Genomic DNA, 121,896 nt, shown 5'->3' on the forward strand with positions numbered 1-121,896 from the left:
GCAAGCACATCTTCTCCTAGTGCTGTCTCTCTCTCACCCCAAACAGTAGCTACTGCCCTCAACACCTTGTACACCGTCGGCAGCAGTGGCAGATCTGCTCTTCGAGGCATCTGGACCGTGACTCTTACGCAGCACGCGACAGCCCTGCTTACCATCTCTGCTCTTAGAAGTGGCCCTCTCTGAGGGAACCAGAGAAAAGCTGGGATCCAAATACTTAGCACATACAGCACACAAGCCTAAGCTGCATATGCACGCGTGGTGGTTTCCAAAACAGAAGAAAATAAGGGATATTGGGGACTATCAAAAGGGTTAGTAACAAAATCCCACACCGTATATTCATGGAAGGCTTTTGGGAAAGACTTAAGGAAAACTTTCAAGCAAAGCTCAGTGCAATTACTGATATACTCTAACATAAGTATGTGCTTAAATCTTGGACTGGGTCCAAAGCTATAAAGAAATAATATCCATAATAATGCAGACTGTTTGCCTCTCCATAAGCTATATTGAGCTACTATATTTGAGGGCAAAACTGCTATGGCACAGTGTACTTGTTGTTTACAGATATACACTCGCACATTCATATATATAACACACACTCGTACATATATATATGCTCGCTCTCTCTCTCTATATATATAAAAATGCCCAGCATCTACCATCTAAAGATCGTAAGATGTTTTCAACATAACACTCATGACTTAGACTGTCTACTCTGAGCTTTACAGATAATGGATTTTTATCTCACTAGTAGCTCTGGAAAAATGTCATTGAAATAACTGTGTCTCATTCCAAACTGGTTTGTTAGTTATCAGCAAACAGAGAAATATTTTTAAAATCATTGTATCAGGTAAAACAAAATGCTTCATGTACCAAAATAGTTTATTCTCCTTTTGATGTTAAGAATTTAAAACTTTTTTAAAATAAATTTTCATGTCATTTCTAGCTGAAATATACTTTCCAATAAAAAAATAGAATATACCACCCTGACAGTACTAAAAAGAAGCATACTTTCTATGAAATTAGAAAAAAAAAATTCTCAGTGAGATAAAATTTGTTTTGAAGTAAATATTTAGTATCATGGAATCTTCTTGGTTCACCAGAAATTTTAGATAAAATAGTTCATCCAGTTCTGTCTTTTGGGTCCAGCGTCTGGTTCCTGTTGTAATTTTGAAGTTGTAGACAGATTGGAAGAAGTTTAAGTTATGTCCCTAGTCCCCCACTCTTTTTTGGGCAATTATATATTTTGTGCTGTTGGATAGGAGATAATAGGGGAGGGAATACATATGTAATAAATGGTACTTGGGCTGCATTAGTACTGGGAAATGAAATATTTGGTTTGGCAATGAATGTATTACTGATAGGAAAAAAGTGAAAGGAGAGTCGTTACTTGTGCACAGTGTCGCAAACTATTTTGCTGAACGTGCTTCTGACGTGCATCACGGCCAACAAGACCCTGCAGTTGTTCTCCATCCAGCTTTGCCTTCATCCAGAAGACAACTCAGCGAACCCAGCGGGTGAGCACGTCCTCCTGCCTCCGTCCACGGCCGTGGCAAAGGGGCTGTTACCTGCGCGCTGCCACACCAGTGGAGGGAGGGGAGGGATAACTACATGTGGCCCAGCTCTCCCGGGGATGCTGCCCCTGCATCTGGCTCTTCTCCTCCCACCTCCGCTAAGCAGCAAGGGAAAAGGGAAAGGTAGAAAAGGAAGAAGCTCAAAACCAAGATCCACTGCTGTGGCTACCGTGACCTACAAAAAGCTGTTTATCTCCTGCCTCACACATACTGATGTCACGCTTGTCAGAGGCATCCTTCTCCGAGGTCAAAAATTGGGGTCCATGGTTACTCCTGGCACTGCTGGGGTCTCCAGCTGCCTGCAGCCAACGGAGTCTGACAGTCCCATGTCCAGGGAACTGAGAAGGAAACCGGCCTTCAGGAGCTGGAGACAGGTGGAGGAAATCAAAGAAAGCCTAAAAATCGTTATTGCCAAAATGCACAGCAATAGAATTTAATGAATCTCCAGCTGAAAAGGTAAGCATGAGCATGTGGAAGAAACCCTGAGCAGTAAATAACATGAAGAGAAAGGCCAGGCTATGCCATGATTTGTTTAATTAGAAATATAATGGATGACCGTGAAGGAAAAGGTCTTGCCAGTAACGCAGTATAGCTGGATCCTTAGTGAGGCATCAGCTTTACTCTCAGAAAGTCTTTCTTGAAAAATAAATTCATATTGGCTTGAATACGGGCATTGTCACACAGAGTGACAACTGGCTGAGTGGCTGTAAACAAAAGGTAATGATAAATGACACTGCATCAGGTCGGTGTGTCTGCGTGGAAGTGACGGCCAACGAGATACCATCGAGAAGAGGCTGGAGCTGTCACAGAGCTAGCCCGGTTTTATTTAACATCTTTGCTAATGATCTGGAAAAGGAAGGAGAAATACAGAGTATTTACTTCATTTGATTTTCAAGAAAAGAGGCCAGACTCTCACCTGCTCCTGGGAGACCCCTAATATCAAAGCACTGTTATCCTACTGTCTGCAGAGAGATGGATTGCTCCGAGGCTGCGCAGGCGATTGTTTGAGAAAGCGCCCGATGGTGGAGGTGGTGGCAGCGATACAAAAGAATACGTAGCAATTATCTGCCTGGCGAGGGGGCTGTACAGGAGCAATCCAGCTCTTGACGTAAGCAAAATGCAGTAAAGCAGATAAATAAATCTGTCTGTGTCGAGGCGGGGGTGTTTTCAATAAACCTGCAGGGATTTTTGCTCCAAATTATTTTAAGTATCTGTGATATTTCCGTGGGGGATTTCTTATCTCCTCCTTCCATTGTCAGCGGGTTCATTCACCTCGCAGAAATATGAGTAAAGAGAAAGAGGTGAGATGGCATTCGTTACCTGAATGTTGAGTTTTTCCGTGACAAGGAAAAGAGTAGCAAGAGGAACGTTTGAGTGGGCAGACCAAAGGAGGAGCAGAGGCGGAGAAAGAGTATGGTGCGGGTCAGGCAGAGATCCCACAAAACAGGCTAAAGCCAAAGGGAAAAGAACTGTTTTCTTTCTGCCTTTTAGATGAAGGCAGGCCTGGCTCTGCTGTGTCCTGCACACCTTGCTGCCAGAAACAGAGCAACACTGTTTAAATGAGAGAGGGAAAACCTCAAGACAGGGAAAACAGAGTAAATGGCAGACAAAAAGAAGTCACAAATAACCCTTCATGCTGGGGGAAGGGGTAATCCCTCCACACTACAACAGGCCCAGGGGATTGAGATTGCTTCGGTCCACTCCTGTGGCTAGAGGAAAGTGGGGGAAAAAAGCAAGGAAGCTCTGTTGGATTTCTCCTACGCTGCATCTTCTCTCATTCATACAGAAGATGGCTCTTGGCAGGCTGCTCAAGAAGCAGATCACCTAACCACTCCCCTTATTTCTTGATCATTTCTGCTGTATTGTGTAGGTGGTGCTATTGTCAGATGCTGAAAGCCATCAGGATTTGAGGAAGAAGGAGATAGAGCAAAGCAAGGAAAACGAAAACAAATTATTAGTAACTTCTTCAGGAATTCAGCAAGAAATATAGAAAATAGTGCAGGTCTGCGCTTCTGTCCAGGCTTTGGCAAACTGAGTGTACTGTTGCCTTTTCTCAATTTTGTCTTATTTTCCTAAAGGTATTTTTAAAAGTGCTTTTTCCTTTACTGCTGCGCTATAAGCCAGGGAATAATATCCCCATACACAGGGGAGTCCTGCCATTTCATTGTAATGTGCAGGGGGAGGTATGTTGTTGCTGAAGATCAGTATGCCTGCAATACCTTGAATACTGAGGCTGAGAGGTGGGGTATGTTCCCAACAGCCCGAGTCACATCCTCAGGTTGTACGAGTAGAGCAACAGCTGAGGTGAACTGACACTGTTTCATGGAAGTCAGTCGTCTTGTTCTCGCATCTGCCCCGAAAGCTGGAAATGATGGACTTTCAAGTAATGTCATTCTATACGTTTGGACAAGATACATGAATTCATAGCTGCTGTTGGAGTACAAATAATAAAGATGACCAACAATGTGTCTAGTAACAGCTTCAGCCAGGGAACATGCATCAGTGTGCAACGGCCTTTTAAACAAATCTTTTCACATTGCCATCATAAAATAAAATTGGCCCTTGACTCTTTAAAAGGTTATTTCCCTCAGCTCTGAGTGGTATAAATACAATATGATTTCATGACTTGAGACATGTGGTACTGTCCAGAGCAGGCTGTTCTGTATCACCGAGATGCCAAAATTTGGCTAGCAGAAGTGGAAACACAGCAGGTAACAACCCAGCAGAGGCAGGCTGATGAAACTATTTTATTCTGTTCTGCACTGTGACCCATACTACAACAGAAAAATATATCAGATTGTTGTTCTCTCCTTGTGAGCCAAAAAGAAGGAGAGTTGTCGTGCCTCTCTGAGACACAGTCATGACCCCAGGTCAAGAATTACTGACACAACAGTCTAATAAAACTCTTCTCTTTGACTACGGCAATCAGATCACGCTGGGAAACTTCCACCTCTCTTGTCATAAGAGATTCAACAGTCAGAATTCAATCCTATTCCTATTCAAGGGCAAAGATGCCACTGGCATCAATAGGAGCAGCACTGGTATGAAAGAGTTCAAATGTCAAGTGTGTATTTGCAGAAACTGATTCCACTGAAGACTATGCAGATAATATTATGCTGCTCTCTTCCCCATTGCTGTCCTTTTATATTGTCTAAGGCAGAGTGCCCACAGAGGACACAGATGCACTCTATTAGATGTAGAGTGAGTATTGTTAAAAATATCCTTTCTAATACCAACTACATATTTACTCCTTTGTAACCTCATCAACTGTGACACTATGTAATTACAGATTGTTCAAGAGTCTTGTCTGCCCACTCAGTGCCAGAATGAAAAACAACTAAAGAAAACATAAAAAGCAAAACAGACAACTGAGCATGAGCCCTCCACCATGTTCCCAAGAGACTCAGTAACTGAATATACACTCCACATCTCAGGGGAGATAATGCCCATCTACAGCGTTCTCCTCCTCAGCAAGACACTTTTACTACACTGAAGTTGCTAACAGAAGAAAACAGCAACATGTGGGAAAGTAAAGGTTAGACAGAATCAACATGGATGAGTCACTTTTAATTTCCTATTTCTGTTGCACAAGTTTTCAAAAAAAGTCTACGTCTTTTCTGGGTATTGTGTTGGTGCACTCAGTGCTGTGCCAGGACTCCACCTAACCACCCCGAGAAGTGCTGTCCCTGTTGCACAAACCGCTCAGCCCTGCATGGGCAGGGCATCGGGACATGCAGAGCTCTGCTGAGTTTTGGGAGCTCTGCATGGATGAGACAATCTTCCCACGCAGATCAAGGATCGAGAGTGGGGCTCAAGAGAGAAAATAACAAACAAAAGGATAAAACCCACTGTGAAATACTGGTAATTTTTTAAAATGTAATTTAGCAGGTGTTTAGTTATTACCCTGAAAATAAGGCACGAACGTTTTCATGACTCATATTTGTGCTTTAGTTAAATTTTCTCTTCCATGCTATAGCTGTAATTTAAAACATTTGCTTCATCCTGAGAGAAAAAAATGAAGATGTTGGAAATAAATCACTGCTGCAGAACTTACCCCCGCAGGCTACACACAGAAACTACACCACCGGCAAATGTTGAATTTTGATTATGGTTCCTCCTTGGGGAAGATCTGTACTCACCTTCTTATTTTGGATCTGCCGTTCCTTCTACAATAAATGCTTTGATCTAGTCAGCTATAAATAGCTTATGTTACAGTCTCTCAAGCTTGCTGGGATAGGGACTGCATTACATTTTTGTCCTAACCTAGTGATGTCCTAGACTGGCAGGTCTATCTTGATGTTTTCATAACGTAAAAGTTAAGTGCTAATTAAATATATGAATAACTGGATGGGCAGGGTGAGAAACTAGACTTTTCGACAGAAGATTGGTAGTGAAATTTTTACTGTTCATTTATGCTTAATATGGACTTGCTAAGTTAAGTGGTTGGGGGTTTCTATGATTTCACTGTGACTCCGCTCCCTACCCAAGGTTTGGAGGGCCCTGTATTTTTACTGACTGTAGGAGAATTCAGGACACAGAGCACCACAGAGAATGCTACAGGTTATCACTGCTTTAGCCGATGTTCCTTAACACCCACATGCCTCTATAAAGCATTTTTCTACATCCTCAAATCATATAAAGCACAATAGCTCCACTGGCAGGAACTGACCTCACTGGGGCCTGGCTGATTTATGTCAGGTGTGGTCCAGGACAGGGCATTGCTTTGCAAACAGTTAGTATCAGTGTTGTAGAAATGAGCTGACAGCCTGTTTGGGGGTAGGCTGGGAATATTTAGCAGAGATTTGCTTTTTAAGAGAAAATGCCTCTTCCAAATATACAAACAGTTATCAATCATCAAGCAATTCCTTTTGAACCTCTCTTCTTTCTTTCTTAGATAATATCTTCCTCTTTCCTCATCACTTGCTAGAAGACAGTGTTGGTTTCTGAGCATGCAGCGTATAGAAGAAAGGAAGCTCCATCAGGGAGATGCGGGGAGAGCAAGAGTTGGGAAGTGCTTTTTAGAGGCAGAACTTCAAATAAGTTATAGAATGACTCTATCAGTTTATATAGGTATTTACTGGTGGAAAAGATACCTAATAAAGGGCTTTCCATCTTGTTGACAAAAGCTTGAACAAGATTGAATGGCTGAAAGTTGAAGTTAGACAAATTCAATCTTGAAACAAGATGTAATTTTCTTGCAGACAGAGTAATTAAACACTAGAAGATTATCAGTGAAGGTGAGGGTCTCACTATTGGCTGGAGCCTTCAAGGCAATACCAGACACATTCCTAAAAGACGGGTTTTAATACAACCTCAGAGCAAGGCAGGGTAGGAAGGATTCCCTCTCCCTCTCATGCAGAACTGGCCAAATGGAGATGACTGGGAGTTTGGAGATTGGGATTTTCTGTTTATTTGCCTGTTTGAGGGGTTTTTTTGCAAAATTACAGACTTGTCATAACTGACAAGAAGACACCAAACAAATTAGATCTGTGTTCTGAACAGATAGAGACAAATGTTCCTAGATACCACGTTTGTATTTCTGGCTTACATGTACACAATCATATTGATTGGCAGATTTAAGATTGGAAAGAATTTCTCAGGTCAAATTGGAAAGAAATGAGTTAAAAGATGGGAGAAGGTATTACTTTCACTAATTGTGTTCAGTTAGGCATGTCCCATTTAATAAACTCTCCATCATCGCTGGGGCCTCACACATACTTGGCACTATAGCTTGTTCTTTCTGTTCTATGCCTGTAGCATGCAACTGTTACCCCTGAAGACATAAACGCTTTAATCTAACTAAAATCATCATGCTGGAAATACACGTGAATTGCATGAAACTGAATAGACTGAATAGAGATCAAACTTATGGTGCTTTCTAACCTTAGAGGAAATTACTTTTAAGGAACCAAGGCTTGATGTTGTTTCCATTGATCACAATATGAGTTTTGATACCATTGCCAACAAAATTCCTATAAATTCAAAGCTAGCATAGGCAGATTCAAACATGCCAAATTTGCTAACAGCTTGTTAGCAAGACCTTCTTGAAAAGCTCAAACAATACATGATGCAGCAGCCCACTGTGTTACACAGGGTTTGCTGAAGGGGAACGGGAGCTTTTGCTTGCAAACAAGCTGAGTAACATTAACTATTACACATAACTATCCATGCTACTTTGATTCACACAGCCAGCTACCATATCAATGTTTCAGCAACATGGGCACTTACTCCTTATGAAACACCTACAATTCTGGTATCATGGTCCTTTCTCCAGAAAGATCCTACCCATCATGGGACTTTTTTTTCCCCAGGACATACATAACAGAAGCTATTTGCAATCCAGAAGAATTACAGCATATGGGATCCACATCCAAAGTCCCATTATTCCTCTTATGTCATTGTTTTATCTCGGTTTTGGGTAAATGGCAACATTTTGACCTGTTCTATTTGACCACAGAACACGGACAAAACAGTGTGCTGTGTCACCATGGTAATGGCTGCAAATACACAGTGGTTTCTGGAGATGCATTAGACATCTCACTGCCGGCTGGCTTCAGCTTCCCAAATCAGCTGCCAGCTGACTTGGAAAGCTGAAGCAGCTACCATGCTGCTTTTAAAGCAGTTTCTGTGGCTATCACTTGCAGCGATCCTACCAACAGCTGCTGCATGAGGAATGGGAAGGTAAGGCCAGTAACCAGTTGCTTTGAAGTAACTGTTCTTGGCTGATTCAGAAAAAGGCTCTGTCCAGGCTCAGAAACAAGTTGTGTGGGGAAGAGGATTGTGCGGCAGACAGCAAAGACAAACACGGCTGAGACGTTTCAACATGATAGAGACTTCTTCTGAAGGAGACATAAAGTGAGTTTCCTGAAGAGCCTGGATCACCGCAACTCGTCATGACAGCGTATTGTTTTGGGCCTTGTGATCCCAACACACATACTTCCAGGACGTGGGTTTGTCTCAACCTAAGGAAGACAGAACTAAAGAGACCAAACTAATTACATGCAAAAAGGGCCTGTTTGTCTCCAAAGCCTGGGCTCACCAGATCTGCTGTAGATGTCTCTTCTGTAAATGTCTAACATATGAGATAAATCCCTTCTCCGTGAAGGTGAAGGTTTGGATCCTAGTAGATGGCATCATGTTGGCTGTTCTTTCTTCATTTTGAAGGATGATTACTCTGCAAACGGGACCGAATCTGAAACACTGCCTTGATCTAAGAAGCAAAAAACTGTGGCACCAGCAGGGTCTGAGTCACTCAGCGCTCTCTTCCCAATCTATAGCTCCCAATATCCACTATTCAAACAATAAAACTGTGACAAAAGACTTGTATGTTGTGACAACTTTCTAATGAGTAATCCTCATCAATTTGACCAATGCCTTGGCTGAGCTTACAGACTTTGTACTAAAGTAGTTTGTTGCCTAGTGCTGTATCATAAAAATGTATAAGCCATACCCCACTGCATGTTACCAGCATGCATGTTAGGAAGCACATTGTGCAGTGTTGTATTAGGATTTTTCCTCTGGTACAAAACATAGCATTCAAGGGCTAAATATGCATTTAGGGGATTCCTGAAAATCCATAGAGATGGTAAAAACGTCAGTAAGGAAAGAGTCAAACCATGCTGTTAGCCTGTAAAATTATGAACAATTACTGCAAAATTCCTTGTATTTCACAGCAGATTTGGTGCACATCTACAGGAAATTCAGGTACAGAAAGTGCCTATTATGGCTCTAAAGTTACAGGGTGAAGCTGCTTTGCTGTTCATTCCAGAGTGGATGCCACACTCTTCCAATTTTGCAGCACCTTGCTGGGGACATTTTGTCAAGCTGTATCAGCGCATATCACATTAGTTCTCCCAAACCAGATCCTCTGCTTCCTAGTCACACAAAATAGTGCCCCACCCTCCACGAAAGCACTACCTATAGAAAGGTTCATCAAGCTACTAACCTGCCCACACTCTAGTCCTATTTCTTCAGAAGCTTCACCTGCCAATTTAGTGTTGTAGCAAGAGGTACAACTCCCTTAACTCGTGATAAACAAGGTACACTCGCCACCCACCATCTAAATGCTCCAGAATAGCACATCAAAGTGCTCGAAGGCAAAAGTGTGCATGATGGAGATGGGCTTGACACAGGTTCTATTAAATGCTGTGGCAGACAAACAAGGGGTGAAGAAAGATCCTTGCTGTCATGGAAAGTTAAAAAAGAGCGGTTGCCCACTATTTTCTGCATTTTCAAGGCCTGGCACAGAGCCCACATGTCTCCTAGGAGCAGGATTTTCACTGAAATCCTGAAGCCTTTAGTGAACCTGATGGGGAACATTAAAAAGACCAAAGTGAGTATGTTTTGAAAAACTCCCAGCAATCCCATAGAGGTGAGCCCAAATGGGACGGATTCATGTCTGGGAAGCTAGAAAAAGACCCAGGGATAGATTAAAAAGGACTCACCATATCCCTGTTCATACTAATAACAAGAGCTGCCTATCTTAGGGATTGCTAACGGAGTGTTCCCAGTGCCCGTGACCTGAAACTCACTTTACTTTTGACATTTCCTGAGCAGCTGGCATTAAACAGTGGGGTTTTTTATCTGGGCTGCGATACTCTACTTTATCCTTTGTTGATTCTCATCAGCTTCATCACACTATACAATGTTTGTGGATTAATGTAAACTCTATGAAGATTACTGATAGCATAAACTGGTTGAAATTACTTCAGCAGAAAATGTTTTAAATAGTAGAAGGATCTTCATGAAGAATATGTTTGTGTTAAAGCACTATTTTAAAACTATTATTGTTAAAAATGCAAAGCTTTTTTTTGTACGGTCCTTAATAGAAAAGGAGCCTTAGAAAGTTTTCATTCTTTTTAAGTAAATTGAAAGAATTCCTTTGTTTCTAAAAGAAAGAAACTTCTACTGAAACAATAACCTTGAAAATTTGGAAAAAGAAAAATGTAACTTTGATATTTTCTGTGGAAATAGATTTGATTTTTTTTCAATCAGATGCTACAGATATAAAGAAAAAAAATAGAATTTACTTCCTCTCCTTCCTTTCTCATAACCACTCCTGCTTTCTGAAGATTGCCTCCCACTCCACCCTGGCCACACACCAACCTCCCCACTCATCATGCACCAGAAAGTTCCCTTTCCTCATTCAGCTCTTTCCTTAAGAGCTGTTTCTTTTGTGAAAGCTTCCTGCATCACTTTTCCCCCTTGCTCCGGACCTTCTCGCACTTGAACTATTGTCCAGTATCTATTGTATCCGTTTGAGTCGGGTTGTTAGGTCCATACCGTAAAGGCCTCCAGCCCCTCCTTCGCCCCTCAGCACACAAACACAGCAAAGGGATTTATAAAATCTTAATCAGGAAAACTCAGCAAGGTTCCTCCTGAGGAGCTGCCTACAAAATGTCCTGGGGGAGACGCAAGGCTTGCGGGAGTTCAGGTCTCTCCGCCCTGCAGGTTCAAGCACTCTTTTAGTGAAGCTAGGACCAATGCAGGAAGGCAAAGCTATGCTGCAGACATCGTTACGATGCCCAGCTCTACTAAGACTTTTCCACAACCTGACAGCATAGCTACAGAAAGAGCTAGGCTGCTGCTAGTTGAATTTGTTGTGCCTCTTCAATAGAAAGCATGGAGAGATACTGAGGCCGTTTATAGCACTGGGAATATGTATTTGTTTAAACTGCATATGTGCTTAAGTCATTTGCTGCCTCTTTGCTGACTATTTAAGCTATTCCAAATCTCATGGTGCATGTTGTATTTATATAGGTGTGGGAACAATCATCTTCCAATGGGTTAGGCACAGAGTATTATATACAAAAATAAAGATCACTGAATGAAAAGTTTAACACACAATTATTTGGGTCACAAAAACATGACCTACATTTCCTGCAAGTACAAACTGTTAACATATTTTCCATTTTAATGTATGTTGCACAGAACCACTGTCACAAAAAAAAAAACCCAACCAAAACAAATTTAACACATCTATATACACAAATGTTAATACTGTGTTTTCAGCAAACTGCATCTCAGACATTTCTGAGCTTTAAGCATCATTGGGTCTCTAATGACACATCTATAGCCTGGATTTTTTTTTAATGGAGTTTGATGAATGTTCTGTCAGGAATGGGTGGGATAGGCAATACAGTTTTGTCTTAACCATTTTCTTCAATAGAAAACATTTTAATAATAGAAAATAATAAAACATAAGGGCCATTGCAGCTGAAGCTCTTAGGGACTGCCTGCTGGCCAGAGTTGAGCATAAGTGTTTTCTACTCCTGTATGCAGTATTTCGCAGGCTTTCTTCTTCTTTTTTTTTTCAATGCTCATTGGTTTTTACACAACAGAACATTTTGTTTAATAATCCTAGAAATAAGGTATCATTCTACTCTGAATCACAGGAGGGTCGGATATATTTCGTCTTTATCTCAGAGCTCTTGCTTAAGTCATTTACTTCTCCCTGAGGAAGAGCCATGAACCAGTCAGGAGTTGAGGTGTGAGAAGCATAAATTCCACAATACAAAATCTGTAGAAATTCATCTAATTGCTCAGTCATTTCCTTGCTGAGTAAATCGCTTAGTGTGCAGTTGCCTTAAAAACAGGGCTTTGAGGAGGAGCGGGGCTGCCTCGTCCCTCACATTGGTCATGAACCTTCAAGGTACCAAGAGACCTCTGCTGCGGTCAGTATTTGGACAGCTAAGGTTGCCCAACTTGGCTGAGTCTGGCCAAAATTACACAAGTTTAAATCTGACTCAAAATAAGGATCAAGCTCATTATTTTCTCTAAAATTAATAATATTTCGATTCACATTTGTCCACAGAGGCTTGACACGGAAAGGATTGAAATAATTTGTCACCAATATGAAAAAAAAACAAAACTAAACTCCACATGAGGACAGGAGAGGTGTCTCTTCTGACATCAGTATTCATTAGGTATAGGAAAATATTATAATTTCTGTAGCATAACATCCACCGTACTTCTTAACAGATGAAGATTAGGGAAATTACATGAATTGTAGCAACTTGTTTATTCAAGTATGAAGCACCAGAGGCTTTGTTCCTGTGGGGGGGTTCCAGCTGGGGATTATCTGGGGTGACAACATCCAGTTTTGCACTTGTGTGAAGTGGGCATGTTACCGATGTGGCAGTCACAGGGAACCCCTCTTCAGCCAAAGGCTATTGAAACCATTAACGAAGGCCCGAACCGCACGAACTACGCCGACGGAAGGTCTTGGGTCATATTTGGGCAACAACATCTTTTACGAGGCGAGAAAAGCCAGCGTGCTGGCCGGCCTGGCTGCTGGATTCCTCCAGCTCCATCATGCTCCAAGGGGACAATTTCCTCTCCAACTGTTAGAAAATACCCCTTCTGGTGTTTGTATCCTATTTTATCTCTGAACCAAAGAGGGGGGAAAAAATAATACCCCAACGGGTCACAGAGTTCAGTGAAAATCCTACAAGCTTTTCCTGAACAAATAACAGATAGTGACCTCTGGCCCTGCCTTTGCATAAGAATAAACATCAGTATTCAGGAGTCACTGCTGTGACTGGGGACGACGCAAATGCCAGATTCTGATTTAAAACTCAGAGTTTTTTTTTTTCTTTTTTTATTTTTTTTAATATATTTTTTTAAGAACCCAGAAGAAAAGGAGGGCCTTGCAGCTCATCTGCATTACAGATCAGGCCTCTTTGAGAAAATCAACCATCCATAATTCATTACATGTTTCCTGCAGGGCCTGGAGACGGCCGAGGCCCTAGCAACAGAGTCATAGCAACAGCAGCAGGCCCCAGCCAATCGGCGGCCACCTTTCTGACGCCGCTTAGCCAATCCGGCGGGGCGGCAGAGGGCGAGGCGCCGTCGCCCAACGGGCGCGCGGCCGGCCGCGAGCGTGCGCGAGGCGGCGCCGTTAACGGCAGGTCCGGCGGCCGGCCGGGGCAGCCCGGGGGAGGCGGCTGCATTTCTTTTGTGGGAATTAGGTAATTTTGAAAGTCTGTCCAGCCAAACCTTAACAATGTCTGTTGACACTAAAAGACGATGTGGTTTTTGATCAGTAGGAAGTGGAATAATAATTGATTTATGTTTTGTGGCAGACAAGCGTCTATATTTTAAAACACGTGTACCCTGAGGAGAACTTTTCTGTGAAAAAAATGCCTTGTACCTGCCTAGCACAAAACCTACGTAAATCTCTTTTTTTTTTTCCTAATAAGGATTGTTAACTCCAAATAGCTGCGTAATTCAAAAAACATGATTTTATATTCTGCTGGTCTTTATGAAGCAGAAATACTCTGCAACAACTCACTGTAATACTCTATATAAACAGGAGATCGCTTTTTAAAGAAGCAGCTTAAGAATCTTTTTTTTTTCTTCAGTTGCGCCCTACGACAATAATTACTGTTTTGTGGCTTTGCCCTTCCACGCCAATAGCTTGTCTTAACCTCATATGACATGGTCATTGTTCTCAAATGACATACGGGGGAACAAAGCAAAAATGCAGGAAGTGTGGAAACAAAATAGTGGCAAAAACAACCAAAAAATCCGCTGTAGTAGAAGCTGTACTTGGAAACAAAAGTGCAGAGAGCATTGAGCTTTCCCGTGTGCAATTCTTTTGTGAAGTTTTGTTAGCTCTTGTACAGTTGTAGTACTGCTATACACACAAAAATGTGTAATTTCCTTTCTTTGAGGGGGAGGAAAGGTCTTGAGCCTTGTTTAGATTAAATAAGAATAGTGAAGCCAGAAAAGCTCATTGATCACTAAAGGCACATGATGGTAGCTTATTGCAACCATCATGTTCTGTAAAAAAACAATATCATTTTTCTCAGAATAGCATAAGGAAATACTTGCTTTTGCAATATTTGTATTTAATGTACATTTTAAAAGAAATACTTGATGTCCATGTATACGTGGGTACAGAGGTCTATAAATCCTAGTATAAAACTATATCTTTTATCTTTTATCATTTATCTGTGGGGAAAATAAAAAGCAATCATTTATCCGAACCTGAACATTACACTTGACGCCGAGATACTGTAGGTTATCTAAGTAAGCGTTTCACCCCTCAACCTAAAAGCCGATCCCAAATTCCACTCTAATGCATATGTTGCTCAGATAGTGAAAGCGGAGATCAGAAGATTTGCTATGGATGCGTCAAAGTACATTTTGGGACCCAGTGCCCCGTATTGAACTTTAACAGATGATGCATAAATTGACTAAAGCCATGAAGGCTGCCAGGGGAAGATTGAAAAATACATTCCAATCTCCCCTTATACATCTTATAAAATGTTGCAAACGACCTGCTTTGTCAAGGCCATGCCTTCTGAGATTCCACAGATGAAAAAATACTGTATCACTAACTTTCTTGTTCTGACAAATGGTTGAGAACTCTGCTTTATCATTTCTTTCTTTCAACAAATTAGTAGGATTAATTACTATGTTTTCTGTTTAGAAGTGGCAGGTTTTCCCTTGTTTGAAGAGAAGCCGTGTTAAGATTTTTACAGCCGTATTTTGCAGCAGTTAAACCTGAAATCAAAATGTTTATTTTACCTCAAAAAAACCCAAAACAACAACAATTAGTCAAAATTAATCTGAAAACATTATTACTGACTGTAAATTAAAATTTGTATTTTTTTTCTTGGCAAAAAAGATCAATTTAGCAATTTCATGTTTTGCTTGCAATTAGACACAAATGAAGATTTGAACATCAGGCCTGTGACTGTTTATTAAAATCATTTAATGAACCCTGTGGTCTGCATAGTTAAAAATCAGAAATTGCCTTCCAAGATGGTTAAGTTGTCCCATACCTTTATCCTTAACTTTGACAGATTCCATGTAGGGCTGGAGGCACGCTCACTCTGAAAGGCACAGTGCTCTCTAACGAACTGTTACAATCACACAACTTAAGCTAATGAATTTCTTATCCTCTTATGCAGATAAAAGTTTCTGTTAAGTCAAAAGATCTCTGCTTTTTAAGTGGATTTGTACTTTGCATTTGGGGAGGGAGGGGAGGAAAGGATACTACAATGACTGAAATTCATTGTGTTCTTAACAAGCAGCGCTGTGCGGCAATAACGAAATCATCACAGTTAACAGAATCCTCACATGCTCAGGTTGAAGCGTGGAACACTCCGAAGCAGAGCCATGGATCCACGGGCACGAGTGGAAATGGGAGCTCATGCTTGAATGAGTCAAGCAAGTCTGTGCAGGAGAGCGGATCCTTGCATGACTTGGTGTGGGCAGAAATGCTCAGTGCTGTGCAGAGGACCAGTGTCCCACCTAGGTGCAACCCAGTATGTAGAATAATACATCACTTCTATTTGCAAAGGCTAAATCCCTCATTTGTAAGGGGGGGTCATGTGAAACACTGATGGACGGCATCAGTCCTGAACTCCACAGTGGTGAGGGGCTGTAGAACAACAATATTGCACACTTACACGGGGATCTCAAAGCATTTTGTAGTCATTTACTGCTCAAGCCTCACAGTGTCACAGAGATATATTTCCCCTAGGGCATAAAAACTATCTTGTTCCACATTTAAGTGCTACTGCTTCTCTAGCAACAATGCGTTATCTCAAGAGCTGGATGGGAAAGTCCTGAATTATTTCGGTGCACTGAAATGTGCAGACTGCAATCAGAGTACCAGGGGTTAACATCTGCCTTAAGAGACATCATTCTGACTTTGCAGAGGAAGTGGGGAGGAGGAGAAAAGAAAGAAAGAAGTCTTGACTACAGTTTGTTCTCCTGCAAATGGTCTTGGAGTGTGTCAAAAGGAGCTTTGAATCTTGCTAAGGAGTTCACATGGAGGTTCTGGGTACACATTCATTTATGCTGCCAAATTAGTTTCTCTACTCAGCCAGTCTTACAAGTACGTAGAAAGCCCGCATGTCTTTTTTGAGCAGCTTGCTGTTCCTGTTATTTAAAATAGTGAAGGCTAAAATTGTCGGATGCCTTAACAATGTAAAAGTGTGTTTTCTACTTTAACCTTGGAGCCAAATTCTCGTTCCAGGGTAAGCAGCTACACAATGCTTATTTCCCTTGTCTGTGCTTCGGAGGTGGCAAAGACTAGCTCATTGACTTCGATGGGAACTGCAAACCCCTATCTCTGAACAAAATCTGACCCCAAGACTTGCAAGAATCAGAAGATCATCTGTGAAAAGGTAGCTCTTGACAAGGACTCTTAATTCCACATTAGGTCCTTAAAGATCTTCCCAGACACTAATGTAAAGATGGAAGCCTGGTCGTGGCCTGACTCAAAGCGTCTGAAATTCAGCCAGAACCCTTACATTATTTCAAAGTATTCAGATCAGGCCCTAAAGGAGTCACCTGCAACAGTTCAAACCCCAAACAACAAGCAGGACAGGTGTTTTTGTTTATTGTTCCCTGTCTGGTAAGACAGAACCTGAATTTTCCAGTGTATTTCACTTGATCCTTGCTTTCTTACAGTGTCCACAGGAGCTTAGCGTTTTCCCCAAATTTAGGGCTGATCTGTACCCAGAGGTCAGCAGAAATTTTGCCACGGATTTGCAGCTGTGATGGGCAGCGTCACCAAAACCTCCAAGTGGTCAAAACCTATACTTCAGCATTTCACTTTCATTTGGATTTTAAAGCTTTGCTCAGCTAATTCTACTATGTCCCAGCAGCCTCCCTGAAAATTCTTCAGAAAAAAAACCCTAGGAACTGCCCTTTTGTTATTGTCTCTTTCCGAAAGGGGCCCAGGTAGTGACTTGTGAGTTCCCCCTATACAAAGCGGAGAGAGGAAAAAAGAACTAATCTCCCCTGCCCCCCGTGTGCGAGAGAAAGCAAGCGCGCAGGAGAGTGCGTGCGTCCACAGCGAGGCAGGGCTGGGGCAGGGGCTGACCTCCGGCGGCCTCTCCACCACAAAGGGACCGTGGCATTGACACAGCCTAACTGCGCTCCTTCGGAGGGGACAGATTGAGAGGAAGTGACCCTTGGTGCCCCCCTTCTGCGGGGGACCTGTGAAATAACTGTTGCTCTTCTCTTCCTTCCTTCCTCAGGCAGGTCAAAGAAATTAACGATGAGAAATATTTCTCTTTTTACTTCGTCATTCAGAGAGCAAGAAAAAAGAGACTTTTTCCTTGAAAGGGATGAGGAGGAAGTGTAGAGGTGCTAACCTTGACTATTTACTTCTGTCTGGGGAAATGCAGAGTGGTTCCAAAACCGGTCCGGAGGGTTCATGGATGACAGGGCAGCGGGCAGCAGCAGCAGGAGCACCGGGTGAGGCTGTGTGAGTCTATCTGGGTTTGTTTTCCAAGGCGACTCATAAAATGATCCCTGCAGCTCCATTCCCAAGAACCAGGAACACCGGGAGGTTCAGAGCTGTTGAACACCACTCCCTAATGGCAGCTGGTTAACTCCTAGTGAAACCCAGATCTGAGAGGAGAAGGAGGATCCAGGGGACTGTGGGAAGGAGATGGATGATTTGGGGAATAGAAAAGGAAGCCGAAACGGTTAGGCCCACTTCACAGCTGTGTGAGCAATCTCTGCCCATCCCTGGTGGAGTTCACAAAGTGCCAAACCTTGAACCCGAGGCCAGGCCTGGGTGGGTTTGAGCATCAAGGTAAACATTTCATGCACAGCCCCGGTTCACATCTCTTGATGTTGAGGGCCAGTAGGTAAAGTACACGGACTCGGTCTCTCCCCTCCCTCTTCAAAGGAGTTTTAAATGTCTCTCAGATGCACTTGGGGTGGGTTGGGGAGGGAGGGAATGACCTTTGGATTCTCCCTCCAGAGGGAACCTGAGAAAATGACCTTTTGACCCTTAGCTCCGTGGGGGCTCCGGGAGAGGTCGGGAGGAATGACTCTTGGTCCAATCTTGCTCTCCACAGGGGCTAGGCGGGGGGGAGAAGAGAAAGAACTCCAGGGCTATGTGATCACGGGAATTTTTGTCTTCTTCTGAAAAAGGGGCATGTTTACTTCATAGCCCCTGTAAGAAAAATAACCTGCCACTGAGAAACAAGCAAGTCCATTTAAAGCAAGAAAGAGCCTCAACTCAGTGACCTAGAAATCAAGGCAGAAAGTAGAAGCTAATAAATAAATAAATAAGTAAATAAAATAATCAGGGATGTCGCGCAAAATCAAGGGGTGCCCTCTGAAGAAGTGTAATCAAGGCTCTGAGCCATCAGTTATAATGGTTTTGATTAAAGAAAGCTGTGCAGAAGTAATCTATTTTATTTTTAAATGGCCTGATTTTCCCTCGCTACTCTCTTGGAGGCTGAACCTAGAACAACTTGAAGGAGGACATTAACTGTTCAGTGAAAAAAGGCAAGTGAAAAGGCATGCATTTAATAAAAAAGAAAACCCGCATCTATTTAAGTTGCTTTTGGTGGCACACATTAAAATTGGCTGAAAATAGCAATGCTTTAGTAAAATAAAAACATGAAAGACCTTCCAAATCCTGGCTGATCAAGCCACACAGTTCTGCACTTCTTCCGCAAAACCTGCAATATAATTATAGGAGCAGTTGTCACACTGAGCTGGGGATGGGACTCATCATATGCTGTGTACTTGAAAGCACAAGGGTTTTTATTTATTCTGTGTATTCTTCACAGTGTAAAAAACTTAAAATAGAAACTTCCTTCCTACAAACTTTATACAAATTTTGAACTTCTTCAGTTGTTTCCATTACAGCCGAAAGCTTCTTAAAGTCTGAAAGTCTTCTGTTCTTATATAGGGTCAAATATATTGTCTTTGCTTGATAAATAAAGACAAATAGTAGAAAAGAACCTCAAAAGAATCACAGCTGGGGTGGGAGGGGAGGGAGGTTTACATTTTCCTCCTCAAGAAGGTCAGATGTTTATTCAAGCCTATCCAAGCCTTTTGAACAGAGCATGGGCTGTGCTGGAAATCTCATGAGAACAGCGTTTCCAGGAGAATGGAAGGGATAGCTGTCTTCAGAACAGCTGGCCGCAGAGTGCTCGGCTGGTTTCAGAGTCTGGCAATGCCGAAGGTGCACTGAAATACAAGCTGCAGAACCGCAGCCTATTTCCAAAACGGTTATTTGAATAAAGCGAGCTGAGTTCTTGTAATAACCTGCATTGTGGCAGCAAGAATGAAGTGTGCATTATTCCCTGCCAGTCATGCTCTGCCCAGCACTGAGAGTTCCTCCCAGATGACTTACATGTTGGAAATGGGGGAGGCTCTGCCCTTAGCTAGGGTTTTGTGGGTCAACAGTTTTAGTCACAGTGGCTTTTAGGAGAACTTTGAAACATTATTATCAATGCTCAGCTTGTTCCCATTTTTTTAACTGTTTAAAATAAGCTGCATAAAATACTGAAGCTTGGAAAAGCAAAGGGAAGCCAAAACTTCTACTAAGTGTGCAACTTTGGTAAGTTACATATTTCAGTGGATCCAGTCGCTGAAAACCAGACCTCATCTTCACTTGCCCCTGGGCAAATTTTTGGGAGGATAAAGCAACTGTTTGTGGTTGGTTTTATTTTGACACTTCTTGATGCTTCAGGCTCACGACTGTGTTATTTTCACATTCCAAGCTTGACGTACAGACTAATATACACAGAAAGAGGTATGTTTTCATAAAAAAAAACCCCACCAGCATTGTGTAATTTGGCCTATAAAAGCATCAACAGCACATTTGCAACATGGCAGACCTCTTTAAAGCTGAACATCTTAACACTGATTCATGGAGGATGGCTGTGAACATGAGCACAGGCAGGATGCTGATGTCCTCTTCGCAAAGGTAGGTAACAGCATTAGACAATGCCTGCAGCCACAGCTTCCTCTGCAAGGACTAGGAGCTGGAAATACTGCTCTCCTGATAAAAGAATCCAAACAGACCTGCAAAGTACCATTTTTGTAGAGGCTTGGCCACAATGAATGGGCAAAAGCTTATTGTGTCCTCCAATCCTGACTCATAATTAACATTTGATTTCTAAAAGCGTGGCAATCTTGTATGTTCTTTTCAGTAACAGCATGTGTTCTCTATTCATAGGAAACCGAAGTTGTATGATGTTTACATTTCAGCAGCATGCTTCAGAGAACGAATTTAGCTATTCAAAGCAGAGCTACTTTCAAATAATATTAAGATAACAAGAGAGTCATGGAACAGAGGACCAAATGAAGTTACATTCCTCACCTGCTAAATTACTTTCTTAATATGCCATCTATTGCCTTAGCTGCTAAGGTCTGGAGGTAAAACAAGCAATGGTCTGAAATAAAGCTGCTTAACCCATTTGTGAGGAATAACGTAATGGCACTTGTGGCCTTGCCTGTATCTGGACCATCCCTTTCCCAAAGTGAGACTCGCCCCCCCCCAGCTATCTGGGAGCATCCTACCCAGCAGCCATGTGGCACTTCTGCTGGGAGAAAATTTTAGATTCTTTCAAAAAACTTTTTACAAGACACTTACGCATTGATATGTTGTCCATTCTGAGTGACAGTTATGGGAAAGCACCCCAGGGGTCATTTATAAGGCCTATGGTACCCTAAGGTACCTTGGTTATCTCTGCATAATGCTGAACCATGCTGTATGGGTACACCTTTGTGTTGCTCTTCAGGAGGAAATCTACTCCTTTAACCATGAGGAGAAGCTGGACAAAATTTGATTTATCCAGAAATAATGTCTTTTTTTGTCCTCTTCAGGTAGCAGTTGTTTAGGAGTAGCAAGAGAAGTCTTTTGCAAGGTGTACAAAGGAGGAAAAATATAGTCAGCTCTAAGATACACAGTGACTTTAAACTGGAATTCACCACCTAATTTCTCACATCAACGTGGTGTACAAATGCACTGGACAAATCCCCACGTTTATTAAGGATGGAGAGGTTGCTTGGTGTGTCACCTACAAAGCTAGGACCTGGCTGCAGCTGATGGTTCTCCTCTCGGTTTGTGTCCCAGCCTTGGTCAGTTCGTGTGAACTCTTCACAAGTTACGCAGGGATCCCTGGAACTCACATTCCATGTAGATGAAATGTAAATCCACTGAGTTTTTGCCATTGACGATTGAAAAATGTGGTTTTTTATTTAAGTGAAGAAAGGCAATGTGTAACCGAAATCCACGCCTTTGAAATCAGTGAAGTTCTTTCTGTTAATATTGGTGAGCTGTGGTTGTAAGTATATGTGCATTTGTGTGAACAAGATGGAAAATAATGAGAAAGGCGACTGGAATCGCAGTAGTGTAGGGATACAAATGCAACCATAACTATTGTACAAGGATTGGTTGCCGTGCCCTTGGCATGTGGTTTTTGTCAAAATACCACTGAGCAATGCATGTTTGCTGGGTATATATTATAGCACATACTCATACAAAAAGGGGAGGGAGCATTCAGTGACACATTCTGATTAATTGGTTAACAGGAGCTTCCTCATACTCATTACAGCTATTCAGCCATATCACTTTCTAAATCTGAAGACACAATTTTATCTGAGAGTCCATATGGCTTATCAGGAAACTGTGCATATAGAAAACTACCACAATCCTGAACCAAGATAATATTTATCTAATAGACCATAACAGCTCGGAAAGAGTAGATATGGTCTCTCATTTGAGCATGCATTTTGATATGCATTCTACCTATCCAAACACAAGTCATTTACATTGCAAGCTATCTGCCTGGTAAATCCATGTTTAGGTAATTCTTATAACGGTGGATTTTTTTTACAAGAGAGATTATAAAGATCACTTGAATGTATTGTAGTCCATGGACTAATTTGCTGAGTATTTGCCTGATAGATTGTAGCGGACTCTGATGGAGCTGTTGGCTTTTATCAGCTAAACCCATATTTTGATACGTAAGCAAATTTGAAAAAGCAAAATATTTGCAGAATAATCAACCAGGCTGCTCCGTCTGACTTGCAGCATCCTGCCTGCTTTGAGTCACCAGGTTGATGAAAGGAACGCAATACCTGCTACCCAGATCTGGCAGAAATGAGCCATTACTGTAAATTCTTTCTTATCCCTTCAACTCAGAGAAGCCCAGGAGTATGAAGAGCAGATTGCTGGGGGTTAATGGCTGAGTAGAAAGTGGAGAAGTAACCCTGCTCACCTCATCCCGTACAACTGCAGAGAATATCCGATGGTGAAGCCATGCTTGCCCTGAGAGTCCTGAGTGGGTCCCTGGCTGTGTGTTCAGAGAGCCTTTAACAGTGTAATTAAATAGGCTTAATCTTCCTCTCTTTCCGTATTTTCTGTTCTGTTTTCCCTCTGTTGGAAAACCAAAGGAAAATAAAGAGAAAAATTGAGAGAAAGCAGGGAGCATTGGAATATGGAAAAAGAAAATTAGCAACAAGACATTGTTTAGGTTTTATTTTAGTGTTTGGATGCTTTTCAAAGTGAAGGATGGGAAAATTTTCAAAGAACACAGGGTTTTGTGAAAAAGGCACTTAAGAGAATCTTTTTGTTAGTATTTTTTTTTAAGGCAACATTTTTGGCAAACCACAGCCAAGGAAAAGTAAGTCTTCCTGCGGAGGGACTGTCCAAAATCACAGTGGCCCCTCAGCATAAGCTCTGAGAGGCCACAATAAGAGGGATGAAGGTGTCTCTCCTCTTCACTGAATGTAGAGGGACCCCACGTGGCTGGTGTAGACTATGTGCCTGCTTCCTAAATGACTCAAGTTAGGGTAGACGAAACATACTCAAATTCTGTTTTTTCACCAAATCCTCTCATTGAAGAAAAATGGAAAAGTAGCCAGGCAGTACCGGCCTTTCCAGCAATTTTCCATAAGTTATCAAAGCAAATCTCCCCATATATTAAGGTTCACAATCCTTTTAAGTAAATTTATTTCAATGATGTGTTTATACCATCTCCAAGTCATGTAGTGGCATTTCCAGAAGAGGCAGGAGGTGCTGACACTGAGTGGAATAGAGAGAGAGTTATTCTGTGTTGGAATCACACAGAGAGCAAGCGACCTTGTGTGCTAGAGTTTTGGTAGGTCTTAATGCAACTGTGCATAGAGTTGCAGTTATTATCGTTATGAGACATGAAGTCAGCCACAGAATACTAAGATTAAAATTCTGATAAATAATGTAACTGAAATGCAAATTTTTATCAGATCTCACATTTCTGGAGGAGTATTGGCAGTTGACGTAGTGCCAATAAGACAGTATAATGAAAGGTAGTATTTAACTTCCTTGAAAATGCATGTAGATTTTATTATTGAGGGTCTGTCGTCAGCTGTTAAGCTGCTAGAACAGGCATCAAGACCTAATAGAATGACTGCTTTACCCAAACCCTTCCCACTAGCTAAATAAATAAATATAATCCATATTCCTTTGAAGCCATTGAAGAAGCAAGTTGCTCTGTGGCAGAAATGAAGGTGGCATGAAGAAATGAAGAGTCTGGCCAGAGAGCTTGCACTAATCACTGCAGTTTTGCCTTAGTTTTTAAGGAGAGGATTAGAAAGGAATATACTGAAAAGAAATGGGCCGATTTCTGCCCCGCTATCTCTTGCCTATCTTGCAAAGTGAATGAGGGGAGAAAATCAGCCTTTCCCCAGTATCCCCCGCTTACATTGATGTAATATAAGGGTATCTAGGAAGCCCCAAGCTTGGAACTGCATATTCTGCATGGTAAGTAAGCGTGCTACATTTAATTTCCGTTGAAACAGCAACACAGATTGAACAGCACATCTCTCTGAGGCTTCCTACATTCCTTCGTATCTTGTCCATCACCTACCAGCCTCAGTCCTTGCTCTTCCTCACTGCCATCAAGCCAGTGATAATTGTGCCTGATATTCTCAACAGTACTCCTATCCCAAGCCCATCCCTGACCATCTCCTGTTGTGGTCTTCAGCCGTATGTGTAGCTTTTGTCTCAGCAAAGTAAACATACGCATATTTGTAACCATAGAATAATTCTAAGCATAGCCATCACATTATCTCTGTTTTAAGGAGGAGGGATTTGAGACAAACAGTTACTAAGTTCAGGAAAGCAGTGTTTGCCATCAGTGAGAGTGGTCCATTTTTGAAGCATATATTTAAGTGCTTTGCAAAATCAGAGCCCCAATCACCTACGTGCCTCAGTTTCCCCATTATCACTGGGAGAGATGCCATTTACTCACATTACTGTTGTGCAGTGAGCTCCCACTGATCGTATGCTCATGATGCGCTTGGAAAAATGCCACTAGCTTTTCCAAAGGTCTGAATTGCCTCTCTTTAATTTTAACTGGTTTCGTTCATAACCTCCAACGTTCTTTCCCTGTAGATTGTGTCTGTGCGTGATTTCTTTATCGGTAAAATTAAAATGCATCAGGAAAGTTCCTGAATAACAAAATGCAGCACTCCAGCCTCCTGGAGTTTAATTATATTTGTATGCCCACTCCTGCTTCAGTGACTTTTTCAGAGGTTCCCACTCACAGCTGCAGCTAAGTGGGCACGTCTTAAGGTGACAGATTGAGAATATATGTTCAAGTACATATATAAGTGTATATATAGATTTCCATTTCTCCTTTGTTTCTCCCTCCCACTCACTGATGTTAAAATCACACACTTGCAATTTAAACCCCAACATACACTGTTATTTTGAAAAAAATGAAAGTATTGCTCACCTTCATCCCTCACCTTTCACAGAATTTCACACATTATTTCCCTGCTTGTTCACCCTCATTCCGGGTCTGACAAGGGACTCTCATAAAGCTGGTGATCCTCTTCTTTGACCATCTCCTTGTCACGCCAGCAGAAGTGTTTCCTGCACCACAGTGTTCCCATCTAGGTCTAAGCTGACAGTTGACTAGGAAAGCTTCAGATCCAAATCAGACTTTGTGACACAACCGATACGTTCCTCATAAGACTCTGGAGTCTCATGGCTTGTATCACATTATATTCACCTGAAAAATTCCAAGTCCGGTCAATACTGTAAAGCTCTCAAACTTTAAGGCACTCACACTGGTGGGCAGGGGGAAGCCGTGATTCTGGGCTTACATTTTTAAATCTGTTTGCTTCAACCACACTTGTGCTGTTTTTGTGTTCACTTTCTTTGAATATTCATGTGATTGAATTCTGCGTCCATTAACAGTCACAGAAAGTGAACCTCAGAGCTGCACAGATATATTTGCAGAGGCAGTGGTTTACATTTGCACGCTTAGGTGGTCATAGCTAAAAGCACTCACTTGAGGAACAAAATCGCTACCATTTAGCCTGCCAGTCCCATGCAAAACTGTTTATTATCCACAAAGAACTGACTTTTGATCCTGCTATAGAAATTTTTTTGCATTTTTTACAGAAAAAAATTTGTATTTAAATAATCCAAGGAAATCACCACTTTCCATAGATTTGTGCAAGTAGAAGAAAAGCTACGACAGATTATGTATTATAAAGTATTTGCTCAGAATTTGGATCCTCCTGCCACAAAAGCGTGACCTCTTGTAGATGTTAGCGGTATAGAAACTATGACACACAGCTGAGCAGATACAGGCTTTTCAGCAGAGATGTTACACATCCACCTGACACAGTTAATTAAAATGTCACTTCTAGAGGAGTAAAGGGAGATGAATGTGAGCCAAACAGCTGAGCAGAGAATTTTGTTTTGCCTTTGAGCAATTCACTGTAATTTTGTTTAAACACAGGGTGGGTTTTTTTCCCATTGTATTGATCAATATAAAGCTACAAAATTTACCCTAAAAAAAACCACTGGCATATTCAAACCATTTTCTTCACAACTTAGACTTATTGATCTTAAACTTTTCAGCCCACTCGGTGTGGTGGCCTGGCACACTAACATCAGTGCAAAGACCCCTTTTGATTTCAGTGGGAGTTATAACAATCTCGCCAGGAGGGTGTTTAGCATCAAATGCTGTACTAAGTGACGGCATGGGGTTAAGTCATCCTCCGTCAGGGTATATGAAGTAGCATGTGGTTTGTTGAAAATGTAGCCTAAACGCAAATGCTAAATTGGCACAAATGTCAGGAGCACGTTGATGGCGCAAAGCTGGGAGGTGTTCCCAAACAGAGAAGAACTGGTATGTTGTACAGAAGGAATTGCATGGCACTTTGGACTGAAATAATGGAAACGGGGAAATGCATTCAAGGTGCAAAATACTAATTGATACATCTGGAACTAACACCCAAACACCTCCTGTAAGATGGAGCTCATCATTGGGAAATGACTGAAAGGTCATGAGTTGATCCTAGGGCAGCTGTGAGCCACCAGCCTGGGGCACTTGTGAGAAGGCTGTCTTCAGTTATACCAGGAGTAATATTGCTAGGAGAGCTAAGGGTGTATTAAGCTAAGTATCATGATCTGGTGGGCTGATCTAATGGCTTCGCTACTGCCTTAAAAATGGAGACATGAGTTCTGTGCCCTTTCCCTACACTCAGCCGCATGCTCCCACTGTCTCCTGTGCACCATCTCTAGTTTCCTCAGACCCTTCACATGGTCTTCTGCTGCCTGTCAGTCCAGTCTCCTGTAATTTTTGGTAACCGAGGAAAAAAAATTGGGTTTGCTGGGTTAATGAGCTGCATCCATTTGCAGAGGGATCCAGAGAGACCCAGACCTGCCACATGGTAAATGACAAGAGTGTGTAGCGGGGAGCAGAGATGGGGGAAAGGGAAAGGAGTAGGTCCTTCTATTGGGAAGTGGCTCTTAGGTCAGTGCATCCCATTTTGGGAAAACTGCTGCCATAGTCTCTTTGAGTAAGGCTTTGTCTGGGTAGGAGCTCATCTGAAGCATTGCATATACTGTGATGGTCACACAGGGATGGATCTTTTGGTGGTATCTTTGCAGAGCAGCCACAGAAAGCGTGTTCAGACCACCTCGCTGCCCTCCAGAGATGCTCCTGGGGAAGTCAGAGGTTGAGACTTGCCAGCTGAAAAATGTATACTGCCAGGTGGCAGCCTCTGTGAGAGACTTTTTCCTAGATCTCTAGACTGTGATAGCAACTCGTCAACAAGAAGCAGACAGTGCCCTATCTCCAGGGAAGTCTCAGACTCCCTGGAGTCTGGCATGCCAGCACACAAGTGCTGCAAACACCATTATATGGTCCTTTTTCTAAACCTAGTAGGGTTTTTTTTCCCTCTACTGAAAACCAGGTCCAGAACCTGATTCCTCTACTCGGTAAAAATCTACCGATTTTCAGCTAAGTGTATTTAAGACGAGTGTACACAGGGGATCAAGTAAACTCAATGGCAAAACAAGAGAGGAGGCCATTAGCAAGATATATGGCCAGACTCTTAGTTACCACATCGAAAGCAAATGGTCACAAGGAAACAGATACAAAAGGCAAACCTGCTCAGGGATGGCAACCAACCTCCAGCACCTAGACTCCCCAAGAGCCTTTTCAGCTGCCAGACCTGGGAATCAAGAGCTGCTGGAGACACCCTGCCTTCCAAATGACTCCCTCGTTTCCAATTCTACTGGTATTCCTGTGTTGTACCAGCTTCAGGAGCTGGTGACCTGGTTTTCATCCAGTAACCCCTCCTTGGGCATCCCTTCAGCGTCAGGATCTTTCATCCTACAGCCACCTCCCCATTTTGTCAGAGGGGCTTTGGCAGATGTTACACAAATGTAAGCAATCTTGATGACTCTCTCAGGACCCAAATCTGGAGTAGTGAACGGGTCTCAGCATCCTTTAAGGGATGCCTGAAGGGATACACACAGCCATGAGGAGTGCAAGGGACCATGTCCAACCAGCGTAGTGCTGCTCAAGAGGGCCGGGAGCATGAGGAGGCTGGGCATAACAAGAAGGACAAGGGGGTTTCTGTCTTTCAGGAAAAGAAGAGGGAAATAGGTATGGAAAACAGAGCTGGAGGTGTAAGAGGAGGGGTGTGAGAACCAGATGATTTATGTGTATGTACACATGAGAGAATGAGAAGCAAAGTTTTGAACTGGTAATTGGTTTGGGGTTTTTATTGATTATAAATTGAAACTCCCAAGCTATAATTAATAACCTGAGCCTCGACCATACCTGTTATACAGAGTTGCTAACACATCTCTATAAAATGTCTTGCAAGGCAGTGGCTAGACATAAATTCTGTGAAGCTTATGATTTCCAGCATGTTGCCAACTTTCTATAAAGACGGTCCAGTGTTATAAAACATGGCAGCAGACATGGCCATGAAACGCCGCTTGGAAACATCTTTTCCAGCAACTGTTTTCACTTTTTGTGTAACCTTTTTAAGATTCCTGTGGTCCATTTCCCCCACCTCCTGCTTTGTTCTTGAGTAAAATGAATGGAATAGTCATATGTGGAAGAATGTTCAAAGACCATTAATGTTATTTTAATTTCTGTGTTTATGTCATAATTCACTCTTTTTGCTTTGGAGTCAGTGATTTATACCCATGGCTGAAAATTCAGATTTTGGCTCGGGGCTGTGTAATTTGGGCTGAGTTGGCATTGCCGTGTTTTGACTTTGTGCATGGGGGTTTTTATACAAAATTCTTTTGAGTTGACAGGCCCAAAAAGGGGGCAAAAGCACCCACATGCTTTTATCTCTTCTCTTACACATGACTTCAACAATAATATAATTTTCATTTTAAAGTGCACTAATGCCATTTTGATCATTTATTGAGCAACTAACATAATACAAAGGAAAGGATGAAATGGAATATTTATGGCTGCAGAGACAGATATCATTATTCAAGGGTAGAAGCATGTGAAAGGGTAAAGGGGGTTTAAAGAGATACTCTTTTGTTGTACTTAACACTGATAAATGACATACAAGTCAGGATAACAGGGCAGAGCTCCTGTCAGGGAGACAATGATAAATGTGGAGGCTGGGACAGAAAGGTCCACTAAACAGAAATCTGTATATGACACGTTGTATATTTGATAGACTTGTCTGCATGGTCTGACTAATCCACAAAGCGTTCCTCTTGGCTCGAATTATGGCCCTCGAGCACATCTTATACAATCACTGAGCTCGTGTTTGTTTTCCCATTTTTGTATGGCAGCAAAGATCAATTCCCCTTAATCAGTGCAACACACAGGGCTAAAAACAGTGAGGAAAAATGTTCTTGTACAAATATAATTGATATCTCTTTCAGGCTAATCATTGTATAATATGAAACCAAAAGCAGACAGACCTTTTTATTATTCCTGCTGTCTCAAAAAAAAAAGCAAACTCCTTTTAAAAAGATGCCAGCATCAGCCTGTTAATCAAAAGATTCATTTAAGAGAAAACAAAATCCCCAATTATTTCTTCTTTATGAATAAAACAGAACGTCTGTGATTTGTGCGTTAGGCTTCCTACATCCCATGCTCCCATGCAACATGACCCATACTTCTCAAATGTCCTCAGCGTCAAAGACAAAGATGGAGGAGTGGAGCCAGCCAGACAAGGCATTCATGTCCTCAAGAAACAATTTTAACAGTTCACAAAGAAAAAAATCCAAGAATCACTCGTAACATTCACTGTACCCTCTTGACAGATGAGTAAGGCTTGTGCTTTCAATAGGAGGAACATGTATGAAGGGATAAGTGTGATATCAGGTAAGAACACGAAGATTGAATGAAAGTAATTCAGCAAGACTGGTGGAAGATTAGGGGCTGATGGTCATTCCCTTTTGGATTCCTTTAAGCACACAGACATTTTTACTGGCATATACTGCCAGTCTCACTGAGCACTGCGAGTCTGACGGCGTAGAAGAGAATTGCCAAGTTCTAGGTGGAAACACTTTTTTCGTTACAGCAGATTATGAACATAGTGAGTATCATCTCATGCCTTAGGTGAAGCTGCCCTCCATATGCCGGTGGGTACCAATATGTGCTGCCACAGTCTAACAAAGGTGAGTCACAAGGGCGGCATGGAAACCTGAATTTCAAAGCTATCCTGCTTCATATCTACAAGTGCTGGTGCCTGAGCATCAGTTCAGAGCCACCTACAGTGCACTGGCCCCTTGTGTCCCTTCCCATCTCTAGTACAGTCCCAGGGAGTGACGTACCAGGTTGTTGTGGTTTAACCTGGCAGGCAGCCAAACCCCACGGAGCTGCCCGCTCACTCCCCACCCCCACAGTGGGACGGGGAGAGAATCGGAAGGGTGAGAGTGAGAAAAACTCATGGGTTGAGATAAAGACGGTTTAATAGAACAGAAAAGGGAAAATAATAATGATAATGATGATAGAATATACAAAATGAGTGATGCACAATGCAATTGCTCACCACCTGCGCTGACCGACAACCAAGTAGCGATTGCTATACTTCCTGGAATATGCCTACCATTCATATACTGAGCATGATGTCATTTGGTACGGAATACCCCATTGGCCAGCTGGGCTGGCTGTCCTGGCTGTGCTCCCTCCCAATGCTTCTTTTGTTTGTTTTTTTTTTTTTAACCTGAATGTCCTTGACTAGCAGGGTACTTAGCAACAACTGAAAACATCCGTGTGTTATCAACATTCTTCTCATACTAAATCCAAAACACAGCACTAGGAAGAAATTTAACTCTATCCCAGCCGAAACCAGGACACAAGTGCAGAGGCACATCTGCTCCCCAAGCCACGATCGCTTCTCTCTCAGTGAATTTAGGACTGGGAAAGAAAAGGGGCAGACCCTAGCCCCCCTCTCCAGCACTGTGCAAAGGAGACAAAGAGAGACAGCAGCACAGGAATCTATGTTCACTTTTCTGCTGAAAGCTCCCTTGTTCCGAAGTCTACTGGGACTGTGGGAGGGACCAGTGATGGGGCTGTCAAAAATGTTTTATAGGGAAAAAATGTTGGAGACCTTCCACATAGGCTTCGCTTTCCAAGCACTCACTAAGTTCAGGAGCGGGTTCTCCAACCTGTTCTGCAGAGGAGGGGGGGTAGAGACCATCTCTACGACCACACAACTGAGGAGAAATCCCAGGGAAGGGTCCCTGCGAGGGTGACCAACCCCAAGCCCCTCTTGTCAGTTATCGGTGCGGGAAGTGTAAGACCCACAGATTTTAAGGCAGTGAGGCCAGGTAGCTGGGTGCCCACAGAAAAGCTGCAGATTTGGGGGGAATCTTAAAAAGAAACAAGCTCCCTAAATAAATTTTGGCGTGTTTGGGACCACTGCTTTATAGAAGCTCTATTTAACATTAATATAATACAGCCTCAACACTGCTGACATACTAACTGCCTCTGCTACTATCCACTCCTGTCCTTTGCCTCTGGATCCGATATGTCCTCCATATGCTAGAAGCAGTGGGAGGAAAGCGTGTACGTGTTTTTAATGCAACTTTCCTCCTCACTGCAGCTCAGTAACACTAGCTCTTGCAGTGCGAAGGGCTTCTTTACCCGCCTGGGTTTGCACGTGTACGCTGGCATGTTCTGCATCGTGTCAGTACTGCAAAGTCAGTAAGCAACAAGGGTCCATATGTCCCCAAAATGGCCTACAAAATACCCTGGCAAATGGATGAGAGCACCTTCGAAGCATCCCTTTTCATAACATGTTGCCTTGACACCACAGCTAGAACTGGGTCAGTCTGAACAGATTGATTTGGGGAGGAAAGAGGCTGAAGGGAGGAAAATAATACGCTATCTCCCACATGCTGCTTTCTGTCTTAATTTGTTACCTTTTGTAATGCGGCTAACAGCATCCTGATACAGAAATCCCCCTGGAATCAAATAGTGCATTAAAATAACAGACCTCACATTTATGATTTTAAAAGTATATTACAAGAGTTTCTCCAGCTAAAATGCATTTCTACTACTGAGTCTAAATATTGATTTCCGGCTAGAAAAATTGACCCTTTAGGATAGAATGAGTGAAAATTATGATGCATTTTCCTTTTTTTCACTATTATAGTACCTTTTTTGGTATTAAAATAGTTAAAAGGGAAGAATTTATTAAATGTTAGCTGTTTGTTATGTTTACCTTGCTTTTTCCACTTTATTCCTATAAATTTTTGACAAGAAAAGAACTGAAATAAACTCTAGGGGGATTTTTTGAAGAACAAAAGTCTATTCAATAGTAATGTAAAATGCAAATTAAATATTTGTTCAGTGTTTAGTCATTCCGCAGAGACTAAAAGAAATTCTTCATCACGACCTCTATGCTGACCTTCACATCAAATTAGAAAGTTTTAGTGTTTATGTGGAACGATATACATTGTCCCTATAAGCGATTGTAAAGAAGAAATGAATATTTTACAGCGATTGCAATTTGTTTCAAGGATCATTTTGTGAGATATCTGCTCACTGAAGACTACAATTTACCTTTTTACAATTTCATTTAATGATCTGACATTTGAGACACTTCCTAATTAATTCTGTCTCTGCCTAAGCCAGCTGTGATAAATATAACCTGTGCATGCAGGATTACATTGTCGCTTTTAGAAAATACATCCAACAAGAAAAGGTGAAGCTTTCATGATAGGACGTTCATATCAACCATATCATAAATGATGAAACTCTTATTGTTAATCTGGAGTAGCCACTGTACTAAATAGCTAGTGTGAAAGGCTGCACCAAGTAAGGGTGGGAGCATAAACTCTTTAATTCTTTACAGAACATTTTTCATGGTAAAAGTTGCTTTTTAGCACACAGTTATTCAGTTATTTCAGAGTTTGGCATTTGTAGGATGCTTGTTTATAAAAAGCTCGCTAACCAAAATAGTTCCCATATGGAGCGCATCCGCATGGCAGTGGTCAATGCGAGGCAATCCGGCAGGAATTGCAATCCCCTTCATAAACCAGAGGGAACTGTCCCAGGCAAGGAGAGAGCGTAAGCTGCAGCTCATCGCTGGGTTGGCCAGGGGATGCTGTGGTTAAAGAAGTCACGCTATAAAAATGGTCTCCCATTCAGTGATGGGTTCATATTTAAAATGGCTTCATAAGCAGCAGCTGTGACAGCTGTTGACCACCGGACCACCAGGCCGAGCAGACTCTTCGTTAACTGTGTACACTTAGCCATGGAGCTTGCTTATTAATCAGCGAATAAAAAAGCATTTTTAAATCTGACAAACACTCCTGGATGCTGCCCTAAAATTATGCACTGCGAGTTCAAACTTTTTCCTTGCATCTTTACTTCCAGGTAAATATTCCAAGTTTTTTTCTCTTTTTGTTCAGTAAATTAAAGTAGGGATGTGAAAGGGCAGTTTTACATGCCACAAAAGTTGGGGTTTTTTCCACCAAAGAGCAAAAATCTCTAGAATAAGATTATAACAGATCTTGAGTTGTTCATTATTTGCTATATAACAGATCATGCTGTGGAGGAAATAGTAATTGTAGCAACTGGAATAAGTCTAATACTTCTGAATTTCTGTTTCTATGGTGACTTTAATAAATATTCTTTTCAAGATAAATTTAGATACTCAGGAACGTAAATGTTTCCTGCCTTCTGTTTCAGACAAAAATAGAATCGTATTTGCACAGAGATATGTTTTAGACACATTTGGCATGTCTTCCCCAGATTGCCACTTTCTCGGTGACTATTATTTTTTACGGAAAGGTAGTGGATGGCTGTAAATATTAGTTTATTTAGCTTAGAAAAAATTGTGGTTTGGCAAGAGTCAGCTTGCAATAATGGGAGTAGACTTGATGTGGAAAAGGGAAATTCTGCAGCTCCCGGGGACCCGTATGAGACAATTTCAGCTTTTCTACGGCCACCGCTCCCGAAAACCCTCAGCAGCAAGAGGAAACAGTCTGGCCGTCAGAGATGACTTGGTTTCCTAAATGTGTCCGGTGGCTGCAGACTTGTGCTACGGCCGTTCCTGGCCCGGTCTTGCAGCCTCTGCTTGTGTGAGCCCAGCTTGTCCCAGCACCGGGCGCTCGGAGAGGGGGCTGCGCAGGAGCGGGCCGCCCGGCCTCCCCCCATCAAGTTTTGAGCTTTAACGCTGGTCCAAAGTGACACGAGCATTTTTTCCTTTCTTTCTTTTCCTCCTCTGTCTATAGAACTCATAACTTTAGGTCGTGTTAGGTCTTTGATTTTAAACCAGAAAGAATTTGTAACCGGCAAAATAACGCTCGTGTTTGGAGTCTTCCACCCGAGAGGGAGCAGGAGCGGACGAGGCTGGAAGCGCTGGCGCAGTTGCGGCTGGTTTTAGTTTTGTAGTGGAGGTGTCCCTCCAGTGGCTTCTCCAAAAAATGCAGCATTGAAGAAGCAGCTGGTGTTTTACACTGCTGACTGAAGTGCTCTCACATCTCCCAAAGCTAACAAGCCTTTTTACCTTAGAAAAAATGGCAACGAATTAGGCAAACTGACGGCAGCGCTCACGGCTCCTAATGGCGTTCACAACATCCAACCGACAGGAAATTTAGGCATGTCCTTCTCTGTAATGAAAAAGAGTTAGTACCCTCCATATTTATCCTTATGATGTATTTATGTCCTCTCAGTCCTTGGAGTCCTAATAAGAAACCCCTGAATGCTATTCTTACCCCACAGAGTTTATAATCAAAGTATAAGAAAAAATATATAGGAAATAAATATGGAAAATCATGAACAAATATATTCTTTAGTATAATATACTCTTGTCGTCTGTGTAATGTCAAAGGTGGTTTTTTTTCCTTAAACCTGACGGCAAAGGAGAATTTAAATAAGAGCTTTGAAGGCAGGTAATGATGTAGCTTTGCGGCGGTTGGAAGATGTCTCTCCCAAGCCTGAGGGCCTGATGGAAGAAAGTATAAGGGTGATTGCTGGAAATTTTAACAAGGGGATGATGGCACCCTGGCAGGGAGTAACCGCCTTGACAGGCAACGAACGCTGATGCAGAAGGTAAGGAACCGCCCTGAGAGCCAAAGCAAGAGGCTTATGTTCAGTGTATTTGAGAAAAAGCTGTCAGTGTGGAAAAAGAAGGGTGAGAGGCCACCCGGGCTAGAGAATCACCTTTGATAGCCCGTCTGTAGGAGCAGAGTAGGATTGAATTTCTCAAGGGCAACCAAAAGGAACCTGCAAAGATCTAGGAAACGCTGGGTGTCTGGAGGAGAGATTTACCTGCGTGCATTGCGAGGAAGGATTGGCTGTTAGAAAAGTCAGCAATCAAGAAGCACTGAGATTTCCGTAATCACAGCTCCGCTAAATCTCAGCTGATAGATGGCCAGGTTGGGAGCCTGAGTGACAGGCAGAATAGGGTTATCACCTGCCATGATTAGGAACGGATGTAGAAAGAAGGAAACATCGGGAGGAAAGATTAAAAACTGAACCAAAACCAGTGGCTGGCACACACAAGGACGTGCCAGGACAGCAAAGGTAGGGTTTGGCTCCTGCTTAGGACAGAGCAGTCGAGGCGTCTGCCAGGGTGGCTGGTGTGTAGGGCCCCCTTACAGCCCAGAGGGCAACTCAGCTGGCCAAAGGTAGGTCAGTATCTAGGATGAGCTCAAATATTCCTGAGAGTCAGCGGATTGCATGGACTAGAGCTCCGCTGACGGCAGAGGTGATTAGACAGCAGGCTCCATGGAGACACCCCCCTCCGGGTGCTTGCCACCCAAGGAATCCGGTAATTCAGAGAGTTGTCAGCACTGAGGGAATACTGGACCTGGGGATCAAGGCCGGTGATGCCCCAGAAAGGGATGGAAAGAGAGCGGAGAAAGGAGCAAATGGACATATAAGAGGAGAATCAGTAGAGGACAATGTCTTGCACGGAGCAGGACCGATTTTGTGTTTAAATATTTGGTTCTAGTTCAGCAGAGCTTTAGCTATCAGAGGTATTGAATACTTGTTTACTTTTATAATTTTGTGTAGCCTGAGTGAGGATTTTTGGCATCCTAGGTAGACATCTTTGAAAGGTAGCTTTTTAATTTGTTTATCGGTGTATTAGATTTAAAACAGACACTTTAAGCCAGAGACACTGTGTTCTCATCACAGCATGACCCATGAGAGAAATTTCGTCCACGGTTTAGCAAAGCACATTGAAGATGCAACTTGAAGATTAGTCCCTCCTACAGCTGGGAAACAATTCACACACTTAAATGCATCTAAACACTTAACTTGTTTTTAACCAGAATCAAAGAAAATTACTCATTTAAATACCACCAGGGATCGTAAGTCTCTTCCCCAGTCTCACTGACTTTTACAGCACTTGAATTTTTACCATTTAGCATTAAAATATAAGCGTTATGATCTTTATTTTTGGATGTGGGTTTACTTTGCTATAGAGCTGCTTAATTCTCTGCCATATCTGGAATGACATTTGCCATGGATGTCAGCCAATAAGTTTGTGAAAGTTTTTCTGGTTCCCTGGAAACCTTCCCTAACATCCCACCCTGCCCAAAGTTTAGACAATGACACATCTCAGCGTTACATACTTCCCATGCCTCAGTTCTGAAAGGATTTTTCCCCTTTGCGTATGAAGAAGAGCTGACATAGCCTAGATCGGCTTTTGAGACATTCTTGGAATAGTCAAGATGCTCTGTGTTTAAGAGAAATATTTATTTTACAGTTCACAGCCAAGGGCAGCTGGCCTGGCTCAGAATCCGTTGACTCCATCGGGAATTGGCTCAGGCTGATAGGAGCTGCTCTCAGTCAGCCAACACATACATGACCGACCAAAAGTGTAAACCTGAGAACTGGAGGAATTGTGCTACCAGCTAATAAAAAAAAATGAGCTTATATAGATAACAGAAAGCGAATGGTGTTTGGCCTGCAATTTTAAGAGGATTTACCTTTGCCCAAGCCTTAAACAGTTTAGAGAGCGGCTGAAATGCAGATCTGGGCCCCAGTCCAGCGCTCCCTGGGAACAGAAGAAGAGACGTAGATCAGCATCATCGGGTACCAGACTCCAACCTAAGAGACCCGAGCAGAGGATAAGCGCCCCTGTGGCAACGCTTCCAAAGGGAGAGCACTCAAAACAAAAGGAATTAAAATCAGAATACAAGTTGGTTTACTGTAAAAAAAAAAAAACACAGTATAATAAATACTTCATAATAATATTCTTCAGGCTCTTTCTCCATATAGACAAGTCCTCCAGTGATTCCTCAGGCTATCAGAGAGATTTCCAGCAGATTTCCCGATTTCCAGGCTTTTTGCACCGTCTCCTGTTTGCAGAGCATCTGTTTCTTCCAAAATAAGCAGGACTTACTCCTGCTGGCTTTATCCCTTTTACACATCAAATAAACGGGTAGAACAATAACAAACAGATGTGATATACGATATATCATAAACTATAACAGCAACATCTCTCTCCAGCCCAGGAGGGTTATTTAATTCATCAGGTTTAACGAGTCTTCAAGCAGTTTATGGCACGTACTGATTCATGCAATCTAAATGCAGCTATGTCATTAATATCAGATAAATCTTTCTAAGCAAGAATCTATGCTTTCACCCAAAAAAAAAAATGGTATCTGTGCTACACCAAGGGTTCATGTTTCAGTAAATAAATTCGATTGGGATTTAGGCTAGTGGTTTTAAATAAAATTATCCTACACTAACAGCGAGTTTAGCACTTTCTAATTTTAGTTGTGCCTCTGTGCTGGGTCAGTAGGAAGGTGCTGAGATCATGCAAAGAGTAACTAGCTCCCATGAGAAACCTAGCAGACAGATTGGTATTTGGGGGTGTCATGCTAACAGTGTGATTTGATTCCCAGTTTGTGAAATCTGTAACACGTACCTAGTAATAAAGCCTACACAGAACACGTATTACAAGTAAAGAGAAGAGACAACATGAGACTTGAATTAATAATATAGTGGTTTCCAGCCAAGGGTCAAGGTCAAAGAGCATTTTGATAGCAAAATCAGCAGCCATTATTTTCATGTGCCTATGTCTTGTCTGCAGCCATACGTTATGCTGAGAGAGCCATGTATACATCACCAACAGACTGATGAGAGCTGCTGGCAACCCTCCAAAAGTAGGCTATAAGGAGCAAATGACAGTTGGGAATTGGGAAATTCCTGTTTTTCTTCTAAGTTTTTAAAATATGAGTGGATTTTCCGGGGGATGAGGGAGGTACCAGTAAAATATTTCCCTGGCATCAGAATTATTAATCTGAAATAATTCAAGGAAGGCAATACTGGTCTACAAAATCCGAGTTAGAAGAATTTTTAAAGCAGGAAAACTAGGCAGAGTAGGGATTATTGTTACTTTACTTACAATATAGAACAATACACGTATGTTTATTTTGAAAGCTTATCATTAGCGCCAGTCATAATAAAATGCCTGAAGCTAAATGTATAAACTTGTAAAGATACGGAATCCATTTTAACCACATATTGAGCAATGAATTCTTTACTACAGCTAGCCTTGATACAGACGTGTAGATCGACAGCATCCTTGAATACTGTTTGATAATACAATGTTCATATATTGAGGCAATCCTATTTAGAAGTCTTGAGGTTAAAAAGGGGCGATGTAAATTCAAACTGGATTGATATCTTAGCTTCAGAATAAATTCTCTGTTTTAACTTGGGTGAGTTACTTAGGATTAGATTTGTAAGCAGAACTTGGGCACTCTAATACCTAAAAAGAGCACCGTTGCAAGTCAGACACCTTTGGGAATGGTTCCAAGATAAGGAAAACTGACCTCGCAAAGTGTTGTAGGGGAAGGGGCTAAGAAAACCCACTTCCAGACAAAGTTCTCTTATGGAAAGGACTCTACTGATGGTAGACGTTGAGGTCAAGTCTACGGTTTTTTACAAAATGTGACATCTCGGAGGCAAGGATACTGCTGCAGACCTATGAGGCCCATTGCATGGTGTTCACAGTGCTCATGGGCTGTAGGAGTCTTGCTCACCAGGTCTGGCATTGGGGATATTCTTGTGAAGCTTGCCCACGCTATATGAAATCCTTGAATAGCTGTTTTAAAGATGCCCAGTTATTCTCCTCCCTCCAAGAGAAGAGCCTTGCAGGCAGAAGATAATGCTGTGAAGCCTTCAGGCTACTGAGGGATGTGAACGTGCAACTACTCCATCCCACCAGAAGGTTTTATCTGCTGAACATAAATTGAGACCATCCTTAGGCACATGGACCTTTTCAGGGTAGACTCTGAAGGTGAAAATGGGCACAGAGCACCTTGTTGGTGACTACAGCAGGAACGCAGGTTGCTACATCAACTTGGTGGTTGTGTGTCTCTGCACACAGAACACGTAGGAATGTTTAGGGAAATCTCCAAGGAGAACCTGAGGTGGCTCCACGCTTAGGACACTGTCGGATTTAGCTGAGGAAGGGTGGTGGCCGAAGGCTGGGCAGGTAGACTTCAAGCTTTGGCACTGGAATTGCTTTTTTATCTCTTTATGCCCTGCCCATAGAAAGAAGATAGAAGTTTTTCTCCATCTGGCAATAGAGTGGCAAGGAGAGAAAAAAAAAACTAGAAAAGGAAAGAGAGAGAGTTATACAGTGACAAAGGCTTTATAACTAACAGCTAGACGGACAGAGACCCGATGCCTCACCAGCACCAGAATCTAAGGCTGAAAAAGAGAGAGAAAATGTGTCTGTCCTGGAATTACTAACTTTTAGAAGAGTGAGTTGAAAGCCCAGAAGGAGACTCCAAATTAAAACCGTATCTGTTCTCTCTTTAGGGGTTAAAGACACAAAGCAGAGGTGGTAATGAAGGACCAGTCACCGAACGCACAGTGCACCAGCAGGTCTGAAGATGAGCGAGTGAAGATGCCCAGTTATGCTGTTTACTACAAAAAGACTGCAGGAGCCGTATAATAAGCAAGGCAAGGGACGCACCAAATGGAGGTGAGCTTGTCTGTGCCCCCTGAAAGCCACCACCAACTCAACCTGAGAATCTGCAGGAATGAAGAAGAGAGGGCTGGAGCTGGACTGAGCCTAGAGGAGACAGTACCTGGAAGGAACTCGTAAAGAAGAAGAGGACCAGAGCAACGAGGAGACTTGTGCCAGAGCTGAGGACTATACAGCAGCAATGTAATCAATCCCCTCCTCAGAATGCTTAGAGTCAACTACGCATTTGAGCAAAGGCACAGTCTGAAAAGCTGAAGGCTCAGTGAAAACATTTTGAGTTTTAATAAGGAATCATTTATTCATACTCTAGTAATAATTTGCCCAATTTCTGCTACTTGTAAATACAGTTGCATTGTCTTGCGGCAGCGGGAGGCAGCGTGGCGGGCAAGCATGGTGCTCCTAGTACGGCGTGAAGAAGTTTGTACCACGTTCTCAGAGCGGAGGCTGTGCTAATGTCAGTATGCTCAGGGCATGCCTGGTATTTTTGGAAGCCTGAGCAGATTCCAAATAGCTGAGCGCTGATGTGTCTGGGATCAGGATCCCAGGTCAGAGGGCATGAGGAGGCAGGATTTGCGGTAGCGTATCTGCTTCCAGCTCTCCTGCATCAGGCAGCATCCAGGACCCTTCGTCACCAGCTATGTCCGTTCCTTCTCTCAGCCAGGCCAGCTCACTCTCATGTTCAGCACCGTGGGACATGGGTCTTCACAGATTTAACCAAAGGTGTAAATGTTTCACTCTGCCTTTGGGGTCACTGTGCAAAGCGGAGCAGTTTTATAACTGTTAAAGCTGATGGACCTAGAAGGAGGATGTAGGCACTGATCCCACTGGAAAGACATTACCTTAGGGACTGTATTGTGCGTATTTTTTCTTCCAATCTTTGCCACAGCTGGAAATGGAAAAAAAAAGCCAAACCCAAAACCCCACCACTTTCTGTTTAAGTTGCTGTAAAAATCCAGTCCGTGTGTGCTTTGATAGGAGATAGCCTAATCCTCTTCTTGCTTGAGTGGTCTCTCCAATTTCTGCCGTAGAGCTGACAAGTCCCTTCGGGTTTATGGTGAGGGATTTTTTTTAGACTTTTTTTTTTGCTTTTGCTTTACTGATTTTACCTCAGGGGAAATTACTGAGATTCTTGTTCCACAAGCAGTAGCTTTATTTATTTAGCTAAGCTATCTAATTCCATTAAAGGTCGCTGGTTTGGGGGCCTTTTTAAACGTTCCTCCTTTTGCTCTGGATTCTTGAGATCTTACGGCATCTTTTTACCACACTAGTTGGCTTGGATAGTTAGGGTTACATTAGGTTTGCCTAACAAGTGGGAAAATATATTTAAACCCCTCACAGAGGACAGTTACAGGGTCTGTCCACCCCCGCGTGCTGGGGACAGAGCTGAAGGAAAGCCAGAAGAGAACCAGTTACATTGCTTCTGCACTAACCCGTGCCCCGAAAACATGAGTACCTACAAAAACCTATGTTACAAATGCAGAAGATAAATAATTGAAGGGCTTGAACAACTTTTCCTTGATGGATGTGCTGAAATTTCCCTTGAAATCAAGACGCTATCTTCCTATAGCCCTGCTCTGTGTCACATCCCGGAGTGGTGGACATCATAGCACAGGAACAGCTGGATAAAGAGTTATAGGCTGAATTATGCCAAAGGGCAGGAATGTGTTGTTCCTCCAGATACCATTTAAGCTGTTCAGTTTTGTTTTCTCTTGACAAACATGGGATAAACTAATGACATTATTTTGCAGATAGCTCTGGATGGAAGTGAAATAAAACCCCTTATCTCTGGGAAAGCCCTCGGATATGGCTGTGGTTGTACAAATACTTGCACTGCAAATACAATTAGGCAGAATGAGAGGGGATGCAACGAGAGCCACCGGCAGAAGGGTGGAGCGGGGCACTTAGACCTCACCCATCTCCATCTCTGTGTGTCTAGATTTCAGGGAGAGGGAGAAATGTGTTGTCTCGGTATTGGTAGGAAGGGGGAGTACTCTGCAGGGCCGAATTTCATTTTTATAAGCTACAAGACTGTTTAATCTGTATTGCTCCACGTTATTTCTCTGTGTGCTTGCCTTGTGTAACAGCATGATTGAGTTCCTGGTCTGAAGAATTAATGAGCTAAACGGATTGAATGAAGTGCAAGAGAAAGAGATTAAATTACCTTATTTTATACATGGGGAACAGAGAGATAGGCTGACTGGTAGCCCTTTTAAGATTGACTCAAGAAGGCAGGAGTGGAGTCAAGAACTGCATGCAGATCCTCTAAGTCCCAGGCTACTCTCTTAACCATGAAAGCCACCTTCTCAAGTACGGAGTTATGTTTGTAATGTGGTCATGCATCATACATCAAACCACTCTGTGCCTCCAGCCCACCCTCACTCCAGCAAATTTCCAACTTTGAACTTCATATCTGTAAGGGCTGATTCCCCCAGCAAAAATTGTGCTTCCAGATTAATACGCTTTGCAACCCCAAATGCTCAGGAATTGCGGAAAACCAGAAGGACTCTAAAGGAGAAATTGTAACAGATTTTTTACAAAGCTGATAAATTAAAAGCTGGCTAATGTGCTAGGAAATTCAGCTGTATCAAAAATGAGGATGAGGTAGGAAAAGTAGGAAGCTCTTGGCTGATGCCAAAAAGCTGTTTTAGTAACGGTTTCAATTTGACAAGAGTCAGGAACACAACAACCTCTTCCTAGGGGGAAAGCTTTATTTATGAAGTCAGGAATCTGACAGGAGTACATTAAGCTTTGTGGAGCAAAGCTCCTTCTAGGCTCATAAATGATAGCAGGATTTGGGGGTTTACTATGTAAGTATTGGAGTTATCACAGTAAAGGGCTCAACATTTGGAGCAATACAAATTAGTTGGCGAAGACTGCTTTTAGGTAATGTGGGTTGATGGGATTTCTTCACCACAGCACTTGGAAGGATGCATCATGATATAATTCACTGAATATCAGTATATATTAGTGCAAATAGCACAGCAGCTGCCAGGGCTAAATTAAGGAATGGTTAGTTCCATTCAGAAAAGCATTGTGCACTCCACAAGGTTTAGTTTAAATAGCAAGACCTTTTCAGGATCTTTTATAGAGAAGACATCCTAATAATGTCATCAAATTATGATCAGATGCTGAGGTAGAGACATGGTACTGCTGTCACTTGGCTAGCCTGTTTCCCAATCAAAATAAAATATCCTTTAAAAGTGAGATTCTGTGCAATGATACACATAACAATAGCTTATTTATGTTACATATGTGAAGCCTTAAATAAGCCTGGAATTTTACCTCAGACTATCTGTGTTGGTATAATTAATGAATGACTCTTCAACTTCATGTGTCATTATCCCAGTACAGGTACTTATCATTAGAACTACACTGCTAAAACACACAGTGCTGGATCCTGCACCAATAGCCAGGTAAACACCCACAAATACGTCCTCTCCGAAGTGGGACAGCAGGAAAAGCTGCACCTGCAATAAGTACATCCGCGTGACAAAAATCCCAGAGAGAAGGAAAGAGCCTGATATAAAAAGTATGGTATTTATTTTAAATTAATCTTCAAAGTACAAGAAAACAGCCGTGTCCTGGAGCTCTAATTTCAGATAAGGAAACAAAACTGTGGACTCCCTTTGACAGCTCTCTATCTCTAGCCAACTCTTGCAAGATGAAGAAATAAACTACACCAAAATCCCTTTAACAACAGTGTAATTACATTTATCAAAGTCTGTATAATTATAGCTACCCTGGCAGCTGTATTTATGCTATTTTACCCTCTGAAACCCATTCCTTGTAGCTAACTCAGCACAAACCCTATGTTTAGTCCTGGCCAGAGACAGTCCTACCTGTGTAAAGGCACTGCAGCCAGACAGGCAGTTGCTTGGAAGAAGCTGCTGTTTGAGGAACTGAGTAAACTGAAGCACCTTCTGTAAGGGCTGATGCCTAAAAGAGATAATTATTCCAGTTGTGGCTGGGTGTTTCTCTATGAGATACACTCTGGGTTTGCCATGAGATCATAACTTCAATGCAGGCATCATTAAGGGAAATTATATGGCCCCGTGTAATGTAGCAGATCAGATTTTCATAATAAAGCCTTCTTGACCATAAAACAAAGGAATTCCACTGAGGAGACCCAAATCAGGGTTAGATCACCTCAGTGTTTGGCTCTACCTGAACATAAACTCAGAGACCTGAAAAATAAAGGATCTGCACAAAGGTATTCAGAAAACTGCTGATTCCACTGATAAAGGCAATTCCAGTTCGCTTCATCCTCCTAGCTGCTAGTACAGTATCCATTCTCTTGGCCTAAGAAAAGCAGTTGAAAATATGCAGAAGAGTACTTAAGGTGCATATAAATGTGTATATGTTTGCATGCCTGTTTATTTCTAAGAGAAAAAAACAACTTTCAGGTGTTCACTTCAGCTTGACAGAAATCAGCCCCAAAGCAGAGCAAGAAGACTAGCAGGAAGGGGTAGTAAAACATCTCCAAAAGAAAACTTTACCTGACAGAAAATTGACTTTTTAAAATTAATGATCAACCTCTTCCCGTCTGATGTACCTGCTTCCTAAGGGAACATTCATCTTTGTCAAAATACCTTCACGAAAATCTCTCCGTTAACTGTTTGGACACAGGGCTTCTTTCACCAGTAATTTTGCAAAAAGCATGGCCCCTCAGGCTGCGCGTTGTTGGACAGAATCATTTGCTGAGGTTAAATTGGATTCCTAGGAGGTGAAAATTTCCACACTGGACTGGAACCGCTTGGGTGGCTTTCCAACATCTCGGGGTTTGAGGCATCGCAGCTCTCCCAGAGCATCCTTCCTTGGAAGTGTGGGGTCCCTGTGCACAGCTGAGGTGACCCTCAGCTCTGCTGCCCTGGGGGCTGCGTCCGCTCTTCCTTGGCATGGGAGACGCAATTACGGGGAAGAGCTCAGGGTTTGGCTTCAACTGTAATTGCTTGCAGAGGTGCTGATATATGCACTCAGCCAGACAACCTCCTCTCTCTATGTAAATACACCAGAACTGTAGTTTAAAACACTGTTAAGCCTGGAATAAGTCAAAGAGTTGAGGGGACTTGGAGACCATGTCTGTTTTTCAAAAATGATCAGGGGGATGGAACGGCTCTCCTATGAAGAAAGGCTGAGAGAGCTGGGGTTGTTCAGCCTGGAGAAGAGAAGGCTTCGGGGAGACCTTATTGCAGCCTGTCAGTACTTAAAGGGGGCTTAAAAGAAAGATGGGGACAGACCTTTTAGCAGGGCCTGTTGCGACAGGACAAGGGGGAATGGTTTTAAACTAAAAGAGGGTAGATTTAGACTAGATATAAGGAAGAGATTTTTTACAGTGAGGGTGGTGAAACCCTGGCACAGGTTGCCCAGAGAGGTGGTAGATGCCCCATCCCTGGAAACATTCAAGGTCAGGTTGGACAAGGCTCAGAGCAACCTGATCTAGTTGGAGATGTCCCTGCCCATGGCAGGGGGGTTGGACTAGATGACCTTTAAAGGTCCCTTCCAATTCAAACTATTCTGTGATTCTACAATTTTTAATTAAAAAAAAAATCCAGAGCGATAAGGAGCTCCCTTAGTTCCTTTGCCTTAAGAAGGCACAAAAAGTGTCCCCAATTTGGTAAGCTCTTTATTTACGAGCTCTTCAAGAAGCGCAAGGCATTCTCAGCACAGGCATTAGAGGAAGAGGACCCACACCCGCGCTGTCTGGGAGCAGAGTTTGCCCACAACAGATAAAGCCAACTCGTAGGCAGCAGGGAGGTTGCTGCAAAAGAGCAAGGGTGAACAGAAAAAAATAGGAACAGCCTCAGAGGCCTCCCCAGACATCTCTAGGTAATGATGTCTTGCACAGCTATCAGGTGAAGCGTTTCTGCTTCCCTGCAGTTAAATTGGTCTATTTTTTGCTATCAGCATTGTGGGATTTTAATAATAAATCCTCAGGGTTGACCATCATCTCTCCAGTGAGTGAAGGGAGGCTCGATGGTCGGCTTTTCCCTTCCTCCTCCTCCCTCCAGCACCTCCAGCATCCACAACATGTCCTTCCCTGCCAGCGTGCTTAACTTCACACCTACTCGACTGCTTTCCACATAGGCATCAAACCCTTAAAAAGACAACAGCTGTTTTCTTTATCATCGTCTTTTCAAAAAATCTTAATAAAAGCTGAGATTAAAGAATATATATTATAAATTGCTCCACAGCACTAGACAAACAGCCTTCACACTCCAAAGGTAAAAGCCTTATTTCAAGAAAGCAAGCACTCTGACAGCAAGACGCAGACCACTATCGATTGCTGTTCCCATAAATCACATTTATTTTCCAAATAATAGGAAGATTCATTGTTTTCTGCCAAGCAGTGTCACCTGGTAATAGGAGCTAGTCAAAGCAGTGGTAATTTTCGCACCATAAAACCAGTATCAAGCCTGTTCACTGAGTAGGATGAATACTATTGATCAGGGGGAAAAAAAAACCTATAAAAACAGGAGACAAAAGCAGAGAAATTAAGTAATGATGTATCGGGTGTGTAATGAAAGGTCTGTTAACATTTCCATTATTCAGCTTCCCTCCCCAGATGCCTCCTCTGAAGCATTTACAGCCCCGCTAGGAAACCCTCTCCTCAGACCAGGGCTGCAAGGTGTTAATGGTGCAAGACGGACACTTAGAGAAGGGGAGTTCCAACCATAGCATAAAAATGAAGGGACACGTCCTACCCTGGACTCTGTTCATTGACACAACCGAAGCCCCAGAGCATTTCACTGAATTGACTTTTTCTGCTGCAGAGAGACGTAGGGTAAAGGGACAGGGACTGCCGAAGGGTCGCGGTCAGGAGAAGTCACAGAGCTGTGGGGAAGGAGACACGTATACCTGCCCCGAATCTGTCCCCTATGTGAGGGTGTCCTGGTTTCGGCTGGGATAGCGTTAAATTTCTTCCTAGTGCTGTGTTTTGGATTTAGTATGAGGAGAATGTTGATAACACACCGATGTTTTCAGTTGTTGCTAAGTGCCCTCCTAGTCCAAGGACAGCTCCCGTGCCTACTGACTGAGCTAGGTACACAAGGTGGGAGGGAACATAATCAGGACAGCCAGCCCAGCTGGCCAATGGGGTATTCCATACCATGTGACATCATGCTCAGTATATGAAGGGTAGGCGTGATCCAGGAAGTACCGATTGCTACTTGGTTATCGGTCAGCGCGGGTGGTGAGCAATTGCATTGTGCATCACTCATTTTGTATATTCTATCATTATTTATTATCATTATTTTCTCTTTTCTGTTCTATTAAACTGTCTTTATCTCAACCCACGAGTTTTTCTCACTCTTACCCTTCCGATTCTCTCCCCGTCCCATTGGGGGGCGGGGGGAGTGAGTGAGCGGCTGCGTGGTATTTGGCTGCCTGCCAGGTTAAACCACGACAGAGGGGCTAGAAACTACAGCCCCCTGCTGAGTTCACGCACATTCAAAATAAATAACATGACAAGAGAAGTTGAACATACAAATCCTAAATCTCAAAATTTACCTAAACTTTTTTAAAAAAAAACTCATCCACCATCACCGTAGCAGATCATAGAATCATAGAATAGTTTGGATTGGAAGGGACCTTTAAAGGTCACCTAGTCCAACCCCCCTGCCATGGGCAGGGACATCTCCAACTAGATCAGGTTGCTCTGAGCCCTGTCCAACCTGACCTTGAATGTTTCCAGGGATGGGGCATCTACCGCCTCTCTGGGCAACCTGTGCCAGGGTTTCACCACCCTCACTGTAAAAAATTTCTTCCTTATATCTAGTCTAAATCTACCCTCTTTTAGTTTAAAACCATTCCTCCTTGTCCTGTCACAACAGGCCCTGCTAAAAAGTTTGTCCCCATCTTCCTTATAAGCCCCCTTTAAGTACTGACAGGCTGCGATAAGGTCTCCCCGGAGCCTTCTCTTCTCCAGGTTGAACAACCCCAACTCTCTCAGCCTTTCTTCACAGGAGAGATGTTCCATCCCCCTGATTATTTTCATGGCCCTCCTCTGCACCCGCTCCAACAGGTCCCTGTCTTTCTTGTGCTGAGGGCTCCAGAGCTGGACGCAGCACTGCAGGTGGGGTCTTACCAGAGCAGAGTAGAGGGGCAGAATCACCTCCCTCGACCTGCTGGCCACGCTTCTTTCGATGTAGCCCAGGATATGGTTGGCCTTCTGGGCTGCGAGCACACATTGCCGGCTCATGTCTAGCCTTTCATCCATCCTTCTCGGCAGGGCTGCTCTTAAACCCTTCCTCCCCCAGCCTGTGTTGATATCGGGGGTTGCCCCAACCCAGGTGCAGGACCTTGCACTTGGCCTTGTTGAACCTCCTGAGGTTCACATGGACCCACTTCTCAAGCTGGATGGCATCCCATCCCTCAGGCATGTCGACCGTACCACTCAGCTTGGTGTTGTCTGCAAACTTGCTGAGGGTGCTCTCGATCCCACTGTCTGTGTCATTGATGAAGATATTAAACAGTACCGGTCCCAAAACGGACCCCTGCGGGACACCACTTGTCACCATACATCATGTACACCGGATACTTGTAAACTGCCCTGCTGAGTGGCTCTTCGCTTGTGCAGCCCTGGCAACTCCATAGGTCAGCAGGAGGCAAAGCAGTTGGTTGAAGGTCTCACAGACCAGTGGTGGAGAGGGACTGAGACCCATTGGGCCTCCACCATCACCCACGTCCCATAGACACAATTTCATACCCAGGGCTGGTGTGATGTCCTGAAGGGTCCTGCGTGCTGCTTCTTAATGACCACCAGCAATGCAGCCAGCAGTAATGGAAATGAAAAGCCTACCTTGAAAACCCTTTGAGTTTTTCTGCCTGTCTGGGCATCTGTCACTCTCTGGATTAATGAGAAGTATAGGACCAGTCTCTAAACTCCTGGCTTTCCAAATCATGCCTTCATATTCTCAGTTCTACAGCAGCGACAGGTGATGGCATCATCACTCTCTTCTACTCAATGCCAGCAGAAAGTAGCCCTAAAATAAAGACAATCTCACAAACTTTCCCCTCTGCTGGGAGTGACAGTCTCATCCTGATGACTGGAGTTTTTGAGCAAAGTTAACCCTTTCTAACAAGAGACTGATGACTTTTCTGGGTGAAAAACAGATTTTGAGGCAGCTCATTGTTAGCGACTTAAACAAAACATTGCTAAACCACAGACCTAAACCTATCTGCTAACTAGCCTAGGAAAAACTTTGTAATCTCTGTGTGAACCAGCGGTTGTTTCATAATTGGACTGGTAGAAACACCTATAGCTCTCTAGCTTTCTCAGCTGACACATCACAATAAAACATGATATGAGGTGACTCATTACCATCGTGTTCTATCACATCCCAACTCCTAGTGCAACCTGAGACTTGCATTACACATGAGCTGAATAATATTTTCCTAAGTGTTCATGATAGAAAAACCTGTGGTTCCAAGGGAAGTCATTTTGTTGATTAAAAAACCATCACCACCAAACCTGAATCCTGCTGAGAAAGAAGAGGCCATATACACCCAAAAAAACCCTTCCTGCAAACCGCAGCAGGGCTGTCTGCTGGAGCAGAGGTTACCTGTCACCGAGCCCGTGTCTGCACTCAGATGGAAAACCTATTGGGCGAAATGGTATTTAAAGTGGAGGTGGAGCTGAACCTCAGCTGCAGAGCCGAACACACTCTGAGCTTTGACAGATCCTGACACCACCTTTTCGGGAGGTTGGATCAATGGGTCAGTTTTGACTTTGCACTTTAAGAATCAGCGTTTGATGTCCAGCACCCTCCCATCTCTCTGGATCCTCCCTGCCACCACTGATGTTTCCTCATAACTAACTCCCCAGTCATTTAAGATTTCCCAAATGACGTCGGTGACCCTAAAACCCAGTAAGCGAACACTCGCGCACTGCTGTCCCCGCACAAAAGATGCCACGGGGAATAGGGAAAGTCACAACCCAGATTGCTACAGGAGGGAAATACCGCCTGCATATTGGACAAAAAGGGGTTGGAAGCGGAAAAGCTGTTGTGCTGCGGCGGGCGGCGCTGCAGAAATCAGGGCCGCGTGGAGTCGCACTGCCCACGTCTCCAGGCGCTGCCTGCCGGGATGTGTCACCAGGAGCAAGGTGTCTTCCCAAGGTTACCGGACCCGTCTCCCTGGTTGGCAGGGAACATACAGCCAACGCCGGTTTTCCGTGGGAGCAGGCAAACTGCCATTGGCAACACCAGGCGCTTCTTACAATAAAGCGCTTATTCCACAGTCCGCGTGCTGCCAGCCTGCCAGCCAGGCAGAGCTACCGACGGTTAACGCAGCCTGAGGAACAACGAGCGGCGGCAGGAGCTGTGCCTGAGTCAGGAGGTGTGCCGCCAAGGAATGCCCCGTGACGCCATTTCGTCCGAGGGGGTGGGAAGGAGGGGGAAGGTGTGTGGGACCACGCTCTGGAGATACCATCACTGCCATGAGCTCATGCGTTCTCATTCCAGAGCCCGTGAGAGCCTGGTGAGACTGAGGGCATCAGAGCTGGGTCTCAAGCATTGGTCTGCTCTTCCTGCGCCCCGGGCTTTGCGTGGCCTTTTTCTCTTTCTGTCAGACTGATAATGGGGTATTAGCAAGTTGCTCAAATGCTGGTCATGCTCGTCTGGGAGGTCATCACAATTTATGGAGCTGAGCAACAGGCACTGTTTAACAAGCTTTCTCAATTTAACTGAGAGGGTGATCAAAGGTAGGAAAAGGCTTTTCTGCGAGGAATGGTTCAATATGCTGGACTTCTTAAGCCATAAAAGAGTGAACCAAAGGCTGGCATGAGCGAAATGTGTAAAAACATGCATGGCATGGAAAAGGTGAATGAGGATGTGGTGTTGAGTGTCTCTTCCAATGTCAGGGTGGAGGAGGGGAGGAAACCAAAGGAAGCTGTAGGAGAGAGCTTCAGAACACAGGGGCTACCTCATTACCCAACAGAGTCAGATGAGGAATCCCTTGCCATAGGACGCTGGGTATTGAGCAGTTTTCTAGGTTAAGAGGCAACTGAACAAGTCAATGGAAAAAAATACTGGGTGACAGAAACACCATTTCTGGATCCAGGAGCCTCTGACCCACAAAGTGCCACAGCTGGGAAAACATTTTGGTGAGGTATAATTGCATGCTTAGCCTGTTCCTGTGCTTTCCCCTAGGCATCCACCATTAGTCACTACCAAAGACAGGACAGTGGGCCAAAGCTGACAAATCATTTTTATGGGTATAAAGCATGACTCACAGCACTGGGAAGGCTCTAGCGCTGGTTACCTCCTCGCCTTGAATCCTGAAGCGGTAAAACCCATGTTGTCACAACGCCACCAGTATGGCAGGTTGTGGCTTGCATCTGCTGCCAGGATAAAGTCCTGCACCTTTGATGAGTGTCCCCTCCAGGTGCCGTGGGAGGTGTCTGCTTAGTGCTCCTTAATGTCACCTTAAAGCTCCTTCCCTTCCTCAGGCCTGAGCGTGCAGCCTATTGAAGGAGCTTCAACCTATCTCCTGGTCTCACGTAGCAATATGCAACCAGCACTGCTCAGTTTAACATATTAAAACATCCAAAGATGTCACACATTGGGACTCCAAAAATCAGGCAGAAACATATATTTCATAAGTATTAACCTAATATATTTAAGAGGTGTATGTGCCTACTGGCTTTAGAGTGATCTACCATTTTGCACTGTTAGCTTTCATCTTAAAAACCTGGAAGTAAATTTTACTTTTTAAGTTAAAGAAATTTTCCCAACTGCAACTCTCTAATATTGAGATAATGTAAAAATAACACCTGCCATATCATAAAACTTCATTAAATTGCTACCACCGAGTCTAAAGAACAAGCAAGCCGCTCTGCATTGACCAAAGGATGAGCACTTCCCAAACAAGGGATGGAAAAAATTATGTGTGCTGTTTAAGTAGAAAGGTGTATGTGCATGCCAATGGAAACAGGCGTTGAAGAGATGCAATTAAACATCCAGGCAGTGCAGTGAGGTCCCATTCTCCCCTTAGAGACATCCTAGAAAATCTGTGATCACTTCCAAGCAGACGTGGAGGCATTTCCCTGAAATCAAAGCATTCAGACTCATTATGGAGCATGTGTTTTGACCTTCCTCTCGCACTCACTCCTTGCTCTTTGGGCTGGCTTTGCAGCAACAACATGAGGCCTTCTGGAAGAGGCAGGAGGAAAGGCTGGGATACTTGATGCTGTAGTTCAAGATGTGCCAAATGACATGAGCAGTTTCTGCTTGTTGTGATGAGCGCAGCAAGGTAACATACCCCACGCTTGGAAATGTCGTCTCGGGTCAGCTCAGCCACTTCGGAAATGCTTCTCCTGCTGTCAGCTGGTGGCTAAGAGGGCACCAACAAGGTACTTAACAAACCTGACACTTCCCAACGTCCCACCTAATCCTTTTTTGGCTGGAAAAACTTGTGAGAAGTCAAAGTGTGCTGACACAGGGCAGCTGAATCGATCATAGTTTCAAAATGAACATTTATTAAAATTGAGATCTGTTTGTGGCTTTAAGTGCCCTGTTTTAATTCTCATCAGTGGAGAGGAAAATGGCCTTGCCTAGCCTCGAGTTTTCAGTGCTACAGGTAGCAATGAGCAAAGTTTTGCAAATAGTGAGAAAAAGTCTCTTAAGACCAGATTCCAACTTGCTCATTGGGAAGAGGAGAATTAAATATATCTAGTCATGGGCAATGGTACCATCCCCCCCATCAATATGTGAGTTGCAGGGGAAGAAGGTCCTCCCCAGGCAAGGTAACGTGAGAGAGCACTAAAATGTGAGCTAAGTCTGGACATCAAGGAGCAGGACTGCACGTGAAGGAAGACAACTGAGATCTCAAATGCAGGAAGGACTAACCCGTGCATCCCAGGAATAAACAGTCCTGTGCAACTGGCACACAAAATGAAGGGGAAAAAAGGGGAAATCAATACATCTCTCTATAGGCAGAATAAAACAATGAATTTCAATATAGTAACAAGATAATCCCACGACTTGATGGGCACCGGTTTGGTGGCACATGTCTAGAAACATTCCTGAAGAACAAGTGGGTACGAGTCACACATTTCAGATGTGATTGGGAAAACAGGTAGTTTAGTGCTTCCCTAAGGATTATTATACATTTTCTGGGTGTCTGGCTCTCTTCAAAGGAAGCATTTTTTCAGTGTGTTATTTCAACAAATACATACAAAGTATCATGACATGGTTGTGAAATTTTGGGGGGGAAAAAGCAAATCTCTGTAAAGGTGACCGAGCTGACAGAGAAAAACTGAGTCTCCTGTTACCTCTAGAAGTAGGATTTACAGGTCTGACAGCTGCCCGCAGAGGTGGGCACCAGCCCTGAGCAGAGACTGGGCAAAAACTGGAAAAATACATTTTTATCATTTTGACATCTACACTCTCTGACATCATTTATTTAGGATCAAAGTCTTGCCAAACCTTAGTTCAAAGAGCAGACTGTGCACATCTCTAAAAAGTGTGGAAAAACAACTGAATTTAAACCATTTTCATAGTGGCAGCTTCCAAGTGAGGAGCAGGAACTCTTATCTGTCCGTATTTTGCTTGTCCGTGATTGTGTCGCACTATCTTAAGATAAAATTGTTTTGTTTTCAGTGTATCATTTTAATTATGCTGTTACTCAACTCGCTGTGTGTTCTCTACCCTAATAATTTAATTTTCTTATGGGAGACTAAAAGGGATTGAAATCACTTTGGGTCTCTGAGCCCAGGTATCTGCTCTGTAAAGAATCGTTTTGCAATACCTTTTATAAATCACATCAGGTCTGTATTTAAACTAGCTCTGTTTCTGTCCTCAGCTCTTCCACAGAAGTGGTGTAGGATGGTCAGGAATCTTTTTCCAACTTTCACAATACCTTTATTCACAGCCACTCTTGGGCCAGCATCACCTCTTATCAGTTGTGGTGTCTCACACCCACCTGCATTTTTCCTGCCCCAACACATACTTGAAGTAACCATATCATCATGCACCTTTGGCAGTGGGATGCAGTGGGATACAAGACCTCACATAGGTGCCTGCTCATACATACGTGGCAGACGTGGCACCACGTCCCGGCTGTCCTGCAAGCAGCATAGCCACGTGAGCACGGCGCTACGCCCAGGCTGGCAGCCCCGCTTCACGGTGCTCAGTTAAGCCGTTACCCTTCAGTCAAAATCCAGAAATAATCAGGCTGAGAAGGAAGGAATTAGGCTCAATGGCCATGGGCCCACATTTCTTAATTTCTGGGCAAGCTTGAGCAGATTCTAGGTAGTTACAGGAAAGATTACGCCCCTGGTTCCCTCCTCTGGGGACTCTGTGTTTCCCGGGAGTTTCTCCCGGTGGGATGCGCAGGGTGTAGGAGCACAGCTGCAAGCACGCCAGCACCTTTCCAGCGGGATAAGGATGCCTTTGGTGAGACAGGCTTCCTAACTAATTTAGAGCCTGCCTTCAGGTCTCCTAACTAATTAATGCTCTATCCTCCTCCTCCAAGCCCAACACAGGGATCAGAGTCAAGAAGAGATTTATGTACCAAATCCCGGTCTGCTCTAACTCTTCAGGGCACGTTCCTGACGCGGAGCCACTCTGTCCTGTGACGTGGGGCTGCTCACAGCACGGGGACAGCCCGGGGGAGAGCAGCCCTACGCTGGTGTCACCTCTCCCTTCCTCCACCTCTCCTGCTTTTCCGAAGCATGCACCATTTTCCCAACAAATAAGGAGTGCTAACAGCTTAAAATTGGCACATGTACTGCGGGGGGACTTCTCCCAGAGTATGGAAAGTGTACTAAATGGGATGCAATTCAAAGTGCTGTGTATTATCCAGTGTGAATGTTCCTTGCACGGCCAATGTGCAAGCTCCGTCTGAGGTATACGCTCCTTACAGTGATGTTTCCAGCCAGAACAAACCCTCATTTTCCATTTCAGCCATTTGACACAGGGACTGTATCGACTTGCTCATGGATTTAGCAAAAGGAATAACTTGGTATGCTTGTGGGCGTTTTGTGAATGCGGACTCTCCCTTGTGCTTACAGCCTAAATTTTAATGGAAACTAAACATGAACAACTGATGCCAGCTCCAGTCTACAGTACAATGCAAGAGGACAAAGTATAAAGGAGGATTTTCTTTATTTTTAAATATTAGTAACACTGCACAAAACAAAAAAAAAAGTGGCACTTAAGTGACAGAAAACCAGTACTCAGTCTTATTTCATAATAACCATAATTTAAGTACCCTAACAGAGTTCATGTATGGTTATATGTTTGCGTAGGGTTACGTTGGGTAATGTAAGCATTTGAAGCTAAACCGTTCAGATACCAGAGACACCAGAATTTGTTACATCAAAGCATGCTAGAATGCAGACTTGATTTTTCTGTTTAGCTTCTTCCTTACACCATTACGTGCATTGCTACATCTTTTAAACGTTAGGATGAGTGAGTTTCTCCAGGAACCGTGGACTTTCAATATTGCCAGGTTTAAGTCTGTTACATCAACAACTTATTGGCAAGAGGAAGAACAAAAGAAACAAAACAAAACCATAAGTTGCTAACTCCTACCTGGAGGTTAAAAAGAGGAGACAACATACTGACAGGAACCATGCAGGTAAATGCTTAAGGCAACGGAAGGGCTCTGTACAAACTAAAAGGTTAAGAGAAGCAATGTGTCATGCACATGAGACAAGTATGAGAAGCAAGGAAGTCATCTTGCCAGAAAATACATATTTCTTTTAAATTGAAGACATCTTTTCAAGCTAAAAAAAATTAGTCCTGCAATAAAACCAATGCAAAATGCTTTCATACATAAAGGTGTAAGTTCTTTGCAGAAACAACTTGATAAAATCTTACACGGATGCTGAAAAATGTTTGTTATCTAAAACCTACTCAGCAGAAACAAAGAGCAGTCTTAAAGTAGCACTTAGATAACTTGTCTCTAGGTTCTGAAAATAAACTTTTAAAATAAGGAATGATTGCACTAAATGATTCATCGGGAGTCAACTATGTTTAAGAAATCAGTAGGAGTGCTTACAGGAGACCATCATTACACTAAGTTTCTTAAAATCAGAGGATATAACTTCATGATACAATTTAAAATGAAGGAACATTTTAATAGCAGGGACAACCTTTGCTGCCCAGCTTGGAAAAAAAAAACCCAACCATAAAAGTCACTTATTAAGCTTGCATAAATTACCCTATAAGAGCTCATGTCTCAATCCCATTCCCAATGACATGAGTGAATAGGACTCTTCTTTCAACAGGCCTGATGTTGATGCCAGTGACCAAACAAACAGGCATTTGCACAACCCTTTATATCCTACAAAACAAATAAACGCTAGACTAGAGTCGTTTTAGTCCCAGGGAAGGAAGAGGTAAGAAATTCTGTAACGCTTTCCAATCTTCAAACATAACACACTTCTAACCAAGATCAGCCTCATTCAAATTCCCTAACCTGACTGGCAAGAAAGCCACTCCGTGAAACTAAAAAGAATAACATAGTGCAATTTTAGTACAGTTTTAAACATGAGTCACGTCCTTGCTAGCAGTGTGAACAATCAAAAAATATACACAAAAGAGGTGTGCTCAAATGTAACATTAAGTTGTCATTATTATAAAGGTATTGGCATAGCAGAGAAGTCCATTTTAGTAACTCCCTTTGGTTGACTTCTTCTTCTTCTGTTCCTCTCTCTGCTTCTGCTTCCTCCTCTTGCTGCCTTCTTTGTGTCCTGAGGAAACATGGCTTGTAAAACACTATTCACAGCATTCGTGGACTTTTCCCTCTAGCAAAAGCACACGTTCTCTGAATGGTTTAAGGAATCTTAAAGAAAAGGTCTGGCTTTCTAATGTGTTTTTTTAAGTGATCAGTTCTACTATATCCCCAGTTCTACTATATCCCTTATATAGGATAGAAAGAAAACACTATCAGTCTTTGAAGTTTGAAAAGATCTGGAGAACTTTCAAAAGACTTCAAAGCCATTCAGGAAAAGCTTCAAAATTAGAGCACATGCAAAACCAGAATAATTTTCAAAACGGAAGCAATAAATAAGACTTATACAGCAGGAGCTATTTAAGTACTGGCGTTTCCTGCTCACAGTAGTCAGAGTTACCACGATATTTGCATTTCCATTTTAAGACTAGGGAATGCCGAGAATCCTGAGTAAATAAGAAGGTGCTTAGTGTTTACCAATATGCATTTTATATGCAGGTCATCAGCCTGCTCATGCTTAACTATGCACGCACCACAGGTTATATTCTCCTGCAGCTCCAATGGTACATGGAAGTATTAAGTTCAAGCAACAATTATTTGCTACGGGTTCAGTAGGCCCAAGCTTCCAGCCATGTGATCATCATCCCAATGATTTCCCCCAAAGATGCATGAAAAACAGTTCTTGCTCTGCATCTCGTTCTTTCCTCCAAACCTGCAGTAAAATGCAACTTGCTAGCGGACTTGCAGGGACAGTGAACTGAGCAGAACCAACTACATCTACCCAAGTGCACTTATAAATCTAAACTCAAAGCTAGCAAACATTTCCCTCAGATAATCGTTCTGTGATGCTTTGAGATAGCTGGAGGGGTCTTTTAGCTCAGCGGTGCTCTGCCACTGGGAATCAGCGCAGTCCAGTGAAGGGGGCCAGCACGGAGCGGAGGAGCCCCTGCAAGCCAGCTGGGAGTCAGAGGAGCAGCCCAGGCGGGGCACAGCTCTGCCTCTCTGGAAATCTGTTTTTTTCCCCCGTTCTGTCTGCAGGCAGGCAGATGTGACCCTGAGGAAGCCATGTCACCATCACGCCCAGTTCTCCGTCAGTTTAGCACCAATAGTAAAATTAAGATGGGAAAAGGAAGCGGTGGGAGGTCGGAGTTTGCTCCTAACCAGAGCTCCTCCCAAGCGCGATTAGGGTTGTGCCCACGGCAGAACTGCAGTTCTTTGGTTTAAGTTTAAGACTTGGGGAGAACCACGAGATAGTCTTTGGGCTAAAATCCCTTGAGACGTTATCAAAAGCTTGTGCGTTAGAGGAAATACACTCCCTTGTAGCAAAGGGAAACTGTTCCTAAGTTATCGTTCTAGCTCCTACGCTGTATTAACAGCATGACTTCATCTTCTGCAATCATCTGAGTCAAGAAGCAGGATATTTATTTAGAAATTCTGCCATGAGCGATTAGCCTGCGCAAAGTTAGAGTGGAAACCAGTTTTATTGTTTAAGGAAGAGAAAAACTGGCAGTGCTTTGCAGAATTGCAGATGACGCTGCCTTTTCCCTGCACCCTGCCACCCTCCTGAGCTGCAGTCCTGGCCCCAGGGACACTGCATGGACATCTCCTAATTAAGAACTCCATCCATGAAGTTTACTTCAATGTCAGCCCCTCAATCTCCTACACAGTGTCAAAAATAGGATCCCTTGGCATTTAATTTACTGCTGTAAGGGCACATCCCAGAAGGGCTCAAGCATCCCTCTGCTTTCCCAGAGAGGCCAATGGAGGCGGAAGAGACGTGCTGACTTTTGAGAATCAGTCATCCGAAGGGTGTTATTCAAAGGATTCTTCCCTTTACCAGAGGGAAGAACAGCACCATATCAGCTGATCAGAACTAGTTCATGTAATAACTATGAAACATTAACACAGATATTTGGGAAAGGATCATTAAACTCTAAAAGGATATTAGCATCATAATTTTCTCATTTTTCATTCTCAAAACGCTATCAGTATTTTTAAAAGGCTTCCACATACAGGCATGATTGCATTTGATACTGCTATTTTATATCATAATACTTCTTTTTTTCAATCCAATCTTTGAGATTTTGAAAGCAATTCTAGCAACTCTTCCTTAAAAATACTGTGAGTCAATGTAAATTTTTACTTTAAATGAATGCCACATAATTCATTGCCTTCTAAATGAAACAACTCAATTGTTAAAATAATGTGGTATGAAGATATTTAGGCATTTGACAACATGATCTCCTACCAGCCTCTGGAATGATAAGGGTGAAAAGTGGAAATCTTTCAAGTGTTATCACTGACACACAGAAACAGATTGGCCAAAGCAGGAGATAACGCATGAATACAGAGTATTCCTCAAGAGAAAACTGCCAGGTCTTTTCTGTTTCGAGCCTGCTGTGATAAATAATTTCATTCTCGACCGTTTCCTTTTCCACCCCACCTGAGAAGAAAGGATAGGTCAAACTTTGCCAGTCTGTTAGCGCCAGTGATGCTATGCTGGGTGATAACGGCATAAAAAACTGATCTAAACAAGTGAAGCAGCTCCTAGGAAAAATAAAAATTGCACACTAAAGATGTAACCCTTATTTCACTTGAATACTTCAACCAGCACTAATTAAAAGCATATTTAGCTGCCTTGGTTACACGACTAGCCCCAAAGTCAGGAGAGAACAAAATCTGAATTAGAAAGCAGCAGCCCCGTTACTATTTGATTAATTTGCCGTGAACCTGTGTGCTGGTGAGTCGCCAGCACCACGAAGCAGTCGTGGAGACTTCCCAGAGAGCCTGGCTGCACCGGCTTCAGCCAGACGGTTCTAGCCTTGGAGATGGGCTTTTCAAATTTCCACCCTTAGGAGCAATCGTTAGCTATCTAAACTCTAGAAATGCGTTACATTAAGATAGAGAGTCTTAGGGAAGGCTGGGGGGAGAACAGGTTGCTGAGAGCTTCCCCCAGATTTGACGTTTGGAAAACAGGCTCCCTCGAATGCAGATAGGTATCAGCCTAACTTGGTACATTCTTGCTTTCGTCAGCTGCCAGGAGCAGAGATGGATGAAGCAAGAATCCACACCATTTGGAATTACACCTGTTCTACAACCTGGATAATTCTTGTCTAAAACAAACAGCGTCCGCTGACCCACTCTTCCCATTTCATCCTCCTCTCTTCTACTTCCAGAAGAACCATAAAGAGCACAGAAGCCATTCCAGCTTTCAAAAAGCTGCTGAAGAACGAAACCAACTTCCAACAACACTTAGTAGCAACTCCCTCAGCCACTCAGCAAGGACCAAAACAAACTGGGAAGCCTCTCTGCTGGGTCCCAGATTGACTTTCTTTCTGGCTTTCTTCTTTTCTGCCATCTGCGCCTCCAAAGTCACAGGTTTGTTCAGTCACTGACGATGAAACTCGTCACATTCTTGGGTGGAAACTGTAAGGGAGGTGTGCACATCGAGCGATCGATCCAAAGGGACAAGTGTCCTGGGGAAAACGCTCCTACCCAACCCATTTGTGGTATCCTGCTTCTTCCTGCCCTGCCCGACACCTGCCTGCTCTACCAGGATGCAGAGAGCAGCCACAGCTCTGATCCATCTTCCTTCTGCCAGCACTGGGGAGCGCAGGAGTCAGCAGAAGCAAACAAGGCGTTTAGTCACGACCAACGATTAACACGCAGCATTTCTGCTTCTCAACCCACATCAGTCAGTAATAAAGGCCATGGCCTGATTTTTATAGATCTCCTGCACAGGTGAAGGCTTTGGAGGAGCCTCCTTCCACTTTCAAGCTCTGGAGCACTGAGGTTGGGGGTGAGAGGGATTCATGCTTTCTGCTCAAGTCCCAGAGAAAATGGTTTTCAAGATCTACTAACTTTTTGCTAAGATTGCGGCCATTCTTTTGCCCTCCCTCAAACCAGCAAAGCAGTCATGGCTCCAACATGCGCACAGAGCTTTAACAGGACAGCGGGGCGCAGGCACGTTGGGTTCTGCAGTGTGCTTTCTAATTTTCTGCTCTTAGAAATATCTCTCTAGTCAAAACAATAAATTGCTATTTCAAAGGCAGCTAGCTTGCTTCGGAGTTGCAGCCACCATCTGTTATTTTAGACTGACCACACTTGCATATGCCATTATAAAAATTCACCCCAGATCACAGGTTCAGTATAATTTCATGCGTGTGACTCAATTTACAATTACAGCTTTACACTACACTTTCACATTCCCTCCTTTCAGCCCGAGCCACTGCCCAACACACACCACAACGTGACCTACTAATTCTCTCACCGCATCCACAGCTCCTGCCCATGCCACAGAGCATCGCCGAGAGAGAACCCGCCTTTACGTAAAGACCTGAGGTGACAAAACATCCCACCCTGTCTAGGTACGCCGCTCCACTATTTAATTATCCGCACTGTTAAATCCAAGGGGCGAGTTCTCCAGTTTCACTGGCCAACCCAGTGATGTAATTCCAACTTTGATGTTTTAGGGGACTGAAAAGCTTTAGCAGCTTACTGGAGCCTTCCTTCATGCTTGCTCACCATACTATTTTCATTACCAATTCTGCCTAGGATTGCTACAAGAACATACCAAGCCAGATACAACCTGCTTGCCTGCTATTAGTTAAGGTAATACTATTACTGAATAGAGTCCAAGGTTTTACTCCCACATGGCAAGCAAAAGCTTGCAAGGCTCTGCAGCCTTGGAAGCCCTTCCATGTGCAACCCAACCACCTTCTATGGGAAGCAAATGGGTAACGGGATGCTCTTGTACTAGCAGCCAAAAAAACATGGGTGACGGCAGCTCTGGCTAAGCCAGGGAGCAACCAGCCAGCCTTCAAATCCACCGGCCAATCTTCCCACCCTCTGCCCGCAGAAGAGAACGGCTGTTGCCCCGTCCCACTCACACACAGTTACAGCCGGGGGATGTGGAGCAAAGGGAGAGTGAACTCCCTCCCGTCTCCGCACCTCTAGCATTCCTCGCGTGTTAGATTGCCACAGAAAACACCGGCTTTGCTTTCCTTTCTCGTTCCATTACATGCCCAAATACAAATATGTGAGAGAATTATAAGGTGATTAGTTTGGATAAGCAAGCACATCGATTTTACTAGTTAGTAATGTGTAACTCAGGAAACCGTCTGTCGGCAAAAAAGAATGGAGACCGCATTAAAGATGTAGTAAAGTACAAATAGCTCAACTTTCCAGCAGAGGAATCCATGCCAGTTCTTTTAAAGTGGTTTCCTTTTCAGGGATGCCAGCGGGTGAAAATGGAGCAAAAATGAATTATTAATGTTGTAAGTTTTAGGTTAATGCAAGCTATTTCATTCAAAAGGAAGAGCAAACCTTGCAATATTATCTTGCAAATAATGATCTTTCATATCGTGTATCTTTCAGTATTTTAACAATTAAACATTTCAACCGTTCTTGCTAGATAAAGATCAAAACTCTCAAATCCAGAGAAGCATTTTTAGGGGTCATTACCACTACCCCTACCATTAGTGGCTGTAAGCCCCAGGTCTCTGCTGGCATTAACAGCACTTTGGTACAGCTTAGATGTCACCAGCCGGCCATACGTCACACAATCGGGCAGTGCATTACTTGTAGTATCTGAATTCTTACTAAAAAATGACTTGGGTGGAGCTAGAGCACTGTTTGAGATATGCAGCGACTTCAGAATACAAGTTTATCCTAAGGGCTGTTATGAAACCCGGAACAGTACGGAACCCAGAGCAATTTGTACTAAAACACAAAGTGTCAACGTTAGATGGAGAATCAAATTTAACTCTACTTTTTTTATCAAAAACCCATTGTAATGACTGGGAATTCTAAGGAGAGGATTCATCTCACCTCTGGATAGCGGTTGCCAGTCTCAAGGAGTTGGCCAGCCTTTCTCCTTGGACGCTAGAGAAAGGCAGCCACTTCCAGAGGGATTCCCACCACGTAGTCAAGAAGAAACCTGTCCCCTTTTCTTTTGTTTAAATTTGCTACGGAGTTACAAATTAAAATTCAAACATTCCCACTCTTAAAGCTGGGAAAAGAAAACCATTTCACTGCAGGTGAATCATTAATGACTGAGGATTTGGTCGAGGTGCTCTAACTGGGACAACGTTTAAAACTGCGGCGCAGTCTCGCTGCCACGGGCCACACGCCAGGAGTGGCAAAACCATCTGATTCGAGGTGGAACGGCACCCGGTTTGAGGCCATTGAACTTTATTTTCCACTGAAGTGAGTGGGCTTTGGACCAAGGCAGAAAAAGATGCTATTCTTTCCCAACGCTGGCCCGTGTAAGCACGGCAGCTGTTGCAGTGATCGAGGAGAAGCCAAGCGGGAGCAAGAAAGTGGTCTATTTAATTACGGAGCTGCGCTGGCGAAGCCTGCTTGCTGGGCAAGGCAGTCGGCAGAGGTGCACACCCATGAAGGAGAACGGCGTTATGGGCCAGGGCTCGTGCACAAACTTCCCAGGGAGGGATTAAGACACTCACGTAGGTTTTTATGACTGACTCGACCAGTCCTTCAGCAGCCCTGTCCATCAGAGGAACAGTAGGCAAAATATTTAAAGCAACAGAAAAATCTTAGTCTTAACTGCAAGCAAGTTTTCACCCTGAATCTCTTATGGCAACTCACAATCTTCTGGTAGAAGAGAGGATTTTGTGACTGCGCAAATACTTCTGGAAATCCATTTTAATTGTAAACTTGTGCGTCTTGGAGCGTAAATAGATTCACAGCTAAAAGTCCTAAGCAATCTTAAAAATTGCTCCAAAAATTGCAAGGTGCGTGTCAAACTCAGATGCTCTTTGGAAACGATTACAAAGTGTTGTTATGATTGCAGAGAACCTCAAGTCTCCAAATGCAGAGCCAAGGTTTTGTTTTGTTGGCTACAGACACAGGAGACAAAACCTGTAACCCTTGCGCGGGAGATTTCAAGACATCAGCCCAGAGGTTACATTTAGGTTTCTGTAGAGAAATTTTAAACTTACTTTTTTTTTTTAAAGAAAAGATTCAACTTAGCCATCCCTAAAGGCATTTATCAGAATGTTTCTATTTTTTCAAGCGGTCGTCCCACTTGATATCTTTGGGTCAGCGTTAGATTTAAAGGCTCGTAAACGCAGCAGAAGTTGGTACAGCACTGGGAGTACGTAAGCGCATGTTTTGGGGTACAGTGCGTGTTTTTCATGCGCCGTGTTTACCCTGAGGAGCCTCATCGGCTCACACTTCCCAGCACTTCACCAAATTCGGCACTACTGAGAAGGGCCTTTCGTTTGGGCATCCAAGTAGAAAGGCATCTTCATGTTTCAGAAAAACCTGTCCTGGCAGTCCTGGATGATCTTTGACCACAGGTTCAAATTAAATCAAGTAGTTATAAGGACTTGTTGTCCAAGATAGCCTCTAGACTATATTGCCGAAACATTACAGACAGGAAATATATCAAAGGACTAATTACTTCCAAAAATAACCGGGACAATCGCTGTGCTTCCGCGTTCACCTGAACGGTCTCAGCCTTCTCTATTAGGATATAGGTGCCTAAATTGCAGCTTCCAGAAATAATATCAAATTGCCGAACTTCTTCAGCAAGGAAGCCAAGCACAATTTAAATAAATGAATGTGCAAAGTATTGTGATTAGTTAATCTCTAAAAGGCCTTCACTTTTAAGAACAAAGAGCACAGGCACTTCAGCAGCGTAACAATATTTGCCCTGGATCCTTAAATACCCCAGGGCATTTGTGAGCCTAGACTAAATTGAAGAGCAGAGCTAATGAAAGCACACAAGCGGCCATTTATTATCTGCCGGGGAGCTAACATTAAGTCAACACACAGCAACAACCTCTTGCTTGGCTTTTTGGTTTTGGCTTTTGACTAGCTGATGGATCCTTTTCTGCGCATTTCTCATCAACATGCTTGTGCACACCTGATAAATAAAAAGGGGTCTCCAAGCTGCTTGTAACCCGGCTTCTATCTTGTTCTTCCACCTCATCGCTATTATAATGGTAGGCATATTTGGGGGAACTGGCAGGCTTGTGAGACTTCAGCAGGCGAGGGTTGGTCGGCTGGAAAGGCAGGGCGTGTTGTCCTCTCCGTCTGCACTCCTCGGCAAAGGCTTCTTCATCTGCCTCACCTGAAAAAGCAGAGAGTGCAAGAAAAGTCAGCTGCACCCAAAATGCTTCAATTTAGCCTGAAAAAAACTCAAAACTGGGTCGGGTGTCACTAAATTACTGCCTTGGCTGTGGGTAGCTCACAGATACTCCTGTCTATCTGCAGATCGGGGAGTGTCCGGAGCAGAAACCTCCATCAATGGCCTCTCACCTCGCTGGAGCCACCCAAAAAAGTCAGCTAGACATGACAGCTCTGGGGCCGCTGTTTCCTTTTTCCCAAAAGCAGGGTGAGCGAGCTGAGCACAAGGCCCTGGACGATATTTCTGTCCTGTGCAGAGCATGTCATCTTGTCCCACCTCACCTGGGCTGTCTGCCTAGGAAGGGTTGGCCCTGCTCAAGGAAAAGCTATAGGGGAAGGAGAAAATTGGGAGAAATACCCAAGCTGGCTACAGAGAAAAACAAAGCCGACGTGGGTTCAGAGGGGCTGGATGTTGGACATCCATAAGTGGAAGGATGGATGGAGAGAAGCGTGAAAGATCACATGAAGATGGGACATGGGGTTGAATATGTAAGAGGTGAGCACAGTCCAGGGGGCAAGGTAGGCACACACAGCAAAGGTGAATGAACGCAATGGAAATAAAAACCCAATGTTTGCAAAAATTAATCTGAAACATGAGGTATTCGTCATACTCATGCTATTTTGCAGATGACACTTTCCTTTGCTGCAGAAACTGTAACAGTACCAATGCTGCAAAGCAGAGAAATCAGCTACCGTAACACAAAACCCCCCAGCAAAACCACACATCGAAAAGCAAACAGTAAGATAACAAATAAAAAAGCCAACCAAAGACATTCAATGGGGAAAATAAGAAAAAGTAAAAAAAAAAGTGAGAAGAAAGGTGTGTACCATATTTGTCTCTTAAAGGCTTTTTAAAGTTTCATTAATTCAATTACTTAAGTACTTTTAATAGAGCTGATGAAATACGGCGTCATTTTATTTGCATCAAAAGTGGTGTGTCACATTCTGGAAGTTTTTCCCGGGATGTGCCCGGCATCAGCTGCTCAGGGAGGGGTGTGTGCTCTCAGCTAATGCGTGTGCTCTTAGTTCATGGCTGGAAAATGCTTTGAAGATGGAAAAAGCACGACGTATGCAGTAAGGAACAAGAGCAGTAATACCCACTTCGTTGTCTGCACCAAACCACCGACACTTTCAAACGAAACAGGTTGCATTGTCTTTACCTTGTAATCGTACATGGGAAGATGCTTCTGAGGGCATGAGGAAAAGGAGGCAAGGTATGTTTAAAAGTCATTTCACAGTGCAATGTGGCACCCGAGGCCTCGCAGGAGAAGAGGACTCCAAGACGTGCCTCACATCACCCCGCCGTGTGTTTCCGCACCCTACGTGCATGGATATTATGCAGAGGACCCTTTTTCCCAGGTGATTAAATGCCTGTTACCCCGCTGCAACGCTCACGCTTTTTTACCCTGCGCTTCCAAAGGTACAAGCAAACAAGACAAAAACACAAGTGATGATAACACCAAGGATTTCTGCTTTGAGACACCGGCTGCCTGCGTCATACCAACGTAAAACTCGGGGTGTGCGGTTCTCCTCGCAGTCGGAGCGGGCTGGCAGGACGCGTGGGGCTCAGCACTTCAGCTACGAGAGGCGGCAGGCAAGGAAAAGCTCAGAAAACGCCAGACGCAGAATTGCCGGCATTTCCCGTAAGAGGCTACGGGATTTTACACGCTGTACAAACAGCACTGAAGCATGTATCAGTCTGATGACACCAGGTCTGTGAAGATGAAGCCTATAAAATGCCAGCAGTAAAAAAAAGGCGTAGGAAACCCATGTACACCAGTTGCACACACAAAAACCAGTCAAGAGAGTTCACTTCCTAACAAATTATAGTGCACCAGAAATAGGAGATCCCTCCCCTCCCATGGAAACACAAACTGTATGGCTTTCTTTTTGATGTGCAAAGTCTTGCTTGATGCATGCTTAAAATTTATATTGGCAAGCAGATGCAGGAATGAGAAGTGTGCTGAGGCCGTTCTGGAAGCTGTGTGTGTGTGTGTGCACCGCAGAGACACCCCGATCGGACACACCAGCACTTAACGCAGTTAAGTATTAAACCAGATGTCTACACACACCCCAATAAAATACTCCTAACCTCACTAGAGACCAATCTCGGCACCTCTAGTTTAATTCAGCTGGTGTGAAAGGCACAGTTTAACACTGGAAGAATTCAGAACAATCTTGCTCCTCCCCGGTGACGTACCCGCAGCATCGCTGCGTGCTGGCCCTCCTGCACCCTGAACCGTCCTTGATCTGCTGCTTGCAGCGAAGGCTCCCGCGGAGCTCCCTTGCCCTGGAAGCTGAGCTGTGCCACCCGCCCCACAACGCTGAGCACAGAAAGATCTTCCAGCAAGCACTCACTGCTTGAGTCCAACTGAAAATAAAATATAAAAATGCAAAAGATATTCTGTACTCCAAACTTTCCAATCGGCTCCACCTAGAGAAGAGGCAGGAGAGCTTGTCCTGCTTTATGAAATCCCATGAGCGCTGCTCTCCAGCGCAGGTTTTAGCTTTCAGCTCCTGGTGGTATGAGCATGGCTCTGGCTCTGGAAAACAACGTATCTGCCTGTTACACACCTCCTGTGAGATTTGGACAAGTTCTCAAAACTATGCCACTTTTTGTCTATGAAAAGTCACGATGCGCCTTCTCCAAGGCTTTGACTGGGGTGTCTTCCACCTGCAGCTCTTCTGCAAATGGCCCAGAGCAAGGACTGTCCTCTCCTCCAGCGGGGTTCATAGTTCAATTGCTCCATGAAAGATGACACACCAAAAAAAAAAAAAAAACCACAGACAATTCCTGTAATACATATTTCTCTTTCCTTCAAAAATGATCCAAAACTAACCCCCAAACCTGGACCTTGCACTGCACCATCACATCAGCTGAAGGTGCTGCACCAGCCCAAAGAACCCAGGAAAGCCCTGGCCGTGCTTGGTGCTGCCTGCACGCTGCCTGCTCTGCCTGCACCGGCCCGAGATGCAGGACCTGGCTGCTCCTGCTTGGGGTTTATCTGTGCAACGCAGCTGCGGCTGAAGCGCAACAAAAGGGCACGTGGCTGAGGGTGGGAATCGGTATGAAACACTTGGACACCGTCCGCTGAGAACAAGTGGTGAAGGGGCTGTTGGCAAACTTGTTCAAAGTTTGCCCCAAAAGAGGTGGCAATCTGTGCTAAAACCTAGAGCACGACTCCTCAGTACCGGACTCAGAGAACCAGCATCCCTTTGGAAGTTTGTGTTAAACCTTTCCTCGTAAGCTCCCTAACTTTCTGCCATCAAGGATTTATAATCAGCATTTTTGCTAAGCTGAGCTGACCGGTGTTACACTGCAAGAAAATTCCGTCTTAAGCCGCCCTCGGCATTACTCTGTTGTTTGGGTACGCTGTGAAAGCATCGGCACTGCGTCTGCGTGCCACAACGCATAATACAGTGGCAACTGAAGTCAAACAGTTTATTAACTTTGATTAGACTACACAGTTATCCAGTTTTCCTCCTGAAGAATAATTTGTGCTTCCTATTTCTGAGCTACTGGAACTGCCCCCACCCATCCTTCGCCCCGCGGGGGAGTCCTGCGGGGATGCGGAGCTGCTCCCCACCACGACGCAGGCAGCACATTTTGCAGCTAAATCATAGAATCAGAATAGTTTGGGTCGGAAGGGACCTTTAAAGGTCATCTAGTCCAACCCCCCTGCCGTGGGCAGGGACATCTCCAACTACATCAGGTTGCTCAGAGCCCCGTCCAACCTGACCTTGAATGTTCCCAGGGATGGGGCATCTACCACCTCTCTGGGCAACCTGTGCCAGGGTTTCACCACCCTCATTGTAAAAAATTTCTTCCTTATACCTAATCTAAATCTACCCTCTTTCAATTTAAAACCATTCCCCCTTGTCCTGTTGCAACAGGCCCTGCTAAAAAGACTGTCCCCATCTTTCGTATAAGCCCCTTTTAAGTGTTGAAAGGATTAAATCCATCTCGATCACCCAAGAGAGTCATTCAGTTTTCCATCTCCCCCTGAAGTAAAGACAAGTTTTAGTTCAATAAATAGATCCCAAAAAATTGTCCAAACTTTTTCCCCTTTCTGAGTTGCTGGAGAGCAGGCACCACAAATTAGTTAAATGACGTAACATCACCTTGGCTGTGGTTCCAATATTGAATCGACTACGGTGCTGTGCACGGTATAAGCTGCCAGGTCTTTCCTCTGATCATCTATCTTTAGCGCACCTTGCAAAGCAAAACTACACTGTAATTTGCATCAACTATTTTCTCTTGTTCTACATATTTAAACTTATTTGAAACATTTGAGCCAGACTGTGAACAAAGCTAGCTGTCCAGATAGCAAATATGAGACTTAATTGAAAAGAATTTACTCCGGGAAAGGGCAGCCACACAGGGCATCACCACCAAAAAGTGCTGAAACATTGCTGGAGTTTTGTCAGCAGTGATGTTTGTCCTGGAAAAGGCTTTTAGGAAGACTACTTGTACGGAGGGGGGTCCATAGCCGAGTTCAGAGCTGGAATAAACACTTGAGAAGCAGCTTTCAGGGTGCTCCGGCTTTAAACAGCCCTCGGTTACCCCCACGGCTCTTTCTTGCCGTCTCCCGCGCCTCCAAGCCAGCGCGCCCACGTGAGAGCCCGGGCAGCTGCGCCCTGAACCCGAGCAGGGGACTGACCCGGGTTAAAAATAACGCTCTTTTTGCAAGCTTATTTTTAACCCAGCTCAGTGCCTGGATCCAGCTCATCCTGCAGCCGCCCCAGCTGGGGCAGGGAAGGGGACAATTATCAGGGGCTGCAAGGTTACAGTGTTAAGCAAAAGGTCTTATTCTACTAATGCAAATAATAATTAAAAACCTTGCAGTTATTTCACTTGCAAAACCAGTTTGGAGAAGTTACATTTCTAAGGGTTAATTCTGAAAAATGACGGATTCAACACTGCTACTAACATCTAAAAACAATGATTAAAGTTTGGTGTTCAGGTGCACCAGGTCCTCCCAAATGAAAAGCAGCTTCTGGGGAAAAAGAAATCAAACACGAGCTGTAGCATCCTAAAAAGCCGCAACAGGACCAAATTCTACTTCTGCTCCAAGCAAGAAGGGCTGAAAAATAACTTCTCATAGCAAAGTGCTGCTACGTGAAAGGGGAAAATACGGATCCTTTAACCTGTAATTAACCAGTAGAGGGCAATATTGCCTATCGTGAGGGGCAACGTTATCAGAAAAATCACTGCCAACTCGTATTTTTTCGGTAACGCATCGATTGTATATGTCGAAGGCAAACCGTGAGTACAATTCGTGGACTAGGCGGGTGCTTTGGGGGAGCCACAGCTACACCAAGGGGTCCATGTGCGCTCCTGGAAAATGGAGATAACGCACGGGAATAAAAACACTAAGGGAGAGGATATTCCAGGTGAGGTGGGACGGGTGAGTCACGGAGCACTTCACAAAAGAGCAGCCCTGCACAGGCTAGCGTTATTATTTTGTGTTACATTTAAGTAACATCCGTGTACATCCTGGAATTGAACTGAAATCCTACCAGGAATCAGCAGTAATTAATGGCAAGATAGTAATTAACAGAAACATGCTGAACAAACCAGGGTAAACATCCTGAGCATATCGAACCACTTATTTACATTCACCATGTCACTTCCCGCGCAAGGGGAAGCGGAGCCTTCGTGGTTCCCGCACAGCAGCCCTACCGCTTGCATGCTATTTTCTTACACACCTAACCGAGAAAAGAAAAAAAAAATATATATATATAATCAGGGTTTTCCCTTGTATTAAGAAACACAAAGTAGGCACACCGGTTTGCTCAGTCGAGAGGAAGACTGCCGAGAAGAACGCGCAGCCCTTCCTGCAACCAGCATCGGGAGAAGATGCAACTGGTGAGGGACGCCCAGCTTCATCTAGTGACACAGGACGGCTCCCAGCTAAAGCTCCAGTGAGCTGGTTGCGCAAGGACAGCCTGCAGGAAACTTACTCCATTCAAATCTTTCTTGAACGGTGGCCAGCAAAGTGTCTTTCTAATACTTTAAGACTTTGAAGTTAAGAGGCGGTGTATTTTCTGAAGCTCGGCGCAGGACACGGTATTGCTGCTTCTAGAGAGGAGTCAGCTGGAAGTCTGATGTTAGCCTGAGCTGCTGCCGGTGCTGACTGACAACAAAACAAGAGTGCAAAAGAAAAAAAGCTTTGCTTGACTTTTTTTCCCCTCTTATTACAAGGACTTGGAATTTGCCCTGCGCCTACGGAGGGCACCGGGGTTTCTGATGACTCAACTACACGTGCTGCTGGCGGGGAGGGCTGAGCTGCGACTGAAGGCGCAACCAAAGAGAAAGAAAAAAAATCCCCATTTAAATACATTTATCTGAAGTCAATAGCACTACAATCTTCATAATCTGTTGATAAGATTTTTGTTGATCTGTTTGTCTGTTGATAAACTTTTCCACTGTTACAGCAGCTCCGGTATTAATATTTACCTTAGCAGAAGATACCAGGGTTCTTCTGCGTCTCAAGTCCAAAACTTGCTGGGAAATCTCATACTTTAGAGGACCCTGTTGGAGCCAAGAACTTATTTAATGGAAATGACCACGTCTACAGCCTGGATTACCTCAGGCTGAAAAATTCCTGGAGATTAACTGGTTCTTTTGTTTCTTCTCTTAGAAACTTCATGTCTAACATATTATAGCACAGAGAAAACATCAGGAGACCAAGTCACTCTACTAAAACATAGAAGAAGTGGTCTAATATGGGGGACCAAGCTTGTAAGTTGTTTTCAGAAAGTTGCCAAATCATCACAGTTTCTTTTAATTTCTGTTGGAAGCGAGGGATGCCCAGGATACCAAGCCCAGGGTATTTTACAAAACCGCATGTGCACACACACCCACCCCTCCTGAAATTGTAGGCAACATGCTCAGCCAAGAAAATACTCCCTCACCATTACTGGAGGCTATGTTGAGCAAGTTCTTCTGATTAATGGTTCTTCATCTTGTTTCTAAATGCCAGGAAACACTAATACTGCGACGCTTAACAGCAGGAGTTATGAAACCCACTGCAGCCTCAGGTTTGTCAGACTCAATAGAAACAAAATTTGCATCAAGTCCTCTTTGGAGTTCGAGAGTGACAACCTTTAAAAATCTCTCTCTTGCTATTTGACGTGCTGCTTATGAGAAAAAGCAGCCATTTTAAAATCTACTGATAAAAAAAAAAATGGAAGTAGTCTCGAAAGCCGAAAGAGCCTGAAATCACTCAGAAACTATCCGGGGAATGCCGGAGCAGCTGCCCCATCTGCAGCATCGCTTCTAGGGGCAGAGCTTTTGTAAACCGAAAAGGGAGTTTATTTCAGCACTGAAGTTTATCAGCTCAAGCCCAGGATGAAGGACGACGCTTTCAGTCGGCTCACAGAAATCAGTGGCTTTCACCATTTACTGGCAATCATTTTTCCTCCGGAGCAGCAAACCGATGTCTGTCCCAGACATCCCTCCTGGAAACATTTAGCCGAAGCGGTGGCCAGAGCGCTCAGCTGGTTCGAAACTAAAGACGTCTTCAGCTCTCAATCCGCATCCTCTGCGGAAACCTGCTGCCACGTCCCACCTCGTCCTCTCCCATCTCACACCCTGCGCCGGCTCCCAGCCCCGCAGCTCTGCCGTCACCAACGTCACCGCGCTCAGACGTGCATTATGTCTCCCTCCGCCATCTCAAAACCTCGTATTAAGTTTATAATTTGGGGGATTTGGGCCGGGCTTTCCCAGGCCGGGACCAGCACTACCATCTCCTCTGCCGTGGGAGCTGGGCGTTTCCTGCCAGGGGGGAAAACAACTCCACAAGTGGCCGGAGACAGCACGGGAGGTGGTGGTGAAGTTCCTGGGAAGTGATGGGGAAAAAAGGGGATGGGATTTGGGAAAAAGGACAGAGACTGATGGAGCGACTCTCGCAGTGCTATTTCTGTCCCGGGAGAGCCATGGCTGCAGCACGTCCAGTATCCAGGAAAGGGCAGGGCTCAATACTTTTTGCTCAACGCACATAGCAATCCTCTGCCCTTCTGGCTTTAAAATTTGGCAATGGACTTGCTCCTTTTATTTTTGCCCTCGTATCCAGCTGCTCCGGTGCCAGCTCATGCTGTTCCTGCGCAGCCCGTACCCCTGGGGCGCAGGGCAGGGGCAGGGAAAGCCCCACGCCGGGTCCGCTCACCCACACCGCCCCGCAGCAGCTCCCTTAGAAAACTCAGCCTTTTGATTTTCTTCTTTTTTTTTTTTTTTAGCCATCCGGATTTTACCTACCACCCCCGTACACGCCCAAGAACCCCATTATATCCTGTATTCAGCCCGGCGTGTACCGACATGAATCCTGCATTCCCAGCACATCAAGCTACTCAAGATGATGACGTTTTGCCACAAAGATCCCCCAATCTGCAATAAATTGGGAAAATTAAATGAGTGTAGACCATAGGGTAACTGCGCCGGTGCTGCAAACGGGTACTTTGGAAGGAGATGTCATCACGCCGTTCCCCCGAGCGACTAACGGGGATCCATGGCTAAAGCCACTCCTGTTCGACCGTAGCGGGTGGCACCGAGCTCTGCAGCCTGACGTATAGATAGCGGAGTTGCTGAGAGAGCCTGGATTTACCTCCTCGCTGCCAAAACTTACTCATTGGAAGATCTTTTAAAGCCCAATGAGCGGTCCTACATTAAATCTGAGGCCAGAGAGAAGCGCAGGCTGAGCACATCCAGGCTTTTGCAGTTATTTTGCTTCCGTCGAAGCACGCCAGGGCATCCGTATAGGTTATGCCAGCTGCTCTCATCTTAAAGATTTGGGATGTGGGAAATGCAAATGGCAGGAGGTAACATGAATCCCCACGTTTCCAGCAAGCAACGAGATGAGCCCATTTGCATGCTGCTGCTCAAAGTGAATTTTATTAATTTTAAAAGACTTTATCACACAGGGGTCTTTTATTCATTCCTGCATGAATTTTGAAAGGAAGCGAAGAACGAGGGATAAGCTTCGCAGCTTGACATATTTAAATACAAATTAGCAAGATTTCAAGCTCAGAGTTTGAACAAATGGACCCGATTTTTAAACAGCAATTGAGATCACTTAAAAGATGATGCTTTCTACACTTTTCAGGGTCATGTCAGATCTCTACCGTAGTTTCCTGCAAGTCACGTTGTACGCCACTCGGTTGCAGTGCTGCCTGCCGGACCCCCTTAAAAAGTGGCACCAGGGGCTCCTCCTCTTGGGGCTTCCCTCCCCAACACACTCCCTATGCAACACGTAGGTGAGACGGGGCTCAGCACACTGTAACTGTCTCCCTCTCTTACACGGCCCCTCTTCCTCCAGAATTGGTATCGCTAACATCAAAATACTTGATTGGGTTCAATATTTGGAGGTTTTTTTCCAGCTCATCTATATTTCAAGCTCAGGCAGTAATCCCTGCAGGTTTCATCTCTACCACGAGGAAGCCTCGCAGCTTGCGTTTCACTTTGAAATTGGATTTGAAGTGCAAACCAAAATCCTACTGAGAAAAAAAAAAAAGAATCGGCCCTTACAATGCGACTTAATACTCACTACTAGAGGAGAACAAATAAATAAACAAAAAATCCACAGCACAACTACATGCAGCCTGGCCAGGTCCCCCATCGCGTACCCAGACGCAAGGTGCCTTCCACCGGCGTTTCCTCTCTCCCTGTGCCCGAGCAGAGCCCCGCGGACCTCCGCACCTCTCGCAGTCGTGCTCCAAACCCGCCCAGTGCCAGACGAAACGGCCCCTTCGCTGCCCCGAAAGACAAAACTTTGCGTCTTGCCTTCTGCCCTCCTAGGAGTTACCACCACCAGGTCAAGGAAAATTGGCTTCTAATTAGAAAACTCTTCAGACAGCAAGCAGTGGAAAGGGCTCTTCTACTTTTGCAACAAACAGATAACTCTCGAGGTAAAGTATCAAGACATCGTCTTATATTTCCGTTAGTGGCCCTCACTAAAAAGAGCATCTCCAGAGCAGTTCTGAGCAAGCCCTAATTTGCAAATTACACAGTTTTGTTACACATTTTTTCCATTGATTATCAGCTTTAAACCAGTCTTCAAAACCTTAATGTAGAGCAAACCCAGATTACCGTAAGAGAAAAAAATTATATATAAAGCACAAAGCCATGCAGTTAGATTTAAAAAGAAAAGAATCTCATGAGTGACTTCAGAAAAATGTGATGAATGACTTCCCCAGCTGTTTTGTCAACACTTCCATAGTAATTTGGCAAAAGCACAAAATCACCGAGTTTATATTTTCATCAAATGGCTATTAGCGCTGTTGAAATCTCACAGACACGAGACAGTAAGAGCAAGCTCTACATTTTATATTGCATTGCCCGTGCTCAGTTTGCAAGCTCTCATCTTTTCAGGTTAATAATTTGAAAAATATTCTCCCTTCTACCCTGAGCCTTAAATATGACACTAAGGGTTTCACATATTAATTACAAAAAAAAGAAGAGATACCTGCCCTTCCCAGTTATACCCCCCAACGTGTAATTCATTCCTCATCCATCCCTGCATTACCAGGACTAGGGCAAGCAAATCCCAGCTCCCAGTGCCTGCACACGTCCCTGGTTTACAGAGCTCCAAAGACCATCATCTTTTAATTGACATACAAAGACCATCATCTTTTAATTGACCCTGAAAATGACACATGCTCATAGTAACAGGACGTCTCTTCTGACAGCTCAATAGGTCTCAAAGTGTTTTATGAACCTTCACCACAAAACCCAATCCTATTTTTGACTTCTTCCTGACAACAAGAGCACTAATGCCACTACTTGGCATTCAGTTCACTAATATTGACATACTAATGAGAAATCTGAATTTGAAAAAAATAGCGTTTCAAGTTGACATTCAACAGTCATTTTGACTAAATACTGTATTTAATTAGGAACCTGTACCGGCCCTACAGGGGCCATAACTCCCAAGCTGTACCACTTTTTGTGGTTTGCCATCTCCAATCCATCAGGGAACTCTCAAAGTTTCCAATCTGTCTTTCCCACCCATAGTCAAGCTCTTCAGCCTGTGCCTTAAAACCCACCATAGTTTAGGAATACAACAAGTAATTTTTCCAATCCAAGACCTATCAATAACTGTTTATATATGCAAAGGGATACACACAAACATATACAGACATACATATATTTGTACGCACAAAAAGCAATTGCTCCATGTATACTGCTCAAACTGAAGTTCTGACTACAATAACCAAGAAATGGAGAGCACAGAAATAAAAATTTTCTCAATTAAAAAAAACCAAACACCAAATCAGACACATGACTACGATCCAACAATAACTATACTTACAATTGTCTTTTGCGCCTGGAAACAGTATTGTCAGTCAGTTTATACGCTCCTTCTGCGGAGATCCGGTGGGAACAAGGAACGTTTTACCAAAAGAACTTTGAGTTTTGGAAACAGAAGGAGAGTTTGAACAGCGACATGAGTACCTGCTTGGCGTACTCAAGAGAGCCACGCATCTCCTGGGAAGGCCACCCCAGAGCTGCCCATGCCCGGAGCGATGCCTGTTCCCGTCCCAGCAGCACCATCCCACCTTTTAACACACCTTTGAGATCCAGGGGATGAAGCGCCAAGGACCGTAACGACCATTTCCAACCACAATCTTTGGGGCTAAAATGAAAAAGGGGGGAACCAGTACTAAGGAGCTACCCCAAAGGCAGAGACATTGGAGAACGCCACGTTCCCGAAGGGAGCAAAGAGCACCTGAACGCCCACCAGCTCTCCGGGGAAGGGATGCACCCTCCGAAACTGCGCGACAGGACAACGCAACACCTGAAGACGGCATAACAAGCGTCTGCTCAAAATCACCCGTCATACAGACATACCCGCATCTCCTGTAATTCTGCAACGGCAATGAACGCTTTTCCAAATATTGAAGTGACAATTTGTCAGCAGACTCATTATACCATGGTATAAATATTTGAAAAACTTTAAAAACAAATCATCAGAACCGCAGAGGTTTGAACTGTTTACAAAGACCATTTTGTACTACCAGCAGACCAAAGTGCAGGATCCAGCAAAGCTAATCCACCTCCCCCTTGAACTCCAGCAAACTCAAAATCTTCTGGGAAACACTCGCCTAGAGTTTTACTACTTTTGAAGATGTCGAACTTCATTTACACTACAGCTTTTCTCCTCGGCCTTGTAAGATCAATTATTGCTCCCTTTGCGGGGCTGAAAATGTCCTGCAGTCAGCACGGTGACATCGAAAGGAAATCTAGAACAGATGCACAACAGATAAGACTGACGATCACCTACATTCGTTATCACGCACGTCAGCAACCGACATAAAAAGTCCCAGACTTTGCACTTTTGAGAACATTTCATCACCTTCCAATTAAAATTCTGACCTGGCCTGAACTCTTGGTATTGGATACAGCCTGGTATCTCTGTGGAAACAATCTCCTTTTACAGTAATTTTATAAAATACTAAATAAAAGAATTAAAAACTGTTTTTCTAAAGAAAAAGTTGCTTACTGAAGACTGAGTGGTGGACTGGGGCCAAAATTACAGCAAACAATGCAGTCATTTCACCTTCCAGGAGGTGGAATCTGTTAGCAGAAGCCGTCAAAGCACTAAACTTCTACTGAGAAGATAAACCGATAAATAAAACCACGCTGTGGTACAATAATACACTGGACAGCGATGACAGTTCAGCTGGGACCTCAGAGTGCCCACCTCCATCACAATTTCAACTGAAAATCTGGAGGGCCTATATTTTAAGGGAAGATTAGCCACAACTGTCACAAAAATAGAAAACTGGAGAGGCTCTGACCTCTGTTAGCAATAGATCATCTAACCCACATTAAAGCTGCACTTCAAGTTGCTAGCTTGGCTCTGTGCCTCTTACAAGCCCATACTCAACACCGGAGACACCAATAATTTGGGGAATTTTGCTGCCACACCCAGAAAACACAACAGTGAGCTAAATCCGGAGCCTGACGTGAACGAAGGGTTGGCTTTTTGTTTCAGGAGACACTGGGAGGCATAAGACAAAGGCCCCCCTCAAGCAGCTCTCGTAAAAAAAGGTTTTCCACGATTGGAAACTATTCTGTCCCGGGCAACGAGCACCTCCCCTGCAGCAGAGCACACAGCACCGGCATGCACTCGGCCTCATGATTTATTCTATGAAAAGGGTTACCAGGGACGTAGTCATCTCCTTCTATAAACATTTTGGGAGCAAAGTGCACACGTGATCTCGGAGCAAGCGCTAGAGGAGAGGGAAGAGTGGAAACCACCTAAGAGTAATCAATTAATCTTTTGTTCTTGATCTTGTTCATCAAGAAGAGCAGGGAGGCTTAAACACCTGTGCCTTCGCAGAAAAATGCTTCATTTCCCCCAGCTGAGCTTCTTGTTTTAAGGAGTTACTACAAGAAGCATCTTCTCGATTATTCACTGCATTAGAAAGCACTTAAAATTCACCTCCTGTTCTATGACACTTTTCAAGATAGAGTTATGTATTTGGTAATAAAGAAATTATTAATGGCTACAAAACTGCTATGGGTAGGGTTCAGGACAAATTACTCAACTTTTTCAAACAGGACTATCTTCCAATTCTTTCGGGCTAGTACTTTCAAGATGGATCAAAAGGCAATTGGAAATGATTTAAACAGCCCCCCTTCCCATAGATACTGCAAGTTATATACCGCATAGTAGCAGCTGGCATTGATGTAACATCTCAAAAAGATGAATATGCATAGTAAAGTACGCATAATTTTCTTTTTACTTAGCAGTGGTAAAAACTACCATCTACTTTGTCATTTTCTACCCAATTCTCTAGAGAAATTGCTGTGTTTCGCCAAAGAACACGTGGTGATGTCTCCTCCAGTGACGTAACAGGAGGCTCGAGTTGGACAGCAAACAGAATTGCAGTTCCTGACTCTGAAAGAGGTTCCACGTGGGATGCGACTCAAAATTTTTGCAGCTCCTTGGAAAACATGGATAAAAAAAAGATAGAATTCTTTTGCTTCGCTAAGTTACAGCTCTGAGACGTTTAAAAATAACTAGTTCTGAAGTGGTTTTCTGCTAACAACAGTCAACACATCCAAGGTGTACACTGGCTATATACCTTGCTAACTACAGAAAGGTTTCTGTCCAAGACTTCTTTTGAGCCAGGAAAGGGCAGAGCAGTACGGCACGTAGCTTGTTTGCTTTCCCGTTAACAAGCTTCCTTGTCACCACAGCCACGTCCATACTGGTGAAGCTGCACCGCTCTGACTCTGCCGTACGGCAAAGCCTCACGGCTTTTATCATTTGTACGGAGAGGAGACCGCACAAAAGCTATTTTAAGAGCTGAATATTTAGATCTCAAAATATGGTTGATTTGACTGTACATGAACTAAGACTTAGTTCTGGAGCTCCAGCACTCTCCAAGCAGGGTGCCTTCCCCAGAAAATTAGGAAGGACCTAGAGATGCCAGGACTTTGCCTTAAGAGAATTGATGTTTTGTTCCAAGCTATGTTTTATGGTTATATGACCCAAATGCTGCTGAGTTATAATTCCAGGAATTTGCCTGTCCACAAGCTTCTCTTGGAAATAAACTTGATAAACAAATGCAGCTCTGGGTGTATACAAAACCCAAATAAGCATCCACACACAGTTTTTTCACGCACGTAAGCCCTGCAGGAGACCATTCTCTGGCTGTTCCCTGTAGAAATGAAATTTTTCTGACATATTGCAGTCTTAGGCATTTAACACACTACCAAAGATGATCCAATGAACAAAAAGCCAGCTTTTTTCATCATAGTCACTCAAAATTCAAAACACGCATATTGCTATCCACTAAGATTTAACACACACCAAAAATAAAAACTTTACATCGTTAAAACGTTGCCCACAATTAAGATGAATAGTTCGTTCTGCCAAATGAATCTTTGTCATAACATTACATTCGTTAACGAGAGACCTCCTAATCTTCATCTCAGCAGCTGAAATCAGGCGCTCTCAAGCTCTGCAGACTGTTGTTGGTGAGAAGACAGGAGATGTACAAGGGCTCACTGTAATGCAAATTCCAAATCGGATTCCCTGGGACGGTCATCACGGCCCTCACCCTGGTTCTTCCTCGTCACTAAACACCCAGTTTGTCCACTCCAATAAAGCAACTACTTACCTTAGTAGATCCAGAATGTCTTCTCCCACATGAAGTCCACTCTCAGCACCTACACATCCCAAACTGGATGCTTTAGGGCAATAGTCATCAGGCAAGAACATCTGTGCCCTAGACGCACGCGTTGTCTCCCCTCTTCCCCGCTACGCTGCTTCCCCGGCACCTCCCGACCGGCAAGGCAGCCCCAACCATCCCTCAAATTCCTTCATCACAAAAGCATCCCCCAGTCTCGAAACCACAGTAAGAGAATACGTCGTGTGCATTAATGGGAACACAGCAGGAGGGGGAGGGAAGCCGCTCAGACACAGGCTATGAAGAAAGGCCTGAAGGAACACCGCACCCTATGCTGCATCTCGGTCTGTGCCCCAGGCTCCTGGGTTTCCGCTACTTCTCTGTAGAGCCCAAACACTCGCTTCTCACTAAAACATATTTTTTTAGAAAGCTAGTCTTTTAAGACACTGAAAGCTGAAGAAGCTACTTCTCTTGGCAGGTTCTTCCAACAGTTAATCACCCATGTGTTAAAAATGAATGTTTATCTTCTCATTTGAATTTGTCTAGCCTTATACAAACGTTTATACCCTTCTTCCAAACAAGGCGACCTTTAATATGAACAGTTTTATCTTAATGGTGTACACATTTTTTTGTAGAATCAAACTGGAATTTGGCACACCATCCTCAGGCTGCAGAAGCACCTCCCTCGCCTGCGCGGGCAGGGAAACGCCTCCACAGCAGCCCAGAGCTTGGGCCGGCGGAGAGCAGGCAGGGTGAAGAGGAGACATGGGCAAATGCCCACCGCTTCGGCATTCACTGCCATAACTCGTGATCAGGTTTTCCTGATGAGGAGAGCAAAGGCCAAATGAGGAAAAAAAGTCCTTGAAATTTGTCAACAGCACAAAACAGGCTGTGTTGGTTTCCTGCTTCTCCCTTACTGGTTTCATGCCCTGCAAGTTACATTGTGAAGAAGCATCGTGCCTATCAAGGATGTTAAGATTTGCCGTTCTTCTCGGGGCTAAAACATCCAATCCCAGAAAAGACGGAAGTAGCACCAGAGGTATTTAATGAAAGAGACATTTTGGTGGTTGTTGTAACTCAGAATCTCCCTGAGAGAAAAATCATTCAGGAGCTCAGTCAAAGACTGAGGGCAGGAGGTTCATGAACATTACTCATGCTTGCAGGCAATACCAGATGCATCCAAAACATTCAAAACAGCTTACAGTGAATTTCTAGCTCTCTACTGCTCTCCTGAACATCCAGCTCCCCCAGTTTGTATGGGAGAGCTGAATAACGCCCTTTCGTTATTGAAGTGCTACACTCGGTGATAAGGACCTGACCGTATTTCCCATAAGCACCCAGTAGTAAGAAACGTATACGTCGAGATTAGCAGACTAATTCTGGGAGGTGTCTGAGTGACTACTTAACAGGGCATGTCCAAATAAATCAAAGTACCAAAGTGCCTTCTGATGAGAGGCAGTATTACTACAGAAAGCCTGCCCAAAGTCCTCTGAAGACAAAATGCCTAGTTCTCTTCCTCTGGCTAAGAGAGACCGGAGGCAAGGCTGAGCTTTGGCCACGTGATTTTTCTCCATTTTCCTCCAGAAATACTTTCATAGAGAAGTCCAAAGCAATTTTAAAACATCCATAGTCTAGCTCCCTTTGGAAGAAGAGCGATGAAGACTGATACTACGGAATATGTCCTTTCACGTAAGTGAGCCGCAGTACTCTGTTGCCAAGTAAGACAACATCGCCACAGGATGACAAATTCAGATTTAGTTTTTGTACTGGGTTCTGTGCTGCTCAGAGTAGAGGGCAGCCTCCAACTACATGCCTAGGAAAAACGTTTGCAGAGGTGGCTATGGTGACGGTTTCACAAATGTGTGATAAATGAGTGAGTTAATCTTACTCTATGTATCAGTTACAAAGATTAACACAGACATGGCATATATCTCTGGAGAGAAACCAAAAGACTGCTGGATCTCCCCAGCTTCTCCACCAGATGTGTCAAAGCCTCTGCAGGCTTATGATTTTTTTTTTCCAGGCCATCTCCTCTCCTGGACCACATTTCAATCAAGCTTGTGACTGCAACCAAGAGAGAATACTCCTATTCCAGAGCTGCTGCTTTGCATCTTTAGCTGTTTTGGTAACAGCTTCAAGCAACTCCGTTACAGACATAGCCAAAATAATTCTCTCTTCTGGCTATCAGGAATGTGTGTTCCAAAATCTGAATTCTGTGACCAGTCACCCAGGCTGGATTCCCCTCCCATACTAGTAACTCATTCAAATAAATTTACAAAGAAGAAACAATGCAGTAGATTTCATATTTGATTTTTAACAGTCAATAAAAGGAGGAATTGAAGCCTTCTCAACATACCATGTCATTTGTTGTATCACGTAAAAGACTAGCATCCTTACTGTAGTCTTTACAAACTAGGGGTTAATATTTAATCTCTCTCAGAATTAACATTCAATGTATGAAAGGATTCAGCTTTATTTTGACCGCTGGTAAACTAGCAGCTACAGGGGTTTTTTTCTATTTTTATGAAGTTCATTCGAAGTTGGCTGCATTGAAAGGAATAGCTGAAAGAGCTCTCATTTATGATTCAGTATAAAGGATAAGCTACAGGGCAAAGCAAAGTTTTAAGAGTTACTACCATAAGCCTCTAAAAATCTATTTTCTTGACTGTCAATTTTAAGACAAGCTCAAAAATGATCTATTTTTAGTGATTTTAAAATGAACCCATCATACTGCAAAAGCTAGCATTACTGAAAAAGCCAGACAACTAAAGAGACAATTCCACTTAATACATTCCTTTTATTAAAACTTTTTACTTATCTTCTGAATTAATATACTTTAATCCCCACCATTACATTTTGAAGCTGTCATCTTCTCAAGCAGAAGTCTTCAGCTTCCTTTATTTGGAAGATAATTAGCACTTAGGCCACCAGTGCAATCCACCTCACACCAAGACTTCATAGCTTTCAGATTTGGGTACGATCACATCCAAACTACTGCGTGTATTTTAGACATGGTAAGCATGACAGGGGATACAGTACTCACATGGGTTTTCAATTAACTTTCTACCAGCTGCTACAAGTAAGATAACACCTAACCCAGTGCTAAGTCTGCCGGAACAGAGTTTTCAGAGAAGTATCAATGAGTTTGAACAAGCAGTCAGCTTGCACAGGTTCAGGGTTACAGCTCAGATGGTCACAGCATTTTTTTTTTTTTTTTAAATTTGACAGCAGCATCTCAAAAGTGGGGGCTTACTGTTTTGTGAATGTGTGACCTATGTAGCAGAGTATAAACCAACCATCTTCTGCTCTAACTTTTCAGTAGCGCACTTCACTCAACAACCAACTCTAGTCAAGATATTTTTTCCAAAACCACAGCAGATCAAGCAGTAAATGCACTATACGCACTGTAACGATGAATTCAAAAGGTATAGTTTGTAACACTAACAAAGTAAATTTGCTTCGTTCCAACACTATGGCAACAGAAGGATCATTTCAGCATTTTGGGTGGAAGATAAAAAGCTTTTCACTTAAGACAACCACTTGAAGACAAGCAATAACAACAAGAAAACCCAAACTGCCTACGTTGAGTACTACACAAAGCAAGTCTGTGGTCACAATTCAGTCCCAAAGTAAACAAGACCAGAGGGAGCAGACAGTGCGAACAAGCGTCCTTTTCTTACCTTAAAAAAAAGTAAACTTTCAAAGTCCGGGTTACTGCTGACTGGCAGATTACTAATGTCGGTATTGCAACTACCTTGTGAGAACACCATGACTTAAAAATAAGCCTAAATACCAAGACATCCAAAAATCAGGACCAAAGAGGCAGTTTTCCAAAAATACTACAAAATGCTTCCACAAAAAGGTTAACAAGAATCCTAACACTAAATTAATGCATTGCATTGAGTGCTTTTGAAAAGTTCTCTGACCACAAGCATCATACAGCTGTAACATTCACTTTGCAATGCAACGATCCTTAGAGGTTACAATCACAGATTAAACTAAGGCAAAGTAGGAAACAAGCTCGCTTTTCAAACGGAACAGAAGCAAATTCAGGAACAGAACTCAGGTTTCCAAAAATAAAAAATAAAATCTAACTTTCTTTATCACTGGACCATCCCAGCGATGGTCTGAAACACACAAGCACAGCTAAATACAGAAGATGAACCTCCACTTGCACCTAAAACTAATACACTGAAGGAGGCAAGCAAACAGGACAGCCAAACACGCACACTGACAGAGAGATATAAAACCCTTGGGCTTGTTTAGAAATATATTTTTAGTGTCTTTTACAAGCCTTGTTTTCAGCATTCCAAGACTAAGCCCATCAATTAATCATAAGCTGACACAGTATACATCTTACAAATGCTACGTACGCTTACTCTGCAGAGCAGCTTTGTCGCTTATACCACAAAACAATGCCCGTGATCCTCAACAGAGAAGGTATCGTAAGAACTGAGAACTACGATGGCTGCAGCAATTTTAAAATGTGAAGCATTCTAAGGCAAAATCCCAAACTTCTTCAGTAAAGCCAAGTGAAAGGGGTAGGTGCCATGCAATCTAAAGAGAAACTTGCGTTACAGTGTATTGCATTGAAATTACTGCCATGCACAAGAGACCAGAAAGAGATTGCACCAAGAAAAAGCATTACAAAGTTATTGTGTTCCACCAATGAGCTTTGAAGCAGAGCATGAAAGAGTAAGTGACTTAGCAGGTTCAAAAACTCCATCTTAGTTTTTCCAAACCACTGGAGGAAGCTTAATTTAAACTGGATGATGTCCCTAAACGTTCAAAATTAATCCCTCCTGTATGAAGAAATGGTACTTTTAATCAAACAGCATCTGGTTTTGAAAGCTACCTCATTCCACTGCACATTTGATGCCTAGCATTTGCTAGAAGTAAGAACCTTTCCTGTTATTAAGTATTTTGTGCTATTTTGGCCAAAATTGAAGTTTAAGGAAATTTGCTGCCCTTGATGATCCATTACTTCTAGTGAATAGGTTTTGTATATCCATGCAAATTATGTATCAATAAGGAACAACATAAAATTTTTCAGAGCAACCTAGTAAGTGGGTTTTCAAAAGAAAAGAAACTCATTTGAGCAGCACAAATAAGAAGAAATTCTGAATATATAGTACATAATAGGAAGGATTTAAATTGGATCCACAGTAAACACAGAATGAGGATTTATTTTGTGTATTAAAAATGAAGTTGGATGCAAAAAGTTGCATTAAAAAAGAAGTTGGATGCAGTGTTATTTCAAAAAAAAAAAAAAACAACTGTGTTCCACATATTGAAACAGGTGGAGACTATTAGGCTTAGGTCAAGTGTAAGAAGGTGACAATTTTTTACATCTGGAACTGGAACTGCCAGTCCAATGACATACTTAGACCAAGACCATGTATCCACCCAGTTCAGCCACCGGCCTATTCAAATGCTGGTGTATGGGTATCTGCTTACTGCTGTAGAAATCTTTACTGATGAATTCTGCCTTCTGCCGACTCATTTCTTCTCGTCTGTTTTTGTGTTTTGCCAGTTTCTCCTTCTACCAAGAAAGTGCAGCACCACTAAATGCTGCATTTTGTCCAGTTCTGACAATAACCAGCTTTAGGGATCTGAAGGCAGAAGAGAGACTATCCAAAACACTGGATCTTCAGCAAATTTAGTGTTAAAAGATTTCATTATAGAACCCTGGAGTGAACTGTTTGTATATAACACTGTGAGAAGGACCACACTTTTCTGGGTAAGAAGATCTAAGGCAAGCATGGGGGTACAGATTTTCCACTAGCAGGTATGCTATCGTAATTGTGTTCTTAACTTGAGCTAGGTAATTTAAACGTTACAGAAGATTACCCGGGATTAAAATAGATGGTGAAGTTTGGCAGCTCAGTGTAAAACCTATGGGTATCCACAGGAATGAATTCAAACTCAACTCCAGATTGTCCTAATTTTATTTGACTTGGTTAACCAATTTTGAAGCACTTTTTACAGTTTACATAACTTAAAGGAGCACACTGTGTCCTATAAATATAAATTAACATTTTTAATAACTCAAGACAGCACAACAAAGCCAGATTTTGAAATAAATTGTCTGTTTAGTTATCTGGATCAAGAAGGAACATACATGGGGAAGGAAAAAACAGCATTGACAAGAAAACACTGTTTAGTTCTAAACTGAGTTTGTGCTTCTACACCCAAAAATACAACACTGAAGTAACAAGAACTCTGCAAAGAACTTGAAAAGGTATGTAACTTCTGTAGTCCCAAAACCAAAGTACGTATTTATTTCTTCTTCTACCTGTTATTTTGTTTGGTTCTATGAAATTAGCATTAATGGTAGAGGGACAAATGTAAGATACACTAACTTTGCTGCAAATACAAATTCTGTTGTAGCAGTTTGTTAAATTGTTGGTTTGGGTTAAGTTGAATTGGTTTTCCTGCATGATAAACAAGAGCAAATCTTTTCGATGTATTTAATAATCAACGCATTTGTTAGTACAAAGCAGATGGTGTTCAGCAAGAAGGCATTAAGTGATCATTTGAAAACACCATGCTTTTTTTTTTTTTCAAACACTAAGCTACCCTAAAGAATTTTGTGAAGGCCAGATGTTCAAAGCTGGTGCACAGATAGAAACTGCACATCCATGATTTATGCATGAAATTACCCAGAGCCTGACAGGTGTTAACATATGCCAATAGTTATTTGCATGCTTTCTCTATGACATACAGAAATCAAGTCATCTTTCACTAAACTTTGAAAATCTGGTCTTAGCTACAAATTAACACTTTGCTTCACTCCATTAATTTAACAAAAGGCATTAATCCATCTTTTGATTTTTGGTTGATGACTAAAAATAACAGCGAGATATTTTAACACTAATAATTTTGTGTAAGTGTTCTTCAAAGCAATTATGGTTGTTCTCAAAGTAAACAAAAAAATCTTATTGTTCAGAAAGCCTTTTTTTTAATTATTAAATGTTCTCCTGTATATTTCTGTTCACTACAGATTATTTTTTGAAGCAATCTCAGATCTTAAGACTTTAGAAAACTTTTTTTATTTTTAAACAGAGAGTTACTTTAGGTCTAGACCAAAAAAAAAAAATATGTACTAGGGCAAACGATGGAGTTAGAGAGTCAGCCTCTGAATGCTTCTTAAAAAATAGGTGCTTCAAATACAGGTTTAGAAAAGAAATTAAATATCATGTTTTCAGTCACACTGAAGAAAACATCTGCAAAGAAAAAAGGCCCTCATCCTTAAGATTGAAGAAAAAGGTGGTAGGGAAAAAAAAAAAGCACCGAAAGCACTGTTTTCCCAAGTTGCCCAAATCACACACAGACACAAGAAGGTTACAAATGCCATTCATGAAAGAATGCACCACAAACATCAGCATTTATTCATTTTGAATTTTTTTTTTTTTTTTTAGCAAATGACAAAAGACTCAGCTCACTGGCTTCACTTTTGTTTACCTTTTGCTTACATTACACATTTAAACATTTGTCAAAACTTACGAAGTTGTCTGCATTCATGCACAACTAGAAAACATCCTTAATTTATTTAAACCAGAAATGCATTACCAGAAATGTATTAACATTGTTCACTACTAAACATTTAAAAAAAAGTTGAAATTATTAAAAAGGTTATCCTGGAAATGTTAACTTCACAGCAGACTTAAACTACTAATTGGCTCACATTTCAAATTGGAAAAAGCAAGATTCATGCTAGTGTTAGTGTACATCTTGCCCTAGCACTACTGAAGGATCATGGTTCACCTTGATCATATATAATAAAAAGAAAAGTGCATACAGAAATTTACAACAATTTTAAGGACAAAAAATGGTCCAATTGATGTGGTCCCAACAATTAACTCAAAAGTCTATGACAAATACGAGCTTCAGTGAGCTATTTATACTACTTAAGATTAAGTACGGATATACAGAAAGTTGAGTTCGTTTGAAATCTTCAAAAAATGTTCCTGTCAATCCTCAAATGGTGGCTGTTATAGCTTAAAATTTCTGTTAAATGCGTGCGTTGAATTACTTGTTATCCAAGCGTAGCAGCTGCTCCTTACCATTTATTGTTAGCGACCGTAATTGGCCATCTTCTTCAACTTCTACTCTCTCTTGTCCATTCTCAACAATTCTGTAGGACAAAAAAAACCAGTTAGTCATTTTAAAGCACTGTAAGCAGTTTGAAAATACACACCAGACCTAGGTTTTTAGATAATGAACTATAATGGAGCACTGCCTGCTTAATGCAACTGTAGTTGGCAAGCTTTTGTATTTAACGGCACAGAAGCTGTAACTAGTAACCATCTGCATTCCTCCACTGATATTGCTTATTTATAGCAGGAAAATTGCTTTCTGGAAGTGAATCCTCCAGTTTGTAGAGTTCACAGTTACAGCTGTCACCTCATACATTGTCACAGTTGTACTGACACTACACACTATTATCTAGAACTAAATGTCTTTTGACATGTACAATCTTGACGTTGCATTTCGTACCTACCCATTTTTTAAATGCATAATATTCTAGATCCAATGACAATTTTGCATTATGTAAGACACGCAAGACAGTCTTTAATCCACTTTCAATTTGATCAGAGCAATTAATTTGGAGACCTACTGTACACCGAGTTTATGACCAGCATGTACATTGCAAAATCTAAGTATCCCTGACTGGAAGGAGAGATTATTAAAGAGCTCTGTGTGTTTGGGCTTTTTTTGTTTGTTTGTTTTAGAAATGGGAAGATAAGGAATGTTTAAATTATTTTTGGAATATTTAATTTATGCATAAATTTTAACTATCTGGGAATTCTCCCCTCAAATGGGGAAAACCACATGGATGAATACAAATTTTTCTGGAGATCAGACTTACTGAAGAGAATACACCCATATTAAAAACAGAGGGAACGGCTTCTTGCCTGAAGCAGAATATTACTCGGAGAAGATTTTCATTGGGTATGCTGGGATATGAATCTTCTTTAGACTTAGCTACCTCGTGGGCAGACATTCTACAAAGTAACAGGACTCCTCGGAGATAGTAAATGTGTCTTCCTAGATGTGGCTAACCACATTTCTTGCTTCCTCCCACCCTTTCTAAATGTGATAACAAAAGATATGATGGCAGCATACCTGATTTAGCCTATTTTTTAATATTAAAGAAAGCTGGTGCCTTATCTTCTTTTGCATAAACACTTTCTTTGGTCTCTCTCACCTGGTACAATTCCCTCAAAAGTGGGCAGTTCTCAGATTTTTCTGGAATACACTCACAGAAAAGTATCATGACCACACCAGCGTGTGATGACAAAGGCTGCATTTAAGTGGTCAAGATGACAGGATCTCTCCAGTACAACAGGACACAGACGAACCTTGCACTTTGAAGTATGGGACACAAGTTACCAAGCAAAAAAATTGGTTCTCCCTTGCTTTTCTGTAAATTTTTATTAAGTACTGAAATCACATTTAACTACTTGTTCAGTACTCCTATAACTTATTGATCATAATGTTCCATGTGGGTTATTCTATAGTTAACTAATATTTGTGTTTCCCAAATGCAGTGATTTCTCCATCACAAGCATGAAATAGTGAGAAGGTACGCTGTGTATAGTCCTTGAAAATTCACTTTCAAACAAACAGGAAAGTTTTCTCCAAAGCAGGTTTCAGTTACTTATTTCACTTAACAGATAAAAGAAAATCACTTTTTACTCAAAAACTTCACTCAAACACTGCCTAGGAAAGCAAACTAGAGCAGATGTTAGGGAAAACTATTTCATATTTCATACTGTCTGCAAAATTAAAAGTCCTCCCAATCCCCAGTTAAAAGCTTCACAATCAACAGAAACCAAGCGCACTTTTCCCTTCCAGAAGCTCCAGCTGACTTGGCAGACAGTAGTCAACATCCATAATAAAAGATGCATTACTACACAGGAGGTTCTGAAGGCCTGGAAGAGCTCCATTGCCAGGTCCCTTTCAAACAGCAAACAAGCTGCAACCTTCATTTTTCATCAGGGCAGTTCTGAAAGCATGTCTTACACATCTGAACCCTTCTCGACTATCAAGCGTTTAGACAAAAACACCACCTTCCCCATTTTCACATGCTACAGCTTTAAGTAACTCAGCAATGCCAAGAAGAGTCAGAGAAGCCCATAAAATTTTTCAATTCTTTTTTTTAAAGCATGCGGAGAAATCGAAGTAATGTGATGACCACAACAGCAAAAGTAAAAAAACATATACACACATGTATCACTATATTTATGTTTTTATATATAGTATATTTATATGCATGTATTTATAGTTATGTATGTCTTTACATATAGCTTCATACAAATATATTTATATCTCTTACCTCTTTGTAGTAATTTTTCTGCCATTAACTATTTTAGTTGAGGTTGATACTGATTTGAAGTTACCCATCCCACTGCCACCAAATGACGTAGAGGAGAACGAAGTAAGACCTCCATGTCCCAATGAACCAAACGAAGTAAAACCTATTAGGAAAGAAGGTATTTGACTAAAAATGTGGTTTTGCATGACTGTCAGATCCAAATTTATCATCCACTCAGACTACATCCTAGCTTCAGGATGTCCTTAGTTGGTTACATCAACACAGCATCAGTAACTAATGGCATTAAACACCAGTGTGAGATTAAAAACACGGCTCCAGCCTCATCAGTTTCTCCCATATGAGAATGGAGCCATACGGACCCATCGTTCAAATTCCAAATGCATAGCATTGTCCAAAAACCATTCATCACCTCCTCCCCTGAAGAAAAGGCATTCAAGCCTGTCTGCTGAACCATTATATCATTTTTCCACTCAAGGTAAAGGTAGTAACTTTAATGATTTTTTGCTTTAATGGAGATGCTGGGATGCCCTGAGTTAGCAGACAGAACAAGTTTTGTACCACTAACATCCCAATTAATACCCAGAATCTTAACACTTGAAACGATGTTGACTACCAGCAACTCTCAGCAACCTCTGAGACACAGATATCAGTATTCAAATTGACCACCCCAGAACTGATACTAAGTAGTAGCATGGGTTTTAGGCACACATTTTTCCAGTGTGTTTTCAGGATCTTAAATAAAAGCCATCACACTCCCAACACCTAAAAGCAAACAGAACAAAAACTATTCTAAAGCTATAAAGAAACTGTAGCACCAAAATTAAGACCACAAAAAGTTCTATCTCTTAGAAGTCTGTTTACTTTTCGTGAACTTTCAGGTAGACCAAATGTTGCAACTATAGCTTTATTTACATTCAGATTTTACAGAGAGCAGCTTGATTTAAAAAAAAAGCAGCCTCAGAATTTCCTGAATGAAGACAGCAACTTTTTAAAAAGTATTTATCAGCTTATTATATTGAGATCCTTTGTGAACCAAAACTGCATTCCTTGTTAAATGTTGTGATGTTTACCTGTGTCAAATGAAGAGAAACCACTTCCAAAAGCAGGGAATCCACCAAAGGCAGAGAAAAACGATCCACCACCTCTGCTTCTGCTTCCCCTTGGACCCCGTCTGCCCCCAAAGAAGTCCTCAAAAGGGTCCTCTACAAAACAGAAGACAACATTTAAAAGGTCAATATTACTGAGTGATTCTGTATGTAATCATTCGGGATTCTTGATTAAAAAAAGAAAATTCCTGTTACAGATAAGATTCTTCCTTTGAAATATTTGATGCTACTGAACTGAACAGTCCACCAAAAAGGCAATTCCTATGCTCCTTCTGGACTAAATTCTGTCTCACTTTTGGACCTAAAAATAATTACAAAAAGTAGTTTATTTCCTTATTTTAGCTGTTTAGTATTAAAAACCAGTAAACCTAATGTAAATGCTCTTACATTTTTTCAGTATAATAGAAGTGGCAAGAGCTACAGAAATAGTATTATTTCCACCACATGCTCATGTGGTATAATACACTGAAGGTATGATAAAAAAATGGAATCAGTACTTATTTGAAGCTAACTATGCCCAGTCAGTTAGCATTTGACAGATTTAACACTCTTCAGATGCATAATCATGATCTCTACACATCAAGTCAACATAAGGCAAATCCTTCAGCTATTCTACAGAACTCCCTGTTGTCAGACTAAGGTTTTCCAAGGTGTAGAATAAAGAGTAGCACTACAGACAAATTAAACTCTTAGAATTTGAATTTAACAAATCTCAAAATACTGCTCACAGGTACCTCAACTTTCTAGCTTATTTCTATTCAAGATTTATCGTGGATCACCATGATGAGGTCTCTGAAAAGTAACTTCCAGATAGGTTATATCAATTATTGAAATACAAAAACAGCAGCCAGGGATTGATGACTCATAATCTTAAAGTGTTCTAAGTGTTTATTTTAGCACTTGCCACATTAGGTACTTCAAACACATATTCTGATGCACGTTTAGGCAGCAAAGTATGGCGGTTTACACACAGTGTCCCAAAGAGGCATTCGATCCCTACCAAGCAGGAGGAAGAAGGGACAAATAGAGAAAGGGGGTCATGGATAAAATGCTATTTCAAATTCAAGTACAACTATTATCATTCAGAACAGCTGCTGTTCCATCCCCGTTAGGAAGACAACTGTCTTTTTCAAAAAAAAAAAAAAGGGGGGGGCGGGGACACCAGACACCTATACAAGCAATCCTTATTTACTTTATCATATTTTCCTAAAAAATATTTATTACTAGAATTATCTGAAAACTGCTTTTTACTAGTGCTCTTAGAACAAAGAACAACATATAAAATTGCAATCATATAACAGATACTCAAAAAACATAATACTTGCATTAAAGTCAGAAAAGTTTAGGAATGTCAAATATTCTCTCCATCAATCACAACTCTCCCAGAATAAGTATTGTACAGTACCAATGATTTTACCAAGTTTTACAAGTGGGGACTCAGTATTGAAAGATAACAGTCTAAAACACTGCTCAGAATAAGCTCTAACTGAAAAATGCAGAAACTGGTAATAGCAGCAGTAGAAGTATGAAAGCAAGGAATGACTCTACAACTGCATGACTGTTCAGAACTACACACTGACAAAGCGAAGGTCAGAAACGCAGTATTTATTCCACCTCTGGTACCCCCATAAAAATCCAAGCTGATTTATGATAACTTACCAAGTTAATGCAATAGTAGACAGTAATAAAGCAATCAATATGATAATAAGATATTAGTTACCATCTGGTTTATGTGCAATTACTTAAAAAAAGTGAAACGTCACAATGTATTTATGCTGAACAAAGGCAGGCGCCGAGGTTCAGACGTATACTTCCATCAGCAAAGACATAAAATGCCAAGAACAACAAAAAAAATAACGCTATCCTTTCCCTAGCTGCCACAGTTATTGAACAAAACAAGGCAGGACCAAACTTTTATCTTACATACCACTAGACAAGCAAGTAATAAGATTTTTTTTTTCTACCTCAGGTGGTTTTTTTGTTTTGTGCTTTTTTTTTCCATGTAGAACAAGTTTTCTTCAATATAAAGATGACCTGTTATTACCTTTAAAACAACAGAAATTAAACCAACGCTTAGGCATGGAAATATATGGGAACCTACCATCAAAATTACTATTTCCAAAACAAGCACTACTCCCATTTAAAAAAAAGATGATTTTTTATCAGACTAGCATATCAGCTAGCAAGTAAAACCACTGCAGTTAATTGTTTTGTAGTCCAATTTATTCTTGTTAGTGACTCATAAGTTAGTTATGAAGGTCATTCACTCACGTGTACAAACGATCTATATTATATTACTCCCACTGTTAAGCTTTCTATTTATAGTCCAATTTTTCTTGTTACCTGGAGTTCGAATAAAAACAAAACAGCCGACCATGTCAGCTTTGAGTTTTTAATCCCCCACAGTATATCAGCCTATTCTGCAAGTGAATCTCTCCTCCTCAGCATAACAGCAGCAGGAACGCAAAGGTTTTTAAGGGAGGATCACAGTCTCCCAGAGATCCCTGCCATCAACCCAGCTTCCAACTGGATTATTGCCTACTCCTAGCCACAAAAAAAACCTAACCAAGACTTGGATATGCCTTATTAGCCTTTGGCAACCCTACACACTAAAGAAAGAGGTCAGCACTCCATATTAGCAAATGTTCTAGCCTCAGGTAATTTGTTAGTTGCCCTGCTAATAATCGTCCAGTGCTCTTCCAGTAATTCTCTCCAGTAAATAAGATACTCGAACCACTCTTCCGCAGTGGACTGCAGAATGCTCAGCAAGATGGATTATGCAGAGACAGGAAAATGGGTAGGACTTTCCTGAGGGAATATTTCTTGCTATCCTGACAGCCACCCAGGTACAGCACGGAAGGAAAAAAAAGTGCCAACAACACTGAGGAGAGAAGGCAGCAGGAGGCTTCTGCATTATCATTCGTTGTATCCACCACCAAATACACATTAATATAGCAACCTCACAACTACTCAGACCCTGTTTATGCTTTTAGTCCCTAAATCAGGATGATTAGTAGTACCACTCAGCACAATAATAACATTTCAGCCTGGTAGGTCTATTTTTGTGATTTAGCAGAACCTTTCTATGCATGATAACCTTTTCACATAGATGGCTTTTTCCAAACGGTTCAAAGGCAGTGAATATCACAATAGCCGGGTGTTGGGTTTTTTTAATGACTCCTCTTACCACAGTCATTTTGGTGCTTACAATTCATGTAATTTTTTTATTGAATGTTAGAAGCATATCAGATCAACAAAACTAAGCAGTAAAAAAAAAAAAAATCACAAGTGAAGGCCCTTCTAAAATACTATATAAATACTATACAACTTAAAAGCTTCAGAAAACTGAAATGCTAGACTAGTATCACCTGTGAGTATTACTAAATACTGTTTGGAGATAAATTCACAGTTTATTCTAATCTGGGTATTACCAGAAGCTTCTGGGAGGACAGAGTTTCAGTTTCAACAGTTTTTCAGATTCAGTTTCAACAAAAATGTTGAGTACACTTCTGACACAGAACTTGTGGTGCTGTCATAACAGCGAAGATCAAGGGAGAACAAAAGGTGAGAAATTTCAAGGAAGCCAGTGAGCCAGACTTCTAATCTATCAACAACAGCAGCTTTTTGGGGAAAAAGCAAATTCGTAAGCAAGGAACTCATGGTAGCCTGTTACAAGAAAAAAAAAGGGAAAGACAAAATTAAAGACTTCAGGACTCTTGCTGTTACTAGGTAGGAAGACTGCAGTTACAGAAGCCAAAAAGTTAATGCGAAGGTTGGAATACAAAACCGCCAGCAATACAAAAGATTGTACACTAATAAACCGATCTGAAAATAATTACATTAGAGGTAATGTTTCCAAAAGAACTTACTTTATTTAGAAAAAAATCTTTGCTAATTCTAATGCAGTAACTACCTTGTTCCTCTGGGTAAAACGTTAAACCTGCTCACTGCAAACCATGGAATCCTACCTTGCTTTTTGGTAGTCACAGGAAAAGAATTTCACCTCTAAACAAGTCAATTAACAACAACTATAATAAATATCTCACTGCAGTTCAAAATAAGGTAGGTCATGACCCCCCCCACTCTCAGGAGTCCTTAGCTGTAACACAGAAAAAGGATTTTCTCCCTTTCAGCAGTATAAGACAATTGCAGAATACTACTTAAAAGATGTGATTGCTCTCCTTTCTGCCTTGTGATCATGGAACCAAATTACAAGTTGCATTAATTCATTGATCCAAAAGAAAACACTGAGTGTTTGTATTGTTAGCTTTCTGTTGCATCCATGAGCTAATTTGACTCAGTATTGGCAAGACTGGCGTATCTGAAAGAAAATGGGCACCATACGATGGGGGAAGGGAAGAAAGGAGGCGAAACCCAGAATATCTATATTTGAAGCAGTCCACAATTCAGTTAAACTTCTGAAATTCATTAAATCAATCTAAGGCATTAGCTGAAATCACAACACACTATAAACTAGAAATGCCACATTTCCTACGGCAATCACTTCTACCGTGACACTTGTATCCTGGCAGCTGCTTGGGGAACCAGATTAAGAACTGGTCAGATGAAAAGAGCATCTCCACATGAAAGGAAGTTCAGCCACATCAATTCTTTGCTAGAGTTCACAGTGTGATCGTAAAAGCAACTGTGCTGGTTACAAGGAAGACAGCAGGAAGAAGTGCCCAAGGGTCAAAAGCAGTGCAAGAAGATGCTTTTGGCCGTAGAACGATGCTATCCCTGATGAAAGTGTTGAGCACATTCCAGTGCAATGCCATCATTCACCTCCAGAAAATCAAAAGTGTTGACATAAATTGTGCACTGTCAGCAAATGTTCTCATGTGCACACACTGCTGCAGCCAGAGATGTTGATAATCTTATAGGGACAGTATGCAAAGGAACATTACCCTGTAAAAAACAGGATCACTGCTCAGTCACCACTCATTGGACTAATTGGACTACTTCCCCAACCAGTGAACTTTCTTTCCTTTATTCTTTGCTATCAGAGTCACGCTATTGCCTCTGCCAAAACACGACACACAACCTGAATACCCTTATTGCAGATGCAGGAGGATGACACCGTAGCTGCAGAATCTGAGCAGAATAATGTTGGAAGGCTGCTCAGCCCCTACATAAGGAGGCAGTCAAACTCAACGGCATTGAGTATTACAGTCTGCAGTATTTCAGTAAGCAAAGGCAGTACAGGCTGCCTGCCATCATTCTTTATATCAAAAGTATACTGTAACTGACTTTATAGGTCATGCCAGAAGAGAGTCTGAAATGCAGGTCTGAATAATGCAAAGGGCTATAGATGTGATACATACAATAAAACAGAATTCTTGGAGTAGATGTTTCTATCTTGTCTCCTATTTGAAAAAACTTTCAAAGATGCAGATTTGCAGTAAATACACACAGAACCTCATCCTACAGCTCTGGAGTGTACCCAGGCACAAAAAAACGTATCATCAGAACTGGACAGGCCACAGAAACCTGTAAGCGCTCTTGCATGGAAATATTTTCTTCCTTAACCTCAGAATAAGCACACTGTTGATGCCACTTACTCAGAAGAGATATTAAGATGCTGTTGCAAGCACTGTTGATTCATGTGCCTGGAGTGTTTCAGCATGGTCTTTTATAATTGCTCACTTCCACAAATTAGATGTCAAACAGATGTTTGCCCCACTTATTTAAGAAAGTTTACCAGCAGAAGCATTTGAAAGTCTTTCTAATGATATATAGCAGAGATCCTGGGATTAGTAATTTTCTAGGAAAAGGAGACTTAAAACATTACCTTTGTATGCCATCTATACCATAATTACAAATATGCTAGAGTACAGTAAGTCCAACTCTAATCAGCATTTCATATTTATCAAATTAATGCCCAAATCTTCTGGCACACCTTAAAAATGGAGGAATCTTCCACTACCATTGTATGACCTGCTCTCCTTGTGCTCTGTTCAGCATCCATCCTCTGACCAATTTAATCAGTTAGCCATCCAAGAAAACCAAACCAAACCAAACCATTTTCTTGGGGACTTGAACTGCCTTGGGATGCCCAAGACAAACTTCCTCTTTGGCCAGTGTGGTATCAAACAGCTTCTCAATGTATCTAATGGGACATTAGTCAAAGATTAGTTTTAAGACAGACATGAGAATTTGGAGCAAGGGCTCCTCCCTTTCAGCAGCAGAAGCTATGTATTAATTTCGCTACACATGGAGCCACAGCATTATCTATTCCTGTTTGATAATGCTGTCTGGGTGAGACAATTCAATTCCTGTGTTTCAAAAACCTTCTTCAAACCTATCAAGTTATTTCTGAAAAATTCACAGTAGTGAGATTTGGACCATTCAGTGGATAATTATGATCTAAGACTGGTGCTTACGAAATACAACGGTGCACAGTCATAACAAAGCAATGAATGCACATGCAAATCTCTGAGCACTTCATAAATTGCACCAAAAGCTGCAAATTTATGTCAACAAGAAGATTAATTACAAAGAGGACAATGTTGTGCAAGATAGCTTTAATTGCTTTAATTGAAAGCCACCTCCATTCACCTTCAAGAACCCATTTGACTAACAAATACATTTTGCATTAGAACACCTAAGCATCATAATTGTCAGAAATGGGATTACATGTGCATCAAAACCATGATCTGACTCCTATGCAAACCTTCTGCCCCAGCAAGACAACTTTCTGTCCTTGAGACAAAAAGATTGATGAAGCTACCCCATTCCTAAACCACATCCTAAAACACAGATCATGCAAAAGAGTTTGCAATAATTACTGCACATAGATTTTCCTCTTTCTTGTCAGGTGAAGACTCTTTGGCCTGGATGCTTAAAGTAACTCACTATACTTTTCCAGAACGTTCATGCTTCATTTTATGCAATCAATATTACAGTAGTCAATCTGCAGTAATCCTGTTGTTTGATGGAACCAAAATACATACCATATAACTAGCTAGTTGACATTCTCTATAACAAATATTTATACCTAGCTAGCCATATAAAGGTGTCAAGTTTAATTTTACCTTTGGTTTCCAAGAGTATAGATTTTTAAGTACCACATAAACCAGGTAAGCAGAATTCTCAAGGGAAAAATCCATAGAACGTATATGGGTTTATATGCATCATCTGCTATTAAATTTAAATTAAAATACATCATGAATTTTACTTCACAAACTAAGAAAAACATTTAAGACATTTATAAAATCCCATCTCAGAAGGTACATTGAGAATACTAAAGTGTTTAAGAACTACAGCAAAACTGTCAGGATTATAATCTATGTTGAAAGAGACTCCACAAACAGACTTCTCTCGGACATCAAGGTCTAGAGGCGGCATCCATCTGGAGCAATTTATCCCATTACGTTATTAACACGTTCTACCATGGAGAAAAGCATGATTCCTCGTGGGATTTATTTAACTAGACCTACAGGCAACTAAAGCTGTTTGAAATGCCCTGAAACATCCTGTCAAGCTTCTAAGACTGCTGCTGGAGGATACTGGTCTCCTGTAGGTCCTGCGTTGTATTTTCTAGCCCATACAGAAATTACTTAGGCACCTTAGATACACATCTGGTGACATTTGAGATGGTTTAGAGTATGTGAAGCTCAATGTATATAAAAGGTGACTTAACTACTTAAGGAGTTGTTTAACTACAAAATTGCCTGTTGGGTAATGTTATGCTCCTGTGATATCCATCCACTCCATCTTTCAATATAATTCCTCACTGATAATCCCTTCCAACATATAACCCATTCTTAAAGTGAGAATCTGAAAAGCCACTAAACCAAAACTAAGTCAATTCTTTAACAGCCCAGAATAACAGTCAAGCATTTTTGCCTACACCAAAACACATCAGTTTCTGTTCGTCACAATGCCTGAAGCAGCAGTCTTTAAATTAATCAATACACCTCCATTACCAGTGGTAACATTGGGATCTTCCCTCACTATGAACTGTTAAAATACAGCAGAAGAAACGTCCTTGAAAAGTTTACAAGTAAAATACAAACAAAACACTACATGGAACACAAATAAACCAAATCAAGGCAAGCACCATATGTAAATTGAGTAGGATATAGTTTAAGTATAAAACAAACTTACAGAAATGAGAATCAATCCCTATATTAAGAGTAAACAGTCAGTTCTAATGTCAAAGGACCGTCAAAGAATAGAAGTAGTACACGTACAGAGCGCTGAATACCAGTTACCCAGAGGTTGATACTCCAAGGCAGTACTTTGCAATACAAAGAGGAGTACTGCATAGGAAGCACTACCTTTTCTTTTCTTTTCTTCGTGTTAAAAGGATTACCATCCATCTATATGTCGAAGAAACTGAAAACTATCACTGGAAGAGCTCACTAGGAAAAAAGCAGATTCTGCTGTAACCAGGTGTCACAGAAAGCGAGCCCACGTCTCAAAAGTTTAGAGAGTTAACTGTCTGTCATATTATCAGATCAAGTTTTAAAAAGTCCTAGCCTTCATGCACCCTTATTTTTACAAAGAAGTTGCCTGAAAATCAGTGAAGAGAAATTGTGACTGGCTGAGTTAATTCCAGTGCAACACACAGCACATAACACTAACTTTGCTCCATTTGCAAGTGTTCAGAGCTGTCTTCAACAGTATTAGAAATTTTCATTTGAAAAGTCTGAAGGGACTCATCAGTTAAAAATCTTCACACATTCTCCTCTTTTCTACAGATGAATAAAGATGCCTCTGTTTATAAAGAAAACTTTCTGCAACTGCAATAGCAGTGCAACATAGCTCAGTGGAGTTTAACAGACTCAATTCATAGCACAATTTTAGAAATTCTTCACATCCATAAATTTACAGGGATTATGCATCTGAATGCTGCTCTTTACATATTCAATGGCAATCAGGATATAGAGGGTCCCACCTGCATTCTGTGGGCTTCACTACATGCTACTTCAAACTGTATAAAAGGTGCAAACATTTCAAAGTATTTGTTCAATTTCATCTTTGATTCCACCAGTGTACGTTTTTAGAAAGCATGACCTCAGTCCTTAATCAGTTGCTTATAAAACCAATTATAACCTGAGTAGCTCCTTAAAAAGTCACTAGTTCCACAGAAAATTCATCAACAAGTTGAAAACTCCTCATTTTTAGAAGATAAATTCCCTTCTTCTTCAGGACAGAAACTGCCCCACCGGTGTTTCAACACAGCAGAATCTACAAGGGCTCTAGTTCACCAATACAAATATTCATATTATACACACAATTCTACAGCTTGCTTTTGGCATTATTAAATGCACTACATTCAGCTGAAAGCACCTGTATTTTCATGTTGTACTACCCTAAACATTCATGTAAATGCAGAGATTGTGGCAAACACTTTTTATAGAAAGCTGTGGAAAAATTGTTTTGAGTTACACTTTCCCATATTAGAGAAAGTCTGCAGCATTTTAAAGCCAAAAAAATTTCAAAAAAATAAGAGGTGCTCACTCTGAAGCCTTCTGACAAGAAAAATTACACGAGCTTTTACTCAGAATCCAAAGGTCAACACAAGTTTTAAGACGCTGATCACTGACACTGCAACTATCCACATAAAGTGGAGGCAGCTTTGAAACAATTCGTTTTCATCAACTGGAGTATACATAACACTGCTGACAGTGCCAGAACCTTACTCTGCAAGAAGTGGAGCCTGTGCCACATTACTCATATCTTAAAGCTGACAATGACAGTAATCAATACATGAAGTAGATAACCTGCTTTTGAATAAATAAATAAATTCGGGTGTTAAGCAGGGGGAGAATGTTTTTGGAAGCGTGCCTTGATATCACCAGTGCAGAGGTATGTTGCTAAGCCCACCATTTCCACGGGGTAAGATGTATCACTATTCCTCTACAGGAGAGGCTAAAGTAGCTGCAATATCCCAGGAAAACTTTGGCAGTAGTGGTACCTCCATTTGATAAGCTAGATAGCTCTATGCACTATGTTGTACAGCCTTCCTTCTAAGGAATCCAAAAGGTAAGTCCTGAGGTTCTTTTTAAGCCCATCACTATGTAACATGCAGAACTTAACTTCGTGGCTTTAAGGGTAGTCACGAACACTGACATTTTAGCAAGTAAAATCTTTTGCTAGCGCTGATGAAGTAAATACAATCAAAATCAAAACAGAGCCTATAACAGTCTCCCAGTAGCTAGAACATGCCTTACCTATACAATTTACTATAAAGATATCTGATTGAGAAACAACTATTTTATTTAAATTATCTTAGATTAAAAAATAAACAAAAGAGTTAAACACACTCTCCCAGCTCCTCCTTAGTAGCTTCCTACTCAACATCTAGCTCAGATTTTTCTAGGTTTTCTACCACTCAATCACAAAATCGTTGAGGTTGGCAGGGACCTCTGGAGGTCATCTGGTCCAATTCCCTGCTCAAGCAGGGCCACCTAGAGCGGGCTGCCCAGAACCACGTCCAGATGGCTTCTGAGTATCTCCAAACATGGAGATTCCACAACCTCTACCGGCAACCTGCTCCAACGCTCAGTCACCCTCACAGTAGAAAAGTGTTACCTTAAGTTCAGGCAGAACCTCCTGTAATTCCATTTGTGCCCACTGCCTCTTGTCCTGCCACTGGGCACCACTGACAACAGCCTGGCTCCACCTTCTTTACACTCTCCCTTCACATACACATTGACGAGACCCTCACCCCGAGCCTTCTCTAAACTGTACAATTCCAGCAATTCTCTCAGCCTTTTCCTCATGCGAGAGAAGCTTCAGCCCCTTAACTGTCTCAGTGGCCCTCCGCTGGACTCTATCCAGTAGCTCTGTTTCTTGTACTGCGGAGCTCAGAACTGAACACAGCACAACAGATATGACCTAACCAGTGCTGAGATCATTCATCTCATCTAAACTGAAATCCTCATCTAGTATTCCTTAAGATTCTTCTTCTACTGCGGGCAGTGAAGAAGTTGCACCTTCACAGTTCAGCCTCCATTTCACTCATCAGTATTTTGCTAGATGCTTCCTCCAATCTGCCCTTTACTACTTTGGCTGATTTCCACTGGATCTAACTGCTCAAGTTCTGCTGCTTATCCTCTACGAGATTCTTCCTCTAGCTACTCATCTAATTCATCAACTAACGTTCTACTGAACTCAACCTCTAGCCCTTCAACCCCTTTTCTAATCCTTCATTAGAGTCATCCAACAACTGATGATCCCTGAATAGCAAACTAGAGAAAGATATAATTAAAATCTGAGCTGAATTAGCCCTTTAATGCTGCCAGCAAAGATAAAAAATTACCTTTAAAAATATTAAAACATCTACATACATTACTATACAGATTAATCAATATCAAGGCACTGAATAGGAAAAGAGCTTTGTTTTTCCAGTACACTTTTTGCAGCTTTCAATATGGAACTTTTTACTTTCTCTAAGTAAATACTGAACACAGGACCTGTTCCGCTTTATAGGTCAGCATTTTATGCAGCAGAACATACACAGAGAGACTGAGTAAGAACACCAGCACCTCTGAAAAGACTTTCAATACACTAGAGCGAGCAACATCACAAGCCAAAAGACCGTCAGCGCTATGGTAAAAAGATTACTTTGACAACTTTATCACATATTGCTTCCTTTAACTACATGCAGCATCCAGGCTTCAAGAACTATTTAAGTTATCTGAGCCTTTAGGGGCTCTATCCCACAAGCAAACACGTGACATGAATTTGGTAGTGTCTAGATTATGTATGCAGCTGTTCTTATCTTGATACACGAAAATCAGTCCTGCTATGATGCAAGTTCACACTGAAAGTGATGTTGTAAGAGTTACAGTTAACCTGTCCAGTTCAGAAGCTCTCAAAGCTGTATTATTTAGAGATCAAATTCAATAGACTAAGTTCATCCAGTCAAATCTTCGAGAGGGAATTCCAGTGTATACTTTTTCTGTTAAATGCTAGTTCCTTCCAACCTAAAGAGACATAGCAGCCACGATTTTATATTTTTTTAAACCAGGCCTTCCAACAAAACATGAATTGGCAAGCCATATCTGTTTTGTGCTATCAAATCAACCAAGAAGAAACAGGTAGGAAACAAACATTTTAAATATAATACAAAATACCAATTGTTTACCTCCACTGGAGCTATTTCTAACAAAGCTGCATTAGCTATGTTTGTTTTGCAAGAGTAAAGTTTTAGCCACACTTTGGATACACATAACTAAAACCAGCAGATTACTTACCAAAGAAGTCAAATGAAAAGGGGTCCCTTCCACCAAAAAACTCCCTAAAGACATCTTCTGGGTTACGGAATGTAAATCCAAATTCAAACGGATTACCGTGATGATTTCCACCTGCAAAAAGAAGTTAAATTTCAATTACCCTCACACATTCTTACTAACAAGAAAGTTCAGGCCTATATGGTATTTGAATCATTTAAAAATATCAACACATTTCTAAAATTTCTCTTTCCCTTTCAGTTATCATTCAAGTTAAGTACATACAATACTTTTTATAATTAATTCTCTTTTCTCTGTTTCCAGGTATCAGTAACACCTTTTACAACAACTAGAAAAATTGTAAAAACAACTGTAATTTCCATTTTCAGAATATTATATTTTAGGCCTTAGTACAGGCATTTCCAGGTTCCTGTCTTAAAAAGAAAGCTGCAGAAAATGGCTTTCCACCAGAATACAGAAAGCAAAGAACTGCTAGTTGTCAACATACCTCCGCCTCCATTTATTAAGCCTTCTTTTCCGTATCTGTCATAAATGTCACGTTTTTTAGCTACAAAGAGAAGTTGTACATCATGTCAGTAAATAGGCACATTAATTTGGAAAAAAAAAACAAAAAAAGACTTAAATGGTATTCTCAGCTTCTCAAAGCTAGTTTACTTAAGAAAGTTCTGGCATGTAACTGTTGAACATTTTTGTTGAGGATTGCCAAAGCAATTTAGGTTCAGAAAGAACAGGTACTAAACTTTAGACTTATTACCATTTAGTTGCAGAAGCTCAGATCCAGATGTATCAGAAAAAATTCTGGTATAAAGACAAACTTCATAGGGAAGTTTGCCTTTAAAAAGAATACTGCAGTCTTCATCTTTACATAGGTACCATGGAAAGCTTTAGGTTGTAAAGAACCTCTGGAATTCAACCTTCTCCTCCAAACAAGTCTAATCTCAAAGTGGGTCAAAACTTGCCTGGATAAAGCCCTGATCTCATGCAAGAAAAGAAGATTTCACAGTCTCTCTGGAAAACAGTCCCAGTGCTCAAGCATTCTCATTGTAAGCATTCTCTTCCTCCTATCGAACTGGAATTTCCCTTGTTGCAAATCTTGACCATTGCCTCTTTTCCTTTTATTGCACAAGACAAGTCCATTGGGACAGAGTTATGAGAACGGAAGGACAGTGTTTGTATGAGTGACTGCAAAACCCCTCAAATTAATTATAACCACTTCTAGTTTAATAAAGGGGAATGAAGTGATGTTAAAAAAATGGCATGGAACAATTTCACTCAAACCGCTTGCTCTCTATTATTTTAGAAGGCATGGAATGGCTTTTTCTTAATTTCACTGCAGACCAGCCTTCCAGTATCCATTAGAAAGGGGAGAAAAATTAACTCTACATTACTACATCAGACTGCACTGGTGGTACTGGAAGGGAACTTGAAGAGCTTAAAGAGGCAGATAGTCAGGTTATTTTGCTTGCACTGGTGTGGAAGCAATAGTCAAAAACCAGTCAGGGCATCAATTTTAGACTCTTAATATTAACATGCTATTCCCACTGGAATCTCTTCAGTGAAAGATGTTTTTGAAATTTAAATAGCATCACTGAAAGAACATGCAGTTACCTCAAACAGCCGTTGAAAAGTAAAATACTTCTGACTAACAGAAATTAAAATTTTATATACTGGTCATCACCTCCAACTAATGGAAACTTGCAGTAGGTTCCCCCCACACACACACCTATCCCCAGCAAAGCTTGGTACATTACCCATATTGCCTTTCTAGAAAGCAATTTTTAAAGAAAGGAGGTTAACCTACCCACCAATGTAAAAAGACCAAAGCAGTTAGGTAGACAAACTGTCAGAAGGGGCAGGAAACAGCGGGGAAAACCTGAGGGCTCACAAAGCCCGAAGTTCATTTTGAAAAAGATAACGTTCTTGAAACCACAAGGGAAGTGTGTTATATGATCACCCAATTTCAGTATTCTTTGCTTATGTAACCCCTTATAAAACTATTCTTCTGCCAAAAATCTGTCTTCATTCAAGCCTCTAATGGTGTCAGAAAATTTCATTAAGTCTGCAGAACAGTTGATTGCCTCTCAACCACAGAGCTCAGGATTCAAATACCCCTGCTGCACAAATGATTGTTAAGACACCAGTAACTTAGGATTTGGTCTAGATCCAAAACCAGGCAGCATTTTAGAAGATGTTCTAAAATTCTAGCAGTGTACTGTTTCTGAAGAACTGTATAACAAACAGACCAGTATCCATTTTTATCTTGCTCAAAAAATTTGCTTTAAGAAGGTTAAATTACTCTAGAAGACAAGTATACAATGAACTGCCCATAAATTAAGTTCTCTTTCTCCCATGTCAATTAAGTATCAAAACCAACCAAAGAAACAGGGTGTACAGGACTGCTGCTTGATAAACCAGGCCAAACTCTGAAAGGTAATCTAGATGCTGCTAGTGCTTTAAATATAGCTTTCCCATGCTCACTGGTCTCAGGTGAAATCAAGGACACTTCAGAAATAGCATATAGACAGCTGCAGTCAATTACAGGGGAAAATAATCAAAGTAGCTTAAATCACTTTGTTATGACTTCAGACTGCTTTTGCCACAACACTAGCAAAAGTTAATGATACTTTTCAACCAAAAAGGTATGGGTGAACTATAAGTTGAATTCTTGCACCACATGGGTCAGGCTAAGCAACTGTTTCAGAACAATTCAAAATAAACACTCTCCTCCATATCACAGTTGACTGAATTTACAGAATTCACGCAAACACAATCCAAATTTTCAGCAAGGTTTACAGTATGCTTGAGCTTTGTCAAGATTAATTTCCTGTTACAAGAACTAGAAGCAGTAGGCCCAGCAGTAGATACTTCAAAGTTTGTCTAGCCTGATTTTTATCAGATAAACACAATAATTCCCCTATACTGATGGTGACATTGGCCTTACCTCCCAAGATAAAATGAATATTGGTATTTACAGATATGTCTTCAGACATTTCTGAAGAGGGCCTGGCAAACATAGGATTTCAATTTCTAGAAGGAAACTGCTTTGGTTATTCATCTAGAGAGGTCCTGAAATTTTTGGTTCAAAATTTCTGCATTTTCTGTCTTATCTGCAAGCTTCTTTTTCGCTCCTTTCTTTTGAAAAGGAAGTAGTTGAGTTGGATGGTAAACCAAAGTTACAATATCCCTTTAAAGCATCATACATCAGCATTTTCAGCCTGATACTCAGACTAGACGCCTGCAGTTCAAGAGCCCTTTTAAAATACCTACCATCTGACAAAACTTCATAGGCCTCAGCTACTTGTTTAAATTGTCGTTCTGCCTCTTCTTTATTGTCTGGATTTTTATCAGGGTGCCATTTTAATGCCAATTTACGGTACCTAAATGGAAGGAAAACAAAGGATATTTTACTCTGAAATGAAGGAATATGCTATACAGATAAACACAAAATGTTTCAAACAAGTTGTCAGGGATTAAACTATTTAGAAATTCCCCAGTGCTTTGTATCTTGCGTCTAGACCAGTACCAACAGATTCTGCAGGTACACAAAGAACTACCTACTCAGATTTGCTTAAAAAAAAAAAAAAAAAAAAAAACACAAAAAAGTGGGTTTGGGGTTCTTTAGTTATTTTGAGATTATTTGTGTGCATTTCTGATGATCAACATCTGGCAGGTCTAAGCAAAACATTCCGTAACATTTCTCCTATGGGCTTCTCCTTAGAGCTCCGTAATTATTCAATACTACAACCAACCACGGGAAGCATCAAGAGTACTCTTCTCGTACAGTCAAAGATGATAATGCTCCCAGAGTACCCTGATACCAAACTGTGGCAGCATCCTAACATCAGTGGCTTCTTTGACTGCTACACCTGCACATAATTCCTATCCTCAAATGAAATATTTTAGGCAAAGTGTTCAGAGGTGCAAAGCTAAGCTTGCACTTAGGTTGATTTGGAGTGTTTTACACGGAGTCACAAGATCACAGTTCAAACACTTCACTTGCCAAAGTTGTATATGCAGGAATTTGCAAAAGAACAAGGGGAAAAAAAAAACATAAATCAAACTTCCACACACTAGTGCAATTTCATTAAGCAAGCTCTGGTGCCTTCGAGAAGACAAGAGAGAAACACAGTATTTCCAGGTCACTTGAAAGTGCAATTTATTGTCAAACAGTTTTAGTATACTAGAAACCTGTATTACAGCAGTGTTTCCTCCCAATTGTTTGTTGAAAAGTAAACAGTACATGAACAGTAAATCTAAACAGAGAACTGTATTTAATTCCTTTGAACACCCCTAATTTAAACAGTGGGGTGTTTTTTTTAATAGTAGCAGATATTCAGTCCATCAAAATCTAAGCACAGAAACCAGACCTCATGTTAAGAAAGAGCTAGCATCCAAGAAAGCAGTGTGCCAAATACTTAATAACTTTGAAAAAGCACCTCTGCAAATGGAGGGGAAGACTAGTTACTGCAATTCAGCCACAGAAGAAGGGGCTGTCACTGCCCACCATATCAAGTTTGGAGGCACACTTGTACAGAAATGTATTTAACAGTGATCAAAAACTAGTGACTGACAGCATTTTCACTTTAGCAGTAGTCAGGATTCTTCTCCCAATTTCATAAAAACGAGCAAACGCTTTTTCTTCAGAACACTTAATATTTCTCTGTTAGCGAAGATATCACCTCCGATTACTACTCATCCTAGCATTGACAACAAAGTGAGAATCCAGAAACCATGTGATTATATTTGTTCCTTAAAATACATATCTCATATATATACACTAGTGATACTTACGCTTTTTTAATGTCTTCTGCTGAGGCATGCTTTTGCACTCCCAGAACTTCATAGTAATCCACCATGTTTCAGTAGTTGTCTTGTTAACAACAGCTGAGTCTTTCAAGTCCTGTAACAACAAGAACTTGTAAACGAAGCTTGTCCAGTAATGCTACTGCACAAGAGTCAGGTAGGAGCCTCGTATCTTCTAGTACCAAACCTGATCTGAGAGCGCTACTTGTTTTTAGAAATTCAAATGTTCCAAACACCAAAAAATAAAAACGCTTTATTTTAGGTTGGCAGATCAAACAATTACTTTGATTCTGATTTTTGTTTATGTTCTTTAATCCCACTGAAACACAGTGCACAGAGACATAGGTAAACAGCAGGTTCCTGAAACAAATTAGACTGAAAAGATTTAATCAGTATATTAAGAAGAGTATGTACAATACATCACCATTTTGATAGATAGATTAATAACTCTGAACGCAAAAGAAACTACGTATCATGTTCACTTCATGTCATCTCTGACACTTACGTCATGTCTTAAGCACAGAGCATAAACATGAGCATAAACAAAGGACCACATCTTTCACATCTACTATTCAGAACATTATTTCCACTGAGATGCTCCCTTCAAAAAAGTAACGTGCAGGTCTTAGAAATCTAAAATTCCACCTATAGTTTCCAATAAGCCTTTCTTGTACTCAAACCTTGACAGAAAATTCACATATTGCCAAAGCTAACGAATTCCATGTACTTCCTGTATGTTTACCAACATAAAGTACATAGCCAGGCAAGATTGCTCAAACTGCAAGGTTAACCAACCAAAGCAAGTACCTTGTGTTTCTTAGTATAAGAGAATAAAGTTTTCACAAGAGTCCTAAGAAACCTACAAGTTAAAAGAAAAAGTATTTGCCCTACTCAATTTAAATACTGAAGTTTCTTGTCAATATTAGAGAATAGTTACAAGGAACAGTTATACTAACCATTACTTCAACTAAATGACCACTAAGATTAAAGAATCTTTCTAAAAATTTCAAGAACATTTCATCTCTTCATGCAAAGGCTTCTTCTCCCCACCACTGTAACAAGTCTCCATTCTGGCAAAACTTCCAACCACCTTTCCGTCCTACCACTGCTTCTGGTTCGTTTCAAGTTTTATGAAGAAGGCAACACTGACCTTTTCAATAAGTTATCAACTCGTTGCAGGCAAAGCCACCCAAATATACTTAGAACATAACAATACAGCAATGTATTAGTCACATTTTCTTATCCCATGCATCAAGAACAAAAATTCATTGAAATCACTTTTTTCCCCCCCTTCAAGTCATTCAGTGTTTTTCATTTCAGGCCAGGCAAAGTCTCATTTTCATGTTCTTTCACATAAATGCTGACAGAATCAAGCATGATACAGCCCAGTAAAATATTCTGAAATTAATTTATTGTACTAGTATTACATCTATCTTTCAACATCCTGGGATATAAACATTAAAGAGACTTCCTTTTGAAATAAATTGGTACATCTTCAAAATACATTGCTGTTGGAGGTTAAGGCTTAATTAACTTTAATTAGGGATGTGGTTACACACACATTTCCTCAAATGGCAAAACCAGTTTAAGAGATACTCTGCCACGCTACCTCCCCCCTCCAAACGACTTACAGCAGCAAATGTATTGGAGGAGCTACATGTTTTTAAAACTTGGGTGGTTTTAGCAATCTGGTTAACCATACAGTCCCACAAACACTTACAAAATTAAAGCGTAGCAGGTAAACAGACCTCTAATTGACTTTGCCCTTTGAAGAAACCTCCACACTGAAAAAAATAGTACGGGTATAGTTAATACTGCGACCCACACCAAGGAAACTTGGGAGACATGCATTAAAATGACCATTAAGAATGCCAATACTAATATAGTAATGGCAGGGTTCAATATGTAAACATATAGGTTACCAAAAATATCCCAGAGTATTTGCTATCAACTAGCCTTGCTAGTTTTGCTGTTTCCCAAACAATGATTAGAAGAATAGCTCTATGAACACACAGGTGAAGAGCAAGGTTAGCATGGGTTAAGTATATTATCAAATCCTGTAGCCAATCCTTATGAGTAATAGCATATATGGAACATACAGTTTACAGAAAGAAATCGGGGGGGGAGGGGGAAATCAAGTATGAGTCAAGCTTAAGGCTAGAGGTCTGAGCCCCTCCTAACAAGAGATACTAGCCTAAAACCAGTGAGCTAACAGCAGGAAGCCACAACACATAAGAGCACATGCTATACTGATAAGTGTTTTTTCCATATTCTCCTTTTTTTCTTAAATACAAGACTTGCATTAGCACTCCTCTCAATTTAGGCAGACATCTTAAAGGGAAAATTCAAAACTCAAGCTTCTAGCTAGAATAAGCAGGTAGGAAAAGCAACTTAGATGTAAAAAATAAATCACATCTTTTCCTAGAGAACTTTGTCCACACTGGTAGTCATATTGATTTTAACATATATTTCTTTAAACACTTTAGCTGTTTGTTTAAAAACAGTGCTGCAGTGTTGTAGGTTCAGACTCAATACATACAGCAATATATCCTAAATAACAGAAGCCTGAAGTTGGGACCAAAAATGAGTGCTGAGGGAACATGACCAGCTCTTAATAGATTACTTTGACCCTAAAAAGCAACTCCTCCAAGAACAGAGGAATTATTTGTTTCAAATAAATGTCTGGGGCTTGCATATTCTATCTTTTGTGAGTGTGTTATTGTTCGGTTTTACTTGCCACTAATATAAAGTCTGGAATTAAGACAAGCCAGCAGCTCTCTAAAGAAAACAAACTGTTTATATTCTCCTTCTCTTAATCAAACGTTCAGGTGACAGTAAGAGTTCATCTCGGATTAATCATTATTTCTATCTGCTAGTTACCATAAAGCATAAACCACACTGCTACAATTTTAGGTACCATAGGAACTTTTTTCTGGTGTGAAGAAAATTCATCTACACCTTTTTTGTCCAGCTTAAGCAAAACATGCAAAAACAGGAAACATCATCAGCTAATATTTAGCCTCTTAAAAATACTTGGATTTTGGCTCAACATCCAGTAAGACAATGAAAACAAAAAAAAAAACACAAAACAAAGAAACCCACCACCACACAAAAACAAACAAAAAAAATCCCAACCCAACACTCACAAACTAGAGAAGACCTCTGTCTCCAATCGTTCCAAGGGAAAAAATATTTAAAATATTCACTTAAGAAAACAACCATCACCAACTTAAAACAGAAAACGGCCGATCAAAAAAAAAAAAACCACACACAGTCATTTTAAGGCTAGTAGGAATCTGCATGGTGAAAATGCTTATATGTTTCAAAGAAGCAAACCATATACCTTCCTGCAAAATGAAAACCAAAAATACTCAACTGTCCTATCCAAAATGACACAACAAAAATCTTCTTCCAACCCCAGATCTGCCAAACAATTTGTCTCCAAATATACAAGCAAGGCTCATTAACTAGGCACTCAAGAGGTTTTTTTTTTTCCAAAGCCACAAGGAAGCCAGCCGACATTAGCTAATTTCCCGCCTCCAACCACAGAAAATCTTCAAAGTCTCAGAAGAAAAAACAAGTAAAAAAACTCCAGATGAAAGAAGTTGTTTCACAGCCTTCGTGTTTGCTTGCAAAAATCTACAGTTAATTGTGTTCATAATTGCACTATGTTTACAGGATGCTACCAGCTACTCTAACTCCTTCTTTGGAGCACGAACAAATCAAACATCCAAATGTTTATGTGAACCAAAAGTTTCCACAGCTTACAAATCAAACATCCACATGTTTATGTGAACCAAAAGTTTCCATAGCTTATAGATTTCTCAGTCATCACAGGAGAAGTCAGCTTTGCTCTGACTTACTGAGCAGAAGCCATGAATGCTCATACTGATTCAAGGCAACTGATAGGAGTACATGACCAGGCTTGAGACCTCCCTCTTCCAGCACAGCCCAAAGCTAGATCAGTTTAGAGTTATCTTGAAAGCCGGCTCATAATTCTCTTTACAGCAAAGTTCTCAGCTACATAAAAATCATGAGAAGAACTACAGAAGATAGATATGTAGACGGCTATAAACTTTTAAAAGATCAGATGACAAAGAAAAGAGAAGGAAAAAAAAGTAATCAGATGCACAACCAGCCGGGATGACAAAGCAGCACCCCCAACTAAATACGGAGAGGAGGAAGGTATCCAAAGAAGAAATTCTTAAATCAGTCAGGAGGGAATTCAGACAGCAAGGGGCACATGACCTTTGCAGAAAAAGTTATCTATTTCTGGCCATGAAGCAATGGGGCAGCACAGAGAGTCCTGAAAGATGCCAGAATAGCTCAAGCTTAGTGACTAGTGCAGTCACCTGCGCAGAGGGAGATGGAGTTCCAAATTCCTGATTCACGCAATTCACAGCGGCAGCCAGTCATCAACACCCCGTGCAAGTCACACAGCCACCCAATTCCTAGCACCTGCCTGCTTTCTGTGAACCTATCTAAAGGATTGCATCCTGCCGGCAACACAGGAAGAATAAATACCCTGTTCTGAAACCCAGTTCAGCTTGAGCTTGCGTGTGACCTACTCAACAGCAACTGAGCAATTTAGAGATGTCTCTGGTATGTTAATAGATGCACACGCTCGAGGACCTTTGGGAATTGCAACCTATGATTTAAAAAAATATTATTTTTCACATTCCAAGAGTTTTATTAGAAAGCAGTAAGTCTGCTGGACCTGACGAAATTTTACACTTCTTCAAAGTATGAACAAGACTACAGTAGCATTAATACTGTTGTGGATCCAGGGCCATACAAAGAATACCAAGCAACACACACATTTTTGATGTTTTCTAGTATTTCTTAATTTGATTTTTATATAGCTAAGACACCTTTGCTAAGCTTTTTATTATTTACAGTACAGTAAATTCAGAGACGTATACAAATATTTTCAGTCTTAAAGTAACAAACTTCAGATGAAGTTCAGTTACTTCATTTGCTCACAAGCTAGAGATTCCAAATGCAATCCATGAATTGTAATTACTTGCCTGTATCTCTCCAAGTTACCCATCTAAAAGAAGGGTAAATAAAGATCAACCATAAAGCACTAACTATTTACCAAGGCTTCCAAGACACACCTGTACCAGTGGCTCAAGGAGTTCTCACTGGCTTGAAGAGGTCACTGCCTTTAACACAGGTACTGGTTACAGAAACTGCCTTCTGGTGTCATCCTACGCCCTAGCCAAAAAAAGACAAATCTCACACCACAACTCTTCAGAGCGGAACACCACTCAGGCAACAATCAAATGCATTTTACCTCGTACAGCTCAGCAACACAGGAAGCTATACAAGTCCCAAAACCTTGGCCAAACCCCAAATAAAATGAAGAGATCTTTGCCAGTTCTAGCAACGGTATCTGGGATGTGCCATATGTAACTGAGCTGAGACCATGAGCAGCCTCTTGGCTGTACTAGCAAAGGTCCACTGTGCTAGTGCTGTACAAGTGCTAACATAAGAACGCCCACACCGTGTACCAGAAAATCTTTGTAAAAGTAAGTTTAAGAATGCTAAGGAATCAAAAGAAAGTTACTTTAATTCTGATGAGTGCAATAATAGAGAGCAAGAAAACCTGTATGAAGTTTATGACTAATTAATCTGACAAATGCATTTAAACAATGCACCAACATTAAATTCTTCTTCCCACTGATATATGCACAGTGTGCTACAGTCTAAGATATATTAAAAACCTCAGTACTTTTAACTTCTACTTACCTAATCCTAGAAAAGCCGTCACAGTTTAACTTCACAGATTCCTGAAATTTATTGTTTCATGGAAATATTTATATTTACCATGTAATTAAAGTTACTAAAATGTACTTAAACAGCTATGTTTATACTCATTACGTTAATACTACCACAGCATCCTCATGAGATGAATCTAATAAAATGAACATTCCAAAAAGCTTAGTTTAATCCCATGTTTACACCAAACATCCTGTTTCTATGTTAGAAAACAGAGTGATTTGAATACAGTGATTATTATACGAGAGGATGCAGTTCATACAGGGGAAAAGGTAGCTAGGCTGACTGCTTTACCTTGCAGTTCAAGTTCTGTCTAGAAAAAAAACCAAAACACAACAACAAAAACCCACCACAACGAAAAAAGAGCCACCTGTACAAGGCTCCCTCACCCCTCAAGGCAAGAAGTTACAAAGATCCCTGTCCACTCCTCTCCTCCCCAAGGGGAGCAAGACGCAACAACTACAGGACAACTGTGGCAACAACTACAGGACTTTCCTGTCTGTTATTACTGCCTGGCACATGGAAAGCCTGTAGAGGGCAACAAGTACGAAACCATTAAAAACCAATTAACCTACCAAAAATGGCAACAGAAGAAATCGAAAATCTTCCTCTGTGAAAGAAACGTAAACTAGCTAACAAAAACTGGAAAAGGAAGTAGATCAGTGAGTAGGCTACCCTCACACCCTTGGCCGATACTCTACTGCTTATCTGTCTGATCTATGAGCATGCCTTAAATCAAGGGGTACTTATTCACGATCTCTCCTTATAGCAAAGGGGCATTTTTCCAAAACACAACAACTCAGGTGTCCAAATTTGGAATTGTGTCATACAAATGTCTGGAACACTGGCACCCTCCTAAAACTAACCATAAAAGGCTCTTTTATACAAGTAAAAATATTTCTAACTCGTTTTTAAAAATGTACGATCTGTGTTTGATTAAGCTATTAAAAACAGTGAAAGCCTCAACTGGCAAGATTGGGTCCAGAAAGTTTCAGCCAAATAATCACATGCAACCAGATGATCCTTTAGGGAAAAGAAAATAGTTTAAAGCTTCTACACACTTCCCCTGAAGTAGTTTTTGGAGTCATGATAATTTTACTTAAGCCAACCAGCAAAAAAAAAAAAGTTCCATTATAGCAAACGCCCATTTCTTTTTCAGAACAACAATGACAGGCTGTCATAGATTCAGATTACATTTTAAGACAGAAAAGAATTTCTTCTAATCAAAAGAATTAAAGTTTTAAGAAAAACTGGCTGCAATATAGCTGTGAATGGCTTCAGACTTATTATGAGCTTTAAGATCCTTGTTAATTGCTGAGTCCTCACTAATATCAGTGGGATTTCAGTACTTATTCAGAACAAATAGGAAACATAAATGAAACCTGCAACTAGTAACTGTAGGAGTGAAATTCATACACATGAATTATTTCTTCCCTAGCAGCTAAGTAAACGGAAGCAGAATAATGCTTTCATTAAGTCTAAACTTAAGAAAACTCTAACATCAATTCAAATGTAGTATTTCATTCAAAAGCAAAGAAAATACAATTTAAACCTACTAATATCATCAACCACAGGTTTAATTTAAATCTATCTTGAAATAAACAATCATCATATATAGGATCCAACAAGTTGTGACAAAGCTAAGTAATTTCTCACTAATCCTTCCATTCCTTGAATAAATCAAGACAAAGGAAAAGCTGTTGAAAGAAAATGTTTTCAGGACACAGCTGACAAGGTTCTTCATAAATGCTATTGGAGAAACGGAGCACTTCCTGCTTAAGGAGCAAAATTCTAGAATATTAAACACAACTAAGTTGAAAATTAAGGCAATACATTCCCTTCAAAACATCATTATTTATACAGTAAGAAACAGATGGTCTGCTCAACTCTGGAAGTCCAGTGTATTGACATGATCGAGACGCACGATCCTCTATAGCCAGCAGCACAAGAGAAGAACACAGCTAACACGGGTGGCTGCACTCAGTCCGTTCAACCTGGTGTGACATTTCAGTCAATTCCAGGCTAGAACTTCAAGGCCTCTGGACTCACAGTAAAACACAGTCATCACCCTCATCCTGCACGACCTCAGCTCAAGGACCTAACTGCGCCAATGCGTTAAGCACAGATGTACCGATGCGGGAATCCTGAAAGTTTTACAGTTTAAAAAAAAAAAAACAAAACAAAAAACAGGTATTTCTTTCCTCAGCAGAGTCCAAATACTATTAGGAACTCATATATCCTTGTTATTGAGATGATGAGTTAACGTAGGTTGTTTGCTCTCTCCATGTACACTCCAAAACTTCTAGTGGATGAAAGACTGGTAGAGAAATTTATATATCTATTAAAAAAATAAATAGCAAAACACATTATCTCTCCAACTAAAAATTCTGTATTACACAAAAGCGAAGTCTTGCATGCTTTCTCCCAAAGGCCAGCCAAGATAAATTAGCAAACTGCATCAATCTAGGAAAGACAGAAAAAAATACCAGAGAGAAAAGCTGTTTTGGTAAGAATGTGCTGTAGTCAGAACGCACAAGTGCTAAAAAGACAAATCTGATGGAGAACAAGGGGAACTTTGTAGTTTACAGATAGAGAAATTTAACATTGCAGTTTAAACAGTACTGCCAGTAAAAGTAGCAATTTCAACTTCTCCTCCAATGTCTGAGATTATTTAAGAAAATTTAATCCTGAATTGACTTCCATTTCGACCGGTCTCTTGTCCTCCACTGAAAAGGCAGCATGAGAGCCAAGAGGGGGAAACAAAGTTAGACCAGTACTGTGCACTAGTTAGCATTTCGGTTGTTTAAAATAAAAAAAAAAAAAAACACAAAAAAGTAAGCACAGAGACAAGATCTGTAAATACATTTACTCAATGATCCAAACAAATCTCCTTCGACAACATAATCCAGCAAACTAAATGGTACTTCAACCACCAGACTCTTGATCATCAGCTGAACATAAAATCCCTCCTAACTAGAATACGAGGATCTCCAAAGAGTAAACAAAAATTAAGGTCAGCAGGCACCAGTAACTGCAACCTCAGAGGACCAGAGGAGCAGAGCCTAGTTTCATTCCAGCTGTTCCCTCTGTGTCAACACCTTGTTCTTATCACTTTTTGACACTTTATATCCTAAAAACTCAGGGCTTGATCAGTGATTGACTATGCAATGTCACAAGCTTGACCATTAGCATTGTTATAAATTTAGCTTCTATGATGTTACTGTGTCCAAATGAGAACCAAACAAACAAGCAGTTTATTATTATCAGAATTCAAAACAAATTTGCTCAGTATTTTGAATAATCTTTTCCAATGCCTTCATTAGAACGGCTCAAGCCCGCAGCACAGGTTTTCAGCAGCCCACGAGAGCTCTGACAGGAAAACTGTAACACAGCATAAAATGTTGCCAGAAACAGGAACACTGGTCATAAATAACTTCTCTTCCCAACTCGCAGCCCTCTCAGAAGTCCAGCAAACACGGACGACAAACTATGTTCCTTACCTGCCAGTGACAATTTTCAACTCGGCTTGGAACCTGGCAACAGCGAGTTCAAAACACCTGACCACTACCGCCTTCACCCACAACAAATCTTACTACTGACCCTACTCCGAGTTAAAAAACGCAGAACAGAATTTAACTAAACCACTTGTATCGGGGAAAGAAAAAGCACGTTTAGTTTAGAAGCATACCAAAAAAGTACGCTGCGAAGAAAAGGTCTTTAAGTAAAAGGTCTGTTCAAGACATTCAAGAGCAAAGGGGAAACTCGGGCTCTCCCTCACCTTCTTGTAACTGAAACCACTGCAAGCAGAAATGGAAACGTGGATTTTTTTTTCCCCTAGGCCTTCTCTGCTTCCGGCAAACAAGAGACAAATCCGATCTGGGCTCGCACGGCCCGGGGATCCCAAGCTGTATCTCCTCCGCTGCGAGTTACGGGATAAGCCCAAGGCAGCCACTGCGCCCGGGGGCGGCTCCCTGACCGCCCGCCCCCACGTGCCAGAGTTCCTCGCCGCCCGCTCCGCTCCCCTGCGCGCCCCACGCAAGCCCCGCTCCGGCCGCCGCCACGCACCTCCCCAGCGGCTGGGGAGAAAACCCCGAGGCAGGTGGCACCTCGGCTCCCCGCGGGGGACGCCGCACCGCCGCTCCTCCAGCGCGCAGCATGGCGGCGCCGGCCCAGGCCTCCACCAAGCCGCGCCGGCAGGCCCCGTTACCAGCGACACTGTTGCTAAGATCCGAGGCCTGGCCCGGAGACCGGCGCCCGCTCCCGCCCGCTCCCCCCCTTCCCCTCACACGGCCGAATGGGGCGAGGCCCGCTCCGGGCAGCCTGGCCCCCCTCACTCACCCGCCCCGGTGCCTCCGCAGCGCGGCCGCCACCCTCCCCGCCAGCAGCCCGGGACAACGGCAACAGCGGCGGCTCGCCTCAGCCGCAAACAGGAAGCTCCGTCAACGCGCGACGTCACTTCCGCCCGGCTGTTTCCGGAAGTTTCTCGAACGGCGTGCTGCCCCCACGGCTGCCCGGCCGCCCCGCCGCGCGCGAGCAGAGCCCGCCCCCTGCCGGCGGCCGGCGGCGCTGCAGCGGGGGCGGGGCTTCTGGCCCCGAGGGCCGGCGGCTTCCCTGTCACGCAGCCGCCGCCGGCCCCGGGCCGGCCCCCGGCGGAGGCAGCCGCCTGCCTGCGCCCGGCTGCCGCGGGCGGGGAACCGCCTTCCCCGGCGCCGGTTTCCTCTGCAGCACCGCCCTTCTCCCTGCCCGGGGGAGGCGGTTGGGTGGCAAGCCGCCCTGCTGTCTCTGAGGGGGGAGGTGATGCCCAGGTGTGCTGCGGGGGAGGAAGGAGAAGAAAAAACCAGTAATTAAAAACCCCCACTCTTTGAATAGGTGAGTTTGGCTGCGAGAAGTGAGAAGACAAAATTCCTCCCCCCGTGTGCATCTTTATTTAGGTCTCGAAAATTGTAACCTCACGCGTAATCCTCTGGAGGCCCGAGCCGCCGCGCTCCAGCTGGCGCCGGTGGAGACTCCCTGCCCTGTCTGTGTGTGAGCATCCCCGGGGTTACATCTGAGTATGTGGTTTTCTGAGCGTCATGGCTGAGAGCAAAGAATAAGCAGCCAAGTTACTGTTCTATTTTAAAAATTTGGACTTTATCCATGATTTAAATGGCGGTAAAATTATATTTCTTGCCCTTCATTTAAGAAGTTGGAGGAGGCATTGATTTATGCATGACCAAGGTGAAATTAGAGAGCTTCCACACCTAAAATGTGTGCTCCCCAAATAAAGTCAATTAAAAGGCTACTCATTATTTTGGAGGTGTTTATGTGGGAGAGGGATCAGTTCAAAAAGAAAAAAGCAAGCTTGGAGTAAGACAGAGGAGAACCTAATACAAATCGGCAAGGCAAGGAGTAGGACAACCCTAAGAAAAGTATAGGCTTGGTGCTTTGGGGGAAATAAAAGCTTCAAAAGAAATATTGTTCCATGAGATTTGATACTAAATTGTGGTCATGGAAACAAGTCTTTAAAATTAGATCAAAGAGACACCTAGCACCATTATTAGTTGCTCATCAGCAAGTAGCTGTGAAGTCCAGGCTGCTGATCCATTTGGAAAAAAGAAAGAAGACGCATAGGTTAGACTGGCTCTTTCTAAAAGGTACGGTTGCAAACCTCAGAAGATTCCCAGCCTAGCAAGTGCAAAGGCAAGCAGCGGGTCAGTACTGTGTAGTTTGGGAGGAGATCATACAAAATTTTGATTTAACGCTTTAAACATTTCTTGATGTGGCAATAAAGAGTTTTTTCCTCAACCTTTCATAATGGACAACAGGTGAGAACAAAGTACAAAAAGTCTTCACTCTTTTAAAAACCTCACCTGCAGCAAACAAGCTGGAAGTAGCACATGAGGCAGTTACTTTGCTTTAATTGTTTACATAGTAGATTTTATATTAAAGTTATGGTACGATGGATGCCAACCATAAAATGTTCTATTTATCCACACAAGCAGAACAGTGGCAAAAAAGCGTAACTCCGCACGGAATTACAGGGTTGAAATTGCAACACTGTCGACATCAATGCAACCAGGACCACTGCTGCTTTAACATAATTGTTGTACAGGTGATAGCATTACATTAATTTGCCCATATTTCTAACACTGTTCAGACTCTAGACTGCGTAGCTCTCCATTAGCACTCTTCAGATATAGGAATAATGTTTGGGAAGGAGTAGAGACCAAGTTTGCCCTTGGAGAAAGTAAGGTATGAGAAGGTAAAGTGCCTTGCTCACAGCTGAGGGCAGGGCTAGCAGTATGAGGTCTGGTTTGGCATATTCTACGCAAAACGCAGAGAATGTAAATAAATGTTTCCAAACAAAGTTATAGAAAGAAACAAAAGATTATGTAGTTATTTTAAAAATTCCAAAATATATTTTAATTGGTTTATGCTTGTCTTTGTCTTAGAAATGGGATATGAAGACGTTTCCTGAGACTTCGCAGAATGGGTGGTTTGCACAGCCACCAATTACAAATATCATTTATTGGGGCACCTTTTTTTTTTAATTATTATCTTTGATAGTTCGGATTATCTAACACTGAACGATAACAAGAAGTATTTAAATTTTTTAAGTTTGTTTATACTGTGCACTTGATATTTAATTTTCTGTTCTGTGGGTTACAGGGAAAGGCAGGGGATGGCAATAAATACAGCACATGGCAAAGCCGGCCGAAGGGGTACCGCGGGGTACGCTGAAGAACACACTACAGAGATGCAGGTGAGCGAGCCAAGTCAGTATCCCCAAAACTCCTGTAGTAAAACAATGTGACCCCAGCTGGTCCCCACCAGACCTGAGTCGGCTTCTGCAGAGCTGCTTACATGATTGTCCCCAGTGCTCCTGTTCTGAGAGATTTCACCACCTCGTAAGCACGAGGTTTGGTCAGCTCTGGAACCACACGCAGGCAGGAGCCGATCTTACAGACTCTGGAGGAGGGAGCTCAGTCTGGCACAGAGTGCTGCTGGACCTCTGTGGACTTGGTGACATTCGGAAACAACGGGACAGAGGTAGCAGCTGAAGGATTTCTATTTCTATCTCAAGGTCTTAGGAGTGGGGGGAAGTAACTCCAGAGACTCCAGGCTGAGGCTGCCTCTAACACCGCGTCCATCAGGCTGCTCAGCTCCTGCCGAAGGAAGAAGTCTCTACCTCCCACCTGTGGTTCAAGTTCCGCCTGTTGGTAAATGACCAAGCGTTCCACCTGAAGTCATCATGACAAGGTTTAATCCTACGCATTTTTTCATGCACAGAAGTGGGTTACAAGTTATTTGGGGAGGGCAAGACTAACAGGATGAATCTATAATAAGGTTAACAGTTATAGATTTTTATCCCTTTTGATCAGCTTCCTAAATTAAAGAGTAGTTTCAAAAACACAGATGTTCATGGTCTTGTTTTCCTGGCTTCTGTTTTCTGATCAGAAGAAGGTTGCCTGTGTGAAGCAGTGGAGGAAATGCTGCTTCCACGCTGCTCTGCCCAGTGCCCTTGCTGCCTCAGCCCAGCATGGCAGCACACCCACCTCTTACCCCTTCAGATCTTCAGCGGGTCAGCTCGGCCTCTAAGATTTTTCAGGCTAATTGTGATCAGTTCTGTAAGTGTCCAGGCAAAGTCTCTGCTTCTCCCAGGTCACCTCAAGCTCAAA

General features: G+C 42.1%; 1 protein-coding gene and 1 long non-coding RNA gene across 4 annotated transcripts; one reads left to right on the forward strand and one right to left on the reverse strand.

Annotated features, from left to right (window-relative positions):
* Window positions 1-55,119: 55,119 nt before the first annotated feature.
* DNAJB6 (DnaJ heat shock protein family (Hsp40) member B6) lies at window positions 55,120-118,700 on the reverse strand. 3 transcript variants are annotated; one of them, XM_075144136.1, is made up of 10 exons: window positions 118,577-118,700; window positions 108,446-108,554; window positions 106,922-107,031; window positions 104,142-104,201; window positions 103,658-103,768; window positions 91,416-91,547; window positions 90,346-90,487; window positions 88,070-88,140; window positions 64,600-64,806; window positions 55,120-56,730 (listed from the first exon to the last, which is right to left on the reverse strand). In XM_075144136.1, exons 2-10 carry the CDS (start codon window positions 108,508-108,510, stop codon window positions 56,648-56,650), a joined length of 981 nt encoding a protein of 326 aa, XP_075000237.1. In that variant the 5' UTR covers window positions 108,511-108,554; window positions 118,577-118,700; the 3' UTR covers window positions 55,120-56,647. The 3 variants fall into 3 exon arrangements, with proteins under 3 accessions (XP_075000237.1, XP_075000236.1, XP_075000238.1); XM_075144135.1 differs by lacking the exon at window positions 55,120-56,730 and having other exon boundaries at window positions 63,687-64,806; XM_075144137.1 differs by lacking the exons at window positions 55,120-56,730; window positions 64,600-64,806 and adding an exon at window positions 85,934-87,229.
* Window positions 118,701-119,026: 326 nt separating this feature from the next.
* Window positions 119,027-121,630, forward strand: LOC142078342 (uncharacterized). Its single transcript, XR_012672179.1, has 3 exons — window positions 119,027-119,107; window positions 120,887-120,980; window positions 121,302-121,630. It is a non-coding gene; the product is annotated as an uncharacterized LOC142078342 (long non-coding RNA).
* The last annotated feature ends 266 nt before the right edge of the window (window positions 121,631-121,896 follow it).

The sequence above is a fragment of the Calonectris borealis genome, chromosome 2 (genome assembly GCF_964195595.1).
Source record: "Calonectris borealis chromosome 2, bCalBor7.hap1.2, whole genome shotgun sequence".
Lineage (NCBI taxonomy): Eukaryota > Metazoa > Chordata > Aves > Procellariiformes > Procellariidae > Calonectris > Calonectris borealis.

Bases quoted from the DNA above. Each gene is read 5' to 3' on its own strand.
- DNAJB6 (XM_075144135.1), bottom strand. From the start codon at position 108,510: ATGGTGGATTACTATGAAGTTCTGGGAGTGCAAAAGCATGCCTCAGCA. The intron at 104,202-106,921 runs GTAGGTATTTTA...TTCTCTTTGTAG, and splicing joins CTATGAAGTTTTGTCAGATG to CTAAAAAACGTGACATTTAT. The intron at 91,548-103,657 runs GTAAGTAATCTG...TCTGTTTTGTAG, and splicing joins CTTTTCATTTGACTTCTTTG to AGGACCCTTTTGAGGACTTC.